Below are 144,179 nucleotides of genomic sequence, written 5' to 3'. Positions count from 1 at the left end.
CATTGGTCGACACTTCCCCATAATAAATTGCGAGAAGTGAAAGCTCTTCCCTGTGCTTGGACCTCTTCCTCCCGAACGCGTCGTCGGGAGGAGGTAATTTTAACTAGACTCCGGATAGGGCACTGTCTTTTTAGCCATCGACATCTTTTAAGTGGTGATCCTCCCCCACTCTGTCCCCACTGCTCTCAGCTGTTGACGGTAAGACACCTTTTACTTGAGTGCCCCTATTTTACTCCGTTACGCGTCCGTCTACAGCTGTTGCCTGATATATCTTCCATTTTAGCAAATGACAAGCGCTCGGCCGATCGCGTTCTCGAGTTCATTAGTGCCAGTGAGATGACGTCAGTCATTTGAAGCTCTTTTCGGGGACAACCAACCCCCTTCCATAGTAGATTTTTAAGCCTTCCTTCTATTTTTTAGTTTCTCCAATTTTTTGAGTTTCGTTCCCATTTCTGCCTTTTCCTATGTCACAGACTGGGCGCTAATTACCGTAGCAGTTTTGCGCCCTAAAACCAAAACAAAAAGAAAAAAACAACAACCATAAGCTTGCTATTACGGCCACGATTAAATCTACTCGGATAACAGGCGTTTCCTTCATGTGGTTGGTCCATCAAGGTGGCTGCTAATTTCATAATTTCATGGACGCTCCGTGAAGCACTTGATTTGGTGTAGCAGGGAAAAGAAAAATTTTCCATGTCAGGACACGAAGCAGTCGTTGAGCCGATGGTTAGCAGCAAACCGCCGGCTTCTTGCACTCTACATGATGAGATGACTCGCAATATTCAGCTGTGCCCAATAAAGAGTCAAACCAACAACTGATTTAGGACATGAATAGCAGACGGTAAACAGGGTAAAATGTTACATAGTTTCGGATATACGTATTGAAGAAACTTGAATGGCGGATATACGTATTGAAGAAACTCGAATGGGATGAAATACATTACAGTGATTCTATTCGTGTATTTGTTGGTCTTCGAAAGAAAGAAATGGAGTGATTTTCTGGATTAACTCAACACTTGGAAAGAAAGTACCAGTTGCGCAAAGGCGAACAGTAAGAATGATAAACGGTGTTACCCTGCAGCCGTCATGTAGATATCTCCCAAGTAGTTAAACGTTTCAGCTGCACCATCACAATACATATTTTTGCTATATACTTTACTCACATGATATATTAAGACCTATAAATGAAAGGCAGCAGGAAAGTGTAGAAATTGAGTGATTGCAGGGGCAAACGACTTAAACAAAATTTACAGTTGGGTTTATGAATGGCAGATAGCTCTAAATATCAAATAATATAAGTTAATATTTGGGTACAGCATTAGTAGTGTTCTGCGTGACACCAGTCATGGCTTTAAAATATCTGGACCTAGCGTTGTAAAATGATATGAAATGGACTGTGGTAGGGAAGACAAACGGTCGTCTTCGCTTTATTGGGAGAACTCTGGGAAAGGGTGATTCATTTGGAATGGATGCTTGTGCGACCTATTGTTGAGTACTGCTCGAGTGTTTGGAATCCGCACCAGGTCGGATTAAAGGAAGATAATGATGAAAGTCAGGGTTGGGATGCTAGATTTGCCACTGGTAGTTTCGAACAACAGAAAGAACGGCAGAGATGCTACAGGAACACATAGCGACGACCTCCTTTTCGTGGAATATAACTAATAAAATTTAGAGACCCGCTATTTGAAGCCGATTGCAAAACGATTCTACTGCTACCAATACATATTTCCGGTAAGGACCGCGAAGATAAGAAAAAATACGGCTCATATGGGGGCGTCTAGACAGTAATTTTTCCCTCACTCAATTTCCGAGTGAAGCAGAAAAGGCAATGACAAATACTGGTACCGGCTATCCTCCGCTATGCACCATACTGTCGCTTGCAGACTACGTGTGTACATGTAGGTGTACGTGTAATGTAATTCATCACAAACAATCCAGCACAATGTGAGAAGTGTAGTGATAACCATAACTACAACACTAGAGGAAAGAATTATCTTTATTATCCATGATAAAGGCTAACCGTGGCTCACAAAGGTGTTTCGTATCCAAGAACAAAAAATTTTGGTACCTGCCCAGTAACATAAGATGCCTGACAAGTAGTGAAGCAAACTTTAAATCTACACTAAAATCACTTTTCCTTGACAACTCCTCCTACCCCATCAACGAATTTTTAATTAAAAACTTGTAGCCTATGAGAGAAACTTATTATCACTCTGTATGTTGCCTGTTGTAATTGTCAACTTCCAGTTGATAACGTTTTATGCATCCTTTATCTCGCTAGAAGTCTTCGTTAAAGATTTTTCCCTACGAAATGAAATCTCTTTAGTCACTCCTGCCTACGCAGCGGTGGTTTGTCGTAACTATTGCGTTCGGAAGAGTGGTGGCTAACCCGGCCAGAATTCGAGAATTATAACCTCTGAGGGAATTAGATTAGGAAATGAGACAGTTAAAGTAGTAAAGGAGTTTTGCTATTTGGGGAGCAAAATAACTGATGATGGTCGAAGTAGAGAGGATATAAAATGTAGACTGGCAATGGCAAGGAAAGCGTTTATGAAGAAGAGAAATTTGTTAACATCGAGTATAGAATTAAGTGTCAGGAAGTCATTTCTGAAAGTATTTGTATGGAGTGTAGGCATGTATGGAAGTGAAACATGGACGGTAAATAGTTTGGACAAGAAGAGAATAGAATCTTTCGAAATGTGGTGCTACAGAAGAATACTGAAGATTAGATGGGTAAATCACATAACTAATGAGGAGGTACTGAATAGGATTGGGGAGAAGAGGAGTTTGTGGCACAACTTGACCAGAAGAAGGGATCTGTTGGTAGGACATGTTCTGAGGCATCAAGGGATCACCAATTTAGTATTGGAGGGCAGCTTGGAGGGTAAAAATCGTAGGGGGAGACCAAGAGATGAATTCACTAAGCAGGTTCAGAAGGATGTAGGTTGCAGTAGGTACTGGGAGATGAAGAAGCTTGCACAGGATAGAGTAGCATGGAGAGCTGCATCAAACCAGTCTCAGGACTGAAGACCACAACAACACAACCTATGGGTACCGTGTAATCGAAAGAATCTTGGCTGCTCTGAAATAATTACATCCACAAGAACGTGCGAGTTTATAATAGCGGCTGTGAACAGAATTTCTCTGTGGACGAGTGCCAGAATAAACCGTAAGATTTGGTATAAATGCGTGCTTGGTGAACAGTATTACTGTGCGGCTGGTCCCGGCGGAGGTTCGAGTCCTCCCTTGGGCGTGTGTGTGTGTGTGTGTGTGTGTGTGTGTGTGTGTGTGTGTGTGTGTGTGTGTGTGTGTGTGTGTGTCCTTAGGATAATTTAGGTTAAGCAGTCTGTAAGTTTAGGGACTGATGACCTTTGCGGTTAGGTCCCATAAGGTTTCACACACATTTGAACATTTGATTTTTTGAACAGTATTGAAACACTGTACAACTGTCTGTACTGAGCTATTGTGATTAGCAAGGTGGGACTTACAGTTCATATTAGTGTGGGCTACCTCTGGTTGTGTGTCAACGGTATGCACTGAGGTGAAAAATGTCGCGGGATACCTCCTAACATCGTGTCTGACTCCTTTTTCCCTGCTTAGTGCACCAATTCGACGTGGCATGAACTCAACATTTCGGCGAAAGTACCCCTGAAAAAAATATGGTGCCCTGCTTCGACAGCCGTCCACTATTGCGTTGCCCGTGCAGGGTTTTGTTCACTAACAGAGCTCTCGATTATGTTCCATAAATGTTCGATGGGACTCATTTCCGGCGATCTGGTTGGCTAAATCAGTACGTCGAATGTTCTTCAAACATACTGTAGGCAGTTGTGTCACGGTGACGTGCATCAGTGAATAGCTGCATATGGCTTCCAAGTAGCTGAACATAACCACTTCCAGTCACTGGTCGGTTCAGTTGCCTCAGAGGTCACAGTCCTTTCCATATAAGCACGTATGTCCTTTGGTAATGCATGCATGTCCGAAGGAACATCGCAACGTAACTGAGAATGACACAGGCACTGTAATGTGTTCATTCGCAGACACTAGGTGAGCGACTGTCAAGTAAAATGTCCCGCCTGTACGGTAATATGTGTTAAGGACGTACGAGTACAAGCTGTAGACTTGTAGACTCATGGTTGACGACATATGGAAGTTTGGGACTAGGCGTGAATCGTGCTCGGGTAACCAAATGGTAAGGCGAAATCCGTGTTCGAGTAACAGTCCGGCACAAATTTTCAATGTCGTCATTCCATTACGCAGCTGATGGTTGTCATTAGTAGCAACTGCGAATAAGTTTCATGTGTTCCATAAAAAGCGGTAAGAATTACTCCACAGCTACAGCTTTTTATAAGAACAGACGTTCGGAAAGGATTCGTTAGATGCTATTGATCATTAAGTGTTCATTGCTGTCAGAACTAGTTCGCCTTGCAGTGAAGTTGAAGTGGATTGTTCCTGTGAGTACTGGTAGAATGGTAATAAATTAATAAGAATTTGAATAAATTAATAAGTGGTTCCTTCTACTGACCCCTGACTCAGTTGATACAGTTGCGCGGGCCGCGGTGGTCTCGCGGTTCTAGGCGCGCAGTCAGGAACCGTGCGACTGCTACGGTCGCAGGTTCGAATCCTGCCTCGGGCATGGATGTGTGTGATGTCCTTAGGTTAGTTAGGTTTAAGTAGTTCCAAGTCTAGGGGACTGATAAGCTCAGATGTTAAGTCCCATAGTGCTCAGAGCCATTTGATTTGATACAGTTGCTGAACTGTTCGCAGCCTCAGTTCAAACGGGTACCCTACTGTGCCGGCTACTGTGGAGTCCGCACCGGCACAAACAAGGAAGGAGAGAAGTTGCGATGGCTGGTGGCAGGAATCCATAATCATCTGTAGGAAATATTTTCAAAGTATTGTAATAGTTTATTTCTAACATGAAAGAAACAGAGCTTGCTTCCTGAGCCTCCTGTGCCCCGTACTTGCAAATACTTTTATCCACTACTGTTACTCGCAGAAGGCAGGCTAAATATCGTCTTTCTTTTACTCAGTATTGATCTCGAAGTCTGCGACCGAACTGGGCCTTATCGGAGATGGGTGGCGGGTTGAGTCAGCGTTGACAGGGGCGCTGAACTGTGTTTTCCTGCAGATGTGGTGCTGCCCACTCTTTCCATTAGCGCAGTGGTCAGCGTCTTATTGGTGCTGTTGCGCTGCGCTGGTTGGTGCATTCACATACCCCACTCAACAATTGTAGATGGTGGTGAGTTCAATCAACCCTCTATATGTTTGTGAACATGTTAAAATCGATAGCAGGCATAAAACGCTGCATGAAATCGTACAGAATACTTTCTCAGAAAATTATTTTGGACAGTTATTTCAGGTGCCCACTCGAAGTGTAAATGGCTGCAAAATCATACTTCACCTTTCAGCTGAAAATGGTCCAGAGAAGATAGAGGACAAGAGATTAGTGACCACAAGGTCATTGTAGCAATATTCACAACCGTATTACTCACACAATACCAAAAATAAAGGCAAAACATATCTCTTAAACACATAAAATGCCCTTGACGCATTCCTAAGAGACAATCGCGGTCCTTCGCAAAGTCCCCGAGATTGGCGAAGGAAGAACTTTCGGGAGAACCTTACCAGCCGCACATACCACAGTCAAAGAAGGTGAAAGTACTGTTTGTGGACGAGCTTGAATTCTTCAGACACAAGTATTTAGAAGTAGCAAATCAAATCCTTCGATCACTTTACAATAAGGGATCTAAAAATCTAATTTCGGGAATTTTATGAATTCAGAATTTTATCTGCTTTTGGGTCAATTAATAGCTTCAGAACCAAATTTTCTGCTGGAAGTTCTGCTGCTCGTTATCTATGTAAATGATTTAGGGAACAATCTCATCATCCTTCGAACATTTTCTGCAATTGATGCTGTCATTTGCCATCTTGTAACGTAGTCAGAGGATCAAAACTAATTGTAAAATAACTTCCACAAGATGTCAAAGTGACATAAGGGCAACTCTACGGCTCCGAGTGCAGCTTGGCTCGTAAAATCTAGGGACGAACGATATACCGTCAGCTAAACTCCATGTCACTGTATTAGCAAAATAATTTGCTAAAAGATGATCCTGCGATCGAATAGTTGAGGACTGACAAGTTATGCGAATTATACTGCCATATGTCTTCGTTACGTACCATTCCAAAATCTGTCTTAGCCTAGCCCACATAGCCTCCCTATTGACGATTGCAATCGGATACGGTTTTACTTCAATTGGTTTGTGCATTCGCACCTTACTTTCGTACTCAAATCCACCAAGCTACCACCCTTGTCTAGGAAAACCTCTTTACATCCATTTGATAAATTACATAATTCTTCCTTTTCTGTAACTGAAATATTTTCAATCTGGTCAATAACATGCCTAATCTACTCGTTCAAAAATTCCGAATAACCCCAAATGTTAACATTTTCGGTGTGTGCGACACAACGTTCCCCTGTTAGAATATCTTTGAATTTCAACTTGTGTTTCTTATACTACAACTCAAATTCAAAATACTTTTCTTCACATTTAAGAGATGAGTTGTATTTACACAAAATATCAGTAAGCAGTAAAACATTTTAACTGACCCATTCACTATGAGAAATCTCATACTAGAATTGTGTTCTCCATATTTTTAATCTAACGTTTAATTTTTGTCGGCGTGCTTAACCTGTCAGTGGCAGTTTTGATCTTGGCACCAGTTACTGGAAAGATTACTAGATTCTTATGTCTATGACTACTTACAAACTCTTCTGAAACGACAGACATCTTTTCATCAGATATCTCGATCTCTGTGGCTGGTTGTACAATTTCAACTTCTTCCTTCTTCAAATTTCTCATAAAACATCTTTTAACATTCATAAAACATCTTTTACTCTTTCTTCTACTTCGAACGCATACATCTCCCCTATTGAAAAACTTTCCACCTCTTCGTCTTCTTCAGGTATTTCATCAACCAATTCATTCATTCGCTTCATTTCCCACCTATATAGATATCTTCATGTCCTCATGAAACCATAAGCGATGTTTTTACAGAATTTATGGAACTGGGAAACGTATTCGACAATGCAAAATGGTATAAGGCGTTCGAAACTCTCTGAAAAATATACGTAAGCTGTGAGGAAAGACGGATAGTATAGAATTTGTATATGAATCAAGTAGCAAAAATAAGAATTAAAAGTGGAATAAGAAATGATTTAGCTTTTCGCCTTTGCTGATTGACGTATACACCGTCCAAGCTACGACGGATAGAAAGGGGGACTAAAATTCAAGGTAGAAAGTTATCAGCGGTATGATTCGCTTAGGTCATTGCTACCCTCATTGAAAGTGAAGATAAATAATAGGATCCGTTGAAAAGAAAGAACAGTATTATGAGCACAGAATAAGGTGTGAGTGTAAACCAAAGACAAACGAAAGTAGTGAGTGGTGGCAGTAGTGAGATTAGCGATAAACAAGAGGAAATTGCGGACCACGATGTAGACGAAGTTGAGGATTTCTGCTACCATGGAAGCAAAATAATACATAATGGACGAAGCAAAGAGGACATAAAAAGCAGATTCTCCCAGGTAGAGAAGGCATTCCTGGCTAAGGCATTTCTGCTAACATGAAACATCGGGCTGATAGGGAAAGATATTTCTGAGGGTGCACATTTGACGCACAGCAGTAAATGGTAGTGAATCATGGACTGAGATAAACTGAAAGTAAGAAATTCGATGCATTTGATGCTCAGAAGAAAGCAGAAAATTATATGGATTGCTAAGGTATGGAATGAGGACGTTCTCCTCAGAAGAAAGAAACTTAATAAAACGCTGACAACAAGAGGGTGTATGGTAAGATACACGTTACAACATCACAGAATAACTCCGATGGTACTAGATGAAACTGTAGAGTTAAATGCTGTGGGGAAAGACGTAGACTGGAATACATTCAACAAATAACTGAAGACGTATGGTGCAAGTGCTACTCTGACGTAATGGGTTGGCAAAAGAATGGAATTCGTCACGAGCCGCATCGAACCAGTGAGAAGACTGTTGGCTCATTCCCCACCCCCACCCCAAAAAAAGAAACTTTCTTGTGGAGAAACATAATTCTCTTCGGTTTCACTTGTGGGGTCAATAACAATTAAACACAAACAGAAATGTAACGTAGATTCTTAACCGCTACCGTTTATATAATTTGAAACTCGGAATTTGTGACATTCTTTAGAAGGTATGAATGCTATTTATCCAATACTTCCATTCAATTTTTTTCAGAATGTTACAGAGTATTGACTGGAGAGCGTACGGAGAATCCAGAGGGGACTGGAGGGATAAAAATGTGGAATGGAATACGCCCCCGTTTAGGCTGCACGGCGCCTGTTTTACGATATCGACAGGAGGGTTAAGCCGCGCATCTGGCGGCACACGCCACGTACCGCTTGTCGCAGTGTGCGATCCACGCTGACATCGGCTTCGCGACGTTCCATTTATCAGCAGCGTAGCGCAGCGGCCATCGGTGTACCCCTGCCAAAGCTGCCACCCACCACACATCCAGGACTGCAGTTTGCATGTTGCAGGCGCCGAGCTTTGTTTGTCCACTGCTGGGTAACTGAATCCAGTTCGCAGAGAGTGCCTTTAAATAATCGTCTCAGCAGTAGATTTTGATTTAACTGTCTCCGGATAGTCAACCTTTTTCTTCCATATCTCCTTAAGTCATTATGCGAGCCACGAGATAGTGAATACCTCTTCAATTTTCTTCTACTTCACTCGGTTCTGTGCCATTATTAACAAGCTTGTTAAGCAAAACTCTTCAAACGGTTGTTATGTTTTTCTCGCCAGAACTTTACTTGCACCTGGTACTTATTGGGATAGAATACCAGTGCTTTTGGAATCCAAATGAAAGACACAAAAAAGTATTACAGTTGGGAATACTAGGGATAGTGTGCTTTGACCCTATGCGAGACTCCTTATTGTATTATGTATCACCTAACAACAATTACGACGAGCTCCGCTCTATTCTGTGCCAACTGCTTTGATGTGCTGTCAATTAACGATTAACTTGATAATCAGTCGCCATGAGGTGCTTAACAAGATTTCTGCTGTTTGTCAACTGGCGTACAGGTACACCATTAACTATACTCTGTTTCCATATGGCTATAATGAAGTACTCTGACTCTGACAGAGGTGCTGCAAAAAAATGGTTCAAATGGCTCTGAGCACTATGGGACTCAACTGCTGTGGTTATCAGTCCCCTAGAACTTAGAACTACTTTAACCTAACTAACCTAAGGACATCACACACATCCATGCCCGAGGCAGGATTCGAACCTGCGACCGTAGCAGAGAGGTGCTGCATAAAACTGTAAATTGAAGGGAGGGGGGCATTGTTCTTCTCAACACCATCAGTAGCACAGTCCGCCCGTCGTGATTTGGCACTCTGTCATACACATATCGCCGAAAGTAATATTAACTTATCCCGTTAAGCTATTTTCTATGGAATATGCTACGTCATCGTAAATTTATACACAGAAATCGTGGGATTCATAGTCTACTCTGCCTCAGGGAAATACACTACACTACATTAACGGAACCAACCTGCTTCGGCAGGTCGATCAGCTTTTTCCTAGAAGGTGCGTAATGTTCACTTAAAGGTGACATCTCACATATACAACGACAACTAGCGTTATACTATACAATAAGAACGTTAGGCTTACTGTTCAACGTGGGCAGCCTCCAACTGTAAAGCGTATATAACGTAATCTATATGCCAAATCATAAGGAGGAGAGGGTTCAAATGGCTCTGAGCACTATGGGACTTAACTGCAATGGTCATCAGTCCCCTAGAACTACTTAAACCTAACTAATCTAGGACATCACACACATCCATGCCCGAGGCAGGATTCGAACGTGCGACCGTAGCGGTCACGCGGTTCCAGACTGTAGCGCCTAGAACCGCTCGGCCACTCCTGCCGGCTGGAGGAGAGGGCAACGTTATTCGTAACAATCTTGTAGAAACTATAAAGTCACCAGACACGTGGTTACGGGAAGCTTTTCACGTCTTACTTAGCTAAACAGCATGATACTACCAGCCTGCAGACCATAGCAGAGCGGTGAAAAACTGTTTCAGTGTGTACAGTCGTGGACAAAACGAACGAGACCCCTCGCCTTTTCGTTATGCTGTTCCGCACAGCTTTAAAGTACGCTACACAGCATAACAAGCAAGGAGATGAAGTGCTACCAAGATTTTATGCACAGGCGTGAAATTGACAAACTATCCGAACTTTGTCAGGCTGTTTTCAATCATGTGTTAGGCTATATTAATGTGATTAGTGTGTTAAACACAACATGTAAGTATAAGATATAATTGAAAGAAGAAAAGCTAATTAGTATGAACTGTACTAACAATAATGAATTTCAGCTTACCGAGATAACATAAATGATTTAGTAAGACAAAGTACCCCAGATAGTTACGAATTAGCAAAATATTATGCGCATTCGGCTGCGAAACGGTTTGTCAACCAGTCATAGTGGGTTACCGTTGCTGACCTACCGTGAGAGTGCAAATTTAGCAATGCGTGAAGATTCATAACGAAATTCAGTCAAAAATCATTCAGTGTCACACGTAAGTCACTTCAATTACTCGCAGAAGTGGAAAAAGGAAGGCAGTAACAAGTATGAAATTCTATAAGAGTTTCATATTGAGATCCACAGGGCACCAGTACAGAATAAATGTAGCAATAAAATGTATTGGGGGCGCGAGAATTTCTTAAAATTGCTTTACTGATAGTCTATCTGCCACCATCAAGATTAGAACCGAAATCAAACCTGACCTCCCCTGCACTAACAAACACCTTTCACTACGCTAGCAGACAACCCAGGCAAACAGCCCTCTATTATTACCCCAGACATGAAGAAGCCGGCAATTTTGCAATGAAAATGGCAAAATGATCTGCAGTTTGTGTTGCATAGAGCTTTCTGGACTCTAAAACATGAATTTTCTACCTTTGTCACCGCCTATGTGAGACTCATTCTGGATGTTTATCGAAATAACAAAATACTGTTATTAGCGAGTAAAGTTAGTAGGATAATTCTGCACCACTCCAGGAAATAAACAGCTACATAGCTGCCAAACGTATTCTGCAATGTTTAGAATACTCTATTAGACTCGCCACAGCCAGAAGACGTTAATTAGCCGAAGTGTTTCTTAAGATAGTTTGCAATGGGAATGCTCGCACTTCTAAAACGCGGTGGCATTAATACTATGATCTGAATTACCACGTGTTTAAGAAGATGGATTTTATTTGCATTCTTGTAAACGTGATTTAGATCGAAAGTGTAGCTACGAGTAGTATGCTGTTGCATCGACTGCAACTAGAAAATTCCGAATAAAGAGTAGGGAGAATTATTTATGCGGCCCTCATCTTCAGTAACTTCGTAGCTATTTTCGTTGTTAGGATTTCGTCACCTAAGTCTGTAAAAATTGAACCCTACTAGTCTCACTTTCTTCAACGTCTATCTGTCTACCCAACCCTTAAAACCCTCGAGTACGGGTAGACGTAATAAGCGGAAACGTATTGTACTTCCTGCAGTATATGGTCCCTTGGTGGTTTAAAAAAGTGAGATTCTACGTCAACGCAATCTAAAGATATGGCCGTTTATGTAAAGAAAATTTACGCGAAAGGTCAAAAAATGGCTCTAAGAACTATGCAACCAAACTGCTTAGGTCATTAGTCCCCTAGAACTAGAACTACTTAAACCTACCTAACCTAAGGACATCACACACATCCATGCCCGGGGAAGGATTCGAACTGACGGCGCAAGCAGCCGCACGGTCCGCGATATGACGTCGTTGAACGCACGGTTGACCTGCGCCGGCAAGCTGTCAATATCATCTGATGTTGCTAAAGAGTTATTCACTTCTGGTGAATGATTTTCTGCGTAGTTCATTTAAGATAGAATAACTAAAATATATTTGATGTTACGGAAGAGCAAGGACGCGTAATTCATATCCCTTTGTCTTTATTTATCATCTCAGATTCGCAATCTGAGCATACTTACTGTCCATAGCCACATTTTATCGCCAAGTCACAGATATGCGATTACAACAAATTGGCTTTTACTTGAGGCATTTAGTTTCCCACGAAGTGGTGGCAGACGATGCTGTAGCGTCTTCGAATCGCGAACTTCGCCAGTGCTAGCTATTCAGCACATCAGCTGAGCGAACGGTTTCCTCCTGCTACTAGTCTAAAGGGCAATAGCAATACCGCCGAATACGTTTAACAACTATGTGACCATCGATTTATGTTCTTGAGAGGTTCATAATTATGTTAGTAAATCCACTAGATATTTTTTATGTCCTTCAAATTACATTTGCTACATGATTCACACTGAAGACGTAGGTAATGTATGTTATTTGGTCCAGGAAGCACGTTCCGACAGAAATTGCTGCTTACATTGACATTTATGTTGCGAATTAGTTGTCTTATCAATCACATGGACAACGAGGATGCTCTGTTTTGCTACAGTTGTTTCATAGCATAGTGGTATAGTGTTGGCAACGTTGTCAGTTTACATACTGCGCATGTAACACACAATAAAAGCGTTGGATGCCTACAGTGATCAGTCTACTTGAAAAACTTTTGTTCTCATTGTAATTTATGTAACTTGCTCTTCGACTTACAATTTGACAATTTGTGCATAAATGTTTTCCCATGTTTTACCATGCTTGTCCTAGTTTCAAACATGGTCTGACAGAAAATGTAGGCATGAAAGAGTCAGTGAAAGCAATTATTCACTATTATAGCAAACTTTTGAATCCACTGGACACTTGAATTCTTTATATTGATACCGAGAGTTTTGTAATTCCTCTTGTTATTTACTGTCTCAGTGTCATCCGTGAAAATAAAATTAGAGGCAGTGGATATAGGTTCTTGATCTATATACTGTGTATTAATATTCTGCGCTGATACGTAAATCTTTAAGGTTATAGTCTTTACGTAAAACAGAGTATCGGTTTCAGTCCTAGGTTCAACGATAAACTTCAGAAGTACAATTACAGAATAGTAGCATATCGATTGTGGCTCCTCACCATCAACAGTAGTTGTTACCCTTACTTTCGTATTTGCTATTTGACCGTCGTCACTATTTAGAGACCAACCTGATCTTTCCACAATGCCATTTTTATTTGCTTCTTAATATGTCCTATAACTACAGATTTGTTGAAAACATTAATTGTTAAATACGCTGTTCCACAAATTAAAAACTCCCAGTTATTTTTTATATCCTGAAACTTATTATCGTTCACTTTCACTGAAGAGAAGATGCATAATAATAAAATGAAATCATGGATTAGAATGTCAAACCATACTGTGAATGGTTAAAATGAAATGAACTAAAAATCATCTTCTTGACTGAAACACGTTGTTGTTCCAGAGAATTTCGGCACCTCTCAAAATTGTTTACACCTCTGATGTTTATCCACATGTGGACATGTCACATGAAGTAGCACTGTTTAGCTATCACAAAATAAAGCCTAAAAAAAAAGTCGTTTATTTTCTGGGGTGGTTCAGAATTATCCTACTAACTTTACTCGCTAATAACAGGATTTTGTTATTTCGATAAACAACCCAAATGATTGTCACATAAGCGGTGACATAAAGGTGGAAAATTCATGTTTGAGTCCAGAAAGCTCTATGCAACTCAAACTGCAGATCATTTTGCAATTTTCATTGCGAAATTGCCGGCTTCTTCATGTCTGGGTTAATAACAGAGGGCTGTTTGCCTGGGTTGTCTGCCAGCGTAGTGAAAGATGTTTGCTACTGCAAGGGAGGTCTGGTTATTTTTCGGTTTTAATCCTGATGGTGGCAGATAGACTATCAATAAAGCAATTTTAAGAAATTCTCGCGCCCCCAATACATTTTATTGCTACCTTTATTCTGTACTGGCGCCCTGTGGATGTTAATATGAAACTCTTGTACAATTTCGTAATTGTTACCGCCTTCCTTTTTTCGCTTCTGTCAATAATTGTGGCACTGAATAATTTTTGACTGAATTTAGTTATGAATCTTCACGCATTGCTAAATTTGCACTCTCTCACGGTAGGTCAGCAACGGTAACCCACTATGACTGGTCTGTACGTTGACACAAACCGTTTCGCAGCCGAATGCGCATAATATTTTGCTAATTCGTACTTTGTCTTACTAGAACAGTTGTGTTATCTCGATAAGCTGAATTTAATTTTTATTAGTACAGTTCATACTAATTTGCGTTTCTTCTTTCATTTATGTCTTACATTTACGTGTTGTGTTTAACACACCAATCAGCATTAATATGAAGATTGGAACTTAAATAGTGCCAACTATTTATTCACAACCGATACAAAAGAGTTACACGTTTTCATCTGTTACTGTCTTTCAAAGTAGCCACCAACGTTGTGTAGAACCCGTTGCCATCGATGTGGAAGGCGTAGTATACCGTTAATAGAGCCTGTTCTGTTGAAGGTGCGAATGGGGCGGTCTAAAGTTATGGTGACTCTCGTGTACGACTGTGATGGTGTTATCCTAACGCATTACGTTCTTCCACACCAGATCGTCAATGCACAGTATTACTGTTTGTTTTTGCAGGATCACCTGTTACCGGCTTTGTGAAAGAAACGGCGCCACTTTCTGCACAACCCACCCATCATTTTTCACGACAATGCGCGGGGGCGTACAGCACAAGCTGTGGCTGCTCTGTTCGGTCGATAGGTCTGGGAAATACTGTACCATCCAAAGTCCTAGTGACTTTGATTTGATTCCGAAGACGAAGGAACCACTTCGTGGCTTTCGCTTCAGAACTGCTCCAGATATTCGACAGACAGTAGACCGCTCCATTCGCACCACCAACAGACCAGACGCTGCTAACGGTATACTACGCCTTCCACATCGATGGCAACGGGTTTCTACACAACGCTAGTGACTACTTTGAAGGACAGAACACGTGATTGAAAACAGTCTTACAAAGTTCGGATAGTTTGTCAATTTCACGCCTGTGCATAGTATGTTGGTACAACTTCGTCGCCTAGCCTGTTATACTGCGTAGCAGCTGTACGGATCAGCGTAACGAAAAGGCGAGGGATCTCGCTCGTTTTGTCCACGACTGTACATGATGGCTTGTATCATTCAACTACTCATTTTGGGATGTAATTACATCATTTCGGCAAATTAGTGGAAATTCCTCGCCACTATTGTTGCTGTAATCACATTATTTCTTCTGTCTTCCATGTTTTACGACATCGATATCTTCGTGTCTGCAAACTGACATTGTCATGACGTAACACTACAATGATTATGTAACATATATCGTTTTGTGTAAGCATTGCTTGTTGGAAGTCTTAACATGAAGGATATACTTGTGGCCTTGATATTAAGCGTTTATTTCAGCTGTGGCAGCATCATGTGTTGGCAGAATTTCTAACGCCATTCCAGGCCGTGACCCACAAAATCTTAATACTTGACAACTTACACATCTACAGATCTGTCTGTTGTAGGGAATAGCATCATTCAATGTATGTTGTGGCATTTGTTTAGCATTTATAGTAATAGAGTTTAGTCATACAACGTCGATTTTGAGCAGCGATTTTGTGTATTAACGGTAAACATGAATTTTAACGAGTTATACAGAAAAATTTAGATGAAGCAATATTTAATTTCTGCTTGCAAAGTCTGAGACGTTTCACAATATATGGCATACAGTTTTCTTTATTTTTCGAGATATCGACTCTCACATTGTGTTTAGAAATGTCTATCGCTATTACCGTGTTTGGTTGCGCTTTTACAAGCAGTCTAAGTCCTTCTGCACTGTAAGTGCTATTTTGTAATAAAGGAACCTTATTTCCTCGTTCCCTAATAAGACAATTGCGTTGTGCACGTGGTTGTTGTGATATACTTCGCTACAGTTTTCTACTACTGGCCATTAAAATTCCTACACCACGAAGATGACGTGCTACAGACGAGAAATTTAACCGACAGGTAGAAGATGCTGTGTTACGCAAATGATTAGCTTTTCAGAGCATTCACACAAGGTTGGCGCCGGTGGCGACACACACAGCGTGCTGACATGAGGAAAGTTTTCAACCGATTTCTCATACACAAACAGCAGTTGACCGGCGTTGCCTGGTGAAACGTCGTTGTGATGCCTCGTGTAAGGAGGAGAAATGCGTACCATTACGTTCGTGACTTTGATAAAGGTCGTATTGTAGCCTATCGCGATTGCAGTTTATCGTATCGCCACACTGCTGCTCGCGTTGGTCGAGATCCAATGACTGTTGGCAGAATATGGAATCGGTGGGTTGAGGAGAGAAATGAGGAGGGTAATACGGAACGCCGTGCTGGATCCCAACGGCCTCGTATCACTAGCAGTTGAGATGACAGGCATTTTATCCGCATGGCTGTAACGGATCGTGCAGCCACATCTAGATCCCTGAGTCAACAGATGGGGACGTTTGCAAGACAACAACCATCTGCACAAACAGTTCGACGACGTTTGCAGCAGCATGGACTATCCGCTCGGAGACCGTGGCCGCGGTTACCCTTGACGCTGCATCACAGACAGGAGCGCCTGCGATGGTGTACTCAACGACGAACCTGGGTGCACGAATGGCAAAACGTCATTTTTCCGATGAATCCAGGTTCTGTTTACAGCATCATGATGGTCGCATTCGTGTTTGGCGACATCACGGTGAACGCACATTGGAAGCGTGTGTTCGTCATCGCCACACTAGGCGTATCACGCAGCGTGATGGTATGGGGTGCCAATGATTACACGTCTCGGTCACCTCTTGTTCGCATTGACGGCACTTTGAACAGTGGACGTTACATTTCAAATGTGTTACGACCCGTGGCTCTACCCTTCATTCGATCCCTGCGAAACCCTACATTTCACCAAGATAATGCACGACCACATGTTGAAGGACATGTACGGACATTTCTGGATACAGAGAATGTTCTACTGCTGCCGTGGCAAGCACATTCTCCAGATCTCTCACCAATGGAAAACGTCTGGTGAATGGTGGCCGAGCAACTGGCTCGTCACAATACGCCAGTCACTACCCTCGATGAACTGTGGTATCGTGTTGAAGCTGCATGGGCAGCTGTACATGTACACGCCATCCAAGCTCTGTTTGTCTCAATGCCTAGACGTATCAAGGCCGTTATTACGGCCAGAGTTGGTTGTTCTGGGTAATGATTTCTCAGGACCTATGCACCCAAATTGCGTGAAAATGTAATCATATGTCAGTTCTAGTATAATATATTTGTCCAATGAATACCTTGGTGTAGCAATTTTAATGGCCAGTAGTGTGAATATATTCGTCTTTTTATAAGCGTCTGAGAATTACTTCTGCGGTCAGCCAGAAGGCGGTGCAGAACACACAGACCATAATTTCCAGTCTTTAAATCCACATCCATTTGGACCCACGGAAAGTAAACGTTCCTAGTAGCTATTTCACAATCTGTATCAGGAACTATAACTATAAACAAATGTTTTGAGTTATAACTTATTAGCATATTCAGTAAAAGTTCACTTGCACGAACATAGATATGTTCATGATAATAATAATAATAATAATAATAATAATAATAGTAATAATAAACCCCGTGGAGGCCCGGGAAAAGAATAGGCCTCCGGTATGTTCTGCCAGTCGTAAAAGGCGACGAAAAGAACAAACCACTAATAGGGCTAACCCCCCTTTTAGTGTGATTACTTGGTTCAGGACAGAACTAAAGAAGCCTCGGACAAGCGCCGTCATGGTCGGGGACGGCGCTTGAACCCTATGCCCGCCCACAATGGTAATGACACTGCTAGCCAACTGGAAAATGATTTAAATCCAAATAGAGGTGTTTTGCAGGATATGCTTCCTGCAACCACCCTAGAAGGAAAACAAAGACAGAGGATGAGATGGTCAGATGAAGTTAATCGACACCTCATGTTCTGTTATTACCAAGCAACAAACCTAGGAACCAACACAACTGGATACAGATCACAAGTATACACAACATTTATTACCAGATACCCAGAATTAAAATTTTTAACAGAACAACGTCTAGCTGATCAGATTCGTGTAATAATAAAAAATAACAGGATACCCCAGTCAGAATTAGAAAACATCAAACAACAAGTACAACAAATACTGGAACAAAATAATGTGCAATTAGAAGAAGAAGAAAATACAGTAATGGACTCAAACATCCCAGAGCAAACAAACAAAGAACAACACGCATCAATTAAACAATCAGAGGAAAATGAAATTTTAAGACAGCCACCAGCACAAGCACAAATAGAACACGAAGTGACACACATGTTAGATATAGAAGAAAAATTTCAGTTGACATATATAGAATACAAAGACACAAATACAGACATTAGACCATTCTTGCATAGACCACCAAATAGCCCACAAGTCGAAACAACAATAAAAACTATCAACACAATCATACACAACAAAATAAATGAATACACAACTATGGAAGAGTTACAACTACTGGTTTATGTAGGAGCACTCACTACACTAAATATACACACTAGGCAGATATCAGAACCAACCAACACACAGAAGAAACCCACAAAACCAGCATGGCAACACAGGCTACAGATCAGAATAGAAAAACTGAGAAAAGACATCGGACAGTTAACACAATTTATAAGAAATGAAATATCAGACAAAAAACGAAAAAGGTTAGGTAAAATCTCACAACAAGAAGCAATAGAGCAATTAGATGAAAAGAAGCAAAAATTACAAGCTTTGGCGAAACGACTTAGAAGATACAAAAAAAGTGAAAATAGAAGGAAACAAAACCAAACATTCAACACAAACCAAAAGAAATTTTACCAAACAATAGATAACACACACATAAAAATAGACAATCCACCAAACATAAGAGACATGGAACACTTCTGGAGCAGCATATGGTCAAACCCGGTACAACATAACAGGCATGCACGGTGGATACAAGCAGAAACAGATACATACAAGATGATACCACAAATGCCTGAAGTGATAATTTTGCAACATGAAGTCACCCGAGCAATTAATTCTACGCACAATTGGAAAGCCCCTGGAAATGATAAAATAGCAAATTTCTGGCTAAAGAAGTTCACCTCAACACATTCACATCTAACTAAATTATTTAACAGTTACATTGCAGACCCATACATATTCCCTGATACACTTACACATGGAATAACTTATCTGAAACCTAAAGATCAAGCAGACACAGCAAACCCAGCTAAATATCGCCCCATAACATGCCTACCAACAATCTACAAAATATTAACTTCAGTCATTACACAGAAATTAATGACACATACAACACAGAACAAAATTATAAATGAAGAACAAAAAGGCTGTTGCAAAGGAGCACGAGGATGTAAAGAGCAACTGATAATAGATGCAGAGGTGACATATCAAGCTAAAACTAAACAAAGGTCGCTACACTACGCATACATTGATTACCAAAAAGCTATTGACAGTGTACCCCACTCATGGTTACTACAAATATTGGAAATATACAAAGTAGATCCTAAATTGATACAGTTCCTAAACATAGTAATGAAAAACTGGAAAACCACACTTAATATCCAAACAAATTCAGATAATATCACATCACAGCCAATACAGATTAAGCGTGGAATATACCAAGGAGACTCATTAAGTCCTTTCTGGTTCTGCCTTGCTCTGAACCCACTATCCAACATGCTAAATAATACAAATTATGGATACAATATTACTGGAACATACCCACACAAAATTACACATTTGCTATACATGGATGATCTAAAACTACTGGCAGCAACAAATCAACAACTCAACCAATTACTAAAGATAACAGAAGTATTCAGCAATGATATAAGTATGGCGTTTGGAACAGACAAATGTAAGAAAAATAGCATAGTCAAGGGAAAACACACTAAACAAGAAGATTACATATTGGATAACCACAGCGACTGCATAGAAGCGATGGAAAAAACGGATGCCTATAAGTATCTAGGATACAGACAAAAAATAGGAATAGATAATACAAATATTAAAGAAGAACTAAAAGAAAAATATAGACAAAGACTAACAAAAATACTGAAAACAGAATTGACAGCAAGAAACAAGACCAAAGTTATAAATACTTATGCCATACCAATATTGACCTACTCATTTGGAGTAGTGAAATGGAGTAACACAGACCTAGAAGCACTCAATACACTTACACGATCACAATGCCATAAATATAGAATACATCACATACATTCAGCAACAGAAAGATTCACATTAAGCAGAAAGGAAGGAGGAAGGGGATTTATCGATATAAAAAACCTACATTATGGACAGGTAGACAATTTAAGAAAATTCTTTATAGAACGAGCAGAAACTAGCAAAATACACAAAGCAATCACTCATATAAATACATCGGCTACACCACTACAATTTCATAACCACCTCTACAACCCGTTAGACCACATAACATCAACAGATACGAAGAAAGTAAATTGGAAAAAGAAAACACTTCATGGTAAGCACCCGTATCATCTAACACAGCCACACATCGATCAAGACGCATCCAACACATGGCTAAGAAAAGGCAATATATACAGTGAGACAGAAGGATTCATGATTGCAATACAGGATCAAACAATAAACACCAGGTATTACAGCAAGCATATTATTAAAGATCCCAATACCACAACAGATAAATGCAGACTTTGTAAACAACAAATAGAAACAGTAGACCACATCACAAGCGGATGTACAATACTAGCAAATACAGAATACCCCAGAAGACATGACAATGTCGCAAAAATAATACATCAACAGCTTGCCTTACAACATAAACTTTTAAAACAACAAGTTCCTACATACAAGTATGCACCACAAAATGTACTGGAGAATGATGAATACAAATTATACTGGAACAGAACCATTATAACAGATAAAACAACGCCACATAACAAACCTGACATCATACTCACCAATAAAAAGAAGAAATTAACACAACTAATCGAAATATCCATACCCAATACAACAAATATACAAAAGAAAACAGGAGAAAAAATTGAAAAATACATCCAACTGGCTGAGGAAGTCAAAGACATGTGGCATCAGGATAAAGTTGACATCATACCAATTATACTATCAACTACAGGAGTCATACCACACAATATCCACCAGTACATCAATGCAATAGAGCTACATCCAAACGTATATATACAACTACAGAAATCAGTAATTATTGATACATGTTCAATTACCCGAAAGTTCCTAAATCCAATATAACACATACCATACAGTTAAAAGGAAGTGACGCCTGATCAAGGTCCGCGTCACTTTTCATTTTGAACCAGACTTAACGTCTGAGAAAGTAAAGAGTAATAATAATAATGTCCATATCATGAACTGCAGTATGAGCAGTTCAGAAGCGACCTCTACAGTAAGTTCCGATTAAAAATAGTCTTCCGCTCTAACTTCTAATCATTAAAGTTAATTGCTTGCCACAAAAGTGGAAAATAATCTCACCTAACGGTTTTGTCAACATTACGGGCGTCGCACAAACAATTGCATCCGTGAAATCCAAGCGATCCAGAACGGTGTACATCCCTCGTTAATTAACTTCTTACTTTTACTGAGAACATGCGTTTAGTAGTAGCCTGACTGTGACGTCATGCGAGACACAGTGTATACCGGCGTTTGACTGACGCGGGCAGGTGTCTCTCCTACCTATTAGGCCGTATTTACACATGGACGGCTTAACGGAACATTTGCTGTCAACCGCCCTCTGAGCAGGTAGTAGCATCTAAATGGCTGCTTTCTCAGCCACGTATTATTTAATAACTCTCCCTTGAATCAGTTTACAATATTGGTAAATTTATATGAGTGGAGTTAAGTTGGCTCTCATTACAGGACACGTTGCAGCTCGACTGCATTTCAACTGTGCTAGCTAGAATGTTTAGAATGAAACAGGCAGCAGGACCTGACCTCTAAACTATTTCTATACCAGTCCTTGTATTGATTCTTATTTACATTAAAGTCTTGGAACTTGGTACAGTTTTATTTTATAATGCATGAAATCTTGTGCTGCAATTAGAATTTCCTGTCATTAATACAAAAGATACATAATCTATTACGAATAAGGACGTTTTTGTTCTAAATTTAGTTTTTAGTAAATTACCTGAAAACTATTAGAGGTAGCTTGATGGAGTCACAGTGTTGATGTTTTTATGTGATACTGTGAAAAATGTTTAGCTTGCTAGCTGCATTATTTAGTGCTACTAGTTTTTTGTTAAATAATACATTTAGTGGAACATTTTCATTTGATTTTTGTGAGATTTAGCAGTTTTAACATTAATATACCGAATCATGTATTGACAAAGTTTGGAAAAGCTACATTAATCTCTAACATTTTTCGATTATGGCGCAATACCTTGTATGCTAAACACAGGCGCATTATGATGACGTGGCGTAATTGTCTGATTCACGAACTATGGCGGTTCGTCCATGTCGTGGCACCGACGGGGAACACGTTACTGACGATTCCAAGCGTCCGCAGCTCGTGGTCGTGCGGTAGCATTCTCGCTTCCCACGCCCGGGTTCCCGGGTTCGATTCCCGGCGGGGTCAGGGATTTTCTCTGGCTCGTGATGACTGGTTGTGTTGTGTGATGCCCTTAGGTTAGTTAGGTTTAAGTAGTTCTAAGTTCTAGGGGACTGATGACCATAGATGTTAAGTCCCATAGTGCTCAGAGCCATTTGAACCATTTGAACGATTCCAAAGAAAAACAAGAAAGGGGATAAAGAGATACCATCAAACTAAAGACCGATTTCACTTTTGCCAGCATTCTCAGAAATTTTAGAAAAAGTAATGTACAGGCAGCTGCTCAACCATCTGACCACAAATAACATATTATCAAGAACACGGTTTGGATTTCTGAAGGGTTCTGATATCAAGAAGGCTATTTACACCTACAGTGAAAATGTACTTAATTCATTAAATAACAAATTACAAGCAGCAGGTATTTTCTGTGATTTGTCAAAGGCATTTGATTGTGTGAACTACAACTTCCTTTCAAGTAAATTAAAATTCTATTGTGTCATGGGCAGTGCTGCAAAATGGTTCAAGTCATACCTCACTAACAGGAAACAAATGGTGTCAGTGCAAGGGACTAGTGAATTAAGTCATTAGTCATCATCAGAATGGGAAGAAATTACATGTGGTGTCCCACAAGGATCCATCTTAGGGCCATTGCTTTTTCTTGTGTACATTAATGATCTCTCATCAGTTATACTGCCAGAAGCAGAGTTCGTTTTTGTTTGCAGATGACACAAGTATTGCAATAAATAGTATGTCAAGTGTAGTTCTAGAAAGATCTGCTAATGATATTTTCATGGATATTAATAAATGGTTTAAAGCCAACTCACTGACATTGAACTTCGAAAAGACTCACTATATGCAATTCAGAACCTGTAAGAGGTTTCCACCCAGCATATGCATAAAATACGAAGAAGAGCAGATAGAAGAGATTGACAGTCTTAAATTCCTGGGATTACAACTTGATAATAAATTCAGTTGAGAAGAGCACACCACAGAACTGCAGAAATGCCTTAACAAATCTGTATTTGCAATTCGAGTGTTAGCAGACATAGGTGACATCAAAATGAAAAAGCTTGCATACTTTGCCTACTTTCATTCCATAATGTCATATGGTATAATACTTTGGGGTAACTCTTCAAGTCAAACAAAAGTTTTCAGAGTCCAAAAGCGTGTAATACGAATTATTTGTGGAGTAAATTCACGGACGTCCTGTAGAAACCTCTTCAAAGAACTGGGTATACTAACTGCTGCCTCTCAGTATATTTACTCATCAATGAAATTTGTCGTAAATAATATATCTCTTTTTCCAACAAACAGCTCAGTTCATACATACAATACCAGGAACAAAAATGATCTGCACAAGGACTTAAAAGCACTTACTTTAGTTCAAAAAGGGGTCCACTACTCAGGAACACTCATCTTCAATAATTTGCCAGTAAACATAAAAAATTTAGTTACAAATAAAGATCAGTTTAAAAGGAGCCTGAAAGACTTACTAGTGGCCAACTCCTTCTACTCCATTGACGAATTTTTTAATAGAAACAAATGATGTATTGTATATATTCATACTATTAGTATTGTTATTTCAGCTTAAAAAAAAGAAACAAAAAAAATTGACATGTTCACATCCACGAGGATCTCCTCAGCACGGATCTATGGAACGAAAACTAATCTAATCTAATCTAAAACGACAGTTAGGGAACGCACACGCGCATGGTTTCCGCTCGAAGAAAGCGTGTTTCCTGCAAATTATTTTTCACCCTTGATTCTGTAGAATTTATCACTTACCTCCACTGTCAGTGTTGACGACTAGCTGCAAATGGAATAGAAATTCACTATACAACTCACTAAGATCTCATATAATTCTCGCAATAGTCACGGTATAAACAGCTGAGTGCCCGCTGTGCTACTGAATGCTCATTGGTTTTCGGAGAATGCGTGACTTAGGTGTTCAGAACAAACCTAAACTCGACCACAATTGTTTCTGACTCCAAATGTAATACCAGTGAACTTGGGTAAGTCCCGGCACACTAGCTTGCCTCTGCATCCCTTAAATGATACAGCACTTACTGTTCCACATCGCCCCATATTTATTTTTGTGAAAAATTTATTTTTGAATAAAATTGAATATTAGAAACAAGTGAAAGATATTTTAACAAAATTTTCCTTAATACTATCCCGAATATATATATATATATATATATATATATATATATATATATATATATATATATATATATATATATATAAAGAGAGGGGGGGAGGGTGGGGGGACATGATGTAATGGATTTTTACAAAACATGTACATAAATTGCATAGAAACGTGAAATAAAATTTTCTTTTGTTACATAATTGCTTTTGTGACTTAGATTTTTCAGTCTTTACCTGAATGAGAAATACACAAAACATTTTGTTTTACAGTACTCACTCATTTAATCACAATCGTAGGCATCACTGTGAACATCCATACGAACCACTTCAGTAAAACATTTAAGGTAGAGGAAGGGAAGTCACTTTATGACGTTCTCCTTTATATCGTATTACAAAAGGGAAAGGGGAAGATTCGCTGCAGATTGAGTCCTTCTCGCTTTCTTCTCCAATACAGTTCGTAGACTGCCTTTCATGAAGCGTCTAATCCCTGAGACACAGTTATCATAGCCTAACTTCTGTTCTGAACTTACATCTAAGGGAGGACAAACCACATTCTTTATTCTACTTTCCTTCTATAATTAAAATAAACAATTGAGAAGTTACCAGAAGTTTTTTAGTATTTGGATAATTATTATTAACTTTTTCAAAATGATTATTGCCAATATTTTCTTCATGAAATCGTGACATTATACTCATTATTAAGCCTGAAAAAATCTTTGTAATTTTTAATATAAGCCATAGCTACTGGGTTCCGAAAGTAGATACATGTTGTTAGATAAACACATTTTGGGGTAAGAAACTTCCTGGCAGATTAAACTGTGTGCCCGACCGAGACTCGAACTCGGGACCTTTGCCTCGCAAAGGTCCCGAGTTCGAGTCTCGGTCGGGTACACAGTTTTAATCTGCCAGGAAGTTTCATATCAGCGCACACTCCGCTGCAGAGTGAAAATCTCATTCTGGACACGTCCCCCAGGCTGTGGCTAAGCCATGTCTCCGCAGTATCCTTTCTTTCAGGAGTGCTAGTTCTGCAAGGTTCGCAGGAGAGCTTCTGTAAAGTTTGGAAGATAGGAGACGAGATACTGGCAGAAGTAAAGCTGCGAGTGCCGGGCGTGAGTCGTGCTTCGGTAGCTGAGATGGTAGAGCACTTGCCCGTGAGAGGCAAAGGTCCCGAGTTCGAGTCTCGGTTGGGCACGCAGTTTTAATCTGCCAGGAAGTTTCATATCAGCGCACACTCCGCTGCAGAGTGAAAATCTCATTCTCGACATTTTGGGGTAGTTTGCATTTTACTTTGTTATTTTAGACATTGCCGCACTTAGAAAATCAAGTGACCTCTGTAATTTCTATCTCCATATTGCTCAGTCATCATACGGATTAGTATGCTAAAGAAGTCATTTGTACGACTGCAATTGCTTTCCTTTGTTACACACATAATTAGAAATTTTTATTATAACATACCAATACTCTGCAATCTCCATTTCTTAAAACATTCATTTATCTTTATTGTTGCCTATAAATGCTTATATTTGTCTGTTAAATGTTCATCTGCCTTCAGCAAGTTAACGCGTTTCTCATCCCTTTTTACGAGGTGTGAGGGAATTACGCATCAGTTTTCCACCATTTTAGCGTATATCAGCCTACTGACTTCATTACACCTATTTCTCCCTATTTTAATCTAGTTACATATTTCGCCGCTTCTTTCTCCTTTTGATCTTCGTCAACCTACTGACCTCATTATTTTTATTTGCCTTTGGCGTGATCCCCAGATCAGTTCCACACATCTCCTTTAATTAATATCAACACGCTTTGCGGGCTGGATTAGCCGAGCGATCTAGGGCGCTGCAGTCATGAACTGTGCGGCTGGTCCCGGCGGAGGTTCGAATCCTCCCTCGGGCATGGGTGTGTGTGTTTGTCCTCAGCATAATTTAGGTTGAGTAGTATGTAAGCTTAGGGACTGATGACCTTAACAGTTAAGTCCCATAAGATTTCACACACATTTGAACATTTTTTTAACAACACGCTTTGGCTTGCCTTTAGTGGTACTTATCTTCGGACAGCGTTACTCCCAACTGAACTGAAAATTTTTAATCTGTGCAGAGCTTAGTGTTTCAGATTTTAGAAGTTTTCAACTTCACTTACTTCTCTTACCCCAAAGTGTGTTCATTTTGCTGTTAAAAATCATTTGTATGACTCTTATTTATTATTTATCTAGTTGAGGCATTACTTTTCTACCATTGGTGCTCAAAAGGTACCCACTGTTATCGTAATATTTAGAATTTGCTGTTGCAAACTACCTCTTATTAGTCTTATAAGCTACCATTCAGGTATAATAATTTTCGGGAATCATTCTTTCTCACTAGGAAGATATTACAAACTAATAACATTTGTGCAATATGAAGACATACATTTATTACTTTGTATGAGAGTAGAGTAGAAGAGAACCAAACTTGAAATGGAAATAAAGTTTCATCCAGCTAGGACAGCATAGTACGCCAAACTGTGTATGTGTCAAAGAGTGGGTGGCAGACTTTTTACAGAATCGCTGTTACTGTCGCTTCTGAGGCGCTTCGGACCTACATTCTTCTGCAGACCTAGTTCTTTTTACTTTTCGGTTATTCCTAATTATTATTCTGAACAGTTCTTGACAGACATGCATAAACGTCTTTGTTTCCGCTGAAATTTTGTTAGATTTCTCTTTACCTTTGACTAAAACTATCTCACCAACGCTAAAATAGTGTGTGAAGATATTGTGTCATGCATTATTTTTCTGCCCAGGGCTGTTTTACGTATGTTTCCCCTAGCCTGGCCCTTCTTCTCATCTATAGAGCTCTGAGATAGGACTGGAAAATCAACCATATTTGAAAGTATGTTGTGTTATTCCTGAATAAACGTTAGTTCAGATGGAGAAAGACCTGTGGCATCGTGTTTAAGACTGTTGACGATTTCTTCAAAGTTTTTGGCATTATCGGACCAAGTCGAACGCTTCCTGTCACAGTAAGTCCTACACAATCTGTTTAGCTCACGCATAACTCTCTCGCTCATATTTTCCTGTGGAAAATACCCCAAGATCTTTTAGTAGCGAATTCCTGCATAGCGAATTCCTCCGTTTTCTAGACACGCTTGAAATTTTTCAGATACAAACTGCAGACCATTATCCGATAAGAGACTCTTAGGCTTGTCAATCTTCACAAAACAGTCCTTTTCAGGCCTGTCTACCAGCGCTCTTTCATTAGCTCTCTTTAGTGGATGTAGTTTGATATACTTGCTAAAACCGTCAATCACCGTAAAAAGGGTGGTTACGTCCTCATTTACATCTCGGGAGGGGGCAAAAAAGATCGGTTGCACAATACTCCAGGGCTTCACTTGCCCCATATGTTTCGCCACAGGTGCTTATATATCGACGTCGGCATCGCGCTACGTTGTATATCCGCTGCAGCAACGTCCTCTAATCAAAACTTTCTGATTTCCCTTAATATCACTGTGTGTGTGTGTGTGTGTGTGTGTGTGTGTGTGTGTGTGGGCGCGCGCTGCAAAAATTAAAAAAAACCTCATATGTAAGGTCTTACTATTCATGTTAGAGACCTAGGTGATGCATCATGAGTAAAGATAAATAAACAGAAAAAAATGTTCGGGTTGCAAATATCAAGTAGGCGCAGTGGCTGGCATACTGAACCCACATAATGAAGGAGGGAAGTTCGATTAACAGCTTGGTGAGAGTGATTTACATTTTCCTTCAAATCCCTCTAGTGGGGAAATAGTGCTCAACAAAGTTTTATATCTATGGCTTTCCACTGGCTCTGTCTGATGACTGAACAAGAATGTTTAAATTTAAATTTTTTTATAGAATTTATACGTTGCGCTGATCATGTTTGTCATCTGAAATACTGAAGGCAGCTATTCTTTTTGATTGTAATTCGCATTCTCCGTTGTTTTTTAATCTTTCTGATTATTTCGCCAGCCGGTGCAGCAATTTGGAAAATGGGTTTAATTATAAAGTCGCGTAATAATTCTCGCCGTGAAGCAGCGTTGCGACAGTAGCAATATACACAAGTGGAAACCATGCCACAGAATGTTAATAAAATATACGTAATATTTAACACCAAGCTGGCTCCAACATTCACTAGCGAGTGGGCTTTCTAATAACTACTGCATTTGGGGATGATGGTAAGAAAATGCAATTATTGTAAAAGTCGCTCATATATGACGAATATACGGGTGAGGTAGACGCACGTATTTTCTTAGTTTTACCTTTCCTTATGACCTGGTTGTAAAGAATATCGGTTGTGGCGGAAATAAGAATCAGATAAAAATTATAACAGAAGGAATTGGACTTCGTTAGGAAAAGAGAAATGATGAAGATTGCAGGTAATAGTGTCGCGGCAAATGACAAAATTAAAAAAAAATTTAAAATAGCAGCGACAAAGGAAGAAAAGAACATGTTGACATACCTTCATTTTTGTTTTGCGCCGTCGCGAAGATCGCCGCTGCTATCTTCATCCATCTCGTATAAATCATAACAATATTGGTTCGGGGGAATGTATTATTAGGCTTCCATAAATAACGATAAACGCGTAAATTTCGTTTTGACTTAAACTGGTGATTATTCAAATAAACTTTCATAAATATAGTACCAGGTTTCACACATACGTCTACACTTCAGTGCGAACAAGAACAGAACAGGGGACAACTACTAAAGCTAATAATTGAAGAGCGTAATTGTGTCATTCTCTTTCAGTCTATCAGTGTTCTTACATATCTTCGATTGGCCGACTGATAGTTTTATATTATTTTTACGTTACGATGAGCATGAGCATGTTTCAGTTTTCTGCAACATTAAAGGTATTGATACAGCATATATATATATATATATATATATATATATATATATATATATATATATATATATATATATGTGTGTGTGTGTCATTGCAGGACTTAAGATCATTGCTATGAACCGTCTGAAAGATGATAAACAATAATTCATGCGTCTGTCATACTATCCGCACAACACGCTCTGCTGACGAATTTGTTTGTAGCGGTGCAAGTAGTACAGACCTAGGCGCAAGTACGCTAGTTACACGTCCGCTCGGAGAAAAGACATAGAAAGAAGTCAGTTTCCCCCTGCAAGTTTGCCGCAGCAGGACTGCACAAAAAAATTAATTAAAATCTTCGGCGTGGCGTCACCGGCTCGCTCTGGTTGACGGATCGGACACTTTGACAGACGAATCGCTACAGTGGCCGCTGTCTGTTGCTGCTTCCTGCACCCCACGTAGTCGTCTCTCTGCACCCGACCGCAGACTGACTGCATCTGGACAGGGAGGACCTGTCTCTTCTCTCTCTGGAACCGCTTGTGTGACGAAACATTAACAATAATATTTACTTAAACATTTCAGAAGCCACTGTACAACGTATGGTGAAAGATACTTCCTACTGTTATTTATCCTTACTTTTTCCTGCCCACTGCTGAATGGTGCAGGTGAAATACAAAGCTCTGGGCGCTCTAAGGAGGTATGTATTATCACGTATCACTGCTAGAGTAAATTAGCAGGCCTAAACACTCCTCTATGTACAGTTATCCGAAGAATAATAGTCGTAATTTATGGTTATGACAGGTAGGACCAATGGAAGCAGAAATGTCTAGCAAACTTCTGCTGTAAAATGCATACGGTATCTTAAAAGCTATGGGAACTTCTTTATGTGAGATATTGTAAAAACCAACCTCTCCTACTGCAGGGTCCTTGCTTTCCATATTTTGGGAGGACGTAGTATGGAAAAAAAGAAGAAAAAATGTTTCGTAACCATGGGCTCCAAACTGCATTTAATGTGTACTTTAATATAACAATTGCAATCCTAAAGAAAGCAGGTGTTAACAGATGTGAAAATTACCGAACTGTCAGTTTAATAAGCCACGGCTACAAAATACTAACACGAATTCTTTACAGACGAATGGAAAAACTGGTAGAAGCAGACCTCGTGGAAAATCAGTTTGGATTCCGTAGAAATGTTGGAACACGTGAGGCAATACTCACCCTACGACTTATCTTAGGAAATAGATTAAGGAAAGGCCAACCTACATTTCTAGCATTTGTAGACTTAGAGAAAGCTGTTGACAATGTTGACTGGAATACTCTCTCTCAAATTCTGAAGGTGGCAGGGGTAAAATACAGGGAGCGAAAGGCTATTTACAATTTGTACAGAAACCAGATGGCAGTTATAAGAGTCGAGGGGCATGAAAGGGAAGCAGTGGTTGGGACGGGAGTGAGACAGGGTTGTAGCCTAACCCCGATGTATTCAATCTGTACATTGAGCAAGCAGTAAAGGAAACAAAAGAAAAATTCGGAATAGGAATTAAAATCCACGGAGAAGAAATAAAAACTTTGAGGTTCGCCGATGACATTGTAATTCTGTGAGACAGCAAAAGGAACTGGAAGAGCAGCTGAACGGAATGGACAGTGTCTTGAAAGGAGGCATTAAGATGAACATCAACAAAAGCAAAACGAGGATAATGGAAAGTAGTCGAATTAAATCGGATGATGCTGAGGGAAATATATTAGGTAATGGGACGCTTAAATTAGTAAATGATTATTGCTATTTGGGGAGCAAAATAACTGATGATAGCCTAAGTAGAGAGGATATAAAATGTAGACTGGCAATCACAAGGAATGCGTTTCTGAAGAAGAGAAATTTGTTAACTTCGAGTATAGATTTGTGTCAGGAAGTCGTTTCTGAAAGTATTTGTATGGAGTGTAGCCATCTATGGACGTGAAACGAGGACGATAAGTAGTTTAGACAAGAAAAGAATAGAAGCTTTCGAAATGTGGTGCTACAGAAGAATGCTGACGATTAGATGGGTAGATCACATAACTAATGAGGAGGTATTGAATAGAACTGGATAGAAGAGAAATTTGTGGCAAAACTTGACTAGAAGAAGGGATCGGTTGGTAGGGCATATTCTGAGGCATCGAGGTATCACCAATTTAGTATTGGAGGACAGCGTGGAGGGTAAAAATCGTAGAGGGAGACCAAGAGATGAATACACTAAGCAGATTCAGAAGGATATAGGTTGCAGTAGGTAGTGGGAGATGAAGGAGGTTGCACAGGATAGAGTAGCATGGAGAGCTGCATCAAACCAGTCTCAGGACTGAAGAGCACAACAAAAAACAAGAGCAACGAGCAATTATTCAGTAGAACAGATAGACGTATTTCATAGTATCTAAGATGAGCAAGTGCTCACAGCTCCTGAAACTACCCACTTAAAGCCTGTGTTTACTACTGGAATATTGTTTTATAGTTCTCATCTACACTAACACCTTTCAAAATAGTGTAGGCAAAAAGATTGCAATAGAAGGAGATTGTTTCGTATTATCGAAGACGAATAACTGCTCGTAGCTAATAAGAGATAGTATGCATTTTATAGCCCATGTTTACTTGACTTTTTTGCTTCGAAGGATCTTTCTGATCTTTCTTGTCACATCCCAGAACACTGACCATTCCTCCTGGGCCAATCAGTATTGTGAGTTACGAGATGCGCCCGCCAAATTAGAGATCCTGGCGTTATTGCCACCCAGTTTTAACACTCATGCCCTTAAGTAGTTTGGCTTGCTTAGAACCACCATCATCACAGAATACTGCATGTCAATGACAACTTAGAACAATAATGTCAGTTATTGTGCGGTAACATGTGATCTGCGTCGATAAATCGATAGTGAAGGGTAGCTCATAGAACGAGTTACATCCGTCGTTGTTGTAGTGGGTTTGGTTGAAGACAGCAGCAATTGTGATTTCATATGAGTTGAACAGTAGTTCTTTATGCGAATGACTGCAGCATCAGTTGCAGGTACAGAAACACTTTTTTGGTGGTTTATTGCTGATGAATAGCAAAATAATTGCGCACTTTATAACTAAACCTGGATGGATGAATACAATGATGAATGGATTTGTTTAAGTATATTGAACAGTAACCAGAATAAATATTTCGACTCTTTGAACACATTTAAAGAAAATAAATACACGGGAAGGTTTTAATATGTTACAGTCGATAGAAACTATTGCAGTGTTGCTTGTATTCGGTGGTTTTTCTTTAATTCTTGTCGGAGGTTAGTTTGAACTGGAATATGGAAAAGTACTTACCGTATTCAGACGCTTGCAATTATGACTGAAGTATCTGGTTCTATTACATCCCTGAAGTTAAACGTTGCTGAAGACAAGAGGACTTCAGTTTAATGGTGGCAGTCCACATCAATTCTGTAGTGGTCTTAACATTGGTGTAAGTATAAAACTGTAATTATTTACATTCTCGATAGGACTAATCAACATGAAGTAAAGAAACACTATTTCAAGGGTGCCTGCTGATCGTAATTTTATTCAAAGCTAATAATTACACTGAAGTCACCTGAACATTACAGAAAAGTGGGACAGGGTTCTTAATAAGGTGTCAGATCACGACTGATGGCTATGCATGATCTGCAACGTGCTCCCATGCTGGCCATTTTGTCGGTAAGGAGTTATTGAGGAAGGGTGTTCTGTTCCACCGTCAGAATGGTTGAGAGCTGCTAGATGGTAGTTGGTGGATGTGGACGTGCTGCAGACGTCTCTCCAACACGTCCCACTCATGCTCGATAGGACTTACGTGAGAGGAACGGGAGGGCCAGTACATTTGCTGCATATCGTCTCATTCCATTGCTGTAGTGTCTCTGTTAACTACTTAAATACCAATAAATTCGCAGTTTTATTATACAGGGTGATTCAAAAAGAATACCACAACTTTAGGAATTTAAAACTCTGCAACGACAAAAGGCAGAGCTAAGCACTATCTGTCGGCGAATTAAGGGAGCTATAAAGTTTCATTTAGTTGTACATTTGTTCGCTTGAGGCGCTGTTGACTAGGCGTCAGCGTCAGTTGATGGTAATATGGCGACCGCTCAACAGAAAGCTTTTTGTGTTGTTGAGTACGGCAGAAGTGAATCGACGACAGTTGTTCAGCTTGCATTTCGAACGAAGTATGGTGTTAAACCTCCTGATAGGTGGTGTATTAAACGTTGGTATAAACAGTTTACAGAGAATGGGTGTTTGTGCAGAGGGAAAAGTTCTGGAAGGCCGAGAACGAGTGATGAAAATATAGCACGCATCCAGCAAGCATTTGTTCGCAGCCCAGGAAAATCGACTCGCAGAGCTAGCAGAGAGCTGCAAATACCACAATCAACTCTATGGAGAGCCCTACGAAAAAGGTTAGTTATGAAACCTTATCGTCTGAAATTGGTTCAAGCACTGTCTGCAGATGATAAGATGGATCGGCCGCCAGGCAGCCCGTGACAGAGCACTTCATCACTGGCCTCCAAGAAGCCCTGATCTTACCCCCTGCGATTTTTTCTTATGGGGGTATGTTAAGGATATGGTGTTTCGGCCACCTCTCCCAGCCACCATTGATGATTTGAAACGAGAAATAACAGCAGCTATCCAAACTGTTACGCCTGATATGCTACAGAGAGTGTGGAACGAGTTGGAGTATCGGGTTGATATTGCTCGTGTGTCTGGAGGGGGCCATATTGAACATCTCTGAACTTGTTTTTGAGTGAAAAAAGACCTTTTTAAATACTCTTTGTAATGATGTATAACAGAAGGTTATATTATGTTTCTTTCATTAAATACACATTTTTAAAGTTGTGGTATTCTTTTTGAATCACCCTGTATTACACTTTCTGTTCCTTATCTATGCTAATAAGTCACTCCACACTCCACACTCTGATTTGCAGATAACGCGAAGGTTTAACTTTAAAAGCAGAAGTATAGCACACAAACGTTCTTCACAACCATTTCAACACTTGTATTTGTGACGCTTATAGTCGTTGAGGTATTGAATAGGATTGGGGAGAAGAGAAGTTTGTGGCACAACTTGACTAGAAGAAGGGATCGGTTGGTAGGACATGTTTTGAGGCATCAAGGGATCACAAATTTAGCATTGGAGGGCAGCGTGGAGGGTAAAAATCGTAGAGGGAGACCAAGAGATCAATACACTAAGCAGATTCAGAAGGATGTAGGTTGCAGTAGGTACTGGGAGATGAAGAAGCTTGCACAGGATAGAGTAGCATGGAGAGCTGCATCAAACCAGTCTCAGGACTGAAGACCACAACAACAACATAGTCGTTGTGTTATAATGTTGTTTGTCTCGGTCTTGCCGAATATGCTGTAACTAGTTCTGTGGTAATTCCTCCTCTTCAAGAAGCTGTACTTTCACTCAGTGGGTGTAATAGGTAGGAATTAAATGCTTTGCTTAGTAAAGTTATGTTTTGTGCTGATAACACACATAAGTTTCTTTGGACTATTACAGTGCAGAGCCTGATAACGTGATTGGAACCATACCAGATGATAGTAGTTGGAAGGCGAAACCGCGCTCCTGCTATATCATAGGTTCATCTACAGCTACATCTACCAACATAGTCAGTAAGCCACTGCACTTACATCTCCACGATCAGACTCTGAATAGAAGTGATCCTACACCCTCAGACCACTTCAGTACACTTGTACGGAGCTTATACAATTGTATAGAGCATAGCTAGAGATGTAAAAATTACTCAATGAGTTTTTGATTGACAGAATGTGTTACGTTACACTGGATGGTGATTGTTCAGCAGAAAGGAATTTGTCGTCAAATGTTCCTCGAGACAGCGCAATTTCCTGAATATACGGAAATGATTTATCAGATTGGGTCTGCAGCTGTGTTGGTGATGTCATCTACGGGGAAAATATATTCTGTAAAACTAATAGTAGGGGCAGCAAACACAATACCTAGATTTGTCGTAAGAGTTCCAGGATAGTGCAGTGCATCGGTAAACGAAATAGTATACAACAAGTTAATGCGATTAATTTATGAGTACTGCGCTAGCGTTTCTGGTCGTCAGGTAGACAAGAACGCAGTCATAGAGAGAATTCAGAGATGTACTGCTAGGATTGTATTAGTAAATGCGATACGAATGTATGGCAGACACATTCAGAGAGCTGAACTTGGAATATATGGGAGAAAGGCGACGTTGTTCTCAAGAAACAGCTGCATAAATTTAGATGAACGGTACTGCAGGAAGGTTTTGGGACATTTTGCTGCCACCATCATGTATTTCGCCTGTAGAAAAAATGAGAATAAGATAAGACAGATAAGGGCGCGGACAGACGCAAACAGGCAGTGATTTTTCCCTCGCTCATTTCCTTTCCTGTTTCACAAGCAGATAGAACGAGCGGAAAACGACTATCTATACGCCTCCGTATGAGCGCTAATTTCTCGTGCCTTACCATTAATCAGTATACCACTGTTTCGTAACTCTATTTTTATCATGACTTTTCCGCTAGATCATATTAGATTAGATTCAGGTTTTGTTCCATAGACCCAAACTTGGGATGATTCTGTAGGTGTGGAACAAGTCAAAGTTGTTGTTGTTGTGGTCTTCAGTCCTGAGACTGGTTTGCTGCAGCTCTCCATGCTACTCTATCCTGTGCAAGCCTCTTCATCTCCCAGTACCTACTGCAACCTACATCCTTCTGAATCTGCTTAGTGTATTCATCTCTTGGTCTCCCCCTACAATTTTTACCCTCCACGATGCCCTCCAATACTAAATTGGTGATCCCTTGATGCCTCAGAACATGTCCTACCAACCGATCCCTTCTTCTGGTCAAGTTGTGCCACAAACTCCTCTTCTCCCCAATCCTATTCAGTACCTCCTCATTAGTTATGTGATCTACCCATCTAATCTTCAGCATTTTTCTGTAGCACCACTTTTCGAAAGCTTCTATTGTCTTCTTGTCCAAACTATTTACCGTCCATGTTTCACTTCCATACATGGCTACACTCCATACAAATACTTTCAGAAACGATTTCCTGACATTTAAATCTATACTCGATGTTAACAAATTTCTCTTCTTCTGAAACGCTTTCCTTGCCATTGCCAGTCTACATTTTATATCCTCTCTACTTCGACCATCATCAGTTATTTTGCTCCCCAAATAGTAAAACTCCTTTACTACTTTAAGTGTCTCATTTCGTAATCTAATACCCTCAACATCACCCGACTTAATTCGACTACATTCCATTATCCTCGTTTTGCTTTTGTTGATGTTCATCTTATATCCTCCCTTCAAGACACCATCCATTCCGTTCAACTACTCTTCCAAGTCCTTTGCTGTCTCTGACAGAATTACAATGTCATCGGCGAACCTCAAAGTTTTTATTTCTTCTCCATGGATTTTAATACCTACTCCGAATTTTTCTTTTGTTTCCTTTACTGCTTGCTCAATATACAGATTGAATAACATCGGGTAGAGGCTACAACCCTGTCTTACTCCCTTCCCAACCGCTGCTTCCCTTTCATGTCCCTCGACTCTTATAACTGCCATCTGGTTTCTGTACAAATTGTAAATAGCCTTTCGCTCCCTGTATTTTACCCCTGCCACCTTCAGAATTTGAAAGAGAGTATTCCAGTCAACATTGTGAAAAGCTTTCTCTAAGTCTACAAATGCTAGAAACGTGGGTTTACCTTTCCTTAATCTTTCTTCTAAGATAAGTCGTAAGGTCAGTATTGCCTCACGTGTTAAACATTTCTACGGAATCCAAACTGATCCTCCCCGAGGTCGGCTTCTATCAGTTTTTCCATTCGCCTCTAAATAATTCGTGTTAGTATTTTGCAGCTGTGACTTATTAAACTGATAGTTCGGTAATTTTCCCATCTGTCAACACCTGCTTTCTTTGGGATTGGAATTATTATATTTCTCTTGAAGTCTGAGGGTATTTCGCCTGTCTCGTACATCTTGCTCACCAGATGGTAGAGTTTTGTCAAGACTGGCTCTCCCAAGGCCGTCAGTAGTTTTAATGGAATGTTGTCTACTCCCGGGGCCTTGTTTCGACTCAGGTCTTTCAGTGGTCTGTCAAACTCTTCACGCAGTATCGTATCTCCCGTTTCATCTTCATCTACATCCTGTTCCATTTCCATAATATTGTCCTCAATTACATCGCCCTTGTATATACCCTCTATATACTCCTTCCACCTTTCTGCTTTTCCCTCTTTGCTTAGAACCGGATTTCCATCGGAGCTCTTGATATTCATACAAGTGGTTCTCTTATCTCCAAAGGTCTCCTTAATTTTCCTGTAGGCAGTATCTATCTTACCCCTAGTGAGATAAGCCTCCACATCCTTACATTTGTCCTCTAGCTATCCCTGCTTAACCATTTTGCACTTCCTGTCGATCTCATTTTTGAGACGTTTGTATTCCTTTTTGCCTCCTTCATTTACTGCATTTTTATAATTACTCCTTTCATCAATTAAATTCAATATTTCTTCTGTTACCCAAGGGTTTCTACTAACCCTAGTTTTTTTACCTATTTGATCCTCTGCTGCCTTCACAGTTTCATCCCTCAAAGCTACCCATTCCTCTTCTACTGTATTTCTTTCCCCCATTCCTGTCAATTGTTCCCTTATGCTCTCCCTGAAATTCTGTACATTCTCTGGTTCTTTCAGTTTATCCAGGTCCCATCTCCTTAAATTCCCACCTTTTTGTAGTTTCTTCAGTTTTAATCTACAGGTCATAACCAATAGATTGTGGTCACAGTCCACATCTGCCCCTGGAAATGTCTTACAATTTAAAACCTGGTTCCTAAATCTCTGTCTTACCATTATATAATCTATCTGATACCTTTTAGTATCTCCAGGGTTCTTCAAAGTATAACACAAAAAACATAAACATAAAAAATTTCCATGTAATACTCATTACCATGATAATTTCTCAGGAGATTGTTAAACTATGTCACTACATTACAATAAGCTCGAGCTGCTAACATTTACAGAATTAGTACACTGTCAGAATTAAACGTGGTTATGCACTTTTAATACATTTATCATACACAAAATACCTAATACTGACTGTTCTGACCAAGTGATGTCAATAATGAAACCTAACAGACATTTTTATTTAAGCTGTTCAAACAGTCCCTGTTAAGATATTCATCTATAGAGTAAAAGGAGTTGTCTATCAAAAAATCTTTCAGATTGTGTTTGAACTGGGCTTTATCTGTATCAAATTTCTAACGGTTGCTGGTAATTTAGTGAAAATGTGTGTTCCTGAATAGTAGACTTTTTTTGGACCAAGATAAGTGGTTTTAGGTCTTTATGTAGATTGTTCTTATTCCTAATACTGTTACGATGTATTGAGCTATTGCTTGTATGTAGAAATACATTACTTTTAACAAACTTCGTTAAGGAATAAATATACTGAGAAGCCGTGGTTAGAATACCATGTTCCTTGAAGAGGTTTCTATCTGCTGCTGCTGCTGCTACTGCTGCTGCTGCTGCTGTTGTTGTTGTTGTTGTCTTAAGTCCAGAGACTGTTCTGATGAATTCCTCCATGCTACTCTATTCTGCACAAGCTTCTTCATCTCCAGGTAACTATCGCAACCTACATCTTTCTGAATCTGACTATTGTATTCGTCTCTTGGTCTCCCCATACGAATTTAGACATGATACTGGCCTCCAATACTAAATTGGTGATCCCTTGATGCCTCAGAACATGTCCTACCAACCGATCCCTTCTTCTGGTCAAGTTGTGCCACAAACTTCTCTTCTCCCCAATTCTGTTTAGTACCTCCTCATTAGTTACGTGATCTACCCACCTGAACTTCAGCATTCTTCTGTAGCACCACATCTCGAAAGCTTCTATTCTCTTCTTGTCTAAACTAGTTATCGTCCATGTTTCCTTCCACACATGGCTACACTCCATACAAATACTGCCAGAAAAGACTTTCTGACGAAGCAAGCTGGGGTCTTTTTACTTCCCCTCTTGTTTTGCCATCTGCCTCCTTAAACTAAGTTTTTTTTTATTTTGGACTAATTACCAATAACATTCGTGAGTATAATGTGCATTTTCATAAAAGAGAAAGGTTGGCCCTCACTTTTAATGAATATAACACCAGATCTAATTTTGTGCTTAGTTTGATGTATGTAATTGATTTTTTAATTAATTTTGACTCTTCCTAGTTAATATCTTTTGCTGTAGAATGAAATCAGTAACTGTTTCGAAACTTAAATTCTATTGTTGACTTAGAAACAAATATAAATTCTGTACTAATTATGAACATATGGAGGATCAACTATTATCATTCTTTAAGTATTTATTTGTCTCTATTCGAAAACATGTAGGAAAGTCAGCTCTTAATTAATTCCAAAGTAATTACCAGTTTCGTCAAAAGTATTGTTTGTGTAACTATATCTGTTAATTCCATTATTTAAACAAGTAATTCGCCCTAAATCTTCTAGTAGAAGAAACTGTTAAAAAGACGGAATTTTTCGATGTATTCAATTAATTCAATGAGTTACGTTTTAATTGTAATTTCTGTAAATAGAACATCAAACACTGTGCCTATTATTGTGATGATATATAAAGGCCCGATTTTTGGTCCAGAGACAGTCAGTACACGGCCGAGTTTCAGACAAGGAACCCATATTGGTTAGATCAACAACAATGCATCCAATTAACTGTGAAATAAGTGTAATAGACCGTGAAATAAAACTATGAAAGTGTCTGTTCAGTTCGTAACATATTATGCGGCAAGAACTATGTGGTTAGGTTTTTACTGCTGGTAGATATTCAACAGTAAACTACTGTAGCAGTATGTTGATGTTTGCCTGCAAACAATTAATGAGGGTTGTCGGAAGTTAAACAATAGTGCACTGGCCATATAACTGTGTAATATTGGGGTATTGTAAGCAGTGAAAGTAAAGAACTGTGAAATGCAAATGTGCACCTGTCAGCTACATCATTTAACGTAGTCAGTGTTGTACTTCCACACCCCATTTTTCAGCCAGTGTAGCAACGCAGGACGTCGACACCGAGGCCAATCAATGAGGAAAGGAAGCAGGCGAACGTCACAGCTTTCTGACACTTAAATCTATACTCGATGTTAACAAATTTCTTCTTTAGAAACGCTTTCCTTGCCATTGCCAGTAAACGTTTTATATCCTCTCTACTTCGACCATCATCGGTTATTTAGCTCTCCAAATAGCAAAAAACATTTACAGATTTAAGTGTCTCATTTTTAATCTGATTCCCTCAGCATTGCCTGATTCAATTCGACTAAATTCCATTATCCTCGTGTTGTTTTTGTTGATGTTCATCTTATATCCTCCTTTCAAGACACTGTCCATTCCATTCAATTGCTCTTCCAGGTCCTTTGCTGTCTCTGACAGAATTGCAATGTCATCGGCGAACCTCAAATTTTTCATTCCTTCTCCAATGATTTTAATTCCTACTCTAAATTTTTCTTCTCCTTCCTCTACTTCTTGCACAATATACAGATTGAATAACATCGGGGAGAGGCTACAAGCCTGTCTTACTCCATTCCCAACCACTGCTTCCCATTCATGCCCCTCGATTCTTATTACTGCCATCTGGTTTCTGTACAAATTGTAAATAGGCTTTCACTCCCTGTATTTTACCCCTGCCACCTTCAGAATTTGAAAGAGAGTATTCCAGTCAACAATGTCAAAAGCTTTATGTATCTTTACAAATGCAAGAAATGTAGGATTGCCTTTCGTTAATCTATCTCGTAAGATAAGTCATAGGGTCATTATTGCCTCCGTGTTCCAACATTTCTGCGGAATCCAAACTTATCTTCCCTGTTGTAACAGGATCCACAGTTTGTCTGTTGTGCTCATGCTAGATAACGATTAATACTCTACTGGCCATTAAAATTGATACACCACGAAGATGGCGTGCTACAGACACGAAATTTAACCAACAGGCAGAAATGCAAATGATTAACTTTTCAGAGCATTCACACAAGGGTGGCGCCGGGGGCGACACCTACAACGTGCTGACATCAGGAAAGTTTCTAACAGGTTTCTCATACACAAACAGCATTTGGCCGGCGTTGCCTAGTGAAACATTGTTGTGATGCCTCGTGTAAGGAGGAGAAATGCGTAGCATCACGTTTCCGACTTCAATAATGGTCGGATTGCAGCCTATCGCGATTGCGGTTTATCGTAACACGACATTGCTGCTCGAGTTGGTCGAGATCCAATGACTGTTAGCAGAATATGGAATCAGTGGGTTCAGGAGGGTAATACGGAACGCCGTGCTGGATCCCAACGGCCTCGTATCACTAGCAGTTGAGATTACAGGCATTTTATCCGCATGACTGTAACGGATCGTGCAGCCACGTCTAGATCCCTGAGTCCACAGATGGGGACGTTTGCAAGACAACAACCGTCTGCACAAACAGTTCGACGACGTTTGCAGCACCATGGACTATCATCTCGGAGACCGTGGCCGCGGTTACCCTTGACGCTGCTTCACAGACAGGAGCGCCTGCGATGGTGTACTCAACGACGAACCTGGGTGCACGAATGGCAAAACGTCATTTTTCCGATGAATCCAGGTTCTGTTTACAGCATCATGATGGTCGCATTCGTGTTTGGCGACATCACGGTGAACGCACATTGGAAGCGTGTGTTCGTCATCGCCACACTAGGCGTATCACGCAGCGTGATGGTATGGGGTGCCAATGATTACACGTCTCGGTCACCTCTTGTTCGCAATGCGGCACTTTGAACAGTGGACGTTACATTTCAGATGTGTTACGACCCGTGGCTCTACACTTCATTCGATCCCTGCGAAGCCCTACATTTCAGCACGATAATACACGACCGCATGTTGCAGGTCCTGTGAAGGCCTTTCTGGATACAGAAAATGTTAGACTGCTGCTCTGGCCAGCATATTCTCCAGATCTGTCAGCAACTGAAAACGTCTGGTCAATAGTGGCCGAGCAACTGGCTCGTCACAATACGCCAGTCACTACTGTTGATGAACTGTGGTATCGTGTTGAAGCTGCATGGGCAGCTGTACCCGTACACGCCATCCAAGCAATGTTTGACTCAATGCCCTGGCGTATCAAGACCGTTATTACGGTCAGAGGTATTTGTACTGGATACTGATTTCTCAGGATCTATGCACCCAAATTGCGTGAAAATGTAATCACATGTCAGTTCTAGTATAATATATTTGTCCAATGAATACCCCTTTATCATCTGCATTTCTTCTTGGTGTAGCAATTTTAATGGCCAGTAGTGTAGAATGACAACTATCTATGGAAACGATAACTTCTTTACTCAAAAGACAGTGAGAAGTAATTTGTTAGTGAATTCATTTAATTTTCATTCTAAGTAGAATGTTGTTTAGTAGTGAGAGACTTAATCTATACACAATAACTAATTTTGCTGTGAACCATATCCATATTTCCTGTCAGATAGGAATATGTTTGAAAAGTAATATTGAACCTATGTCCAAGTTATGATTCTACAGTGAATATTAATAGTAACGTTATTGAGACCATTCACTTTGACTAAGTCCTCAACGTAATAGTGTCTTTCGTCATCTGTTATATTTATGCAAAGAGTTTGTTCTGCTGTGTCAGCTCCAACCTTAACGTGAACAAATGCAGGAGCCAGAGTTCATTGCAATCTCGTGTGACAAAGTATAGACTGTGTTTGCCCATTGAAATTACTTATTTTCAGTTTCTTGAACAAGAACGTTACTCATTCTTATGCCTAATTAGGCTAGCGACCGTTGTTATTATCATTTGGACACTGTGGATACGTAAATTATTGTTTGTTACTGTTTAAATATTTACTTAATTTTAACTTTCACTTCCGATAAACCACCTCCGTTAGGTATATCACTGTCAACACAACTAAATTCCTTTCAGAGGGTAACACTACTCTGCTTTTTTATACTGCAATTGCTTTAATAAAAATATTTTTCAGTATACGACCTGCCTCCAGCTTTGAGGTTATACCATAACAGCAGCTTTATATGCTCACTTCTGGTGTTGGAGGAAACGTCTTTCGCTAGGCACAGTAACTCGGTCTGCCGCAGACCCTACTGTAGTTCCTACGGCGAAGGAGGTTCGTATGCAACGGGTGTTGGCATGTGCCTAACTTGTTAAAGAACTTGATTTTTATTAAGCTATTAATTTTGATGCAAAAAAATTTCACGTTACATTTACCGCGCCAAATTTGGATAAAATTCCAACCTTTCGATGATATGCACCATTATTTTCGTCAGGGACTAAAAATATTGAGCTGGAAAGGTTCCCTCTTTTATACCCCGAGAGAGGCATTCGATTGGCTGCATTACGTGTGTCTATTGAAATTGTTTTCACGAAGTCTGATTTCAATAGCTTCTATTCTCAGAGTCCCAGTAGTTCGAAGAGTGAGCCTGTATTCTCGTGAGTTCAAAGAAGATCTTCGGCTTATTTAAAAGACTGTGCCCTGCCACCGCTGAACAATTTCAACAGAAACATCGGCTATGCATTTAGGGTACATGGAAGCGTGCACTTGAAAAGGAAGAGACAGAGGAATACTTCCAGCTGCTCACCACTCGTTGCGATGAATGGCGCTCCAGGTAACGCTAGATAGAGATCGCGCCACCTCTGTACCCACCATCTTGAGGTTACCCAGCGAATTGAATGCCGTTCTCGGGGTGTAAAAGAGGAACCCTACCAGCTCCCGGTAGTCAGTTTTAGTCCCTCACGAAGATAATGGTGGGTATCATCCAAATCTTGGAATTTTATATGAATTTGTCGCGGCGAATGAACAGAGAAATTCTTATGCAAGAACTCCGCCGCGGAAAACTTCGTAGCCTTATTAACTCCGAAGTTGCTTGAACGTCTGTTCCGTCAGTATTTAATTGCTGACTTCAGAGTGTTACACTAATGTAGCCTGTCTTTTTAGTTTAAGTGCGAGTGCAAGTGCAACCTAGTTCAAGTACATTTTTAGATTTGTAAGTACCTTTTTAAATCCTTGTCAAGTGTTAAACTTTCAGTTCTTGTTTAAGCGAATGAACGTTCTTTAAATTTTGGACACCTCTCTATCAAATTTTTGTGCTTGTCCATTTGTAGCATCTGATTTTGTTTGTAATTACCTTGAGGTGCTCGATTTTCTTGCCCTTTCGAATACACGAGCGCCATTAGAAATTGCTGGGAGTTGATTGCATTCAGTTTGAATTTAACTGTTATTACAGAAAACAGATTCTGGCGGTGTAAAGCTGATCAGTTATCACCCTCGCTTTAATGGTATTTCACGTCTGAGTTTTAGAATGAAATGGCGTCTTACTTCCTTGATCAGTTTAGAATGTGGAGGGTCCCGATTAACCAGTAAGCGTCCTATTCTGTTTGATTTCAGATAACATATTTCATTGTTTTGTTGAATTCTCATATTTGTAAAGACACTTTGTCATTGTACTGAAGCGTATTTAAAATTTATTCGTATCAAGAATGATCTTCAAACTCTGTTTGCCCAGTCCTTCCATCCCCAAGGAAAGGAAGCGGCAGCCCGCATGACAGTTACCAAAGTTTCCAATCAAGCATTGTTCCACCACTAAGTCGTGTATCAGCACAATTGGTTACGTTGTCAGCTGTGCGAAATGATGGTTTGATGCACCATGTTAGCTTGCACGTTGTGTAACTGTTTAAAACTGTCGTTGACAAAGACTATTTACTAGACCTTCGATGTTTCATTCAATCGGTAGTTCCCAGAAGAAAGGCAATAGTTTGGGGGTGGGAGGGGGGACCTTTCTACTATTATTATTAATTTTGTCTTACCAAAACAGCTATATCATGATCTTTACGTTAACGTCCTATGTCAATACCTTGAAACGGTGGAGTGTCCTGAAGTACTCTTTACAATATTTAAAAATGAGGGATTTGTTCCCTCTTTAAAACTCATTATGAATTAGGCATTAAAACTTCTTTTTACATCAGAAATATTATATTTTCACAAAGAACTCTCAAAAAAGCCTATAGAGGAAATGTCTACATTACTGGTAGGTTTTGAAAGCTTTATCTATGAAATTTACCCCGAAAATCATTACTTTCCTTCACTTTTGCAGTAACTGTTGTTACCAAAACCTCCTCATAAAATGGATTGTACTCATTTCGAATGTGTGTATCTATCTTGCGTACATCCTTGTCTTGTATTGGAATTTTTCCATGATACGCCATTTCCGCTGGATTGTGGAGCACTCCTGCAAGAAAGTGTATTTCGTATCACCAATGAACCCAGATGCGACTAAATAACATGTAGGTAAGAAGTATTGTAATTGCCTGTATTTGGACATCGGATGTGAGGGATTCCCACGGACTCCCTTTTCTTTGGTAGAACTTAGACCTCCAGTTCTTGACGTCCAGGATACTACCAGCAAAGATCTTAGAGACAATGAATCCTATCTTCCTTGTGAACTGAATCAAATCAACGTATTGTTGTGGTGTGTAAATTCCGTCAAGTCGTCTTCCTTTTCGCATTCCCAGCATTGCAATCACATTGGAGAAAGGAGAACTCTGGCAACGAGACGTACTGATAAATCTTTGGGAATATCACAGTAGCAAGCACTGTAAGGAAAAAGAGGGGTAAATAGTGTTATCGCCGTTTGACATCCGCAGGCGTCACTGGAAAAGTGACGTTCTTTCATCTTAGGACCCATGTTTATTTAACACCACAGCATGCTGCGTGCTTCGTCAGTTCCATGTGTAGCTGCTCCTTTCGGTTAAACGTAAAAATCGGCAAAATCTGTTTTCATAGCTTGTATGCAGAATACATTAGCCAGCGTTTTCACAGACAGAACATTTCCTTAACAGACATTTATAGTAAAGGGAAGTTTCACATATAGTAAAATGCAAGTGCTCTGACCATCGATTCATTAGAAGAAAGGGTTCTAATTTATTTGTATTGTGATTAATCTTCCAAGCTGGACGATCATGATTTATCTTTCGGATGACATCAGATCGCTATGGATTGTCGTTCAGATGCGATCTTTTTATTTTTGCAGTTAGTTCTTCACAACTACTACAGACATCCATTTGAGGACGTCAACATCTGTAACCATAACATTCGTGGAAGTATTGTCTATATAAGTCGTGTTGTCACACACGTTCCTTGAAGTTATCTTCAGCACACAACTATGTTAAACTTTCATTGCTGTAGTTTGTTTCTTCAGTGCTGTAGTGTGTGCATTCAACAGGAAATTCGCTTATGTATTCATCGATAAAAACATGGTGTTCGGTATTGCATTAACCCGATGTCCATACTAGCCTCAAACGAACTACGAAAGCCTAGATTGCAGTTATCAGTTACATTAATAGAGACTGCTTCATTATGTGTGCAATACAGAACACTAAATGCATTTTACACTGTAATGTGTTCATTCGCTTTCGTAATACAATAAACAAAAATGCTGTCTCGTTTGAGTGATACTTCTCTTTGATACCGCCAACATAATGGTAAATTCCACTCAATCAGCCACATTAAGAACGTAACGTGCTCATTTGTGGAACGTTCATCAAGCAAAGTTTTCAAGTGAAGTTAGTTTTCATCTGTACTTTTCGGTACACTTACGTTTACAAGAGCAAACAGTACTATTATTCGTCTTAGACGGTGCTGTTATACCCGTCCTAACACACGTTTACATGTCACCACGAAGTCGTTTGTTTTACTGCGCTTCGTACGGTTTATGGACGACGAATAGCTTTCTTCATTTTTACCGTAGCAGAGTGACCATCACATTCAAATGTGGATGAAGACATTATAGCAAGTACCACAACGTCAAATAACTGAAATGTTGGTCTACAAAAATGAACAAGACACCACTTAAGAAACACCAAACTAACACGCTTTTGAAACACCTACAGTAGTTGCTTTGTCGATACCTATAGACTAAAGAATGTTATCAAGTCCGATTAACGTGGCATCGTTTTCGTTTCATTTTTATAACTGACAATATGCATCTACAATGCGCAATACAAATAAAGGTTCACTTTCTCGAAATCGCGTAATTGTTTCCAATCAACGCATAAGTTTGAAATTTGTCTCGAAGGTGCTTACAACCTACTCTGCAATTCTGTAAAAGTGTGATGCTCTGTGACATTTCCCTCTGGCTCGAAGACGCCTCAAACGACAAGGTGTCGACACACGCGAAAGAAAGGGCTATATGTCAAAAGTTTATGAGAGGCGTAAAGTGGATTAACGATGTCACTTCGGCACTGCTTTTCACCATTATTACGCCCAACGCCACTATGGACGTGTCCCGTGATGGGAAGGTCGTCATGCCTCCGATTACACACAGATCACACCTAGCTTTCAAGACTCTGCGACGAAGGTCAAAACCGTGAAACCTAGCATTCAGATTACGCGGTGTTCGTGTAGTTGGGCGAGGAAAATATTTCAGACGCTACATCGCTCAGAATCGACATGAAATGGCCTCGAAAGGTGGCATAAGTGGCGTCGGTGATATCACCCATTCTCTAGAACCATTGATTCCCACACATTTCGTGGTCGCAACGACAGCTGGCAGTGTGATGAGCAAGGGGACGACGTTCCTGACAACCTGTGACACTGACACCCCTGGAGGAGTCAGCCATTAGCTGACGGCATGCTGTTACTGTGAACAGTTCAGTGAAACGGTTGTATTAATCAGAATCGAGAGTAAACGAACACCGACAACGATGGTTCGGAATAACAAGCAGGCTTCGCGACCTAAAGATGAAGAGATAGAGGAAAAATGAGGATACTGAACGGGTATTTCAGACGGAAACCTAATAGTCATGAGGGACTGGAATGGAGCTGTAGGGAAAGGAGTAGAAGCAATGGTTACAAGAGAATATGGACTTGGTAGTAGCAAAGACAGAGGAGAAAGACTATTTGGCCCCTGCAATAAATTTCAGCTATAGTTGAATTCTTTTATCTTGGCGGCTCGCGCATGCCCGCCCAGGCGCGGGAGATTGCTGCGTTGCCAGTTGCACACGACGCACGCGTCAAGAGAAGCAGCGCCATAGTATAGTATAGTTCGCAAGCTTACGTTTAGGGGGGAGCGCGCAGTTTATGGAGTAAAGCCACCACGGCCGCATTAGCCCTTTCGCTGCTACAGAGACGTGCTCCCCGCATTCCGCGCTGTGCGCGATTTTGCCACTCCGCTGCGTGCCTGTGCTGACACATGGTGTTTCCGACTGCTTTGACACACTTATCATTCGATTCCACAAAAACTATTTGGCCCAAAAATTAGATTTTTACACATCTTCTTGACTGATACCTTCCCCCCACTTCCATTGACTGATTGAAGTGCTTTAAAATAAAGCCAAACGCGCCCGGTGTAAATAAAACTTTTATTACAGTCGCAAAAGACGGAATATTTCTCAATATTACATACGACACCTATGTGGTACTTAAATTAAATGAGATATTGTTATACAGTAAATTTTATATGAAATTTAGGTACCTTGTCCACATTTCATTCTTAACATTGTGGCATCTAAAATCGACCATATGGAAAGTATACGCTATGGACTTTTTACCTATGCAAACTCTTCAAAATTTCGTGCAATGGTTTACTACATTTAATGCTGCACAATAACTGGGTTGAACATCGAAACAAAATTAAGTCATTTATGGGGTGAAGGTATCAGTCAAGAAGATGTGTAAAAATCAAATTTTTGGGCCAAATATTTTTTTGTGAAATCGAATGATAAGTGTGTCAAAGCAGTGGGAACACCATGTGTCTGCACAGGCGAGCAGTGCAGTGATGACAAAATCGCGCACAGCGCGGAATGCGGGGAGCACGTGACTGCAGCAGCGAAAGGGTTAATGAAGAGACAAAGCACTAGAAATTTCAAAAAATTGCATTCAAACGAATAATATTCGTGAAGCAAGACACTTCGATATTGTTTTTAAATAAAGAAAATATTTAGCATCGCACAAGGGTTGAACTCTCGACCTTTCGCTCACTAAACCAACGCCTTACCCATTACACTAGCGCAGCTCATCCTGTAATGTCTCTCCATAAGGACTATAACAGCTCACGCAAAATTCTGACAAACACTGCTGGTATACCTATGAATTACTTGCACTTCGTCTAAGTACAATAGGAAATAAACAATTACCGCTGTTCTTTATTGCGAAAAAGCGGTTCGTGAAATTGATACAAACACCTTTCCTTGCTATCGCCTGAATTAAGAGTCTTATTGCTTGTTTGGTTTAATTAATTAATAGAAAATGAAGCAATTGGTATAACGAATGGTTGTTCCGAACTTTCAAAAAACAAAGTCTGCTACCAAGACATTGCTTTTATTCTATTACCTTATTTATGACTGAACGTTTCTAAAACTGAAAACACTCGTCCGTGCTCTGCTCTGCAGTCGAGATCTGGCAACGTCGTTCTCTGTTCATTGGCTGACTGTATTTTTTGACGTCAGATGCGCAGAACGAACCTAAACTCGGCCGCCAACATAAATGACGCGCAATTTAGTAATAGCGAATACTATGTTCGAGAATCACAAGACGAGGAGGTATACTTGGAAAATGCCGGGAGATATGGGAAGATTTCAATTAAATTACATCATGGTCAGGCAGAGATTCTGAAATCGTATACTAGACTCTAAGGCATACCGAGGAGCAAATACAGACTCATATCACAACTGAGTAATGACGTAGAGTAAGTTGAAGTTTGAGACAAGTCAGGAAGAAAAAACGTGCAAAGAAGTGGGAGATAAAAAGTGCTAGGAATAAAGAGATACGGCTGAAATTCTGTTAGGCTACATATTCACTGCGAAAAGGAACTGCTCAGTCGACAGTTCAGTTGAAGAGAAACGGTCAATCACAGAATTTGGAAAGAAAAACATAGGTACAAAAGGAAGGCAACTGCGAAGAAACCATGGGTAACAGAAGAAACACTCCAGTTCCTCGATGAAAGAAGAAAGTACAAAAACGTTCAGGAAAATACAGGACTAAAGAAATACTCGTCACATAGGAACGCAATAAATAGGAAGTGCAGGGAAGCTAAGACGAAATGGCTGCAAGGAAAATGTGATGAAATCGAAAAAGAAATGATTGCCGGAAGGACTAATTTATCATACAGAAAGGCCATAATAACCTTCACTGAAATTAAAAGAAACGGTGGTAGCGTGAAGAACAAAGTGGGAATTCCAGTGTTAAATGCAGAGCAGCGAGCAGATAGGTGGAAAGAGTACACTGATGGCCACTATCATGGTGTGACAGAGGAACAAACAGGAGTCAGTATAGAAGAGATAGGGGATCCAATATTAGAAACAGAATTGAAAAGAACTTTGGAAGACTCAAGAGCAAATAACGCAGGAGGGATAGATAACATTCTATCAGAATTTCTGAAATCACTTTCTGTTCACATTGGTGAGTAGAATGTATGAGTCTGGCTGTGTACCATTGGAGTTTCGGAAGAACATCAATCAAACAATTGCCAAGATTCAAAGAGCTGCCAAGTCCGAGAATTATCACACAATTAGCATACATGCTCATCTATCCAAGTTGTTGCCAAAAATAAAATACAGAAGATTCGAAAAGAAAATTGATCTTGTGTTAGATGACAATCAGTTTGGCTTTAGGAAAGGTAAAGGCACCAGAAGGGCGGGTCAGACGTTGCGCGTTGCGGTTCAATATGGAAGAAACACCAAAGAATATCAAGACACGTTCATAGGATTTGTCGACCTGCAAAAAGCGATCGACAGTGTCAAATTGTGGAAGATATTCGGGATTCTAAATAAAAAAAAAGTATGAGCTATAGGGAAAGTTAGGTAATGTACAATGTATCCAAAACTCTAGAGATAACAATAAGAGTGGAGGGCCAAGAACGAAGTTCTCGGATAAAATGTATGTAAGACAGGGATGTAGCCTTTTGCCCCTACTGTTTAATCTATACATCGAAGGAGCAATGACGGCAATGAAAGAAAATATTGAAGAGTAGAGTTAACATTCACAGTGAAAGGATATCAATGGTAAGGTGCGTTGATGATGTTGCTATCCTCAGTGAACCGTCCGTTGCGGCCGAGCGGTTCTAGGCGCTACAGTGTGGAACCACGGGACCGCTAAGGTCACAGGTTCGGGCATCGATGTGTGTGATGTCCATAGGTTAGTTAGGTTTAAGTAGTTCAAAGTTCTAGGGGACTGATGGTTCAAATGGCTCTGAGCACTATGGGACTTAACTTCTGAGGTCATCAGTCCCCTAGAACTTAGAACTACTTAAACCTAACTAACCTAAGGACATCACACACATCCATGCCTGAGGCAGGATTCGAACCTGCGACCGTAGCGGTCGCGCGGTTCCAGACTGTAGCGCCTAGGGGACTGATGACCTCAGATGTCAAGTCCCATAGTACTCAGAGGCATTTGAATTTTATCGTCAGTGAATGTGTACAAGAATCACAGGATGTTCTGACTGGAGTGAACAGTCTAATTAGTACAGAATATGGAATGAATAAAATCAAAGAAAGGCGAAAGTCATGAGAAGTAGCGTAAAAGAGAAAAGCGAGAAAATTAACATCAGAATTGGTGATGACGAAATAGATAAGTTAGGAAAATCCGGTAACCTGGGCAGCCAAAGAACCCATGACGGACGGAACAAGGAGAACTAGCGCTTGCAAAAAGAGATTTCCTGGCCAAAGAAGTCTACTAGTGTCACATATAGGCGTTAATTAGGAAGAAATTTCTGGGAATGTACGTTTGGGGCACATAAATCTATGGCAGTGGAACATGGACTGTGGAAATGCCGGAACACAAGAGACTCTAAGCATCTGAGATGCGGTACTGCATAAGGATGTTGAAAATTGGGTGCGCTGATGACGTATGCAATGATGAGGTTCTCTGGTGAATGACGAGTACAGGGCAAGAAGAAGGGACAGAATGGTAGGACATCTGTTAAGACAGAAGGGAATGTTTTACATGGTAGTAGAGGGAACCTTAGAGGATAAAAACTGTGGAGGAAGACAGAGATTAATGCATCCTGCAAGTAAGTGAGGACGTAGGTTGAAAGTGTGAATCCGAGATGAAAAATTTGGTACCGGAGATGAATTCGTAGCGGAACTCATCAAACCAGTCAGAAGACTAATGATTTAAAAAGAAAGACACATGGTGAGTCAGCAGCTAGGTAGTAAGTGATCGCACTCCTTTGCAGCTCAGTGCGACAGAAGTTTCAGCTCTGGTGTACAAGGTGGAACCAATAGGGGCCGTTCAAAACCATTCGACGAAATCTGAATGCGGTCTGAAGAAACAAAGGGTGCCTTCCTGTTTCGCTCCCTCCTGTAACGTGATCACAGAGGGTTGCGACATTGACACTCATGTGAAGAAAGTGGAAAAGCTTCGTTCTAAAATCTTCCAGTTCGATAGCACCCCCAGTGCGACGGACCCCGCCTTTGTTGAGCTCTTTGAGAATGTACCTGAACGGGGAAAGTTTGTGATGAAATCATAGACGACTGCAGACAGGCAACCACTTCGATACTGCGGTATTGAGAATGGCCTAGTAGTATTTGCAAGAATGGTAGCGTAGCCCATCTGCAATCGGCTAGGACCCTAGTCAAGGCACCGAGTGCGTTCCCGAACTTGAGAGTTTGGGGGTCTCAGCGTCGCACCCGTCTGTGATCACCCCACATGAGACTGCAAAATAGGTGGGCAGAAAAGGCATGAGTCTCTTCACTGCTTCGTTCAAATTTTGATCGATTGGTTTCGTACAGTCCCTATTGGTTCCACCCTGTACACCAGAGTAAATATTGCGGTCACACTGCACTCCAAAGGGGAGTGATCACGTATATTCGGTTTGCTGTCCCACCATGTCCTTAGGGAATGGTTTAATCGAGGGGGTGGGGGCTGTTAGCAGTGTGAAAGATTGTCAATAATGTTGACATGTTGTTAATCACATTGCAAAACATCGTTTTCAGCTGTCAAATGAGGCGGAATCAACGCCTCATGGGAATGATTTTGTTCATGGGCTCCATTTATGCCATCTCCTAAGGCCATTTCGTGTCGGTTCTGGGATACAGTGTATCTGAAATGTTTTCTTCGGCCACATATAAGGCAACCGCGTGGTTTGAATGCTGGGCGTCGCGGCTCTGACCTCCATGTGTGATGCGTCAAAAGAAGGGGTAAAATGTGGGTAACAGGGGGTGTGACGACCTTTGCATCGCTTAACACGTCCATTATAGGGGTGGGAATAAATGTGAAGTTTGGTGCCAATGTGACCTCATTAACCCATCTTACACTCGAGTGAATTTCTGAGCTGTGGCCTCTCTATTGCATGGTTTGATACCTAGCCGTTTGAAACGCCGTGGAGCCCGAGAGTGACGTCACAGCGGGCCACGCTTTTGCAGTATCACAGAAGGAGGTTGTAGCTACTTTAGAGACCAATTTCAAACTTAGGCGTCGCGTTGAGAGACCATTGCGGGGTTCTAAAAAATGATCTTTTAATTTTGTTGCGCAGTGTACATGCTAACACAAGTTTGGTAAAAAAGGAACAAAAATATCGATTTTTGCCACTTTTTCCCTACTTAGACTACATGTTCAATGTAATTTCAACTCCTCACAACAGGTCAGCCATGAGCAGGCAGTTTCGTTTTGTTGCCAGAACCTACTGGCGTTAACATTCCATACAAAGCGAAGTAAAAGCAGCTGAAACTTGGTCCTGTCTTACATCGGTATGCAGCCATTGGGATGTGATACGCTTGAAGATGCTCTGCGGTGTCTCCACCACATATCGCAAGAAGGCACAATCTAACCTCGTCAATTTATTTAAATTAGTTCGATAATTATCGTAGTATCACAACCGCCCACGGATCCATGTAACAAGTGACCTACAGTGTTAACCGACTAGGAGCAGTATCAGGGATAATATCAAGTAGCTACTGTACTTATTTGGCTCACGAAGACGTGGTTTCAGAACGTTTGCGTGCGCCGCCAATAATTATCTGATGACGCGAAGTTTACTGCAACAAGGATACACTGACATTTAATCACGCAGCCTTTGTACTAAACAATAATTACCACCGAGGTCCTCTCCATTTACGTCAGAAAACTTCGGTGTAACATAAAATTTCCAGTCTGATTTAGTGCGTGACTTTCAGTACAGATTTTCTACGATAATCAAAATGGTTCAAATGGCTCTGAGCACTATGGGACTCAACTGCTGAGGTCATTAGTCCCCTAGAACTTAGAACTAGTTAAACCTAACTAACCTAAGGACATCACAAACATCCACGCCCGAGGCAGGATTCGAACCTGCGACCGTAGCGGTCTCGCGGTTCCAGACTGCAGCGCCTTTAACCGCACGGCCACTTCGGCCGGCTACGATAATCACCACTCCTCACTTCCGTAATTACTTCGCTGAACTTCTCAGCAAATATTCTTCTTCAATGGCACCAGCAATATTCTTCCTTTGCACATTGTTCCAACTTCTTCAGCACGTAAAGTCTCTACTTCACAACATGGATGACAGACCTCATTTACCTAAAGCTGCAGAGGTACACTTTGACCTTCGCTGATCATAAATACAATCAATCCGGAATTTATGGTCAGATTCTCAATGCCCATTTTTTAAAGAAAAATAAAATTTTGAGGAAATGTGGAACAATAAAATCGTGAGACCTAACTCATTACCTATTATTTTAAGTACTTCCTTGTTTTGCTTCACCATTAGCTTTGTACTGTAGGAATCTCAACATTTAACTGTTTAAATGATGTTGCTTTCGTCATTTAACAGCAGTAGTGTATCCGGGAGAAAATAAAGTAAGACACATTTTCAAAGCATTATAATTTAGACAATCCTACGTGACTGTGACTCCTACCAATGATATTATCGACTTACGCACTTGCTCTTCCGTGCTATAATTGCATTATGACATAAATTAAACGAGACTGTTCCCATTACTAAGCAGCTGTTGGCACTTTAGTGCGCATCTGTTTTTCGACTTCAAACCGTGTGCTTAGAGGGTGACTAGTTTCTATACGTTTTGCTTTTGTTCTTCATTGGCATTCCCGCTACTGTGATATTCCTCTCGTACGCCAACCTCTCCGTTTAAGAGTAGTCGTTATAAACATTCAGAAATCTCTTCCGAAGCTCCAACATACTGATGGAGGATAGGACCGACAACTTGGGTTACAAAAATCTTTATTTTCGTTCAGTGTCCGTCACTATAATAATCATTTCTTTGTGGCGATTAGTTTCGGACAACCAAGTCCATTTTCAAATAACCACTGTACATGTGGGTAACCAAATACAAATTATGCCTCACCATTAACCATTACATAGACACAAAATGATAAACTTGATATGAGCATACATTGTCAATTCTTTCCAGTCAGACGCAGCAAACTCAGTTATTGCAAGTATGACACTACTTAAATACAGTCCGCCACCTGAGTGTGGGTTTCCCGGGAAGACGTAAATCCAATTAAATGCATGCAGGGGTTTGCTTCTTGAATTATTGACGGCTCTACCTCTCATGTTACTATCATCGCTTTCTACCTGTACATCTGTGATCGCTATCTTCCCGCACGCTGCCATCATCATCATCATCATTATCACACATCATCATCGTCATCAGCCATCTTACATCCGTACAGCCGCTGCCGGATAATGATCGCCGGCCGCGGTGGTCTCGCGGTTCTAGGCGCGCATTCCGGAACCGTGCGACTGCTACGGTCGCAGGTTCGAATCCTGCCTCGGGCATGGATGTGTGTGATGTCCTTAGGTTAGTTAGGTTTAAGTAGTTCTAAGTTCTAGGGGACTGATGACCACAGCAGTTGAGTCCCATAGTGCTCAGAGCCATTTGAACCGGATAATGATCTCCTCTAGACTATTGGACACACTACGATTATGACAAATAAGCTATGCGAGTCCATGTTATTCCATTTTCTCCTAACATTCACCCATATTTCGCTCGGTCATCATCTCAGTCTTTTTCATTATTCCCGTCATCCAGCAAAGAAATTTGTCGGTCCGTCTACCGTCTAATCACCTGGAAAAGTGTCCCACGCAGCTATATTTCAGTTTCATTACTGTTTCTACTATATTTCGTACTCCAATCCGTCTCGCTGTCTCTCCAAGTAATTCATTTCGGACTTCTCTCGATTTCTTTCCATAAAATAGTTTTAAATGTTTTTCACATTAAAAGTCCTTGTCTAACCGTCGTAAGTCAGAGCTGGTAGGACACATTAATTGTAAACATTCCTTTTCAGTATCTCTCACGGTGGTCGCTTTTCACGTAATTAAAAGCACAATGTTACATAAGCCTAGGAACAGCTCGAACACCGCTAAAGCTAATTTCTGTACACTATTTCGTATTGGCGATCACCGCCTTTACCGTAGATATCAATAGATTAATGAGGACAACCTGTCCTTTAACGAACATCAGAAAATATTACTATCACGTGCAGCGGTCACAATGCGACTACTGTTATTGTAGTCACTATTACCGATGCTTGTCACATGTAGCTTACATGGCTAATCGTCTCATCTACTACAGACGTAGTACATTATGTTGTGTTGATATGGGAAAAACTGATTTCCTCTGCTCCCCACCCTCCTTCACTTCTCCCCACGTAGACAGCAAAAGCCTATGGAACAATCCTTGAAGACTCATCGGTACCGACCGGCCGCCGTGTCACCCTCAGCTCTTATGCGTTACAGGATGCGGATAAGGAAGGGCATGTGGTCAGCACACTGCTCTCCCGGTCATTGTCAGTTTTCATGACCGGTGCCGCTACTTCTGTCAAACAACTCCTCAATTGCCCTCGAAAGGGCTGTGTGCATCCCCCTTTCCAACAGCACTCGGCGGTCCCGGATTGTGACCCATCCAAGAGCCAGCCAAGTGCGGCAGCGCTTAACTTCGGTGATCTGACGGGATCCTTGTCTCCACTGCAGCAAGGCTATTGGTAGCCTGACGCAGAGTACTTCGTGCACGTTCATACCAACGACGGATATGTAAATGAATAGATTTGAAATTCTCTGTGACAGATACAACAGGCTGCCAGACTGAATTAATGATGATCGGCTTTACTGCTCTTACCAGATCTGGTAGGTCATACGAGAGCCTTGAACAGCTTCAGGTGTTGAATGATCGTTGTGACGGACGCAGATATGTCGCATACTCAAATGAGACAGCGTTGTCACCACCGGACACAGTTTGAAAGGGCCTCATGGAAAAACTGGTAGAAGCCGACCTCGGGGAAGATCAATTTGGATTCCGTAGAAATATCGGAACACGTGAGGCAATACTGACTCTACATCTTAGAAGAAAGATTAAGGAAAGGCAAACCTACATTTCTAGCATTTGCAGACTTAAAGAAAGCTTTTGACAATGTTGACTGGAATACTCTCTTTCAATTCTAAAGGTGGCTGGGGTAAAATACAGGTAGCGAAAGGCTATTTACAATTTGTACAGAAACCAGATGGCAGTTATAATAGTCGAGAGGCATGAAAGGGAAGCAGTGGTTGGGAAGGGAGTGAGGCAGGGTTGTAGCCTCTCCCCGATGTTATTCAATCTGTATATTGAGCAAGCAGTAAAGCAAACAAAAGAAAAATGTAGTATAGATTTAAGTGTAGTGTAGTATAGATTTAAGTGTCAGGAAGTCGTTACTGAAAGTATTTGTATGGAGTGTAGCCATGTATGGAAGTGAAACATGGACGATAAATAGTTTGGACAAAAAGAGAATAGAAGCTTTCGAGATGTGGTGCTACAGAAGAATGCTGAAGATTAGATGGGTAGATCATATAACTAATGATGAAGTATTGAATAGAATTGGGGAGGGGAGGAGTTTGTGGCACAACTTGACAAAAAGAAGGGACCGGTTGGTAGGACATGTTCTGAGGTATCAAGGGATCACCAATTTAGTATTGTAGGGCATCGTGGAGGGTAAAAATCGTAGAGGGAGACAAAGAGATGAATACACTAAGCAGATTCAGAAGGATGTAGGTTGCAATAAGTACTGGGAGATGAAGAAGCTTGCACAGGATAGGGTAGCATGGAAAGCTGCAGCAAACCAGTTTCAGGACTGAAGACCACAACAACAACAACAACAACAACAACAACAACAACAACATTGCGGGTCTTCACCTGGCAAACTGGCCGAATCGTGCAGTATCCACATCTTTTTGATCATTCGAATGTGACGGTAGGCCGATGTTGGTCTGCATGGGACCGTGAGAGCAGGCACAATCATCGGCAGGGTACATGTTGCACACGTCTGACAATCACAAGGAGGGATGTAATAAAATGGAACACCTACAGCCGTCCTTACAATGTTATTTATTATATGGCTACCAGTTTCGGTGCTTCAGTACACCATCTTCAGGCCTTAACTAACACTGCTGGGATTAACTCCAATCGTATACATGATTCGTCAGTGGCCAAAATGTATGAACTGGCTTTCGCAGACGTCCTGTAACAACGATGTTGTGTCCCCAGCCATCAACTACAAACTGATGAAGAAACATTCAATATATTATCTTATTAGTATAACCTTAAACATATTCTGTAGTATGCATTAAAACGAAAATTAGTGAACCTCAGCAGCTGAATAATTATTGGAACGAACTGAATTACTTTTGATTTACAATTTAATATTTCCAATCACGTTGAAGAATGGCGCAACTTTTGAAACTGCACTTTACTTCGCCAGTATCAACTTCTCAGTCTGAGGAAAACGTACAAGAGTGATGTTAATAATTAAATTGTGCTGGAAAGAAGTGGGAGTGGTAGTGTTGGGCCAAGAGGTATGCAAAACTCGTATGTGTCATCTTTATTACAATAGAAGAACGTCTGAGAGTCCTGTTGGTGAGCGATAGTGCTGGGTTGAGATACAAATAGACATAAAAATTCCAAGAGGGTACGAATCCGAATCCAATTATACACACAACGGTTCCACAATATAAACAACCTCTTCATCTAAAATTTTGTAGCAACACTATTCATAAAAAAAAAACTTCGAAACTCAACGGTCACTTACAACCTTACACAAGTCACATTTTAGACATTTACAATACCCATAGATCAATACAAGATTTAGCAAACTGTGCTAAATGATAGTCAAGCCCCAGCTTCATTTATCATTTGCAGTGCACGTAAAATAGAAACTACAACTCTCAAATAGAAATTCAGTTAACCATAATAAGTACAAGATTTAATTCATAATCACAAACGCTGATCAAAATAAAGCCTGTGCTATAACTGAATCCTATTGGAAAAGCATACCAAAACCCTCACATAAAACCTAAGTTGACTAGAACTCAGTAAGAGATTTAACCCAATAGCACCAATGCTGCTCGTACAATAGCTTCCGTTACTGCACTCTGCAACACAATTAAAGGATCATTTTCTCGAAATGTGGCACAAAGGTGCCTACAGCTTTCCTCTGTAATGGTGCAAAGCAGGGTGTCCTGCAATGTCACCCTAAGGCTCGGCGACTCTAGACAAGCGAAAAAAAGGTCACAGTTCGGAAGATCATGTGAGCTGTAATGCTGGTTAATGATGTCGCATTGGCACCAAATTTCGCCACAATTCTGCCCAACTTCACCATGAACGTGTTGTGGGGCGGCGGTTAGGAAAATATGTTCCTGTCATATAAATATTTGTAGAATGTAGAAACACTTCCCGGCCGATGCACCATATGTGGGGCGACGGTAGAAAATTATGTTCTTAAAAAATGTTCCTATTATTTAGAATGTTATTTATGCTGTCTTTCGGCGTTCTCAACACTGGCTCTCTAACTACAATATTGGCTACCAGAAAGTGATTAGCAAAACGTGAAGCCTGTAATTAGAATTCCTAGTGCCCACTTCATCTGAGAATACACTTATAGTTACAGCTTATAGCTCTGAGGAATTAGGAGACTGTCTGGGATTTATAATCAAAAACGATTTTCTAAAATAGTTGAGTATATTCTGAAAGTAACAGATGAAAAACAAAAGAATCCACACAACCTAACTAACAGAGCAGTTCAGAGTCTAATGCGCTGATGCAACTATAATTGTCCAAATTGAATATTTAAATGAATGCTCGCCATAATTTGATGATTAGGTTCATCAAACGCCACGCTAAATAATGGTAGAATGTCTGTCCCGCGACGGCAAGTGAAAATACGACATAAGCAAACTGAAGCTAGATAATTAAAATCATCCCAGAATTAACACTTCACTCGAAAATGATTTCATGGTTACGCGTATCCCGAGTAACGTAATACAGCATCCGAGGCTGTTTGTAGCAATGATACCGACGCGACGCGACTCCCGACACATATGGCGTGCTATTCAGCGTCTGGAGAGAACTGGGGCCTTCCTTCCTCGCGCAGCGTTCTTATATGTATATAAAGCCGCGGTGCGGACGGCTAAGAGAACGCCTGATCAAATCGACTCTCTCGACTAGCCGCTGGGCTAGTAATGCACCACATTAAGTTACCGAATAAATCATAGCTTCTCTTGCTGATGGCCGATGAAGCTCTTAATTTAAATGTGCATTTAGCACGCAGGTAAGTATTGATAATAAAATTTTGACGTGGCTAAGTTAAATATTTTGGGCGAGAGAATTAATTTAATTACACTGCAGTAGACGAGCTCTGAACTGGCTCTTTGGAGATACGCTATCGCTATAGTTTTATAGGTATTCAAATGAAACTTCTCGCATCCTTGTGGTGATAGTGGATCTCCATTCTACTTAAATATAAACATCCTAGCCTTATTTATTAGCCTACCTAATCTATCTTGCTTCCTTAAGTTTTAAGACGAAAACCAGAAAATCATGAATTTCCACAAAAATTTTAATTTGTGAAATCCAAAGTACTCTTTTACTAAATTATTATGAAAGATGAAACTAATTATCAATTATTAAGTCTCTAGCTCTTTTCTGTTGCGCCAAAGATTTTTACAGAAAAACGTCCAAATTTCGAAAATGGCTAAAGTTATCGAACTGATATTCAACACACATTAATTTAGTATTACTCCTGACATGCTAGAAATGTTTTAGGTTATTTGCTTGATTTTTAAAGTATTGCGCAACATTTATGACGTCAGAGCTAGTTACAGCAGACTGGGTGGCACACAATGGAAAGACTAATGAGAATTTACTACAGCGTGAGTAGGCTGCTTCCCTACAGTGTCACACGACGAAAAGATCGTCACAGCCTCTCCAACTCACATTTAACCCCCCTCTTTTGACGGAAGACAGAACAGTGGCATCCAACACACTTAGCGCTGAAATCACGTGGTCTTTTATGAGTAGCCGAGGAAAATATTTTAGACATCCCGCCGCTCATAATCGGCACGAAAAGGCTTGATGGGGTGGTATAAAAGGCGTCGATGAAACCACTCCTTTTCCTGGGGCAATGGTTCCCTGACACATAGCGATTGAAATCGACAGTTCGCAGTGTGATGAGCAACAGAGAGATTTTTTTAACAACCTTTTACGTTGCTGACACCCCGGAGCGTTTCAACCCTTCTTTATGGCCACTGTGTGGTTACATCTCAAGTGAACGTCATGGCACCCCTTTCTACTGCAGCGCAACCGTAATTTTTGCTCATGCTTACAGAGACGTTTCAAAATCATTCGGTAAAATTTGAACGCGATCCCATGATTATCCTGTTCTTCTCCCTCCTGTGTTATGTTCACGCTGAAGTGCAGCATTAACACGTATGCGAATAAAAAGGCAAAGGATTCCTCTCAGGATCCCCAGTTCGGCAACACTCTGTGCCCTCCATTCACCTTTGTTCCGAACGTTAGAAAAGCACCTTCAGAAATTACGACACCAAATCAGCCTAGCGGATGCTATAGCGCCTGACGGAAATGCTATCCCTCTGATACCATTTAGGTAGGGTTGACCGGGGGTGATGTCACAGGACGCAACACTTTTGTTCCGTTACAAAGGAAGGTTGTAGTCACCTTTTAGCCAAATTCCCATCTTACGCGTTTCAGTTGGAGGCAGTTACGGTGTTTAGGAAAAGAGATCTTTAATTATGTTATGCAGTGTATTTAAGAGCCACTTTAGGTATGTACCAAAATTCTCAGGTAAAGCCCAGTTAACTAGAACTAGTCAGTGATTTAATTCAAAAGCAGAAACACTGCTCAAGCTCCAGCTTCTACAACCTGCAGTCTCATACCACTACCAGTCGGCACTTCACACGTTGTTGTTGTTGTTGTTGTTGTTGTTGTTGTTGTTGTTGTCTTCAGTCCTGAGACTGGTTTGATGCAGCTCTCCATGCTACACTATCCTGTGCAAGATTCTTCATCTCCCAGTACGTACTGCAGCCTACATCCCTCTGAATCTGCTTAGTGCATTCATCTCTAGGTCTCCCTCTATGATTTTTACCCTACACGCTGCCCTCCAATACTAAATTGGTGATCCGTTGGGCCCAGAACATGACCTACCAACCGATCCCTTCTTCTAGTCAAGTTGTGCCACAAACTCCTCTTCTCCCCAATTCTATTCAATACCTCCTCATTAGTTATGTGATCTACCCATCTAATCTTCAGTAATCTTCTGTAACATTCGAAAGCTTCGATTCTCTTCTTGTCCAAACTATTTATCGTCCATGTTTCACTTCCATACATGGCTACACTCCACACAAATACGTTCAGAAACGACATCCTGACACACAAATCTATTCTCAATGTTAACAAATTTCTCTTCTTCAGAAACGATTTCCTTGCCATTGCCAGTCTACGTTTTATATCCTCTCAACTTCGACCACCATCAGTTATTTTGCTGCACTTTACACAGCTGAGGGTTATTCCCGCTTTTCTAGAATAACTGGCACATGGTTAAGCACGCCTGGAGGTATTCGCTAACTAGGTACAGAATACAAATACAACAGCTCCAAAACAAATAACAGAATAACAAAATTGGTCAATTAATATCAAGGCGCCTGGAAGGAGGCGGGGAGAGGGGGGGGGGGGACAAGGCCTGCCATACGTAACAACATGTGCTCAGATTTCAAATACACACCAGCAACTATTCAGTTCTCACTGTCCCTCAAGTTCTAAACAACACCAACCCCGAAGATAATTTGAACCTGTCAGTGTGTGCTGGGTTGCACACAAATAGCAAGTTACGTGCCTACACAGCCACGGTCGCAACGCATTCTCCCCAACAGACATTAGTTGCAAAAGTATCTTCCTCAGACACAGCCCACAGGCTAGCAGTAAATCAAAACCACACAACCGGTGCAGAGTTCAATGATTACACACCGGACGACTGAACAGGAGATGTAGGTAGCCACACTAGCGAATTAACTCTCAAAATTCTCTAGAGCTACAAGGCTCAGATATTCACTTGTCTAAAATGCCTCCTCACTGAAATCTGTAAAGACCACCAAGAGAATAATTCTCGGCTGTTGTCGGTACAGCCGACGACATAAACACCTCACACTCCGGCGATCTGCCTCTCGCCACCTCCGTCTTCTACGGCAACGTTAACTCTTTCCCTGTTGCACACCAAGAGGCTCAAGGTGTTGCTTCGAGGCCGCTCTTCAGGCACCGCAGCGTCCTCAGCTGTTTGGGCGGACCAGGCATTGTTAGCTCCAGCTGTACGCTCTTCCGACACAGCCGGTGCTCGCGAGATTTTCAAATCGTTGTGAGAGTGGAGACGAGTAGTACAGTCACAAATCCGAAATGAGGTAATATACCACCAGATCCCATTCACAATTATCGTTCACAACAGATCCAAGGCACAGACTTAAAATAATCTGTAACAGACCTTAAATCAAGTCCTAAAAGATTGCTGTAAACAATAATTGCTTGCATTACATGTTTTTGCAAGTAATGTAATGCCCACAGAACTAAATTAATGACTGAAGGAAAGAATCGTACAGAATAACAAACGTAGTTAAGTGGACCCTTATTTAATCTCATAGTGCCTACCAGAGGTGTTAATACAGATTTATAGAATCAAAGGAAAACACACACAGCAGTATGAAACTTGATGCAAGAAACAGTCATGCACAGTAATAATTTCGATTTTGGAGAAAGCCTGTTTAATCCATCTAAAACACGTATGGAGAAACTTAGAGAAAGATACCACTGGATTTCATGTGGTAACACTAATCTCGTGGAGTCTTCCAAAAGACCTCTCTCTTCTATTGGTTCTCCCTTCACACTGAGACATCAGTGGTACTGCAGTCCACTGTACTCCACACCAGTGATCAGTTAAATTAAAATAATTAAATAAAGAACTGAGCAAGTAACTGCATGGAGAATATTATTAGTATAGTCGTGGCCGAAATCACAATGCACAACGAGATCACGAGATAATCAGGTTTCAATTCAGCTGATCGAACTTAATTCACGAGTAACGGAAGTGAGTGGACTCCGCCATAGTTGAAGAGTAGGACGGTGTTGGGCGAAAAACGCATATCATCAGTGCCTAGTTGTAGCCAAAGCTTCTGGAAAGTGCAAAGGCTGGTGGATGGACGCAAACTGTCTCCTAGGTAAAACTACTGCGTAGTTAGCAGCAGCAGCAGAAACCTCTTATTTCCGAACCGAGGAACGGATCTAGGGTGAAGGTAAGAGTCATTGCCATAGTGGGGTTGGATAATTTTACTTATTGTAATAGTTGGGAGTGAGCTAAAATTCTTGCACGTATTATCTCACTTGGAGCTATCGATGGAAGATATTATCCTTTCAAAAACAAAAACAATTCTGAAAGGTGATGGCGTTATATCATTGTCGCCGTGATGGAGCAGCAGCGAGAAGGACGCGCCATTGTTCGTGGAGAACGCCACTGGAGTCTACAGCGGAAGATATCGAAAGCAGACTCCGCAGTTATGCCAAAATACTCTTTGTCTCTGCACATATTAAATAAATAATGTATCTGTAATTCCGATGTGTACCACCTCACTGTGAATGTCATCGCTGCTGACCATTTGGCTGCGACAGGGAGAAACTTCCATAATTTTGTGTTTGCTGCGAAACTGCCGACGTTTCCTAAACTATCCTGGCGATGTGGTGGCATGACCCGCGTGGCAAGTACAGTTTAAAACAGAGCATAATGGTGGGAAATTATTATTGTGCGTGTTTGGCCCAAGTAACTTCATCTTGCGTACTGATAGTGTCTGGCCTGGGGCAAAAGTTACGCACTGCAGCTTTTGATCCAAGCAGCTGGAATTATGTGCCATAACTGTGCAACCGCGAAACTGGAAGAAGCTGGCCCTCGACAGTATATAAAGATCTTAACAGATTTGTCTGTGGTTTATTTACGAGTGTATCAACTTCACCAGCGTAAACAGTGAGGTGACAAAACTAATGGAATACCACCTAATACACCTCCTTTTGGCCGGTGAAGTGCCGCAACTCGTCGTGACACGGACACAAGAAGTTGTTGGAAGCCCCCCCCCCCCCCACCCCCACAGCAGGAATTTCAGCCGTGATGCCTCTATTGCCATCCATAATCGCGAAATTGTTGCAGGTGCAGGATTTTGAGCACCAACTGTGAGCCGTGCGTGGCTCACGATTGTGACCTGCCCTTCCTGCAATTCTGAAACGGCGAGAATATATTTTTTTTTAATTTTCTGTTAATGTCTTATGGCGCCACTATCCTTGCTCACCCTCGCTGTCTGTAAGTGGCAGCACTAGCGTTATCGATAGTAGGTTTGTGTGAGCGACTGTGAGTTTCTTCGGGTTCGCTGACAGATGTGACCGAGCGGTTCTAGGCACTTCACTCTGGAACCGCGCGACCGCTACGGTCGCAGGTTCGAATCCTGCCTCGGGCATGGATGTGTGTGATGTCTTTAGGTTAGGTAGGTTTAAGTAGTTGTATGTTCTAGGGGACTGATGACCTCCGATGTTTTTTTTTTTTTTTCTCCTCTGACAGGAAAGATTGGTTCAAATGGCTCTGAGCACTATGGGACTTAACATCTGTAGTCATCAGTCCTCTAGAACTTAGAACTACTTAAACCTAACGAACCTAAGGACATCACACACATCCATGCCCGAGGCAGGAGTCGAACCTGCGACCGTAGCAGTCTCGCGGTTCCGGACTGAACGCCTAGAACCGCTAGACCACCGCGGCCGGTATGACAGGAAAGATTGAGTCGGCGGACGGGTCGGTGCAGTGAGTCGTCAGAGTCAGTCGGAAGGCAGACAGTCGCACGTTAGTCAGTCGGTTCTGAATCTCAGTCACGTTTGGGTTGTGGACTGAGTCCAGTTCGTCGTTACTCGGCGGTTGAACGAGTTGGTAGTCAGTAGCAGGCCGCACGGTGCAAGTACACACCGCTACCGTCATCGACGCAGACGGAAGGCTGTTGGTCGGTCGGTCGGTTGGCTGGTCGTCGGATGGCGACATGTGGTCTGCTGAGCACTGAAACCAGTATCAGTCGGGCAAGAGTTGGCAGCCGGCAACAGTCGGGTCCGTATGGTGTCAGTATTTGCCGGGACCGCTGTCGGCGAAGGTGGGCTGCCGTTGGTCGTTTGCTCGGCCAGTCGTCTCAGTCGACGACGTCTTGGATCCTCAGCACGAACACCATTTTCCGAGTCGGGATGTGGTTGGGCCTTGTTGGTTCATTGGAAATGAGCAGCGACGCATTCTCCACAGCTCGAAGCCAGGCCGGGGCTTTTGGCGGCGGGCACGCACTGTTGCATTTGGAGGCGCTAGTTGTGTGAGCGACTTTCCGCTTTCTTCCGAAGCGGGATCCCCAAGTTGAGTAATTAGTTACCTGTTCTTAAAACTTGACTGTTACGATTGGATAGTTATTTATGGATTGTTGTTTCCTCAGCCGTTGACGCGTGTGATAACAATTCGTGTGGTTTGTTGCCTAAAATCTGTAGCCTGCCGTAGTGACTTGACAGTTGTCACTTGTGTTTTCGGTATTCTTCTAAACTTGTCTTGAGTGGCGTTTGATGCCTTGATCTTGGTGAGGCAGAGTTTGAAGTTATTGGTATATTGGTTTACTCTTCATCGGCCGATATTTTCCATTACCTGTGGAGTTGGATCTGACCGTTGGAAATCGTTCAGATTGTCTGTCGGTCGTGGACCGTTCCTAGGTTTTGTTGCCTTCCGATTAAGATGTTGTCGGTCTGGCTGCCTGTCTCACATAAACGTGCGTTAGTTTTACCTTCCCAGGCAGACCCTTGGAACCTTCTGAGCGCCGCTCCTTGTGTTTTACGTAGTGATTTCCTTTTAGTGTTAAGTACTCTGTGTGGCCTCCAGCCGAGGTTTAGCTGATTAAAATTGCAAGGCTTTTCTTCTTAGGCCCTAAGCCATAAAAAAAATTGTTTTTTGTTTGGTATGTGGCCTTCAGCAGAGTTTCAGACTTTCAAAATTAAAATTGAAAATTCCTTGCGTCTTGGCCTTAAGCCGTAAATTCATTTCAAGTTGGTTTGTGGCCTTCAGCCGAGTTTTCAGCCATTTGAAATCAAAAGTTGAAAAATTTTGTCTAGGCCTTACGCCGTAAGAAATATTTTCTAGTTTGTATGTGGCCTTCAGCCGAGTTTTCCAACTTAAATTAAAAATTGGTCATTTCTTTGTCTGGGCTGTAAGAATTTTTTGGTTTTGTATGTGGTCTTCAGCCGAGTTTTATGTGAAGCATTTTAGGATAAAGCCTTTAGCATATTTTAGTTGAAATTTAGCTTTTCCCTTTAGGCCTTAAGCCGTAAACTGGTGTGTGGCCTTCAGCCGAGTTTTAATGTCTCTTAAATTAAAAATTCAAAATCCTTATCTTGCCCTTGAATCATAGGACTGTTATTCTTTAGTATGAGGCCTTCAGCCGAGTTTTAAACGAAATATTTTAAGGTAAGACCCTCAGCCTATTTATATTGAAGATAATTTTTTTTCTAAAAAAGTGAGACCTCCATAAGAACTCCTTTACCTCAATTCCTTGCTTATGCCTTGTGTCTTGGATTTTAGATGTCGCCATCAGCCGATCTAAATTAAATAAAAGGAGGTTTTTCGTTAAAATCTTGAGAGTTTTGGTTTTTGCTTGTGTGATTGTGTGTTTTAATAAATAAAGTTTATATGGTGAGTGCAACTGACAGTAACATATTTTGGCCCCTTTCCACAAAAATCTCATCCGCTCTGTCCTGCTAGCCCTGGGATTTCAAACTGTTCAGTCTTTTACGTCCCACATTCGTGTCGGGCGATCTGGGTGGCCAAATCATTTTCTCGAATTGTCCCGAACAACTGTGATCCGGTGACATGCTGCACTGTCCTCCCTAAGAATTCCATCGTTGTTTGGGAACATAAAGTCCATGACTAGCTGCAGATGGTCTCCAAGTAGCCGAACATAATCATTTCCATTCAATGATCGGTTCAGTGGCACCAGAGGACCCAGTGCAATCCACGTAACAACAGCTTACACTATTATGGAGTCACCGCCACCTTGCACATTTCATTGTTCACAATCTGGGTGCCTGGTTCGTGGGGTCTGTGGCATGCTCGAACCCTTACATCAGGTCTTAACAACTGAAATCTGGACTCATCTCCACGTTTTTCCAGTTGCCTTCGATCCAGCCGATATGGTCACGTGCCCAAGAGAGGCTCTGCATGCGATGTCGTGCTCTTAGCAACGGCACTCGCGTCGATCTTCTGATGCCATAGCCCACTGTCGCCAAATTTCGCCGCACTGTCCTAACGGGTACGTTCGTCGTACGTCCCACATTGGTTTCTCCTAGGTCACGCAGTGTTGATTGTCTGTTAGCACTGGCAACCGTACTGAAACACCGCTGCTCTCAAATGTTCAGTGAAGCCCGTCGGCCACTGCGTTGTACGTAGTGAGAGGTCATGCCTGATATGTGGTAATCTCTGCACACCCTTGACACTGTGGACCTCAGAATATTGAATTCGCTAATAGTTTCCGAAATGGGACGTCCCATGCGTCTGGCTGCAACTACTATTCCGCGTTCAGAGTCTATGAATTGCCGTCGTGCTGCCATAATCACGTCGTGAACTTTTCCAAACGAATCACCTGACTACAAAACATAGCTCCGTCAATGCGCTGCCCTTTTATATCTTTTGAACGCAATAGCACCGCCATCTGTAGATGTGCGTATCTCTGTCCTATGACTTTTGTCACCTCAGTTGGTAGATGCTACTCCAGGCGGGTGTAAAATGAATGTGCGCAACGGAAAATATTAAACGATAAAATGATGATTTGGCACTGTCTTACTACCCCCTGAAGCATATCTTAGTATCTCTTAATTATTTTTAAGATATCAATTAAAATCTAAACATAAATGAATGAGGAATGCAACCAATACTACTAAATGATAAAAGATGTTGCTCAATATATTTAATATACGTAGATTAAAATCAACCCTTTAAGTACAATTCTCTATATTTCCTAACTAAAATTGCAGATCAATTGCCCACTCTTTCCCTTTTTGAGGCTACGCGATCTAACATAAATAACGCGAAATAATTGACATCATCTATGTACGAGGTGCATTCAAGTTCTAAGGCCTCCGATTTTTTTTCTAATTAATTACTCACCCGAAATCGATGAAACTGGCGTTATTTCTCGACGTAATCGCCCTGCAGACGTACACATTTTTTACAACGCTGACGCCATGATTCCATGGCCATGCCGAAGGCTTCTTTAGGAGTCTGTTTCGACCACTGGAAAATCGCTGAGGCAATAGCAGCACGGCTGGTGAATGTGCGGCCATGGAGAGTGTCTTTCATTGTTGGAAAAAGCCAAAAGTCACTAGGAGGCAGGTCAGGTGAGTAGGGAGCATGAGGAATCACTTCAAAGTTGTTATCACGAAGAAACTGTTGCGTAACGTTAACTCGATATGCGCGTGCGTTGTCTTGCTGAAACAGCATACGCGCAGCCCTCCCCGGACGTTTTTGTTGCAGTGCAGGAAGGAATTTTTTCTTCAAAACATTTTCATAGGATGCACCTGTTACCGTAGTGCCCTTTGGAACGCAATGGGTAAGGATTACGCCCTCGCTGTCCCAGAACAAGGACACCATCATTTTTTCAGCACTGGCGGTTACCCGAAATATTTTTGGTGGAGGTGAATCTGTGTGCTTCCATTGAGCTGATGGGCGCTTTGTTTCTGGATTGAAAAATGGCATCCACGTCTCATCCATTGTCACAACCGACGAAAAGAAACTCCCATTCATGCTGTCGTTGCGCGTCAACATTGCTTGGCAACATGCCACACGGGCAGCCATGTGGTCGTCCGTCAGCATTCGTGGCACCCACCTGGACGACACTTTTCACATTTTCAGGTCGTCATGCAGGATTGTGTGCACAGAACCCACAGAAATGCCAACTCTGGAGGCGATCTGTTCAACAGTCATTCTGCGATCCCCCAAAACAATTCTCTCCACTTTCTCGACCATGTCGTCAGACCAGCTTGTGCGAGCCCGAGGTTGTTTCGGTTTTGTTGTCACACTATGTTCTGCCTTCATTAAACTGTCGCACCCACGAACGCACTTTCGACACATCCATAACTCCATCACCACAAGTCTCCTTCAACTGTCGATGAATTTCAATTGGTTTCACACCACGCAAATTCAGAAAACGAATGATTGCACACTGTTCAAGTAAGGAAAACGTCGCCATTTTAAGTAATTAAAACAGTTCTCATTCTCGCCGCTGGCGGTAAAATTCCATCTGCCGTACGGTGCTGCCATCTCTGGGACGTATTGACAATGAACGCGGCCTCATTTTAAAACAATGCGCATGTTTCTATCTCTTTCCAGTCCGGAGGAAAAAAAATTGGAGGCCTTAGAACTTGAATGCACCTCGTACTAAACAATAGAAGACACTACTCCCAAAATGATCTACAGTGGTGTGGAACCTCAGTGGAAATAAACTAACGTGATCACTGCTGTTTAGCTTTATAGCCTTAATAAGCTGAAGCAATATGCGACATCACCATATGTACTGTGTCCGGTGCGTCGGAGTAACGGTTCTCGTACTCGTCTGCGACGGTGGATGAACTCCAGCGACAAATAAACTCTTTCAAACACTAGGACGGCAGAAGGCGGTCCTCTGACTAATATACTCTAATACTGTCTTCCTCTCTCTGTGTTCTACAGACGAGAAACGCGAACTTCCAACCACAAGGACGGAGTTCAGATAACGTCTCAACTTAAGTATAGGCAGAAGAAGTGCCCTCAATTACTGGACGTTGCATACTCAATGACGACTTCCAAACCAGAGGTAACGTCCAGAATCGTATAGGTTCACAACAGTACAGTGCCTAACTGTTCTAACTATAAACTAGTGGTGGGCAGGATATCGCGTATCTGTTAGAAATCACAGTGATTGAGAAGTCACAGATATCACAATAACTACTTTACAAAATCTAACTGCGATTTCAGTCACAGTTAACAGTCGCAAGTAGCATTTCACATTCAACGCCGTGAGCCATCTGTTGGTTGAATTCCGTACTGCTTTCTGCGATTTCAGTGACAAGTCGCGGCTAGAATTCGCAAGTAGACACTAAAAAGCGCAGTTAACAGTGCCATCTGTTGGCCAAAGTTCGTACTACGCTCATCTCTGCGACACGCTATCGAGTCCAAATGCGATTTCTGTGACAAGTCGCAACTAAGAGTCGCAAGTAGCAACCAAAAAGCGCAGTTTACATTTTTTTTCCTAGTGCCATCTGTTGACCGACTTACGTACTTCGTTATGAGAGCCTTGTGCCTCACGAAATCGACGTGCTGTGTGTGCATATGAAGGGCTTATTTCAATAGTGGTACAAGTCCATTTTTGTTCATTTTGAGATACAGAGTCGTAAAGTTAAATGAGCGCTGAAAAATCTGCAGTTGAGATACCAGAAATATTCAAGCATATGACTTCTTGCTAGAGATGATCCTTTATTTATGTTTGTTTGGATCATTAATTTCAGAAGCATTATAGACATAAAAGTGGAGGTAATGGACTTGTACCACTATTTAAATAAGCCCTTCGTATTATATGACGACTTGCACATTCAGCATAAGTTATGGTTGGTCAAACACAGCTGTGACCCTGAATGTATTGTATTAATAACAAGCAACATCGCCTTTTTCTCTTGAAAATGTCAAATAACGTAACAAATGTTTGATTCTGCTTCCAATATGATAGTATTGGCAGAAGTAAAGCTGTGAGTACCGGGCGTGAGTCGTGTTTCGGTAGCTCAGTTGGTAGAGCACTTGCCCGCGAAAGGCAAAGGTCCCGAGTTCGAGTCTCGGTCGGGCGCACAGTTTTAATCTGCCAGGAAGTTTCATGACAGCTTTGGTTAATACTCCACATGCCTACAGGACTTTGCAATGTTAACATAGCAGAACTCAGACATCTGTATAAGTGTCATATGAATGCCTCACTTTTTTTTCCGACACAGTTCAAGACTCGGGAGAAAAGTTTTACACCTGGTGTTCTACATGGCAACATCACACACAAGAACTTTTTGCCGACACTACTACGACCTACATAAGTAAGCTTCTCCTGTGTTACTTTCAAGTAATGCACTTAAGCTATTCCTAATTTAACAGGAAGACCTGTACTTCCCACTTTCATATCAACAGCCTCAAAATGCATATTGTAGACTTCGGGATATGTTACAGGTCAGTGTCAGACCAAGATTGTGGAGAAAAGGAGGGGGGGGGGGGGGGAGAACGGCATGTCACTCTGCAACAAGTGTTTACCAATGAATAAGTGGAGGAAAATTTACGGGTATAGGACGGCTTAACATGTGGAAAATGAGATTTTTCATTATTCACTCACTCACAACTTCAATAAAACACAGTTTAATCACTCATCTGCACACTTATTTCACAATTATGGCACTTTTAAACTGCAAATTCTCTAGGAGCTGTCCTGAATCTTCACGAGTCTCTCTGAACAGTCTTGATGTGGATAGATACGTACAACAACCAGTAATCAGAGTCAGAACTGTCTCTGCAAAATTACAAGGATTATTAAACAATTTTTGCTGTTACTAATTACAAGCAATATAATTGGCAGAGTAGATTGTTAATATTTGCTGCAATGTAGGCTACTCAATGAGGTATATTTCACATTTGCAAGAACGATCTCACTTAAGTAATTAAGTCCATCGAAACACTTAGAAACTAACCTCTCGTCTGACGAAAACTGTCTAAAGACGCAGTGGCAATTTCTCCATATCTGTTGACAGTGATATTTTGAGTTATCACTTTACTGAGTGACTGAAATGCAATTCGGGTACCTGTGAACATAAAAATATGTTAGAATTCATTTTCTAAACACGAACTATTACGGTACTGTATGGTTACTTACATATTAATTACACTATTAATATTTTCACAGTTGCTTCTTTAATACAAAATTAAAGCCAACGGAAGAACAAACGTAAAACATACTTACTAATGACAGGTTTGTTGAGATGCAATTTTCTGTGTGGACAGATGTAACTTTTTCATACGGTGGTAAGTCGCATCAATCCCAGGAGTCACAGAAATCGCAGAAGTAGCACAAATCGCAGTAACAGCAGTGGTGGAGTGCGGAGTGATACATGACCTAGGTTCCTTAACTGCGACTCTTAACTGCGACAAATCACGGTTAAGAATAACAGATACTGAAAAGTAGCATTCATAGAAATCACTGATATCGGAAAATCGCAGTTTAGCCCATCACTACTATAAACTCTTCTGAGAGCAAAAACAGCAAGTCCGTCTGTACCAACAAAGATGATACCGAGCGAACGTCACACACGGGCGCTCACCATGGAAGACCACGTCTCTCCACTGCTGGCCTCCCAGCAAGGCTCGGGTCTTCACCCTCGTAATTCCGAAAACGAATCATATTCCAGAAACCACGGAATATTCTCCCTCTACAAATTCTTCCAAACGCCGACCAACCATATTTAGTCTTTTGCCGTCCAGCGCAGAAAGTTTCCGAGGAAAAACCTATACTCGTACAGTGGTAGGTTTCTGAGTAAAAATCCTTGGAAATAACACATCCTACGTGGTTTCCGAGGCGACGCTTCCTCGTTCCTTTCAGTTGCGTCCAAGATTTTCGTAGTTTCCCCAAGTATTATCCTTCCCATCCGGCTACAACACCGGCCGGTCGAGACCCTACAGTGCCCCAGTGCTCAGCTGTCCCAACGTCCGTCTTGCTACTTCCTTTGTTTAAGCGGGACCAACACACCTGTGTGGGCCTTCCACACAGGGCCTGAGTTCCACCTGCTGATTCATTTTCACTGTCGCTCCAACCCCTACTATAGTTCAATTCTTTTATCTTGGCGGCTCGCGCATGCCCGCCTAGACGCGGGATATTGCTGCGTTGCCAGTTGCACACGACGCACGCGCCAAGAGAAGCAGCGCCATAGTATAGCATAGTTCGCAAGCTTACGTTTAGCGGGGAGCGCGCAGTTCATGAAGTAAAGCCACCACGGCCGCATTAACCCTTTCGCTGCTACAAAGACGTGCTCCCTGCATTCCGCGCTGTGGGCGATTTTGTCACTGCACTGCTCGCCTGTGCAGACACATTGTGTTCCGACTGCTTTGACACTCTTTATCCTTTTCACCTTTCACTTTAAAATAAAGCCAAACGCGCCCTGTGTAAATAAAACTTTTATTACAGTCGCGAAAGACGGAATATTTCTCAATATTACATACGACACCTATGTGGTACTTAAATTAAATGAGATATTGTTATACAGTAAATATTATATGAAATTTAGGTATCTTGTCCACATTTCATTCTCAACATTGTGGCAACTAAAATCGACCATACGGAAAGTATACGCTATGGACTTTTACCTCTGCAAACTCTTCAAAATTTCGTGCAATGGTTTACTACATTTAATGCTACACATCAAAACAAAATTAAGTCATTTATGGGGGGAAGGTATCAGTCAAGAAGACGTGTAAAAATCAAATTTTTTGGCCAAATAGTTTTTGTGAAATCGAATAGTAAGTGTGTCAAAGCAGTGGGAACACCATGTGTCTGCACAGGCGAGAAGTGCAGTGATGACAAAATCGCGCACAGCGCGGAATGCGGGGAGCACGTGTCTGCAGCAGCGAAAAAGTTAATGAAGAGGCAAAGCACTAGAAATTTCATTCAAACGAATAAATATCGTGAAGTAAGGCACTCCAATATTGTTTTTAAATGAAGAAAATCTTAAGCACCGCACAAGGTTTGAACTCGTAACCTTTCATTTGGCAGCCAAACACCTTAACCGTTCCGCTACATCGGCTCATCGAACAGAGCATCTCTATAAGGACTCCATAACACCTCACGCAACTACTTATAAACACTGTTGGTATGACTATGAATTACTCACGCTTCGTCGAAGTACAATAGGAAATAAACAATTACCGCTGTTCTTTATTGTGAAAAAGCAGTTCGTGAGATTCAAACAAACACCTTTCCTTGCTATCACCTGAATTAGGAGTCTTATTGCTTGTTTGGTTTAATTAATTATTAGAATATGAAGCAATTGGTATAAAGAATGCTTTTTCCAAACTTTCTATAAAAGAAAGTCTGCTATCAAGACATTGCTTTTGTTCTATTACTGTATTTATGACTGAACGTTTCTAAAACTGAAGAGACTCGTCCGTGCTCTGCACTGCAGTCGAGATCTGGCAACGTCGTTCTCTGTTCATTGTCTGACTGTGTTTTCTGACGTCAGATGCGCAGAACGAACCTAAACTCGGCCGCCAAGGTATATGACGCGCACTTTAGTATGATAAGAAAGACACCGTCACCTTTCATGCAATAAGCGTTAACAATTATTTACAAGGCGTAGTGACAATGTCAGTCTCCTTTATATATTCATATATACGTTGTACAATCTATCACATGGTATCTAATTGTGTTTGTAGGTCACGGCAAAGTATGTGGATGGGTGCCAGAAAGGTGCGAAATTGTAGGAACCTTACACAGTGTAATTTTAGTGGTACTTTCGTTCTCGGAATAAATATGCTGGTGTGCAACGTACTGTTAGTTGCTTTGTAAGTAAGTCAGTCAACTTTGACAGGTGTGGCAGGTACCGTTGGGCCTCAGAAATACAGAACCACAGCGGCGTGTTTGCTAAGCACTGGACGAACATACCCCTGTTACGAGTCCAGCGTCCTGGTACAGGCAATTTACATAAAGTACGTTGTTGTTTAGAATTTGGACCGTCGTTATGATCTCTGGTAGCAAACTGTTGTGTTTTATTTCGTTTGACACGAAAAATGTGACAAGTCAGATTCAAGTAAAAGCGAGGGTAAAGACCGAATAGGTTACAACACAAAGGAAGCAAGACCGATACGGACGCAAAGCAGCGAGTCAGTAGCCTGTCCAACTCGTGGGCCCAATTCGGCGACCGGCTGAGGCACGTAACAGCAACCTCGCTTACCACCGGGATGACGCAGCCATTGTTTACCCCTTGTTTGCTCCACGGCCAATGAAATCTCCGCCAGCAGAATTTAGCGAGCTGTATCGCCCCCAGTTGGGAAGCACATGCGCTTCACTTGGCTCACGCGCAATCCGACTGCATGGCCTGACAGAACTGAACCCCCACATAAACAGCACTCCGCTGCTTCTTTAACGACACGCAAGGTCCGGATGGAATCCCAGTTCGGTTTTAACGGCAACTCTGTGGCGTTGGCCCATTAATTAGTTTGCATTTATCACGATTCTGTCACCAAGAGCAAGTCGCAAACGACCGGAAGAAAGCGCAGGTGGCTCCCGTATGTAAAACGAGTAAAAGGAGGACCCACAAAATTACAAACCAATATCCTTAACATCAGTTTGCTGTACAATTCTTGAACGTATTTTCAGTTCCAATATAATCAAATCCGTTGAGATGGAAAGGCTCCTGTATAGAAATCAGAACGGTTACAAAAAGCTTTACTCATATGGAATCTAGCTTGCCCTTTTTTCGCATGATATCCTGTGAAGGGCAACAAGCAGGTTCTTTATTCCTAGGTTCCCGAAAAGCATTTGACAAGGTACCCCACTGCAGACACAAGTGTCTTGAAGGCTTCTTGATAGGACGCAGTACGATTTCCGTGACCTCGAGTGTTCATCAGAGACAAATGTATCGTCAAGAGTGCCTCGGGAAGTGAAACTGGACCACTATTATTCTCTGTATACATAAATGATTTGACGGACAGGGTCAGCAGCAACCTGTGACTTTTTCCTGATGATGCTGTGATGTACTGGAAGATATCGTCGTTGAGTCACCGTAGGAGGATACGTGATGAATTAAACAGAATTTCTAGTTGGTTTGATTAATGACAGCTAACTTTAAACGTAGAAAAATGTAAGTTAATGCAGAGTAGTTGGACTGTTTCTCCTGGGTGGACTTGACTTGGGTTTAAAACAAGTGTAAACTAAATGTTACGATAAATTTTATAAATAATCGACAAGTATGCCAAACAAGAGGAGATAGAACTACAATGGACATGTTATTCCATGGACTCTTGCGCTTATATGCATGAAATATCTTTCCTTTGTCTTTCACTTATGTTATCTGCTTGGATTCGGACCTAAGTGGACGTTCTTGTGTAAAGCTCATCTTGCTGTACCAGCTGATAATGTAAGTTGTACTTAAAACCCGAAAAATATAATGGTTATTTTGTCAAAAGAACTTGTGTACGTGGTCATTCAATTGGTGGTCTGATACCTGGATTGTGGTAAGTAGATATGGGCCTTCTTAGAGAAATCTTTAACATTTTTCTTTGAGCTCATCTACGAAGCGTGCCGACGGTTAGGACAATTAACCTTATTTTAGATCCCACGAGAACAGAGGCAGCTACTAATAATTTAACAATTTTATTTACAGATTTTCTTTGTATAACGAAATTACATCCCAGGCAGTAAAGGTCTGGTCACAGGATTCCAGATCCATTATAGGATTTCATTTGTAGATGCTACTCTTGTTATCTAATATTGGGGAATCGAGACGAAACCACGATGTTAAATTACGTATTACAGTAGTGTACATCGAACAACTTGGCAAATATTCTCTGGTTCAATGAGCACACGACTTCTCACGAGCCTGGAATAACATCTGTAGTGTTGGATAAATAAGAAAAGGACAATTCATTATCGACGATTACGTAACTACCATGAGAACTGAGCAAGTTTACTGGGTGCTTATACACGTCGGGCTAAATTAAACAACATATTATACTGTTAATAATATTCCTACAGTATTTATTTCTCTTTTATACTGACCCATTGCATTAATGTGTGTTTCTCTTTTTATATAAGTCACGGCTCATATTCATTCTATTACATTACTCTGATAGCAAAGAAAAAGAGTCACAAATAATTTTTATTTTATTACATTACGTAGTCTGCTTATTGACAGTCAGATAGACGCAATATCTAGACGTAGCGCTGCAAAGCGTTATGAATTGGGACGAGCATGAACGGATTGTAGTGGGGAAGACGAATGGTCGCCTTGGCTTTATTGGGAAGAGTTTCAGCAAAGTATGGTGGTTCATCTGTAAAAGAGCCCGCTTACAGAACACCAGTGCTACCCATTCTTTAGTACTGCCCGAGTATCTGTGATCCGCACTAGGTCTGATTAAAGGAAGACATCGGAGAAGTTCCAAATCGGTCTGCTGTATTTGTACCCTGTAAGTTCGGAAATGTTTCAGGAACTCAAAGGGGAATCCGTGGAGACAAGGCGACGTTCTTTTAGAGGATAACTGCTGAGAAAATGTAGAGAACCGGCGTTTGAAGCAGGATACAGTACCATCCTACTGCCGCCAAAGAAAATACCGCGTATGGGCGTCGAACGTGAGATAAGGGAAATCAGAACTCTTACGGAGGCAAATAGGCAGTCGCTTTTCCCTCGCCCTATTTGCGACCAGAACAGGAAGGGAAATTATTAGCGGTAGTACAACGTACCCTCCGCCACGCACCGTACTGTGGCTTGCGGAGTGAGTATGTATATGTAGATTCATTTAGTTAGTTTACACTGCATTTGTGAATCGCAATACGAAATTTTTCAGAGCAAAGAGATAGCTGATACCAGCTTTGCTGTAGAAACCGCGTACTTTGACACAATGAACGAAGCACTACCGCTTGTTCGTTCCCCGCCGCGCCGCTGCGCAATATTTCGGCAGCAGTGGAGCATTGCGAGTGACGAGCAACCGTTCCCCGCGAACGTTTAAATGCAGTACGTGCAGAAGGTGATAACTGGGTAATATCAGAATTATGGCCCAAATTTACGCGCAGTGTCTGTTTCTGGAGCCGATATCTTGCAAATGAGATTTTTTATGTTTAAGATATAACGTAAGTTGGTAATGTTCTCTTGTTAGCAGCACACCTTTCCGTTCTCTCCGAAAGCTACCCTCACAGCGCATAACACAGCCCATGTACCGACACGTTGCCGACGAAGCACGTGATGGCGGTGGACAAATGTTCACGCAGTCTCCCATACCGCTCAATGGCAGCGGGGTTGCTGGTGTCCATACTGACACGAATATGTCCACACAACTTTGTGAAATTTATTTGCTGTTGAGTTAATTTCCACTTAATAAATTAATCCATGATTTTTTTTTCCAAAACAGTTTCATTGCACACTACTATTACTTCGTTGAACAACTCCATAACGCTGAAATCACAGACATTTATATAAGTTACTTCCCTTTGCATCATGAGGGACAAGTTAATTTCGTGTTTCTTGACTTCCGGATGCTATTCCAGACAGTATCATACTGGTACCTAGTGAAAAAACTGAGGCCTATGTAATATCGGCGCGTCTTTCTGGCTAGACGCAGAACTTCATAGCGTATAGAATTCAGCGGGTTGTTCTTATCAGACTGAAATTGTTAGTTCTAAATGTGGTCTCAGAGAGATGTAAACGAGTTTAATATGGCTACTATCCACATCTGTGTAAAGTGTCAGTTGGATAACCTCCGAAGAAACCTCAGGCTGTTGAGGATTAACGCTGTTTTACTTCGATACGAAAGACACATTGCCAGAAAGCCGTAGTGATATTCAGGAAGACATGCGGAGAGTGGGCACTTGGTACAACTGGCTCTCCAAGTTAGTTAATATAGCGTATTAAGCATAAGCTCTCTTGTTTGTTTACAATTCTCAAGAAAAGCAAACTGCGCGATACCAATGGACATACTGTCGAAGACAGCGCTGCCAAAGCAGAGTTACTAAACACAGCCTTCCGAAAAACCTTCACAAAAGAAGACGAAGAAAATATTCCAGATTTAGAATACGGAACAGCTGCCAGCATGAGTAACGCAGCAGTAAATATCCTAGGAGTAGTGAAGGAACTTGAACCACTTAATAAAAACAAGTCTTCTGGTCCAGACTGTATACGAATTAGGTTCCTTTCGGAGTATGCTGATGCATTAGCTCCATACTTAACAATCATATAAAACCGTTCGCTCGACGTAACATCCTTACCGAAAGACTGGAAAGCTGAACAGATCACACCAATATTCAAGAAAGGTAGTAGGAATAATCCACAAAATTACAGGCCCATATCGTTAACGTCGATATGCAGCAGGATTTTGGAACGTATATTGTTTTCGAACATTATGAATTACCTCGAAGAAAACGGGCTATTGACACACAGTCAACATGGGTTTAGAAAACATCGTTCCTTTGAAACACGGCTAGCTCTTTATTCACATGAAGTGCTGAGTGCTATTGACAAGGGATTTCAGATCGATTCCGTATTTCTGGATTTCCGGAAGGCTTTTGACACTATACCACACAAGCTGCTCGTAGTGAAATCGTGTGCTTATGGAATATCGTCTCAGTTATGTAAATGGATTTGTGATTTCCTGTCAGAGGGGCCACAGTTCGTTGTAACTGACAGAAACTCATCGAGTAAAACAGAAGTAATTTCTGGCGTTCCCCAAGGTTGTGCTACAGACCCTTTGCTGTTCCTTATCTATATATACGATTTGAGAGACAATCTGAGCAGCCGTCTTTGGTTGTTTTCAGTTGAGGCTGTCGTTTATTGACTAATAGTCATCAGAAGATCAAAACAAACTGCAAAACGATTTAGAAAAGATATCTGAATGGTGCGAGAATTGGCAGTTGACCCTAACTAACGAAATGTGTGAAGTCATCCACAGGAGTGCTGAAAGGAATTCGTTAAACTTCAGTTACACGATAAATCAGTATAATCTAAAAGCCGTAAATTCAATTAAATAGCTAGGTATTATAATTACGAACAACTTAAATTGGAAGTAACACACAGAAAAAGTTGTGAGGAGGACTAACCAAAGACTGCGTTTTATGGCAGGACAATTAGAAAATGTAACAGACCTACTAAGGAGACTGCCTACACTTCAGTTGTCCGTCCTCTTTTAGAATACTGCTGCGCGGTGTGGGACCCTTACCAGATAAGACTGACGGAGTACATCGAAAAAGTTCAAAGAGGGGCAGCACGTTTTGTATTATCACGAAATATGGGAGACAGTGTCACACGAATGATACAGGATTCGGGCTGGACGTCATTAAAGGAAAGGCGTTTTTTCGTTGCGACGGAATCTCCTCACGAAATTCCAATCACCAAATTTCTCCTCCGAATGCGAAAAAATTTTGATGACACCGACGTACATAGGGAGGAACGATCACCACGTTAAAATAAGGGTATCAGAGCTCGTACGGAAAGATATAGGTGTTCATTCTTTCCGTGCGCTATACCAGATTGGAATAATAGAGAATCGTGAAGGTGGTTCAATGAACGCTCTGCCAAGCACTTAAATGTGATTTGCAGAGTATCCATGTAGATGTAGATGCAGAAGTAGAACGACCATATGAGCCATTTATGTAATGCAGATGCTAGACCTTGGGTCGTCAAACTGTGACACGCGCGCCGCATATAGCCTCGAATCAAGAATTCGCGCCGCCCGCGGTTCTCAGCCGCATTTCATAACAATATGCGTCTACCAAGTAACGAACGAATCCAAAAACGTCAACTAACGTAGAGATTTTGTCAAGTCTGCAGTTCTAAAGCATCGACTGCACACAGACCACCGCAGTACCGCGAAACGACATTAAGAAGACGCTGACCCGAACTAATGGAAAGAGCGGACAGCACCACACCTCCAAGAAGACGGAGTTCAGGGCTCCCTGTCAACGCTGAGAAGGGGAGCCCACGGCGTTGGGATCACAGATTTACTTCAAGCATCTTTACATCTCTAGGAGGCCACTAAAACAACATAATGTGTAACAAGTAAAGTGCACTACTCTGGCAATTCCGAGAAAATTGCAAAATAAGTTTTAAGCATCTACTATGTGACTAATGTATCTGTGCGAAGGTGTTGGACATTAGAGTTCATGGTGGTCAAGTGAGGCCAGCACGGTAGCTCAGCCTGTTCGGTCAGAGGGTTAGTTGCCCTGTGTAATAAACAAACAGTGGGTGACTGGATCAACGATGAACTTGACCGGGTGTCATGGCGAGTCCGCCGTAACAAATGCAACGCATAAAATGACATAAAGAATGTACATAGCGTTAGAGTTTCGTAAGACTAGCGTGCGTGAGGCGACGATTCGACTCTCGCTCAAAATCTATTTTTTTCATTACTGGTCACATATTTAATTTTCAAAATGTAATCGAGGTTTCCCTTAGAAACTCTGAACATTCCCTGTAAATGCGCGAAAACTGCATTCATTCGGTGTAGTAGATGCATATTCCGTTCATATTTTCCACGTCTGTATGACAAATATCGTTCTGCAGCGTGTGACTTCGAGAGAACATCCGATGAGTAAATGTACATACTGTCATGATTTGGCACATTGTGACTTGCTGTATTACTGATTATGAATAACGTCATTAATATAATTATTTATTGAGGTTTGACTTGGGATTTCGAAACCTGTCCCTCGTCCTTGAAAATTTAATTAAAAATAGAAAATAGTCAAAGAACATATGAAAAACACTATGACTTGTTGACACCAGTGCCTACCAATTTAAATTGTATATTACAGGTATGTTCCTACCAACTGTTATGTTCATATGCAGATGTAGTTGTGATTTCCTGTTTTATACTCTGATCGTTATGTAAAAAATTTTAACTTCTAGCACTGAGGATGGTCAGTAAGTGACCGAAAATCGATTTTGCGGTTAATAAAACAAAAAAAATACGACCAATGCTGTCTCTCCTTCCAAGTATATCTAATCATTTACATACCAGCCGAAAGTGTGCACACGTACGAAGCTACACTCACATCTGTAAATGTCTTCTAGATGCTTCACTTTTCTTGTCAGGCAGGCTAGTTCGTATAGCCTCCTGTTAAAGGCGTTAGGGCCGCAATTCACCGATCCCCTATCAGTGATAGTGACAACGCGAACGTAAGGGCATAGACTTACAAATCGAAGCAGTAAGCTGACATTTTCATAAAGTGGAGTCTATAGCTCCATCGTCCTATAGGACGCGGGTACAGCGACCGACCGTAGCCTTATTCTCTACACAAGCAGTCTGGATACGAATACCGCAGGACGCCACGTAGCTCAGCAGCTGTCTTCTAACCTGCTTCCAACCAGTTTTCCTGTAACTAGGATCGAACCTGAATCCCCCTTTTAGCAGTCTCGTATGTTACATACGAAGTAAATGATATCAACTACCCTATTTATGGAGGTCGTCAGTTTTATGACTGACGGCCGGTGTGACCGAGCGGTTCTTGGCGCTTCAGTCTGGAACCGCGCGATCGCAGGTTCGAATCCTGCCTCGGGCATGGATGCGTGTGATGTCCTTAGGTTAGTTAGGTTTAATTAGTTCTAAGTTCTAGGGGACTGATGACCTCAGATGTTTAGTCCCATAATGCTCAGAGCCATTTGAACCATTTGATTTAATTTTATGACTGGTTTTGTTGTTACCCGCCACTTGTAATAAGGCACCTTTCTTGTACATATACGTTATGCGTCCTTAATGTCATTGTTTACACTACCTTCTGCATTGTCATATCGTTGGTTATTACTAATTATTCTTCCTTTTAGAGATAGTTTCCCACCCGAAGGGCAAGAGATTTCCTTGAAACTCTTTCATCTCCTCAGCCCTCATTGACAAAGCTGTTGGCCGAACGATGATGACTTCTTGTACCGGAAGTCTAGCTTCGTAATGATCGTCAAAATAGAGTGAGGAAGCTTAGAATTTAATGTATCTTTGCCAACAAAGTCACAAGAGGAGAATGCTAAGCCAGAGAAGGGTTCAGGGGTATTCGTTTGAACTGTGAAAATAAATCATGAAATTACAATATACAGACGGCTATACGGAAGTTGAACTTAGTATTATGTGAATACTACTCCGGTGCATTATGAATGTTCCACTTCTCTCATTAATATTAAAAGTACAAAATATTGGGTATGGCGCTTGCCCTTGTTAAAAGCGAGGAACACATTGGTACGATTCTAGATATGTGACCAAAAGTATCCGGACATCCCCAAAAACATACGTTTTTCATATTATATGCATTTTGCTGCTACCCACTGCCAGGTACTCCGTATCAGCGACCTCAGTAGTCATTAGACATCGTGAGAGAGCAGAATGGGGCGGTCCGCGGAACTCACGGACTTCGAACCTGGTCAGGTGATTGGGTGTCACTTGTGTCATACGTCTGTACGCGAGATTTCCACACTCCTAAACATCCCTAGGTCCACGGTTTCCGTTGTAACAGTGAAGTGGAAACGTGAATGGACACGTACAGCACAAAAGCGTACCGGCTGATGTTGTCTGTTGACTGACAGAGACCGTAGACAGCTGAAGAGCGCCGGCCGCTGTGGCCGAGCGGCTCTAGGCGCTTCAGTCCGGAACCGCGGGACTGCTACGGTCGCAGGTTCGAATCCTGCCTCGGCATGGATGTGTGTGATGTCCTTAGGTTAGTTAGGTTTAAGTAGTTCTAAGTTCTAGGGGACTGACGACCTCAGATATTAAGTCCCATAGTGCTCAGAGCCATTTGAACCATTTGAAGTGGAAGAGCGTCGTGAAGTGTAATAGGCAGACATCTCTCCACATCATCACACAGGAATTAAAAACTCCAATTGCAAGTTCTAAGACAGTTAGGCAGGAGGTGAGAAAACTTGGATTTCGTGGTCGAGCGGCTGCTCATAAGCCACACATCACGCCGGTTAATGCCAAACGACGCCTCGCTTGGTGTAAGGAGCGTAAACATTGAACGATTCAACAGTGGAAAAACGTTGTGTAGAGTGACAATCACGGTACAAGACGTGGCGATCCGATGGCGGGGTATGGGTATGGCGAATGCCTGGCGAACGTCATCTGCTAACGTGTATAGTGCCATTAGTAAAATTCGGAGGTGGTAGCGTTATGGTGTGGTCGTGTTTTTCATGGAGGGAGCTTGCACGCCTTGATGGTTTGCGTGATACTATCACAGCACAGGCCTACACTGATGTTTAAAGCACCTTGTTGCTTCCCACTGCTGGAGAGCAATTCGGGGATGGCGATTACATCTTTCAACGCGGTCTAGTACCTGTTCATAACGAACGGCCTGTGGTGGAGTGGTTACACGACAATAACATCCCTGTAATGGACTGGTCTGCACAGAGTCCTGACCTGAATCCAATAGAACACCTTTGGGATGTTTTGGAACGCCGACTTAGTGCGAGGCCTCACCGTCCGACTTCGATAGCTCTCCTCAGTGCAGCACTCCTTGAAGAATGGGCTGCCATTCCCCAAGAAACCTTCCAGCACCTGATTGAACGTACGCCTGCGAGTACGGAAGCTGCCATCGAGGCTATGGGTGGGCCAACAACATATTGAATTCCAGCATTAACGATGGAGGGTGCCACCATCTTGTAAGTCATTTTCAGCCAGGTGACCAGATACTTTTGATCACAAAGTGTAGCGTAAGTAGACTAAAAACGCAGTTTATAGGAAAGTGTATGCAAGTTTACGTAAGAACTATCTGCGATTAAAATCGGTCTATATATATATATTCAACATAGAATCAGCGGATGAGCCAGTGTATTTTTCCTCGCGTCGTCTTTTACGAATGAGTGAGTAGTGTCAATACATGTACGTGGAATTGTGAAGGACAATGGGGGAAGAAATGACGTCAGCGCGCATTTCCAGGAAACCAAGCTTGATATTGTCGTACTTATATACACTCCTGGAAATTGAAATAAGAACACCGTGAATTCATTGTCCCAGGAAGGGGAAACTTTATTGACACATTCCTGGGGTCAGATACATCACATGATCACACTGACAGAACCACAGGCACATAGACACAGGCAACAGAGCATGCACAATGTCGGCACTAGTACAGTGTATATCCACCTTTCGCAGCAATGCAGGCTGCTATTCTCCCATGGAGACGATCGTAGAGATGCTGGATGTAGTCCTGTGGAACGGCTTGCCATGCCATTTCCACCTGGCGCCTCAGTTGGACCAGCGTTCGTGCTGGACGTGCAGACCGCGTGAGACGACGCTTCATCCAGTCCCAAACATGCTCAATGGGGGACAGATCCGGAGATCTTGCTGGCCAGGGTAGTTGACTTACACCTTCTAGAGCACGTTGGGTGGCACGGGATACATGCGGACGTGCATTGTCCTGTTGGAACAGCAAGTTCCCTTGCCGGTCTAGGAATGGTAGAACGATGGGTTCGATGACGGTTTGGATGTACCGTGCACTATTCAGTGTCCCCTCGACGATCACCAGTGGTGTACGGCCAGTGTAGGAGATCGCTCAACACACCATGATGCCGGGTGTTGGCCCTGTGTGCCTCGGTCGTATGAAGTCCTGATTGTGGCGCTCACCTGCACGGCGCCAAACACGCATACGACCATCATTGGCACCAAGGCAGAAGCGACTCTCATCGCTGAAGACGACACGTCACCATTCGTCCCTCCATTCACGCCTGTCGCGACACCACTGGAGGCGGGCTGCACGATGTTGGGGCGTGAGCGGAAGACGGCCTAACGGTGTGCGGGACCGTAGCCCAGCTTCATGGAGACGGTTGTGAATGGTCCTCGCCGATACCCCAGGAGCAACAGTGTCCCTAATTTGCTGGGAAGTGGCGGTGCGGTCCTCTACGGCACTGCGTAGGATCCTACGGTCTTGGCGTGCATCCGTGCGTCGCTGCGGTCCGGTCCCAGGTCGACGGGCACGTGCACCTTCCGCCGACCACTGGCGACAACATCGATGTACTGTGGAGACCTCACGCCCCACGTGTTGAGCAATTCGGCGGTACGTCCACCCGGCCTCCCGCATGCCCACTATACGCCCTCGCTCAAAGTCCGTCAACTGCACATACGGTTCACGTTCACGCTGTCGCGGCATGCTACCAGTGTTAAAGACTGCGATGGAGCTCCGTATGCCACGGCAAACTGGCTGACACTGACGGCGGCGGTGCACAAATGCTGCGCAGCTAGCGCCATTCGACGGCCAACACCGCGGTTCCTGGTGTGTCCGCTGTGCCGTGCGTGTGATCATTGCTTGTACAGCCCTCTCGCAGTGTCCGGAGCAAGTATGGTGGGTCTGACACACCGGTGTCAATGTGTTCTTTTTTCCATTTCCAGGAGTGTATAAAGGAAGACGCTGGTAAATTTAGTCAAGATTTCTGATACAGTCGACAGCGAATAGACATCATGCCGTAGAAGTGAACGTATTTAGAAGACGACACCGTCTTGTACAAGTCGCCGGAAACGCTGAAGTAGAGGGGTCGGCGTCGATGCTGTCTGCGAATTATACGAAGGTATACCGCGGTGTCTGAGCGCGTACGAACGTCTGTGTCACTAAGATCCTGCCCAGAAAGTTACCCTTTGCCTATAAACAACCACCTATGATTCTTGCTTATATCTGTCTAACGTCTAGAGCCCTTGCTTTCTCTTGCAACTCCCGTACCCGCTGGCGTCACGTTAACATATTGTCCAACGTGACACTGAGGTAATGCAAAGTTCTACTTCATCGTTGGTACACTATAGTTGGAACTTAATACTGAAGTTGAACGCATGAACCTTTTATGTGGATGGGAACAGGCGTGCCGTCTTTGGATTTATGGGCCAGATAACTGAGATTGCGTTGACACCGCTTACGACAACAGAAAGACACACCACGGTGGGAAATTACAGCTTTCTCAGGGAGTGTGATTTTGTGTGTAGCTTGCTGTTTCACTAGCGGCCAACGTTGCTGCTCGCACAGAATCGTGCAGTTAGCAAAACCATCTAGTAGAATTGTTTGCAGAATTACACCGCCACCGCAAGAGAGTTATCGTTCTATGGGTGATGGGGCGCTATGGTATCTCAGAAAATGTTGTCCATAACAGGACTATTCGACATGGGATAACAACGTATGACCCTGTTCCAGAAACAGCCTTCTTAAAGACGTGTGACGGTAAATCACTCTCATGGAATAACAAGTGATAGTTACTGTACCAACGTCGGAGAAGAGGTAACGCATGTATGTGGGTCCATTGATAGTGACCAGGCCAGATATCTCACGAAATAAACGTCAAACGAAAAAACTACAAAGAACGAAACTCGTCTAGCTTGAAGGGGGAAACCAGATGGCGCTATTCTTGGCCCGCTAGATGGCGCTGCCATAGGTCAAACGGATATCAACTGCGTTTTTTTAAATAGGAACCCCAACTTTTATTACATATTCGTGTATTACATAAAGAAATATGAATGTTTTAGTTGGACCACTTTTATCGCTTTGTGATAGATGGCGCTGTAATAGTCACAAACGTATAAGTACGTCGTATCACGTAACATTACGCCAGTGCGGACGGTATATGCTTCGTGATACATTAAACGTGTTAAAACGGACCGTTTACCAATTGCGGAAAAGATCGATATCGTGTTGATGTATGGCTATTGTGATCAAGATGCCCAACGGCCGTATGCTATGTATGCTGCTCCGTATCCTGGACGACATCATCCAAGTGTCCGGACCGTTCGCCGTATAGTTACGTTATTTAAGGAAACAGGAAGTGTTCAGCCACGTGAAACGTCAACCACGACCGGCAACAAATGATGATGCCCAAATAGGTGTTTTAGCTGCTGTCGTGGCTAATCCGCACATCAGTAGCTGACAAACTGCACGAGAATCGGGAATCTCAAAAACGTCGGTGTTGAGAAAGCTACATCAACATTGATTGCACCCGTACCATATTTCTATGCGCCAGGAATTGCATGGCGACGCCTTTGAACGTCGTGTACATTTCTGCCACTTGGCCCAAGAGAAATTACGGGACGATGACAGATATTTTGCACGTGTCCTATTTAGCGACGAAGCGTCATTCACCAACAGCGGTAACGTAAACCGGCATAATATGCACTATTGGGCAACAGAAAATCCACTATGGTTGCGACATGAGGAACATCAGCGACCTTGGCGGGTTAATGTATGGTGCGGCATTGTGAGAGGAAGGATAATGGGCCCCATGTTATCGATGACAATCTAAATGGTGCAATGTATGCTCATTTCCTACGTAATGTTCTACCGATGTTACTACAAAATGTTTCACTGCATGACAGATTAGCGATGTACTTCCAACATGATGGATGTCCGGCACATAGCTCGCGTGCGGTTGAAGCGGTATTGAATAGCATATTTTAAGACAGGTCGTGGTCGTCGAAGCACCTTACCTAGGCCCGCACGTTCACCGGATCTGACGTCCCCGGATTTCTTTCTGTGGGGAAAGTTGAAGGATATTTGCTATCGTGATCCACCGACAATGCCTGACAACATGCGTCAGCGCATTGTCAATGCATTGAGGTTGACGGACATCATTTTGAGCAATTCTTGAATTAATGTGTTATTTACAGGTAATCACGCTGTAACAGCATGCGTTCTCAGAAATGATAAGTTCACTAAGGTACATGTATCACATTGGAACAACCGAAATAAAATGTTCAAACGTACCTACGTTCAGTATTTTAATTTAAAAAACCTACCTGTTTCCAACTGTTCGTCGGAAATTGTGAGCCATATGTTTGTGACCATTGCAGCGCCATCTATCAAAAAGCGAAAAAAGTGGTCCAACTACAACATTTGTATTTCTTTACGTACTACACCAGGGCTTAACAACTGGCCGGTTTTGAGCGCAGGTGCACGGTCGCGGAGTTGGGAGGGAGGGGAGGGAGGGGAAATGCGCGCGCACGTTTGAATAGGGCCGCAGCGTGCCTATTGAATTCGTACCGACTATGTAACGTTTAAAGTACTACGATCAGCTCTAACAGTCACTTCGCTGGTTAAGAATCATGTCAAGTCGCCGTTGTGTAACCCCAACCATGCTTTCGCAGTTCAACCCCCATTGGGAGGAATTGTATCTGTTTACAGAAAAAGGTGTTGCAAAATGTTTAGTATGTCACAAAACGCTGAACTCTTTTAGGGAATTTAATTTGCAGCGACATTATATGTCGTACCACGCGAAAGACTACGAAAGTGGAAAATGTGATGGACCAGATCGTGCACAGGAAGTTATTAAACTTAAAAGGAAGCTATCCGAAGAAGATCGGATGACGAAGAAAAATCATCTGAGGCAGCTCTCAGAGTGAGTTACAAAATTGCTTTGCTTTTAACAAAATCCCTGCGCCCTTTCACTGATGGCGATTTAATAAAAGAATGTTTGGTAGTTGCAGCGGAACGTTTGTGTCCATCTCAAGTTGAACAGTTTCGGATTGTGCCATTATCCAACATGACCATTATGAGTCGCATACAGGACATGGCACACGACTTCCGGAGCCAGCTTACAAATATCTGTAAAGATTTTATGGCGTATTCTCTAGCTCTGGACGAAAGTGTTGATATCACTGGAACAGCGCAGCTTGCCACATTTATTAGAGGTGTTAACAGAGATCTTCAGGTGAGGGAGGAGCTCCTCGATGTAGTAGCCATGAAGAACACTACAACTGGAGGTGATATTTTAAGTAGTGCTGAAGAAAGTGTTGAAAATATAGGATTGTCGTGGAATTCTTTAGTTTCAGTGTCTACAGACGGTGCACCAGCGATGACAGGGAAAAAATCAGGTTTCGTTGCGCTGTTGTAGGAGAAAATGCAAGAACTGACCGTGCCGAATGAAATAAGGGGCGTTGACTGTGTGATCCATCAGGAAAACTTATGTGCAAAGAGTATCAATCTAAAAAATGTGATGAGTGTTGTTCGTACAACCAATTATATACGAAAGCATGGGCTACAACACAGGCAATTTAAAAGCTATGCCTTATTACAGCGAGGTCCGCTGGCTTAGTCCTGGCGAATTATTAAATCGATTGTCTTGCCTATTAGATGAGATAAATATGTTCATGGAAATAAATAACATGAGTGTTCCTGAATTGAAAGAGCCTTCATGGAAATGTGATCTCGCGTTCTTAGCAGATTTAACTAGCCATCTGAATGCTTTGAACATTTCGCTACAAGGTAAATATCTGCTAATTACTCATTTCATAGATCGAATATGAGCTTTTAAAATGACACTTTGGGTGAGTCAGCTGGAAACAGGAAATCTAGCTCATTTTCCTAAATTATCATCCATCCAAGATGTTCGCAAAGACTGTGAACGTTATTCAGATAGTTTAGTTGCCCTTAAGGAAGAATTTGATCAACGCTTTCAAGATCTGACAGCACTAGACAGTGATTTTGATCTGTTCTCCACTCCATATTCGGCGAATATTGAAGAGATTCGTCCTGAGCTGCAACTAGAAATTATTGACCTGCAGTGTGACAGAGAATATAGAGACAAATTTCAGAACAAGAAAAACATTTTGGAATTCTACAGACACTTCCCTCAGGATAGATTTCCTCATTTGCACAAACTGGCGGCTACAATAATATCAATGTTCGGTTCCACGTATGTTTCTGAACAACTGTTCTCTGCAATGAAATGTAACAAGACGCGCCTGAGAAAAGCATTGTCTGATCGAAATTTAAACTGCACGCTGCGCCTACAATGCACAAGAACAATTACTCCGAACATAGACGCAATTGCAAAGGGCAAAAAGTACAAGATAACCAAGAATCCCACACTTCAGTGACACCTTTTATTGTGTAACAGTTCACAAATTAATATGAATGTAGAGGCATACAGTAAGCTAATAAAATTATGTCGCACGTGTACATTCTCCTTTATTTGTTTCATTTGTCGCAGTAATAATTCGTGAGTGATATCCCTGCAGGTGGCCGCGGATTTACATTGACTGGCGGCAGCTGTTGTGAGCCCCACGTGACTCTCCCCACTCTCCGCTCTGGTCCTGTAGTGGGGGTAGCGTGCTCGCGCTGCTCCGTGCTCGCACCTTGCTGCTCACAGCTTGCTCCGCGAGCACGTATGTTGTGAAGCCCTGTACTACACGAATATGTAATAAACAAAAGGGTGGTTCCTATTTAAAAAAAAAAATTGATATCCGTTTGACCTATGGCAGCGCATCTAGCGGGCCAACCATAGCGCCATCTGGTTTCCCCCTTCACGATAGACAAGTTCCGTTCTTTGTAGTTTTTTCGTTTGACGCTTATTTCGTGAGATATTTGGCCCGGTCACGATCAATGGACAACCTGTATATTGCAGAACGTCCTGCACAGTAATGTCACAATTCTCAGATGCATGACAGGAAATTCCTTGTCAAGTGTTTTTTTTTTTTCCTTCAGCTAGGCGGAAAGGGGTTTGTTTTCCGATGATGCTGACGGTAAGGATCGAACCTGAGAGACTGTAGGAGGATACAAAGTGACGTAGAAAAAGCTTCCAGTTGGTATGATCAATGGCAGCTATTTCTAATCGTAGAAAAACGTTAATTCGGATGACTGGGAAAAACAAACCCATGTAGCTCGGGTACTGCATTGGTAGCGTCCTGCTTGACACAGTCATGGCGTTCAGATATCTGGGTGTATCGTTTGCAAAACGATATCAAATGGAACGTTCTCATGGACTGTGCGGCTGGTCCCGGCGGAGGTTCGCCCGCATCTCGTGGTCGTGCGGTAGCGTTCTCGCTTCCCACGCCCGGGTTCCCGGGCTCGATTCCCGGCGGGGTCAGGGATTTTCTCTGCCTCGTGATGGCTGGGTGTTGTGTGATGTCCTTACGTTAGTCAGGTTTAAGCAGTTCTAAGTTCTAGGGGACTGATGACCATAGCTGTTAAGTCCCATAGTGCTCAGAGCCATTTGAACCGGCGGAGGTTCGAGTCCTCCCTCGGGCATGGGTGTGTGTGTTTGTCCTTAGGATAATTTAGGTTACGTAGTGTGTAAGCTTACGGACTGATGGCCTTAGCAGTCCCATAAGATTTAAAAAAAATGGAACGTTCATATGAGGGCTGTGGTATGGAAGGGGAATGGTCGGTTTCGGTTAACTGGGAGAATTTGTGGAAGTGTGGTTCATCTGTGAAGGAGACCACGCATAGCATGCTAGTGCGACCTATTCTTGAGAACTGCTCGTGTGTTCTGCTTCCATACTAGATTAGATTAATAGAAGATATCGAAGCAGTTCAGAGACAGGGTGCTCGAAATGTTACTGGTAGGTCCGAACAACATGCTGGTGTTAAGGGTATGCTTCGTCAACTCGAGTAGGAATCCCAGGAGTCAATGGGAAGTTCTTTTCGAGGATCACTATTGCGAAAATTTAGAGAAGCGTAATTTGAAGCTCAATAATATTGAGATCTGGTGATTGCGGTGCCTAGGGAACACACGAAAATTCATCCTCGTGTTCACAAAACCAATGATGGAAGATGTGTGACATCTGAACAGGAGACTTATCGTCATGGAACAAAGCATCACCATTGGGAACAAACACTGCATCACGGCATAGACATAATCAGCCAAAGCCGTCACACAATCTTAGGCAGTAATGGGACCCTCCACAGTAACCATGGGGTCCTTGGAGTACCACGACGTGCCTACCTAAACCAGCACCAAATACCCTGCCATGTTTCACTCTCGTGACAAATTGTCTGCCAGAAATTGAGAACACTGAGAAACAAGATTCATCTGACCAAATCTCTTTCCTTCATTGCTCCATAATCCACATGTTACTGCTTCTGCACCACGTTTTCCAGTTGTAGGTATTTGCATCACTGATGATGTGTGGGTTTGGAATTCTAGCCCGCCCTGCACTTTCCTGCTACTGAAGCTACCTTCGCGCTTGTTGGCATTGATATGGTTCTCTAGGGTGACCTGAAGTTTTGCAGTGGCTTTCGGAGCTGTCGTACCGTTATTTCTCTACACAAGCGCCGCGTGGGATTAGCCGAGCGGTTTAAGGCGCTCCAGTCATGGACTGTGCGGCCGATCCCGGCGGAGGTTCGAGTCCTCCCTCGGGCATGGGTGTGTGTGTTTGTACTTAGGATAATTTAGGTTAAGTAGTGTGTAAGCTTAGGGACTGATGACCTTAGCAGTTAAGTCCCATAAGATTTAACACACATTTAAACATTTTTTTTCTACACAATCCTCTTCCATGAATGACCATCATTACCATTCAACACACTTTCGCCAACGTGGAGACTTAGCAGATGATGATTTTCCGTTTTCCACTCATGTGGTGTAAATCTTGGACTGGTGTCTCTTGAAACACCAAGTACGTCCGCTATTTTGGCTACAGAAGTACCCGCCATTGGAGCACAAACAATTTTCCGACGTTATAGTTCACTAACTTCGATCTAATGCACATACAACTACACCGAACATTGTTCTGGCCGCAAGTGACATGTGTCGAGGACACTGCACAGGTGCCGTTAGTGTTCAAATACAACAGTGCCATCTATTGCTTTTCTCCACGGACATTTTATCTCGTTGAACGGCGTCTTCAGCATTATTGTCTTAAGTCGTGGAGCATCGACAATGGCTTTCGCTTTTCCACTGACGAAACCGTCTGTATGAATTTCCTACAGCGCAATGGATTTAGCTGGTCGTTGTGGCCGAGCGGTTTTAGGCGCTTCAGTCCGTAACCGCGCTTCTACTACGGTCGCAGGTTCGAATCCTGCCTCGGGCATGGATGTGTGTGATGTTCTTAGGTTAGTCAGTTTTAAGTAGTTCTATGTCTAGGGGACTGATGACCTCAGATTTTAAGTCCCTTAGTGCTTAGAGCCATTTTACGTATTGGGCCAGTCGTTCTTCCGCTCGTTGAAACCGCGAAATTCCTGGGGCTCATTCTCGATACGAAATTTTCTTGGTCTCGCGTGTCTTACCTGGCTGCCCGCTGTACCACGTCCTACATGTCCTCAGCAGTACCTCCCGGGTAGCGTATCGGACCACCCTCCTCCGTCTGTACCGATCTCTTGTCAGTTCGAAACTCGACCATGGATGTTTTCAAATGGCTCTGAGCAGTATGGGACTTAACTTTTGAGGTCATCAGTCCCCTAGAACTTAGAACTGCTTAAACCTAACTAACCTAAGGACATCTCACACGTCCATGCCCGAGGCAGGATTCGAACCTACGACCGTAACCGTCGCGCTGTTCCGGACTGTAGCGCCCAGGACCGCTCGGCCACTCCAGCCGGCATGGATGTTATGTTCATGCATCTGTACGTCCGTCCATCTTACGCCACCTCAATGGAATCCACTTTCATGGCATCCGTTTGGCCACAGTCACCTTTTACACTATGCCAGTTGAGAGTCTGTATGCAGAAGCTGCCGAACTACCGCTGTCATAGCGACGTGATGTTCTCCTCAGCGAATACGCATGCCGTTTGTCTGCCGTGCCCGGCCACCCGTCCCTATGCCTCCTTCTTCGACGACTCCAATGACCGCCAGTACGGCGCGTGTCTCTCTTCTCTGTTAGCTACTGGAATTCACTTTCGCCTACTGCTACGGCAGCTTCACTTCCCAATACTTGCACCTTTCCGGATGGGTGTGAACTCTTCACAACCTTGGCATCGTGGGTTGGTCCGTGTTTTATCTTGGACTTCATTCGCTTCCTAAGGACACTACTCCAGACTTCCTCCATCAGTGTAAATCTCTCGACCTTCGCAGGGAATTTCGCGATAGTATCTTTTTGTACACTGAAGTCTCTCGGACTGACCGTGGTGTTGGCTGTGCCTTCGTCATTGGCACAGACGTTGCGTTTTTCGGTCTCGGCATAGGGAACACTGCTCAGTATTTTACAGCGGAGCTCTTCACCCTGTATCAGGCCACGCAGTACATCCAACGACACAGATTCTTCAATTGTGTCATTTGCACCGACTCTCTGTGACCTTCGTAGCCTTTGTGCTGTACACTTTCAAACCCTTAGTGCACCGGGTCCAGGAAAGCTGTCACTTACTCTCTGTTGATGCAGCCACTGTTATGTTTATGTGGGTACCTGGTCACGTCTTTCTGACGGTAAATGAGGCTGTTGACGCTGCAGTCCTAGTACGTCAGCCCGCTAGTCCTTCCATTCCCTTCTATAATCTCTGTGTTTGTCTGTCAGCAGGGGGTGTCACATTGGCGTCACCACTGGTCTTCCCTTCACGGGAAAAAGTGAGTGGAATTTGTTTTGGTTGGCAGGAGAGCCAACACCATGTTACTAGAGGAGGCCGAAAGGCACGCGTTTTAGCTCACGCAGGCTGGCGTGAGGTCTGGAACAGGACAAGGAAATTAGAATTTCGAAAAACGGACGTAGCTGGTGGAATACTTACCTTTAATCCGTTAATGGTGAACGTCGGTCTGGACGGTACATGATTCACAATATCAAGTAACTGAATATGGCGCCTTGCTAGGTCGTAGCAAATGACGTAGCTGAAGACTATGCTAAACTATCGTCTCGGCAAATGAGAGCGTATTTTGTCAGTGAACCATCGCTAGCAAAGTCGGTTGTACAACTGGAGCGAGTGCTAGGAACTCTCTCTAGACCTGCCGCGTGGCGGCGCTCGGTCTGCAATCACTGATAGTGGCGACACGCGGGTCCGACGTATACTAACGGACCGCGGCCGATTTAAAGGCTACCACCTAGCAAGTGTGGTGTCTGGCGGTGACACCACAGAATGAAACCTCTTCCAGCGGCTTGGCCGGCATCCTCTCGGCCCTCTCGTGAAGAGGAAATCATTTTAGCCAGGTTGCGTATTGGGCACTGTCGTTTTAGCCATCGCCATTTGTTAAGTGGTGATCCCCCACCATTTTGTGCTCATTGTCATCAACCTTTGACGGTTCGCCATTTCCTGATGGAAAGCGCTTTTTTTAACCATTTAGAATCTAATTTATGTTTGCCGTCTGAATTGTCGGCCGTTTTAGGGAACGACGCGATGGCTGTCGACCGCGTTTTACTTTTTATCCATCGTAGCAATAAAGCGAATGACATTTAATCTTTATTTCAGGACCTCCGTTGTCTCTATGACGTATTTTATGGCTCTTTCTCCGAGAGAAAATGACTGTTCGTAGATGTCTTTCCTTCTGTGGACTGGGCTTAACCATTAGTCGCGTTTAACTCCTTTCTCGTGTTACGTCCCCCTCCCCTTCTATAGACAATGTTAGAAATATATGACCGTGTAAGCATGTGCCTAAACAATTTGTATAAAATTTCTAAAAGGCTATCGTTCCGAAGATTCATATAAAGTCCATAAATGAGGGGGAGGTTAACAACAAGATGCCTTCTAGAACAACTTATTCCGTCTACTTAATTACTGTAAAATTTAGTGTGGTTGTTCGAAAGGTTTGTGCTATTATTCACGTACTGTGCCAACGAGAAGGGGCAGCACGTGGATCGGAACAGAATAATAAGAGTTACTGAAATAATTATAGCTAAAAGAAACACGGTCGCCAGCCCAATTGGGCAAAATTTATGTTCGGTACGTGAATTAATGAGCCGAACAGTCAATGTCAAGAATTACTCGAACACGCGCGCCAACAGAGGGCTGCTTGCACGTTAGCAAAAACAATTGAAACATTTACGTAATAAAGCGAGAAAGAAAATAGTCTGCACTCGAAATATCATTAACTAATAGATCTGAAATTTTGAAAACACTTAGATTAATGGTTACTTACTGTTGTGACAATGGCGCTACCTCACAATAACGTCTACTATTTTCATATGAATTTAGGAAAGAGGCAAAAAATAATTAAAAGAAACTCTATTGTCTTTTGAACAGGGATGTAGATGATGATAATTACTGCATCATTTGGTAATTATTATAATGTAGCACGACCGCAAGTCAAAATGTAAACCAGAACTTTACTAACAACAAATTACAATAATCTCTGATATTTGCACTCACTCAATAATTCTAGTTAGTGCTTTTGTTCATTGTACCAGGAATCATTTTAATTTGATTAGTTGATTTACTATTGGCAAGAATTAGATCGCCTCAGACTAAAGTTCAAATTTAAAGTTACTGAGACTGAAATTACTGAATGCTTTACGTAAAAATCTTTAATCTAACTGAATCATTTAGTTCATAAGCAAAATTAACTGACACTGCAATTTTCATTTTTCATGAACGGTACTCGGATTATTGTAACAATAGGACAGGAAAGGAACCTACTTGGTGAATAATTTTAAGAGAATCACGGATGAACAATTTTTGATTAAACTATGCTAATTATTCACTCGCAAAACACCACAAAGTTGAGTAACGCCGTTACAAAGCTAGCTGACAATAAGCTGTGCTGCAGCAATCTTACTTCAGTCCATTCTCGCCGTGACGAAGTTGCTGACGACGATACTGCTGCTGGCTCCTTTCCATGATAGTTAGCGAGCACGGGAGTTACTGGCAATGATATTGGCGTGGTGGGTTCTTGATGTTGCTGCAGCCAATATTTCCACCGCCCACGCTCATCACTTGCCACGTGCCGCTAAACAGTCACTCCTCCAGTACAGTGCACGCCATCCAGGCGTCCGCACTTCACCAAGTCTCACACCAGAGTTCTCCCTCTGTGCAGCGCGCGCTCTGACGTAACATCCTCCCGCGGCCAGAGACGCCGCTACTCCTACGATATTCGTTGACAAAACCCTAACGTTTCCCTAACATTCCCTCAGCGATTACTTAGCAACATTTACATAACATACATAATTGATTATACATCGCCGGCCGCGGTGGTCTCGCGGTTCTAGGCGCTCTGTCCGGAACCGCGCGACTGCTACGGTCTGAGGTTCGAATGCTGCCTCGGGCATGGATGTGTGTGATGTCCGTAGGTTAGTTAGGTTTAAGTAGTTCTAAGTTCTAGGGGACGGATGACCCCAGATGTTAAAGTCCCATAGTGCTCAGAGCCATTTTTTTTGGTTATACATCAAAATAAACAAATTAATTCACACTTCGTGTACATATAAATTAACATAAAGATAAAAGAAAGCATATATACAATAATAAATGGTCAAAGAGCACATCGGCATGAAAGTGCTACACTCGTCTTCGTGTTCTACGTTTCTAACCTGTGAGCGTATGACCTTAGTTGTTTTTCCGCCCTAATACAAAAAGAAACCTTTCTTGTTTGTGGTGATGTACCGCACACCACGGTAGCCGTCCGCTGTTTGCAGCTAGCCTGCTCCACACTTGTTTTCCCGGGAAGAGGTGGAAAGACAGCATTGCGCAGCGCCCAACACGTGTCCCGCGAGACTGGCGCGGCGTTTGCGGCTGCGTCTGCGTTTGCGTCGCCAGCTAGTGGGCCGGGAGGGCAGTCTGCACAATACCTCCGCAGCATTCACCGCATCGCAGAGACACTCAAAAGCCACCTCCGCGAGATAAAGATCTGACACCACGAATGGCGCCTTCGATTTCACCGTCGCAGCTAAACGTCAGCACAAGCCAACAAGTATAAATTTTATTTATTTACTTTCTAATTTCCTTTAGTCTGCTATTTAGATACAAGAACAGGCAAGTGTTTAATATAAATTGTGGTATAACTGATAGTATCTCAACACTATTTCACATGTGTAGTACACTACTCGCCATTAAAATTGCTACACCAAGAAGAAATGTATGTGATAAACAGGTATTCATTAGACAAATATACCAGACCTGACATGTGATTACATTTTCACGCAATTTCGGTGCATAGATCCTGAGAAATCAGTACACAGAACAACCACCTCTGGCCGTAATAACGCCCTTAATACGCTTGGGCATTGAGTCAAACCAGGGCTTGGATGGCGTGTACAGGTACAGCTGCCCATGCAGATTCAACACGATACCACAGCTCATCAAGAGTAGTGACTGGCGTATTGTGACGAGCCAGTTGCTCGACCACCATTGACCCGACATTTTCAGTTGGTGAGAGATGTCGAGAATGTGCTGGCCAGGGCAGCAGTCGAATATTTTCTGTATCCAGAAAGGCCCGTACAGGACCTCCCACATGTGGTACTGCATTAACCTGCTGAAATGTAGGGTTTCGTATGGATCGAATGAAGGGTAGAGCCACGGGTCGTATCACATCTGAAATGTAACGTCCACTGTTCAAATTGTCGTCAATGCGAACAGGAGGTGACCGAGACGTGTAACCAATGGCAGCCCCATACCGTCACGCCGGGTGATACACCAGTATGGCGATAACGAATACACGCTTCCAATGTGCGTTCACCGTGATGTCGCCAAACACGGATGGGACCATCATGCTGTAAACAGAAGCGGGATTCATCCGAATAAATTACGTTTTTCCATTCGTGCACCCAGGTTCGTCGTTGAGTACACTATCGCAGGCGCTCCTCTCTGTGATGCAGCGTCGAGGGGAACCGCAGCCATTGTCTCAGAGCTGATAGTCCATGCTGCTGCAAACGTCGTCGAACTGTTCGTGCAGATGGTTGTCGTCTTGCAAACGTCCCCATCTGCTGACTCAGGGATCGAGACGTGCCTGCACGATCCGTTACAGCCATGCAGATAAGATGCCTGTCATCTCGACTGCTAGTAATACCAGGCCGTTGGGATCCAGCACGGCGTTCCGTATTACCCTCCTGAACCCACCGATTCGATATTCTGCTGACAGTTATTGGATCTCGACCAACGCGAGCAGCAATGTGGTGATACGATAAACCGCAATCGCGATAGGCTACAATCCGACCTTTATCACAGTCGGAAACGTGATGGTACGCATTTCTCCTCTTTACACGAGGCATCGCAACAACGCTTCACCAGGCAACGCCGGTCAACCGCTGTTTGTGTATGAGAAATCGGTTGGAAACGTTCCTCATGTCAGCACGTTGTAGGTATCCCCACCGGCGTCAACCTTGTGTGAATGCTCTGAAAAGCCAACAGTTTGCATATCACAGCATCTTCCTCCTGTCGGTTAAATTTCGCGTCTGTAGCACGTCTTCTTCGTGGTGTAGCAATTTTAATGGCCAGTAGTGTACATTAAGCATTATGATGTTTAAGGAGAAAGGTCTCCTCAAAATATGTACTTAAAAAAAAACACATCAAAAAAGTTTTGCATCACCTCGGTTCCGAGGGTTCCAGAACCTGTATAGAAAACTGGAATAGAGGTCAACATAAACATCATTTTCGCCCTTTTTATTGCTCATGAAAACCACACATTTCATGTTGTACCACTATACAGCGAGATCAAAGATGGTGGTCCAGTTTGCTGTACATACCGGTACCTTCTAATGCACAGTATCACGTCCTCTTTCACCGATGCGTGCCTGTATTCGTTGTGGCATGCTATCCAAAAGTTCATCAACGCACTGTTGGTACAATTGTTCCACTCCTAAACGGCAATTCGACAGAGTGGTTGGTGGGTCACGTCGTCCATAAACAGCCCTTCTTAATCTATCCCAGGCATTTTCGATAGGTTTCATTTCTGGAGAACAAGCTGCCTACTCTAGTCGAGCGATGTCGTTATCCTGAAGGAAGTCATTCACGATATGTGCATGATGGGGGCGCGAATTGTCGTCCATGAAGACGAATGCCTCGCAAGTACCCTGCCGATATGGTTACACTATCGGTCGGAGGATGGCAGCACCTTGCTACTCTCACTGAACAGTGTGTCTAAGGCGTTCAGCCTGGCTGTGTTGCCTCCAAAGACTTCTACGACAATGGTCTGGTTGAAGGCATATGCGATACTCATCGGTGAAGAGAACGTGATGTCAATCCTCAGCCGTCGAGTCGCATGAAGTTGGGCCTATCTGTACCGCGCTGCATCGTGTCGTCCTTGCAAACATGGACCGCGCTATGGACGTCGGGAGTGAAGTTGCGCATCATGCAACCTGCTGCACACAGTTTGAGTTATAACACGTCGTCCTGTGGCTGCACGAAAAGTATTATTCAAGATAGTGGCGTTGCTGTCAGTGTTCCTCCGAAACATAATCCGTAGGTAGCGGTCATCCACTGCAGTAGTAGTCCTTGGGCGGCCTGAGCGAGGCATGTCATCGACAGGTCTTGTCTCTGTGTATCTCCTCCATGCCCGAACGACATCGCTTTGGTTCACTCAGAGACGCCTGGACACTTCCTCTGTTGAGAGCCCTTCCTGTCACAAAGTAACAATGCGGACGCGATCGAACCGCCGTATTGACCTCTAGGCATTGTTGAACCACAGACAACACGGGCCGTGCACCTCCTCCCTGGTGGAATGACTGGAACTAATCGGCTGTCGGACCGCCTCCGTCTATTAGGTGCTGCTCATGCATTGTTGGTTACATCTTTGGGCGGATTTAGTGACATCTCTGAACAGTCAAAGGGACTCTCTGTGATCCAATATACACAGTCAACGTCTATCTTCAGGAGCTTTGGGAACCGGGCCGAAGCAAAATTTTTTTTGATGTGCGTAATATAAACAATTTTGAAACTCTAGATGCTGCTGATCTGTTGCGCTATGCTACATTGACACATCACAAATTTCAAATTTGAATTTGTACGTTGTACTATGCTATACAACACTTCACTCACTACTCTACACAGCACTATGTTACTGTTATGTCGGTCTGCCAGGAAACGAAGCTGCTGACGCTGCTGTTGAAGCTGCAGTCCTCGTACCTCAGCCCGCGAATTCATATATCCCTTCCGATGATCTCTTTCTTGCCGTCTGTCAGGTGGTGGTGTCAATTTGGCATGGCCAATGGCCCTCCCTTCACGGGAAAAGCTCCGGCTTGTTACGCCTCTTCCAGTGGCTTGGACGATCTCCTCTCAGCCATCCTGCCATGGAAAAGTAATTATAACTAGGCTGCACATTGGGCACTGCCTTTTTAGCCATCGTCATTTTATAAGTGGCGCTACCCCACCAATTTGTACACATTGCGCCCAAGTTTTAACTGTCCGCCATTTCCTGGCGCACTACCCATTATTTAACCATTTACGTTCCTGCTTGGGTTTGCCGTCTGAGTTATCGACCGATTTAGCAAACGATGCGCAGGCTGTCGACAACCTTTTACTTTTTATCCGCCAAAGCAATTTAATTTTTAGTTTTGAACCATTTCTGTATGGTGTCACTTTTTTGCCACTTTTCCACATGCCTGTTTTTAGCTGTTTTCTATTATGTTATTTGGGACTGACGTATAGTCGTTTCCTAGCTCCTCTCTGTCTTCGTGTTCTATAGTTCTGACTTGGGCGCGTATGACTCCAGTTGGTTTTTGCTCCCTAAAGCGAAACAAAACCAAAACCAAACCAACTATGTTACTGTACTTGGTATCAGAATGAAACTAGTGCCCCCACTTGTCTGGATAGATATTTCCTGCTCCTCTGAGCCCAAACTCACGATTCACAAGGGCTGTGTTACCCTGCCACCCAAAGTGTGGAGATTGGGAAATGGCTGTTAGGTCTCAGATAACCCTTCCTGGTTCTCCTTGCCGCTCATCTTGTGGCTGCTTTCGGAATGTTGTTGTAAGTGGATGTTCTATCGTGGTGCATCTCGTTGTCATGTTGTATGGTCTCAGCTTGGTTGTTCTCGGTCTTGTAGGCTTGCAGTTCTTAAGCAGAGCACTTACCCGCGAAAGGCAAAGGTCCCGAGTTCGAGTCTCGGTCCGGCACACAGTTTTAATCTGCCAGGAAGTTTCAGATATTTTGCTGTCAGCAAGTTAAGCTTGTACTAGAGCTCGTAATTTTCACTGTGTTTTAGACTAGTGTCTGGTCTGAAACATCGTGTCTAATGTCAGTCCCCCAGGCGATGGGATCCAGGCTGGCGATTGGTCCACGTCCACGAGTGTCTGTGGGTCGATAGTGTATTTTCAGTAAGTATCGGCGATATGGGCCAAGTGCCGATAGGTAGTATGCAGGGTGTTACAAAATGGTACGGCCAAACTTTCAGGAAACATTCCTCACACACAAATAAAGAAAAGATGTTATGTGGACATATGTCCGGAAACACTTAATTTCCATGTTAGAGCTCATTTTAGTTTGTTCTTCCACCTACGCTCAATGGAGCACGTTATCATGATTTCATACGGGATACTCTACCTGTGCAGCTAGAACATGTGCCTTTACAAGTACGACGCAACATGTGGTTCATGCACGATGGAGCTCCTGCACATTTCAGTCGAATTGTTCGTGCGCTTCTCAACAACAGATTAGGTGACCGATGGATTGGTAGAGGCGGACCAATTCCATGGCCTCCACGATCTCCTGACCTCAACCCTCTTGACTTTAATTCATGGGGGTTGAAATGGCTGACTGAAGCGCCTAGAACCGCACGGCCACACCGGCTGGCAAGTCATGGGGGCATTTGAAAGCTCTTGTCTACGCAACCCCAGTACCAGATGTAGAGACTCCTCGTGCTCGTATTATGGACGGCTGTGATATAATACTCCATTCTCCAGGGCTGCATCAAAGCATCAGGGATTCCATGCGACGGAGGGTGTATGGAGCACATTTTGAACATTTCCTGTAACAAAGTGTTTGAAGTCTCGCTGGTACGTTCTGTTGCTGTGCGTTTCCATTCCATGATTAATGTGATTTGAAGAGAAGTAATAAAATGAGCTCTAACATCGAAAGTAAGCGTTTCCGGACACATGTCCACATAACATATTTTCTCTCTTTGTGTGTGAGGAATGTTTCCTGAAAGTCTGGCCGTACCTTTTTGTAACACCCTGTATAGCTCGAAACTTCCTAGCTGATTAAAACTATGTGTCTGACCGGGAATCGAACCTGGGACGTATGCCTTTTGCAGGCGACTGCTCTACCGACTGAATCATCCAACCACGGCACACTACCTGCCTTCACAGCCTTATCTCCGATAGTACCTCATCCCCTACCTGGTAAACTTCACAGAAGTTGTCCTACAAATGGGACTAGCACTCCATGAAGGAAGGATATTACTGAGACGAGACTAAGCAACTGTCTGAAGGGGGGGGGGGGTTGTTTACATTGCACATAATCTGCTATTAACTTTCAAAACAACACACACTCCGCTGCAGAATGAAAATCCATTCTGGAAACAATCCCCCGAGCAGTGGCTAAGCCATGTCCGCGCAATATGCTTTCACCCAGGAGGGCTAGCTCAGCAAAGCATGCAGGAGGACTTCTGTCAAGCTTGGAAGGTTTGTGATGGCGCGCTGGTGGAAGTGTAATAACGAGGACGATTCACGAGCTGCACTTCTGTCACTCAATGGGTAAAAAGCACTTACCCAAGAAAGGCAAAGATCCCAGGCTCGAATCGCAAGTTCGTAATCGGCGCTCACTTAGCTACTGACTGAAAATTTATTGTGGAGCCGGCCGGTGTGGCCGTGCGGTTCTAGGCGCTTCAGTCTGGAACCGCGTGACCGCTACGGTCGCAGGTTCGAATCCTGCCTCGGGCATGGCTGTCGTCATGTCCTTAAGTTAGTTAGGTTTAATTTGTTCTAAGTTCTAGTCGACTGATGACCTCAGATGTTAAGTCCCATAGTGCTTAGAGCCATTTGAACCATTTTGAAGGGTAGGTTCTCTTCACCGTTTCTTCCTGGTATCAGATTTCTTGCCATCTGGTCACGTACTTGGTCATTTGTCGCGAATCTCTCGCCCATCGTGAAGTAGCAAGCGAAAGAAAAAGAAAGGCGGCTTGTATATACAAGAAGAGTAAAAGAGAGCCGTAAAATTACAGACGAATATCTTCAAAATATGTATGCGGCAGATTTCTTTAAACATACTGTAACGTGTATCCACAGGACATGTGGCCTGTATGTGAAGAAGTGTCATGATGATCTCTCCATTGGCAAAAGATTCCGGAATAGTCCCCCATTCGGATCTCAGGGAGGGGACTGCCGAGGGGGAGGTTACCATGAGAAAAAGGTTGAATAATCAACGAAAGGATAACGTTCTACGAGTCGGGGCGTGGAATGTCAGAAGCTTGAACGTGGTAGGGAAACTAGAAAATCTGAAAAGGGAAATGCAAAGGCTCAATCTAGATATAGTAGGGGTCAGTGAAGTGAGGTGGAAGGAAGACAAGGTTTTCTGGTCAGATGAATATCGGGTAATATCAACAGCATCAGAAAATAGTATAACAGGTGTAGGATTCGTTATGAATAGGAAGGTAGGGCAGAGGGTGTGTTACTGTGAACAGTTCAGTGACCGGGTTGTTCTAATCAGAATCGACAGCAGACCAACACCGACAACGATAGTTCAGGTATACATGCCGACGTCGCAAGCTGAACAGAAAGAGAAAGTATATGAGGATATTGAAAGGGTAATGCAGTATGTAAAGGGGGACGAAAATCTAATAGTCATGGGCGACTGGAATGCAGTTGTAGGGCAAGGAGTAGAAGAAAAGGTTACAGGAGAATATGGGCTTGGGACAAGGAATGAAAGAGGAGAAAGACTTATTGAGTTATGTAACAAGTTTCAGCTAGTAATAGCGAATACCCTGTTCAAGAATCACAAGAGGAGGAGGTATACTTGGAAAAGGCCGGGAGATACGGGAAGATTTCAATTCGATTACATCATGGTCAGACAGAGATTCCGAAATCAGATACTTCATTGTAAGGCGTACCCAGGAGCAGATATAGACTCAGATCTCAATATAGTAGTGATGAAGAGTAGGCTGAAGTTCAAGACATTAGTCAGGAAGAATCAATACGCAAAGAAGTGGGATACGGAAGTACTAAGGAATGACGAGATACGTTTGAAGTTCTCTAACGCTGTAGATACAGCAATAAGGAATAGCGCAGTAGGCAGTACAGTTGAAGAGGAATGGACATCTCTAAAAAGGGCCATCACAGAAGTTGGGAAGGAAGACATAGGTACAAACAAGGTAGCTGCGAAGAAACCATGGGTAACAGAAGAAATACTTCAGTTGATTGATGAAAGGAGGAAGTACAAACATGTTCCGGGAAAATCAGGAATACAGAAATACAAGTCGCTGAGGAATGAAATAAATAGGAAGTGCAGGGAAGCTAAGACGAAATGGCTGCAGGAAAAATGTGAAGACATCGAAAAAGATATGATTTGTCGGAAGGACATACAGGAAGGACATACAGGAAAGTCAAAACAACCTTTGGTGACATTAAAAGCAACGGTGGTAACATTAAGAGTGCAACGGGAATTCCACTGTTAAATGCAGAGGAGAGAGCAGATAGGTGGAAAGAATACATTGAAAGCCTCTATGAGGGTGAAGATTTGTCTGATGTGATAGAAGAAGAAACAGGAGTCGATTTAGTAGAGCTAGGGGATCCAGTATTAGAATCGGAATTTTAAAGAGCTTTGGAGGACTTACGGTCAAATAAGGCAGAAGGGATAGATAACATTCCATCAGAATTTCTAAAATCAATGGGGGAAGTGGCAACAAAACGACTATTCACGTTGGTGTGTAGAGTATATGAGTCGGGCGACATACCATCTGACTTTCGGAAAAGCATCATCCACACAATTCCGAAGACGGCAAGAGCTGACAAGTGCGAGAATTATCGCACAATCAGCTTAACAGCTCATGCATCGAAGCTGCTTACAAGAATAATATACAGAAGAATGGAAAAGAAAATTGAGAATGCGCTAGGTGACGATCAGTTTGGCTTTCGGAAAAGTAAAGGGACGAGAAAGGTAATTCTGACGTTACGGCTAATAATGGAAGAAAGGCTAAAGAAAAATCAAGACACTTTCATAGGATTTGTCGATCTGGAAAAAGCGCTCGACAATATAAAATGGTGCAAGCTGTTCGAGGTTCTGAAAAAAGTAGGGGTAAGCTACAGGGAGAGACGGGTCATATACAATATGTTTAACAACCAAGAGGGAATAATAAGAGTGGACGATCATGAACGAAGTGCTCGTATTAAGAAGGGTGTAAGACAAGGCTGTAGCCTTTCGCCCCTACTCTTCAATCTGTACATGGAGGAAGCAACGATGGAAATAAAAGAAAGGTTCAGGAGTGGAATTAAAATACAAGGTGAAAGGATATCAATGATACGATTCGCTGATGACATTGCTATCCTGAGTGAAAGTGAAGAAGAATTAAATGATCTGCTGAACGGAATGAACAGTCTAATGAGTACACAGTATGCTTTGAGAGTAAATCGGAGAAAGACGAAGGTAATGAGAAGTAGTAGAAATGAGAACAGCGAGAAACTTAACATCAGGATTGATGGTCACGAAGTCAATGAAGTTAAGGAATTCTGCTACCTAGGCAGTAAAATAACCAATGACGGACGGAGCAAGGAGGACATCAAAAGCAGACTCGCTATGGCAAAAAAAAGGCATTTCTGGCCAAGAGAAGTCTACTAATATCAAATACCGGCGTTAATTTGAGGAAGAAATTTCTGAGGATGTACGTCTGGAGTACAGCATTGTATGGTAGTGAAACATGGACTGTGGGAAAACGGGAATAGAAGAGAGTCGGAGCAATTGAGATGTGTTGCTATAGACGAATGTTGAAAGTTAGGTGGACTGATAAGGTAAGGAATGAGGATGTTGTACGCAGAATCGGAGAGGAAAGGAATATGTGGAAAACACTGATAAGGAGAAGGGACAGGATGATAGGGCATTGCTAAGATATGAGGGAATGACTTCCATGGTACTAGAGGGAGCTGTAGAGGGCAAAAACTGTAGAGGAAGACAGAGATTGGAATACGTCAAGCAATTAATTGAGGACAGCACAGGAAAAGAATTCGTGGCGGGCCGCATCAAACCAGTCAGTAGACTGATGACAAAAAAAAGGAAAAAAAAGAAAGAAAAAGAAAAAGAAAATTGTAAGTTCGAGTACAACAAATTGCCTTGAGACAGAGAAACTTCGCTACACAAATAAGTGCGGGTTAAGAAAGCATAGTTCGAGCGAAACTCAGGTTTCCCTTTTCTCACACAATATCTTCTGAACCATTGATAAAGGGCAACTAGGGGATTCAATATTTCTAGATTTCCGTAAAGCGTCTCACACACTTCCCCACTGCAGGCTTAAGGAAAGTCCTATTAAATGGAAGAGTTTCCCAGATTTGTGAGTGGGTCGATCCATTACGTTGCTGTGGACGGCGAGAGTTTATCAGAGACAGTGGTATCGTCAGGAGTACCCTAGGGAGGTGTCATAAGACTGAGGAGTGGGTGAGCAGCAATCTGGGGCTATTTGTTGATGAGGCTGTGCTGTGCGGGAAGGTCTCGTGGTTGTGTAACTACAGGAGGACATTGTTGTGGTTGTTGTTGTTGTTGTTGTTGTTGTTGTTGTTGTGGTCTTCAGTCCTGAGACTGGTTTGATACAGCTCTCCATGCTACTCTATCCTGTGTAAGCTTCTTCATCTCCCAGTACCTACTGCAGCCTATATCCTTCTGAATCTGCTTAGTGTATTCATCTCTTGGTCTCCCTCTACGATTTTTACCGTCCACGCTGCCCTCCAGTACTAAATTGGTGATCCCTTGATGCTTCAGAACATGTCCTACCAACCGATCCCTTCTTATGTTCAAGTTGTGCCACAAACTCCTCTTCTCCCCAGTTCTATTCAGTACCTCCTTATAAGTTATGTGATCTACCAATCTAATCTTCAGCATTCTTCTGTAGCACCACATTTCGAAAGCTTCTATTCTCTTCTTGTCGAAACTATTTATCGTCCATGTTTCACTTCCATACATGGCTACACTGCATACAAATACTTCCAGAAACGACTTCCTGACATTTAAATCTATACTCGATGTTAACAAATTTCTCTTCTTCAGAAATGCTTTCCTTGCCATTGCCCGTCTGCATTTTATATCCTCTCTACTTCGACCATCATCAGGTATTTTGCTCCCCAAATAGCAAAAATCCTTTACTACTATAAGTGTCTCATTTCCCAATCTAATTCCCTCAGAATCACCCGGCTTAATTCGACTGCATTCCATTATCCTTGTTTTGCTTTTGTTGATGTTCATCTTATACCCTCCTTTCAAGACACTGTCCATTCCGTTCAACTGCTCCTCAAGTCTTTTGCTGTCTCTGGCAGAATTACAATGTCATCGGCGAACCTCAATGTATTTATTTCTTCTCCATGGATTTTAATACCTACTCCGAATTTTTCTTTTGTTTCCTTCACTGCTTGCTCAATATACAGATTGAATAACATTGGGGAGAGGCTACAACCCTGTCTCACTCCCTTCCCAACCACTGCTTCCCTTTCATGCCCCTCGACTCTTATAACTGCCACCTGGTTTCTGTACAAATTGTAAATAGCCTTTCGCTCCCTGTATTTTACCCCCACCACCTTTAGAATTTGAAAGAGAGTATTCCAGTCAACATTGTCAAAAGCTTTCTTTAAGTCTACAAGTGCCAGAAACGTAGGTTTGCCTGTCCTTAATCTAGCTTCTAAGATAAGTCGTAGGGTCAGTATTGCCTCACGTGTTCCAATATTTCTACGGAATCCAAACTGATCTTCCCCGAGGTCGGCTTCTACCAGTTTTTCCATTCGTCTGTACAGAACACTAATGAGACCTATTCTTCAGTACTGTTCGAGGGTCTGGGATCCGCACTAGGTCGGATTAAAGGAAGCCATCGAAGAAATTAAAAAAGCGTTGTCCTAGAATTGTTATTGATAGGTTCCACCAACATCCTAGTATTACGGCGATGGTTAGTGAACTCCAGCCGGAATTCCTTGAGGAAAGACAACGTTCTTTTCGCGAAACACTATTGAGAAAATTTAGAGGACCAGCATTTGCGGCTGACGGCAGAATGATTATGCTGTCGCCAACAGTAATTGCGCGTAAGGTCCGCAAAGACAAGACTGAATAAGGTTGGTACGGAGGCATGTACATTCTTTCGCTCACTCCATTTGCCAACAGGGGAACCTCCACATCGCACCCCTCTCAGATTTAGTTATAAGTTGGCACAGTGGATAGGCCTTGAAAAACTGAACACAGATCAATCGAGAAAACAGGAAGAAGTTGTGTGGAACTATGAAAAAAATCAGTAAAATATACAAACTGAATAGTTCATGCGAAGATAGGCAACATCAAGGACACTGGCAGTCTAGGAGCGCGGTGGTCCCGTGGTTAGCTAGAGCAGCTACGGAACGAGAGGTCCTGGGTTCAAGTATTCCCTCGAGTGAAAAGTTTAATTTTTTATTTTCAGTTTATGTGACAATCTCTTATGTTTTCATCACATTTTTGGGAGTGATTATCACATCCACAAGAAAACCTAAATCCGGAAAGGTAGAAGAATCTTTTTACCCATTCGCCAAGTGTACAAGTTAGGTGGGTCGACAACATATTCCTGTCATGTGACGCACATGCCGTCACCAGTGTCGTATAGAATATATCAGACGTGTTTTCCCGTGGAGGAATCGGTTGACCTATGACCTTGCGATCAAATGTTTTCGGTTCCCATTGGAGAGGCACGTCCTTTCGTCTGCTAATCGCACAGTTTTGCGGTGCGGTCGCAAAACACAGACACTAAACTTATTTTAGTGAACAGGGACGTCAATGAACGAACGGGCAGATCATAACCTGCGAAAATAAAGAAAGTAAGATTTTCAGTAGAGCGAAGACTTGAACCAAGGACCTCTCGTTCTGTAGCCACTGACGCTAACCACGGGACCACGGCGCTCCTTGGCTCAGATTCTCCTTGATGTTACATATCTTGCGCATGGACTACTCAGTTTGTATATTTTACTAATTTTTTTCACGGTTCCACACAACTTCTTCCTGTTTTCTCGATTGATCTGTGTTCAGTTTTTCAAGGCCTATCCACTGTGCCAACTTATAACTAAATCTGAGGGGGGTGCGATGGAGAGGTTCCCTTGTAAGTGGAACAGGAAAGGGAATGACCAGTAGTGGCACAGTGTACCCTCCGCCACGCACTGTAAGGTGGCTTTGCGACCATATATGTAGATACAGACAGATTAGCGACAGTTGTTCTTCCCGTGCACGATTCACGGATGGAAACGCGGGTAAAGCGTATTGGAGCCAGAAATAGCAACCACCAGACACGCAAATGTGACATTACGACTGCCGCTGTACACGTGCAAATGGTTTTAGGAAATTCCCGTAACAAACTTCAAGGACTTGTGGTGGGGAGTGAGTACATAATATTTCGAACTGGTACCCATGTCCGGAAACGTAACGTTTGAAAACATGTTGTTAACGCGATCATCTTTAGAAGTAACTGATTAGCCATGACCCGGTATACCACTTGTTTTACAATTCCACTCATCAATAGCAAAGAGATTGCTCCTGTATTCGTGGTCTGGTTCTCTTCAGTTTGATACAGTACGGTCTCTTGCATTTCGTATGTGCGGCGTCTGCTTGGAGGACTACAGTCAGTCCTACTGACGGTGAACCTGCTGGTCACGTCGGTCTGCCAGGAAACGCTGCTGCCAAGGCTGCGGGCCTCGTACCTCAGCCCACTAGTTCCTGTATTTCCTCCCCCTCCAATGACCTCTGTGTTGCCGTCCGTCAGGAGGTGGTGTCACTTTGGCATCGCCATTCGCCCTCCCTTCATGGGAATAAGCTCCGGATTATTAAGCCTCTCCCAGCGGCTTGGACGACCTCCTATCTACCCTTCCGCCGGAAGGTCATTTTAACGTATTGGGCCCTGCCTGTTTAGGCAACGTCGTTTGTTAAGTAGAGTTCCCCCATCACTTTGTACACATTGCTAAAATGGTTCAAATGGCTCTCAGCACTATGGGTCTTAACATCTGAGGTCATCAGTCCTCTAGAACCACTTAAACCTAACTAACCTAAGGACATCACACACATCCATGCCCGATGCAGGATTCGAACCTGTGACCGTACCAGTCGCGCGGTTCCCGACTGAAGCGTCTAGACCGTGCGGTTCTAGGCGCTGCAGTCCGGAACCGCGGGGCTGCTACGGTCGCAGGTTCGAATCCTGCCTCGGGCATGGATGTGTGTGATGTCCTTAGGTTAGTTAGGTTTAACTAGTTCTAAGTTCTAGGGGACTGATGACCTAAGATGTTAAGTCCCATAGTGCTCAGAGCCATTTGAACCATTTTTTTGAAGCGCCTAGAACCGCTCGGTCACAGAGGTCGGCTTGTACACATTGCCCCCAAGTTTTAACTGTCCCCCACTTCCTAACGGATTGCCCATCTTTTAACCGTTTACATTCCTGCTTGGGTTTTCCGTCTGAGTTATCGACCGTTCTAGCAAATGCCGCGCGGGCAGTCGACAGCGTTTTGCTTTTTATCCGTCGTAGCAATATGGCGAAGGCCATTTAATTTTTAGTTGTCTACTTCTGTTTCTGTATAGTATCTTTTGACCCCTTTCTTCACGTCCCTGTTTTAAGCTGTCTTTTCTTACTCCAATTGGGATTAACGTATAGTCGTTTCTTAATTCCTCTCTGTCTTTGTGTTCTATAGTTTTGAGTTGGGAGAGTATTACCCCAGTTGTTTTTGCTCCCTAAAACAAAACAAACAATAAACAAACAATAGCCCGCCTAGAAGCCGTAGCTTAACTGTGCAAAAAGGGCATGCTATGAAGTAGAATGTTGTGGGAAATGGTCTTGATAAAAGCGACGAGCAGCTCTTCCATTACCGTGAGCTTCGCCATTCAGAAGGACCATGCCGGTGTATTTTAAAAACGTGTTCCCAACCATGTTGCTCTAACCCTCACAGACATGTGAACGAGGCACAAACCAAGTCAGAGAGGTAGGATAGGCGTCAAATGACATCAGCCGATTCGACCTAAACACCCCCACCCACGACCACCTTATTGCATAGCTACGAAGGAAACATATTTCCAAACGGCTTTAGGACTGAACGGTACGTTTTCGGGCATGGGTTCCTATCCAAAATATAATGTGAGCCGTGGTAAAAACTGCTGTTTTGAAGAGCGCGCCGCAGCGCGTAGTGTGAAGCAGTCGCCCTCCGTTTCTGGCGGTGGTGCCGCTGTGGCATCGCAGCTTTGGTGCCTCCCTCTGGTGGGAAAGGGGAAAGGTTGCCTGTTCACGTGCATTTAACGGGCGCTATGAGCTCGCCAGTCGGTCAGTCTCTCGTCCCCAGCTTGCTAATCTGTCTCTCGTCCGCATTTGTTAGGCAGTTAGTGTCTGTCTGTCGTTCGGAGTGCTAGTATGTCTGTCGTTCGGATCAACCTTTAAAACCGGCAAAATGAGAGTCTTTCCACTCCGCCAGTAAGAGAACTCAGCGAGTGGTCGCCCAGTCGGGGCTTAGTTCCTGCATCTGAGTGTGCGTGTTAGGCCACCAGTCTGCTCGAGTTTGCTCAGGCAATGGTCATTGGCGGTTGGATCGATCGGTTGGTCGGTAGCGCACTGAGACACAAGATGACTTGTCCGTCTTGAGCGTCGGCGCATGTGAGGTTGTCACGTGAGTCCAGTGGGCCGCGGCGTATAGCGAGGGGTAGTGACTTCGAGGTCGACACGAGAGCAACAGGAGTCAACCCACGACATCAGTCTGGCCGGAGCAAGCTGCGACGCCGTGAGACGGGAGATCGGCGCGCCTTCCTGCGTCCGCTGAAGCGGCTGGCAGCGGACGGCTCGGGAGAGCGGTTTGGGGGTGCTGCGCCAGGTCTTCTCGAGAAATCGCATTTTATTAGAAGTTAAGTGATTGGTGATATGTTGTTTGATTTACTCTTGTTAAATTCTACTTGTTTTCTAGGTGATGTCACCAGCCGTTTTGCTTTGAGGTCGTCCCACCATTCATCTCCATTTGCCCACCCGCGGGAAGGTGGCTGTTTATAAATTGGGTGGTCCGTGTTTCCCTTGTGGAGTAGGGGCGGGTTAGAGAAACCTGCGGTTCGGGTTGTTCGGTAAACTCCATATCAATCTACCGTACGTTAGTAGCTGCCTCTGTAATGTTTGTCGGATTTGGTGTGTTAACGAATTTATTGCTTGGCCTAGTACCTCAAATATGTTTTGATATTTGGAAACATTGATGTTATTGCCTATGATCTTGAGAGGCGGTATCTGTGTAATGTAGAGCATCTTAACTATTGATGGGCCAACCTTGTAGAATTTTATATAAGATTGCATTTCATGGGCTTTTATTTAAATGATCATTTTAGCATATAAAGTTGCCACCCTTTCACCGTAAGACTTTTCTTAGAAGTTAAAATCAAGTTGCACCTTCGGTGGCAAGGTTAATATTTTGTTAGTGTTTTGTAGCATTTCCATCCCTCCTACAGGGGCTGCATAGTTTGTGCGCTTGTGTAAATTGTTAAAACTCTTAGTTTCAAGTTATCTGGTGTGTTGCAGATTTGCACCTGAGCAGTCTTTCAGAGGCTGTTGTGAGCGGTCGTAACTACGGCCGTGTCAAAAGGAAGTGGCAAGGTTCTCTGCCCAAAAGCTCATACAGTCAAAACTGGTTTCTTTCTGCCTCTGAATAAATTGTAACTTTGATATTTAGAGGGTGCTTTCTGATTATAATTTTAAATCTTTTTCTTTTAAAATATGCTTTTAGGCACTATTAAAGTGAATAAAATTCCATTTGTTAAAAGGAATTTGGTTATGATTTCATCAGTTACTCCATGGCAACTACTTCCATGGTTACATAGTGTGATTAAATGTGCTAATGTTCTTGAAGAATCGCTAGTAAATAGAATAAATTCTTAAGAATATTCTTTGAAAATAAATCACGGTTCATAATGAATTCATTACCCTCTACAGGCCCTACATGTTTGTCACGGGAGCTTCCGAACACCCTGTACAACAGTAGATTAATTTCTGATAACAGAAGTTTACTGTAATGGAAAGTTAGAGTATGGTTAATTGATTTGGAGGAGGGTACCGAACAGGGAAGTCATACATCCGATCGGATTAGGGAAGGATCGGGAAGGAAACCGGCCGTGTCCTTTCACAGGAACTATCCCGGGATTTGCCTGAAGCGTTTTATGGAAACCACGCAAAACCTAAATCAGGATGGCCGGGCTCGAGTTCGAATCGTCGTCCTCCCGAATGCGAGCCCAGTGTGCTAACCACTGCGCCACCTCGCTCGGTCATTAGGGTTCCCATTTAAGTTCGACGACCTATAGAGTGGATTGATGCTTGGACCATCCAGTTTTAAGAATTAACATGTAGGAGACGGATATGGTACTGATCCAACGTTACGGAACAGAAGTATCTAACAAAATTCGTGTTTACGAGCGTGTGGTCGCCTTCGGACTGGAAGAGAAACTCTTAGTGAAGTACTTGAATAATGAAATCAAAACCAGCGACTGTATTTGAATCCACGTCGGTTATTCTTTGTAACACATGCTACGAGTTTCGACACCAAATAGTGTCATCTTCAGGCCCCAAACATAACCTGCCACTCACAACCGTTTTCATGTGCGATGAAAAGAATCGTATATAGCGGGCCCAAAATTAACTAAATTCCGTACGTTTCGTGGCAATAACAAACCCCAGAATGTACAGAATTCAGCTAATTTTGGCCCTCTACATACGATTCTGTTCATTGGATACGAAAACGGTTGTGAATGACAGGTTAGGCTTGGGGCCTGAAGATAACACCTTTAGGTGTCGAAACTGGTAATATGTGCTAAAAAGAATAAGCGACGTGGCTTCAGATACAGCCTCTTGATTTTGTTATCGTATCCAATACGTCGTGTACTGCTGCAGTCCCACTTTCCTCGATGGATTAACAGAGACTCTTAACGAAGTATCGTTTTCCAGTTGGCGTCAACGAGCATGAGGTTAAAAATCATACAGTAACTTTTTGGAGAGTAGCAAACATCCTTGATATGGTATGGAAAAATGTGTTTCGTCTATCCTCCCTGAAAATATTCCAGCAGTTGTTTCAGCGACGTGCCAGAAAGCCGAATTTTGCCTTTCGCGTCTAAGTGGTGACTGACGCGGGAATAATAACGGGCAGTGGATCAGTTGAAAGCGTGACAACCTTTTCCCATCTGGCCGGCGCGGCAGCGCGGTGGGCCCCGTACTACACCGCGCGGAGGGGTGGTCGCTGCTGCGCATGCGCCGTCACAGCAGCGCGGGGTGTGGGGTGAGGAGCGAGAGGCGAGGGCGCCGGTGTGCGTAGCGTCGGCGGGCGTCGGCCGGACTCAGTGCCGAGCGCGGCGTGCCGTGACGTGGTGGTCCTCGCTCCAGACAGCAGCCTCCAGACGCCTCCAGACTCGCGCCGCTCCAGCTGTCACGTGGCCGCTGACTGCCCGCACATGGCTCCAGCGCTGACGCTACTCGCCGCCGCCGCAGCCGTCGCTGCACTGACAGGTACTGTCACCAAGCCAGACTACATTTTGCAAACAATTCTCTCGTTCCTTCTATCAGCGCTTCTGTGGGCTTCGTTCAAAACGTCATCAATAGTGATTGACCAATGGACCATTCTGGTTTTCTGACAGAGAGTAGCCACTCAGAGTACATATTTTTAGTGGACCTAATGATAATCTGCGTGGCAGAAACACTTGACACATTAAAAAATTTTACGAAAGCAGCAGTTTGCCCTTGTGGTCGTGCAGTCTTATAATTTTTCGTATTCATATGTGTATATTTGTAGTCCATCTGTTTTGCCGCTGGTACAGAAAGTCAGGATGTAGAGAACTGTCCGCGACCATTCTTTAGCACACTCCTCACTGTTCATCATTTACGAGTGGGACGCTTAGGAATAAGCGGAATCAAACACTTGTTCACTTTTGGGGAGAACAACATACAGCTTTCAGAGACGGTGATTCACTTATTGCAAAGTATGGTCTATTATTGTTTTATTTGATAGAATCACTTTTCTAATGATACAATCATAACCGGCTTCGGCCTGCGTTGACCATCTGCAGATGCTACGGGTAGCATTTGGTGAACAAGTGTTCATGCATTGTCAACTAATTTGCTAACTTCCTTATATCCTAGTGTCTCCGTATGTTTGGTACTTCACGATTTCTCCTTGGAACTTTTGTTCGCTGTAATGGTGACATCACGACTTTGGTGCTTTATTCGTATTTGTGATACGTCATGCATATCAAAACTATGCTGAATACAGCTCAAAAATAACTTCCTACATCTTTCACAACCATCAAATTCATCTCACTGCAATTTTCTGGTGCTAAGTATGTCATAAAATTCGTGTGCAGCACTCAGCTACCACAATTGAGTGAGCACTTTATCATGGTACCAGCCTGTACAAAAGACTGCGACCCAATATCTGAAGCTTTCCATTAAAGAATGTCTTGGTCATGATGGGAGAAAGTTACTTTTGAGCCATAGTCAATACAGTTGCCATCTAAAATGCGTGTTATTAAAAAAATTATACTTTCTGCTAGCAGATAAATGAAACCACCCACCGAAACATTATTTAAAAGCGAAGAAATCATAGGGCCGTCCACACATGATAGGCAAAACCCATTTCTAAACAACTATGTGCACGAGGAGTAGGGAATTATCTGTTAAATTGGAACACCAATGGCAATTTTTTCGCAAAGTGAAACGACAGTCGGACAAGTAAAAATTAGGAACAAAAATGAGGTACAAAGGTTCTTGTTACGAGAAACAACCGTGGAATATTTTCGCTCAAAATAAGACATAATTTTTTATTTTCCTCTACAAGCCACTTACACATGAGCTGCAGGATAATCCTACGTCTCGTGAAGTGATCTTCACTGTGACTGTATAAAAATATTCGGAACGTTTAAAGTCATGGAGAGCGACTGCACACGAGGCAAATACTTTGAAAACGGATTGCCACTGTGAGCTTTCTCATAACCCTTGGTGTTGCTGTAAATGATCCATGAATTCTAACCACAAAAATCTTGATTTAAGCCTCTAAAAGTGCCTGTATCCCACACTTAGGATAATAACTTCCACAACAGATACACATTAGTAACATTTTGTGTCAGCTTTATTTCATAACAACTAGATTTACCTTGAAATCGAGAGATAGTTTAGTATTCCGTTATATCCAAGCGTACCATCCACTTACTCTTTACACATTCGTTTTGACAGGGTAAGATAAAGAAATTTTTCTTCTCTCCGCATTTATTTAGTTGCAGTTACGTTTCAGATGAAAGTAATTACCCAAGTGAAAACAAAAGAACAAATATATCGTAAAAAGCTCGATATCTATCTCACTTTCTTACAGAAACTCTATCGTTTGTCTTCAGAGGCACGTATCCAGGGCGGTAACAGGATAATTGGCTGTTGCTACTTGTTGCTCGAAGACCCCTCCGAAGTTTGAGACGTGCTAGGATTATTGGCAGATTAACTTGCTGAATAAGAGATGAATTTCTATTCGAAGATAGGCCCCTTCTTCTCCTCAAGTCGACAAGTGTTGTACGGTGTCTCACCATGAAGACCACTGCTGTGAATGTACAGGTCCGATAAACAGAACTATCAGTCTGCGTATGGGCAAAATAAGGGAATCAGAAGTTACAAGACCAGATTACAGCTGAAACTGCAGACCACGGGTGCGTTTTTTGCCCTTGGAGTTTCTGTGCAAGTAATCTGCAGGTTGGCAACTTAAAGACCATCCATAAAAGGTCGTTCTGTATGGTCTCCATCACAGGGAATTATCTACCTCAGTACCATGATCAGTTTTGTAAGTATAAAACGTCAATTTTCTACATAGTAAGGATCTAGTGAGCAGCTGGCCGTTGTAAGAGAGAACTACAGTGGCTAATCAGTTTAGCCGCTCCTTCATCATCTACACTAAACAATCAATGATGGACGCTGATAATGCAATATGTTTCATACTGGCCATCCAGTCTACAGTTCTTTGAAATAAGGTAAACTAGGTAATATTGAAAGATGCTGCTTGTTAACAGGCAATCTGGGGCGGTATCCTTTTTTCCTTTAATATTTCCCTGCCACTTTCACATTGTTCATCCCGTCATGGTACTCTACAATTCTTTTGCTTGAGTCTGTTTAAATGTTGTTTAGCTTGCAAACTTAACTCCATACCTTCTTACTCATTACTGGCTCTGCAAAATAGCATAAACAATTTTTGACTAGCCAGGTGAAGGTGTATGCGTTGTTTCCTCAGTGAAATTAATATGGGTAAAATGTTTTGTATGTGCAGTCCAATTTTTGTGTAATTTTTTTTATGTTATGTTCTCTGGGATCTTATACACACTATTGGCCATTAAAATTGCTACACCAAGAAGAAATGCAGATGATAAACTGGTATTCGTTGGGCATATATATTATACTAGAACTGACATGTGATTACATTTTCACGCAATTTGGGTGCATAGATCCTGAGAAATCAGTACCCAGATCAAACACCTCTGGCCGTAATAACGGCCTTGATACGCCTGGGCATTGAGTCAAACAGAGCTTGGATGGCGTGTACAGGTAAAGCTACCCATGCAGCTTCAACACGATACCACAGTTTATCAAGAGTAGTGACTGGCGTATTGTGACGAGCCAGTTGGTCGGAGACCATTGAAAGGACCTTTCCAAATGGTGAGAGATCTGGAGAATGTGCTGGCCAGGACAGCAGTCGAACATTTTCTGTATCCAGAAAGGCCTGTACAGGACCTGCAACATGCGGTCGTGCATTATCCTGCTGAAATGTAGGGCTTCGCAGGGATCGAATGAAGCGTAGAGCCACGGGTCGTGACACAACTAAAATGTAACGTCCACTGTACAAATTGCCGTCAATGCGAACAAGAGGTGACCGAGACGTGTAACCAATGGCACCCCATACCATCACGCCGGGTGATACGCCAGTATGTCGATGACGAATACACGCTCCCAATGTGCGTTCACCGCGATGACGCCAAACACGGATGCGACCTTCATGATTCTGTAAACAGAACCTGGATTCATCCGAAAAAATGACGTTTTGCCATTCGTGCACCCAGGTTCGTCGTTGAGTACACCATCGCAGGCGCTCCTGTCCGTGATGCAGCGTCAAGGTTACCCGTAGCCATGGTCTCCGAGCTGATAGTCCATACTGCTGCAAACGTCGCCGAACTATTAATGCAGATTGTTGTTGTCTTGCAAACGTCCCCATCTATTGACTCAGGGATCGAGAGACGTGGCTGCAGAATCCGTTTCAGCCATGCGGACAAGATGCCTGTCATCTCCACAGCTGGTGATATGAGGCCGTTGGGACCCAGCACGGCGTTCCGTATTACCCTCCTGAAGCCAGCTATTCCACATTCCGCTAACAGTCATTGGATATCGACCAACGCGAGCAGCAATGTTGCGATACAATAAACCGCAGTCGCGATAGGTTACAATCCGACCTTTATCAAAGTCGGAAACGTGATGGTTGGCATTTCTCCTCCTTACACGAGGCATCACAACTACGTTTCACCAGGCAACGCCGGTCAACTGCTGTTTGTGTATGAGAAATCGGTTGGAAACTTTCCTCGTGTCAGCACGTTGTAGGTGTCGCCACCAGCGCAAGCCTTGTGTGAATGCTCTGAAAAGCTAATCATTTGCATATCACAGCATCTCCTTCCTGTCGGTTAAATTTCGCGTCTGTAGCACGTCATCTTCGTGGTGTAGCAATTTTAATGGCCAGTGGTGTATTACCAGGTGAGGTGACTAAGTAAAGAAAACTAAATTTTTTTAGGGTTCCATGCTGCAATCCGTATAAACGGAGCCCTTACTCGATCCCTTTGTTGTCCGTATATGTGTCTGAGAACATGTCTGTCTCTGCGACTGTTACGAACCCTTCTTCTCAGGAACGGCTAGACGTATCAGGTTGGAATCTGAGACGTATTGAGATCTATGGTCCCTGACGACGTAACACAGTCTTCTGCCTCAAGGCAATCGAAGGATACGGCCATTTATCTCGCATATTTTGACAGTCGCAAAGCAGCTCATTAAAGGATTTTGGTACTTTCCGTTGACCTAGAATCTTCTAATTTGACAGAAAGCAAGGTTACACATCACAAGTAGAGTAAAAAATTTCGTAAATTGTTACTCTGTTTTTATACTACGCGAAGCAAATATTTTATGTCAATTGTTATCCGATTGTTTGTCCTTCCAACTGTTAAAAACCATTTTTCCCAGGAACGGGTAGGCGTATCAATTTTAAATTTGCCACATATTCAAGCCAATAGTCCATTTTCGTTGTAAAACATGTAAACTTGTAAGTCAGTGCAATCAAAAGACACGGCCATTTATGTAACATATTTTGATGTTCGGAAAATTACTTTTCAAATAGAAGTTTTTAATAGGGCCAGCCGCAGCCGTTGAAATTCATAATGAATTGAAGTAAAATGTATCGCAAGACAGTTTTAATTGGTGATTTCTTAGTCAGAATTGGTTTCGCTGCATTAAAACAGCATCAGGTGAACTAAAAGGGAAGAAAACGATCCATATAACATATATCATGGATACTGTACGATTCTTTCAAATTTTTTAAAAGAATTGTACTAAAAGATTTTTATTGTTTTTATAGATTCCATGGAAAGTTTTTAAACTGGCAGAAAAAGTCAAAATTAAATCGTACTTATAACAGTGTCACCTTAGCGCACCAAATCACTACCAACGTTCGAGGTCAAAAATGAAATTTCTGAAGAGAGTAGTTGCCAAAATAAAGAAAAAAATGGTATGGGGGCGAATAGTGCGTTGGCGTACTAAGAGGAAAAAAAACTCTTGAGTAAGTACAAAGAGGGTAAACGAAAGTCATAAGTAAGCAAAAGTCAAAATTGCATACAATGAGCTAACCCTCACTGCCCCCCCCCCCCCCCCCCACACACACACACACGCACCATTACGAGTATATGTCAATGTAGTGTTATAGGCTATTTGCTGTCCCTTACCTATATAAACGATTTGGGAGACAATCTGAGCAGCCGTCTTATGTTGTTTGCAGATGACGCTGTTGTTTATCGACTAATAAAGTCATCAGAAGATCAAAACAAATTGCAAAATGATTTAGAAAAGATATCTGAATGAATGGTGCGAAAATTAGCAGTTGACCTTAAATAACGAAAAGTGTGAGGCATCCACATGAGTGCTAAAAGGAATTCGTTAAACTTCGCTTACACGATAAATCAGTTACTTTAAAAGCCGTAAATTCAACTAAATACCTAGGTATTACAATGACGAACAACTTAAATTGGAAGGAACTCATAGAAAATGTTGTAGGGAAGGCTAACCAAACACTGCGTTTTATTGACAGGACACTTGTAAAATGTAACAGATCTAGTAAGGGGACTGCCTACACTACACTTGTCAGTCCTCTTTTAGAGTACTGCTACGCGATGTGGGATCCTCACCAGAGAAGACTGACGGAGTACACCGAAAAAGCTCAAAGAAGGGCAGGACGTTTTATATTATCGCGAAATATGGGAGAAAGTGTCACAGAAATGATACAGGGTTTGGGCTGGACATCTTTACAAGAAAGGCGTTTTTCGTTGCGACGGAATATTCTCACGAAATTCCAATCACCAAATTTCTCCTTCGAGTGCGAAAATATTTTGTTCACACCGACCTACATAGCGAGAAACGATTGCCACGGTAAAATAAGTGAAATCAGAGCTCGTACCGAAAGATGCAGGTGTTCGTTCTGTCGGCGCGCTATACGAGGTTGGAATAATAGAGAATTATGAAGGTGTTTCGATGAACCCTCTGCCAGGCACTTAAATGTGATTTTCAGAGTATCCATGTAAAGACCAGAAGGCAGAATGAGCAACAAGCTGATAAGCAACATACTGACGTAGTTGTTGACACGCTAAAAGTTCTTTGTCAGGCTGAATATATCTAGTGAAAGGACACCTAATCATCACAGAAACTTAGGATAATTAGATGGCAAAGGACTAAGATAACATAACACGAGAATCTATCCATACCACTTAGCAAAGGGCTAAGACAACTTGAAGTAACATAAAACTAGAATTTATGCATACGCTGCGGTGGTTGCAGGGATACAGCACAGAAAGCGGTCAGGTATGCGATAATGCAGAAAGATGACGTACTATGGGAGGCACTGGTGAGCGACGGTAAGACGGCGACATAAAGTAAACGCGCCAGAAATTTCGAATCGGGAAGGTTGCGGAGCCTCACAGTAAAAAATAATATATCGAAATAAATAACAATAAAAAAGTTAGCGCCAATAATTGTTCATTCAAGGAAATGTAGACACGGTGATGAAAAAGTAATACACGTAAAAATAAGAATCACAAAATAGACGAAATTAAAACCCCCTTTTTAGACATATGAACAGCTCATTCAAAGAAAGATAACGATGGAAAAAAGTAACACACGTGCAAAAAAGTAAAATCACAAAGTAAATGCAATTAAAGTCCACTTTTAGACAATAAAAAAGCAACGGCGCCTTAGTTCCATCTGCTTAGTGAGAGACTGCAGTGGGGCGGTATTCTTACAGCGCATGATTTCCATCTCCTCAAGCATGTTAATAATTCTTTATTGTAGTGCAACATAGATAAATTGGAGTGTAGGTTATCAACTGTGTGTCCCGTTTCAGGAAGGTGTGCACTTAAGGCAGAACGAGAATTGGCCAAATTAAGATACTCGCGGAAACGCACACTGAAATATCTGCCAGTCGGGCCAATACACATTGGGTTCTTTCCGTTGACCTAGAATCATGAAATATGGCCAGAAGCAAGGTTTCGTAGTACAGGTAAACCTAAAACCCGAAAATTATTAATTTGTTGTTATATCCTACGGTCTGTCTGTCCGTCTTTTAAGATCCCTTTTTCTAGGGAACGGGTTAAATTTGTCACGTACTAAGGTCTATGGTCCCTTGGCGTTGTAAAATAAGCTTACACGTCAATTTGGTCAAAATATACGCTCATTTACGTCACGTATTTTGATATCTTGCCAGTATCGAAGTCGATACCAGGGAAAAATCTTCAAATTTCTCGATTCCCGAGTTGGATAAAATGTTTACAAATACAATAAAGTTTGTAAGGAACCCTCTGTGGGCTAGTCTTGCTCGCATTTGCATTTATCCGGATTAATTTTTAGTTACTGAAAGGAATCACCAAATGATTGATGACGATGTATACAGACTTTTTAACTGCTTCTTTTTAGATTATTACTTATGGCTCCTAAGTAACCTGACTGCAGTCCAATTTATAGCTACGCACTTATCAAAGACGCATTGGCGCACCTCCCTGAATCTGCCTTTGGTTATCTAAACCGAAGAAATGTCCACGCCCCTCATTCCCTAAGCTGCTTTAAGTACTCCTCACCTGCTTGAGATGCGAAAGAGACTGTGCTGTAACCTTCCGAGGATACATCAAATCATTCCTTTCACGTATTTCTACTCTGTCATTACTTTAGTGCTAGTTTAATTATAGTCTGACGTTCCGATATTTAATTGCGCAACTTTCTCAGCAGTGTAAGGTGGTATATGCATTACTCTAGTTGTACCAAAATAACGAATAAAAATTAATGTGTAAGTCTACCTTTCGATCTGAGTACGTAATAAACGCATAATGTATCTGATATACCTGTTTTAAACAACAACCTAATATACAGATTTTTCTGCGGTGACGGTAAACTAATTTAAAAAATAACAATAAGCGTGTAATGTTGCATATAAATTGACAAAAAATCCCCACCAGCACTTTCAGTTCGAATAGTATTTGTCAATGTAAATTTAGCGTAACCTAAACATGCAATCGTCACATGAACGTGCTGAAATAATTTCATTCCAGTGTCTTCAGTTTAATAATTTATGATCAAAAGTGGTTCAAATAGCTCTGAGCACTATGGGACTTAGCATCTGAGGTCATCAGTCCCCTAGAACTTAGAACTACTTAAACCTAACCAACCTAGGACATCACTCACATCCATGCCCGAGGAAGGATTCGAACCTGCAACCGTAGCAGTCGCGCGGCTACAGACTGAAGTGCCTAGAACCGCTCCGCCACACCGGCCGGCAATTTACGATCAGTTAATTGTAAGTCTGCTTCAGAAAAGCACTCTTCTGTGAGGTTTACGACAAGAGCTGTAGCCACTGATGTCAGACGGCGAACTTCTATCAAGTGAATTCACCCAGTGCATTGAGGTGGTACAATTCCATTACATCGGAGTTCATCCATCCATGATGGTAACAAAAGTTATGTTTTGACAAGTTCGCTCTACCAGGCACACGATGGCAACTAGTTCAGTGCTGCACTTAATATATCAGGCTCGTCAAAACAGCGCTCTGCATAAAATTTTCGATTTTAGTTGGCAATTTTAAATGTTGTTGCTTTAAATTATAATTGTCTTGGTCTAATGTAGATCAAGCGAGCTTGAAACTGATGGTACAACAATAAGCTTGACGTCACCGAGTGATTTCATAACATCCATTGTGGACCTTCAATATTTCTTCAACAGCTCTCTTAAATAAGGACTAGAGGAGTTGCTTGTTCTTAATCACAAATGCTGAAACATTATTCATGCGCGAAGATTTCTAGAACACCAAGTTTTCGATGTTATGAGATATGTAATTTATTAATGCAAGCAGGAACACAGAAAAAAAATCAGAAACCTCTGGATATCCATGTAGTGTTAGTCAGTACTGAGTTCTTTTCGCAATACCTTCCAAATTATGTTAGTAACTCAGGTAAATCACGCGGCTTTGGTATGATGTATGTCTATTAGGTCAGCTGCCTCGATGTAGGTATTCTATCTCGCGGGGGTCTTGATAGTTTCGACTCTAAAATCCGACGGCCTCAATGCTTTTATTCTCATTTTCTGTTTCAAACTTCCAGTCTGAGGCACCAGATATGTAAACCTCAATATTTCCAGCCTCAATGTCGCACTGATATCGTCGGTTTTCTCATCTGATGCTCTAGTTCATGGATTCACAGCTACGTGTTATACAGGGTGAGTCACCTAACATTACCGCTGGATATATTTCGTGAACCACATCAAATACTGACGAATCGATTCCACAGACCGAACGTGAGGAGAGGGGCTAGTGTAATTGGTTAATACAAACCATAAAAAAATGCACGGAAGTATTTTTTAACACAAACCTACGTTTTTTAGACGGAACCCCGTTAGTTTTGTTAGCACATCTGAACATATAAACAAATACGTAATCAGTGCCGTTTGTTGCATTGTAAAATGTTAATTACATCCGGAGATATTGTAACCTAAAGTTGACGCTTGAGTATCATTCCTCCGCTGTTCGATCGTGTGTATCGGAGAGCACCGAATTACGTAGGGATCCAAAGGGAACGGTGATGGACCTTAGGTACAGAAGGGACTGGAACAGCACATTACGTCCACATGCTATCACCTTTTTATTGGTCTTTTTCACTGACGCACATGTACATTACCATGAGGGGTGAGGTACACGTTCGATGGGCGTTTCATAGGACGTGGAGGACGCATAAATTGGCCAGCCCTTTCTCCTGATCTTACACCTCTGGATTTCTTTCTGTGGGGTACGTTAAAAGAGTATGTGTACCGTAATGTGCCTACAACCCCAGAGGATATGAAACAACGTATTGTGGCAGACTGCGGCGACATTACACCAGATGTACTGCGGCGTGTACGACATTCATTACGCCAGAGATTGCAATTGTGTGCAGCAAATGATGGCCACCACATTGAACATCTATTGGCCTGACATGTCGGGACACATTCTATTCCACTCCGTATTTGAAAACGGAAACCACGTGTGTACGTGTACCTCACCCCTAATGGTAATATACATGTGCGTCAGTGAAAAAGACCAATAAAATGGTGTTAGCATGTGGACGTAATGTGCTGTTCCAGTCTTTTCCGTACCTAAGGTCCATCACCGTTCCCTTTGGATCCCTACGTAATTCGGTGCTCGCCGATACACACGATCGAACAGCGGAGGAGTGGTACTCAAGCGTCAACTTTAGGTTACAATATCTCCGGATGTAATCAACATTTTACAATGCAACAAACGGCACTGATTACGTATTTGTTTATGTGTTCAGATGTGCTAACAAAACTAACGGGGTTCCATTTAAAAAACGTAGGTTTGTGTTAAAAAAATACTTCCGTGCCTTTTTTTATGGTTTGTATTAACCAATTACACTAGCCCCTCTCCTCACGTTCGGTCTGTGGAATCGATTCGTCAGTATTAGATGTGGTTTACGAAATATATCCAGCGGTAACGTTAGGTGACTCACCCTGTATATCTCATTCCACTGCACAGCAGCCTTTCCATTAGACATCTAACTCCGTAATATGTAGAGCGATCGTACACGGGACAGGGAAGTCGGACGGTGTGGGACGTATTCTAGAGCTGTGAATGACCGTCGTTAAACTGATACAACGACCAGCTTAGGTGTGGAAGCTACCCTGTTACCCACCACGATACTGTATCTCTGCTTGGAGCGCACTCTTACGCTCCAAGAAATCGGAAGATTAGGTTGTAAAGTCCAGTCAGTGACGATGTCGTTACACATAGAGCACAAGTAGAGATTTGTGAAGCATAGAGGATTTCATTATCTTCTGCAAATGACTTCGTTCAGAATTCGCTTAAGAAATTCAAGAAAACCATACATAAGCTATCGTAATGGCCAGACGGGCGTTTGAGCCGACGTTCACCAGAAAGCGAGACCCTTGCTTTAACCACTTGTTCACCACGCTCTGTGTTACCGTAGGGAAACGTGCTATACTGAGTTAAGCGATTCTCTAGCAGATCGCTTATACGACATCGTGCAGTCTCATTGTTGTGTACGGCACACAGGCAAGAAGAAAATTGTATGACGTGTTTTATTTTATTGTATTTTGAGTCATCAGTCTTGTGACTGGTTTGATGCGGTCCGCCATAAATTCCTCTCCTGTGCCAACCTCGTCGTCCTCAGTTACTTTCTAGGTGTATTGCAATCTCTGTTTTCCTCTACAGTTTTCATCTTTTACAGCTTTCTCCAGTACATTGTAAGTTATTCCCTGATTTCTTAACTGATGTCCTACCACCCTGTCCTTTCTTCTAGTTAGTGTTCCATACATTCTTTTCCTTTTCGATTCTCCAGAGGACCTCCTTATTCTCTACCTTATCGGTCCATCTAATTTTCAACATTCTTGTGAAACAGCACATCTCTCATCCTTAGCCTCTCTTATTTTTTAGTTTCCCCCCAGCCCATCTTTCACTACCATACAACGCTGTGCTCCAAACGTAGCATACATTCTCAGTAATTTACTCCCGAAATTAAGGCCTATGTTTCATACTAGTAGACTTCCCTTAGGGTCAGAAGTGCCCTTTTTGCCAGTGCTAGTGTCCTTTTGTCTTCCGGTTTTCCCACAGTCCATGTTTCACTACCGGAACAGAAGAGAATCGAAGCATTTGAGATGTGGTGCTATAGACGAATGTTGAAAATTAGGTGGACTGATAAGGTAAGGAATGAGGAGGTTCTACGCAAAATCGGAGAGGAAAGGAGTATGTGGAAAACACTGATAACGAGAAGGGACAGGATGATAGGACATCTGCTAAGACATGAGGGAATGACTTCCATGGTACTAGATGGAGCTGTAGAGGGCAAAAACTGTAGAGGAAGACAGAGATTGGAATACGTCAAGCAAATAATTGAGGACGTAAGTTGCAAGTGCTACTCTGAGATGAAAAGGTTAGCACAGGAAAGAAATTCGTGGGGGGCCGCATCAAACCAGTCAGTAGACTGATGACAAAAAAAAAGCGTCCTTTTGAGGTCCTCCTTGTTCCGCCTTTTATGGGATATTTTGCTGCGTAGATATCAGAATTCCTTTACATCGTGACCATTACTCCTGATAAGATTCTCTCTATTCTCATTTCTGATACTTTTCACCACTGTTGTCTTTGTTATATTTACTCTTAATCCCTATTTTTCACTCATTATAGTGTTCATCCCATGCAGGAGATCATGTAATTCTTCTCTTCTACTGAGGATAGCAATATCATTTCACCTTGAATTTTAGTTCTACCCTTGAATCTTACTTCCACTTCCGTAATTGCTTCTTTGATGTTTAGACTGAACAGTAGGCGCGTAAGACTACATCCCTGTCTGATTCCCTTTTTAATCTGAGCATTTTGTTCTTCGTCCCTACTCTTATTATTCCTTCTTGGTTCTTGTACATATTGTATATTACCCGCTTTGCCTATAGCTTACCCTCGTCTTTCAGAGAATTTCGAATATCTTGCGCCACTTTACATTATCGAACGCCTTTTCCAGGTCGACAGATACTACGAACGTATCTAGATTTTTCTTTAGTGTTGCTTTCTTTATCAACCGTAACATCATAATTGCTTCTCTGGAGCATTTACCTTTTCTAAAGCCAAACTGATCGTCATCTAACATGTCCTCAGTTTTATTTTTCGACGTTATGTGGGCCGGCCGCTGTGGCCGAGATGTTCGAAGCTCTTCAGTCTGGAACCGTGCGACCGCTACGGTCGCAGGTTCGAATCCTGCCCCGGTCACGGATGTGTCTGCTGTCCTTAGGTTAGTTAGGTTTAAGTAATTCTAAGTTCTGGGGGACTGATGACCTCAGATGTTAAGTCCAATAGTCCTCAGAGCCATTGTTCTGTATATTATTCTGGTCAGCCACTTGTGGGATAATTATCGCTCTGGTCGGCTCATGCAGTCTTCGGAATTATGTGGATGATGGTTTTCCGAAAATCAGACGGTATATCGCCAGACTCATACATTCTACACACCTGCGTGAATAGTCACATTGTTGCCACTTCACCCAATGATTTTAGGAATTCTGATGGAATGTTATCTATCCCTGCTGCCTTATTCAAGCTTAATTCTTCCAAAGATCTTTTAAATTTTGATTCTAACACTAGTTCCCCTATCTCTTCTATATCGACTCCTGTTTCTACTCATATCACGTCATCAAGTCCTTTCCCTCTTAGCGGCCTTTAGTATACTCCTTCTACTTATCTGCTTCCTCTTCCGCATTTAAAAGAGGAATTCTCATTGCACTCTTGATGTTACCTCTCTTGCTTTTAATTTCATTGAATTTGTTTTGACTTTTTCATATGTCGAGTTACTCCTTCCGACAATCATTGCATTTTCAATGTATTCATATTTTTCCTGCATCCATTTCGCCTTAGCTCCGCTGCTTTTCCTATTTATTGCATTCCTATGTTACTTATATTTCTGTATTCCTGAATTTCGCTGAACATTTGTGTTCTTCCATCTTTCATCGATCAACTGAAGTATTTCGTGTGTTGCCCATGGTATCTTAGCAGCTACCTCCTTTGTACCTATGGTTTTTCCTCTACATCTGTCATAGTCCTTCTTAGACACGTCTATTCCACATGAACTCCACTGCCTACTGAGCTATTCCTTACCGCAATATCTATAGGCTCAGAGAACTTCAAGCGAATCTCCTAATTCATTAGTACTTACGTATCCTACTTCTTTCAGCATTCATTTTTCCTAACTAATCTCTTTGAGTTTAGCCTTACCTTCATCACTGTGATCTGATCCTGTATCTGCTCCTGAGTAGATATTAAGGTTCTACATAATTTCCGACTCTCTGCTTAACCGTGATATAATGAAACTGAAATCTTTCTGTATCTCCCTGCCTTTTCCGAGGATACGTCCTTCTGTTGTGATTCATGAATAGGGTATTTGCTATTATTTACTGAAATTTATTGGAGAACTCTCTCGTCTTTCATTCCTAGTACCAAGCCAATATTCACCCGTGTCGATTTCTTCTGCCCATTCTTCAACAACCGCATGTCACATACGGGCTAAAAAAAATGGGGCGATAACTCGAAGATAGAAATAATGATTCTCTTCTGCACTGAGCCATCGGTCGTTGTTCCCAGGTTCATCTCTGAGTGTTGTAAAAACATTTTTTAAATATTTAAATATTGATTACGATACTCTCAATTGCAGATAGTCACGCTTGATAATTATTTTAAATCGATTATAGTTATCATCAACAGACCTGATTAATCACGGCATGTGAAGCTTCAAAATTCTTTAAAAATAGTAGATAAAGATCTAAAATAAAGGCAGCAACACAATAGTACGCTTGTGAGACCGCTCGTGACTTTCAATCGCACTAGCACTTGAACTACACCCACAGTAAGCTACAAACATTTACGTGTTCATCTTTGGCAAAATTTATGAATCAAGATTTATTAAACAGTAATTGCAAAGTTTGTTTTCGTTCTTCGTTTCTAATTGTCTACAATGTGTATCGAAGTATCTGACCAGTATTTAGTATCTGGATACCCCAATCAAAAATAAATAAATAGAATGCTTAGGATGCAATATGTCACAAGGGCAACAACGTAAGTTTCACTGTAAATTAGATAACTTTAATGCAACAAATGGCACCATCGGACTAACTTTTCCGGGAATACTGCTAAAAAGCTACAGACCATTGTCAACCCTGGTTTCGAAGTATGGAAGGAACACTTTGCAGACAACGAGCAAGAACACACCATATTTGAAGTTCTTTGTTATTATTATTATTATTATTATTATTATTATTATTATTATTATTAATAGCAAATTCTCCCAACAAAAGTAATACGTTAAGGAAATAACTCAATTAAGTTTTCTTTATTTCCGTCTTGTTGTTCCGTTTAACTTCTATTCTTTTATTTAGTCTTATTTACGTTCATCCGGCCACATCTGTTTCTGTTCCGGTTGCTCTGATGTAGCTTCCCATTTGTGTTCCTTGTGTCTGCAGGTTTCTCAGGTATCTCCTTCTAAAACGTCGGTTGGTCTTATATTTTCGTTTTTTATGTCTTTTCGAATTTAGTTAAGCCAGGGCGTTCAGTTCTTAAGTGTCCTTTATGTTAATCGCTTTTCTGCTAGTCTGTTTAGACGCCGAAGAATTTGTTTCGCCTTTTGTAATGTCTGTTTCATTGTCTGAAAACGTCTGTGCTGTTTTGATTGCTTGTAGGCTGTAGCCGTCTCGGGTATGTCTTGCTTCGAAAATTTTCCTACTGATCCCCCTCTTTTCTTTCTTCATCTCTTCAATTGCATGTTTTTTTTTTCCTTTTTAGTGCCAGTGTTTCGGTCCAGCAGAGGACTATTGGTTTCGTTATTGTATTGTAGTGCCGAATTCTTGTATGTCTTGAAACAGATTTTTTGTTGTAGAGGTTTCGGGCTGAAGCTAATGCTTTTTTGACATTCAGGAGGCGATTATACTATTTTTTTTTGTAAGACTGGTCTGTTGGATGAATTATTATTGCTATTACTATTATTATTATTATTGTTGTTATTATTATTATCACTCTTATTACTACTACTGCTACTATTATTATTATTTTACTGTTATTGTTATTATTATTATTATTTTAATTATTACTATTATCAGTTTTTGTTCCGTGGCAGAAACAAGCTATCCCGATATGAACATGTTTTTCCTTCACGGCTACATCCATCTCTGTCATTTAATCATCTATCTTCTTTAAAATCAAGAACTTAAAAGTTCTAAATCCCATAAGAGACTTAGTTAACGTTATTAAGGTAACCAATTACTTAGTATCCATAACGATATACTGTATTCAATGTGTGTAACCGAAAATTTTTCATTATTAAACACTATACGGAGCATAAACATAATGAAGTTACACACTTACTTAGTATCCCAAGAAACTGCACTTTATTCAATAAGGTAACAACTGAAATCTATTACGTGACATGAAGAGCATGGCCAAATATGTTCTTTATGGATATTATCGATTTGTGCAAAGCACATGGCGCACAGTTACCTAGTAAAATATTCCTGTATATGTTCAATAGATAAGTTGCTGTAACTTAATTTTTTTAAACCGTTCGTCCAATAAATTTGGAGTATGATTTTATTGCTAACTTATAAGCCACATCAGTGCAGTAATGACGGTGGCAGCTCGAACCAACAACTGCAAACGACAGGTGTGCATTCGACCAATCAGCTGTGAGGAGGCAATGTTAGGTAGTGGACGTGCGACCGTAGTGTGTCAGTCATGTTGTCACATATCGTAGTGGAGGAAATTCTCTAAATTAAGTGCTCAAGATATGTTCCAGAATGTTTTGAAGACAAAGAAGATGTGCGCAAAGTTTGTTCTGCACACCTTGACTTCCTAACAAAAACAACGAGGCGTTCACACCTGCAACGAACTGATTGAAAAGCAAAACGCCGACAATTCGTTTCAGGAAACTTCGTCACAGAGGACGAGATCTGGCGTTATCAAATGAAATCACAAAACGAGCAAGTGCAGAAATTCACACGAACGGTCAATGCTTTGAAAACACAACACAGAGTCAGGCCAATGCGAGTTGTGACTTAACAACATTCCAAGGAGGGCTTTTCTGACACTTTCATATGGTTATGTGAACTTCTGTGCGTCGTATGCAAGAGGGGAGACCGTGTAGATCAGATGACACATTAAAGTCATTATCTTAAATATTATGTAGTTTTCATTACACCAGTGTCTAACTTTATGGACACATTTCCTAAGGCTAAAAAGAAGTTGTTGGACACAGGTAATGTGTGATAAGTTCTTGGAAGAACTGGTTTTGTAGAGGATGAAAAAATGGGCCCAACAAAGTTTAAAGTTGATGTCTAACATGGAACCCTTGTTGCGAGGACGGAGTGTTTGCAAGCCCAGTCGATAAGGACGGTTTGCAGACGGACCAGTTATTTCCTCTCTATTAAGCAGCAACTTAGTTGTCCTTACAATGATGACCTGGATCTCCTCAGTCAACAGTCGTTTGAGGTATACAATTTATACAGAGATCTACATTTTTTAAAATTAGATTGGAACCCTTATGATCCAGTTGCGCGCAGCAGTCGTTGAATGTAGACAATGGATAAAAGAACAGAAGATCTAGATTGCAGCAATAACATGATCATCTTCAGTACATAGTCATCTTCAGTACATGTAACTATAGACGACATCAGTCCAAAGACTCAGCTAGTAAACAGCATTGGTTGATATAGAGCATACAGGAGTCTAACATAAAACATGATGGATTTCGCGATCGATCGCTGTTCATATCTCCGTTGTCTCTCTATATGCATACTTCGTAAATACCTTACGGTGTTTAAGATTGTATTGCTCTCTGGTGTCACTTCCTCTCTTTTCTGCTCTACTCGCAAATGATACACGTGGAGAATGATTGTGGGTAAGGTTTTGTATAAACGGGAATTCTTCGAATGTTGACGTCTCCTTTCTTGCGACATTTGTGGGGGCAAGTAATTTATGTCTGTTCGTGGAATGTACACTCTTAAGAGTTTTGACGGTGAGCCTCTGCGTGTTGGAAAACTTCCGGCGTGCCACCAGAGTTTTATGGGAATTCTCGCGGTACGAATCCGTGACGAGACACGTAAATCTTTTTCTCAGTCTTTTGTGTCTATTTTATTACTGAGTTACGTCATTACAAAAATGTGGAGACAAGAGATATGACTCTATTTTTCCTGAAAGATTATTTATATGCGTAGATTTTCATGGAAGACCAGTTTCCTGCGCCTAGACCGATACATTTAGATCAACATGAGACAATTAAGTCCTTGTTCCGTTTAGGAATACCCAGTGTATTTTACTAACCCCGTCTGCCAATTGTCGTAGGCTCGAGATCAGTACTCAAATATCGGCCTAACGAAGTATTTGTAAGTTACGCAGTCTGTTGATGAATTCCAGTCCCACATAATTTTTCCAGTGAATGTGGAAAGGAAAAAGGAAAGTCTAGTATAACCACCCGTCGACGAGGAGGTCGTTAGAGACGGAGCACAACCTCAAATGGACAAGGAAGATGACTCTTATCTCGTCAGTCGAACAACTGCCGAGACTGGAATAATAAAAAACAGGAATATTAAGCCGGCGTTTTTAAAACATCTAGTGTTGTACGTAGCCTCAAACTCTCTCCCCTTCTCTCCACCGTACCACTTGAGTGCAACGCTCAGAATGTTCATACAACCACGTGGAACTTTCAGAAACATCCTTCTTTGGGATGTTGTTCAACTCTCGCGTCACATTGGCTTCAATGTCAGTTATGTCCACGAAACGTGGACACCTCATGTGCATTTCTCCACTTTGCCGTTTTGTGGTAGTTTCGTATTGATAACACCAAGCGTCATCTGTATTGATTTTTCCAGAAAAGAACTGTCCGCATTACGCATCTCTAACAACTTCTGATAGGAGTACACGCGTCGCATGTGTTCGGGAGTCAGAATTAGCGGGAAATAATTTACACACACTTTTCTTCTTCAAAATGAGATTTTTTTCCATTGTGATTTGAGACAACAGAGTTGGAGCACTGTGTTCGCATATTTACTGCTTAACACTGCCTGCTCGCAACTGACTTTTCGAATGCACATCTGTTGTTTACAGTTGTTAGTTTAATCTACCACCGTAATCATAGCGCTGAGGTCGCATATACACCAGGAATAAAATCAGTCTCGAAAGTTTATTGACGGGTGGTTAAGCAATATGTAGCAATTTGTGTCAATGTGGCGAAGGCCATTTCATTTTTAGTTCAGCACCTCCGTTTCTCTATGGCGTATTTTACACACCTTTCTCCACGTTCCTGTTTTTAACTGTCCTCTCTTCCGTCGCTCGGGCTTAACATGTAGTCGTTCTTAACTCTCTTTGTTGAAATGGCTCTGAGCACTATGGGATCCAACTTCTGTGGTCATCAGTCCCCTAGAACTTAGAACTACTTAAACCTAACTAACCTAAGGACATCACACAAATCCATGCCCGAGGCAGGATTCGAACCTGCGACCGTAGCAACTCTCTTTGTCTTCTACAGTTTTTCACATGGTCTCGCATGATTCTATCTGTTTTTGCGCCTTAAAACACAACGAAACAAAAAAAAAAAAAAAAAACATACGTAAAAAGCGGCTTACGAATTTTGAAGTCAGACAATGTATTGTGGAATCGGTAACTATTATAAACATCAACTGTAGATTTTCATATAGTCACAGGGGCTAAAGACACTGTAGTTGTCATCTTTAATAAAAGGAATAAAAATATGGCCTGCCGGTGTGGCCGAGGTGTTCTAGGCGCTTCAGTCTGGAACCGCGAGACCACTACGGTCGCAGGTTCGAATCCTGCCTCCGGCATGGATGTGTGTGATGTCCTTAGGCTAGCTAGTTTTAAGTAGTTCTAAGTGTAGGGGACTGACGACCTTAGATGTTAAGTCCCATAGTGCTGAGAGCCATTTGAACGATTTTAAATAAAAATATGAGCCTGCATGGTTCGTGTCATCCTTCGTTTGTCTGACATACCATAGACCCATATAAGCTCTCAGTTTTCTTTCTTTATATTTATGTTGGCTGCTCCTGTGTTTTCATCACAAGTAACCACTTGACAGCTGGAATAGTGGGTATTGTATTAAACAGTTTTATACACATATGTTGTGATCCTGTATTAAGGAAACAAAAATACATGTCAATCTTAATTGGCAGAGAGGGACTGAAACGCTCACTCTTCCAACACAAGTTCTGTGTATCAATCATTTCACCACCTCACTCGGTTGCAGTCAAACATCTTTTCCCACAACGTTATTTTTAAGGTCATTCCATTTGAAGTAACTCAGGTCACACAATTGTTTATATTTTCCGGTTGTTGCTTTTTCGTTGTGACTGGTCGCCAACTTTCTGCTCGAATATTAATAGGTCTTTTTCCGTCACGGTTATAATTGGTACAAGAAGACAATCCTCCGTAAAAATCAGAGCGTAATTCTCTGTTTACATGCGTCCGCAAAAGTTAAGTTTCCGTGATAGGAGCCTGTGGTAAGAACATACGTCTGATGAAGCAGAGACTCATTACGTTTGGTACTTGGTACATGTTAAGAATAATTCAGAGCACCTTACACAAAATATTCGAAACATAACTTCTGCAGCCGGCCGGCCGTGCGATTCTAGGCGCTACAGTCTGGAGCCGAGCGACCGCTACGGTCGCAGGTTCGAATCCTGCCTCGGGCATGGGTGTGTAAGATGTCCTGAGGTTAGTTAGGTTTAATTAGTTCTAGGTTCTAGGCGACCGATGATCTCAGAAGTTGAGTCGCATAGTGCTCAGAGCCATTTAACTCCTGCAGTGAGTTCCAAAACACTTTGTCAAGACACGCGCGTTGTAACTCTCGTAGTAAGAAATTCCTCACTGACAGCCTGTCAACGATCTACAACTGTAAACAACAAATGTGCATTCGAAAAGTCAGTTGCGAGCAGGCATTGCTAAGCAGTGAATATGCGAACATAGGGCTTCATCGTATCAGGCGTACGTAAGGCAACAACGCAGCCTGTAAGAAAGAAACCAGTGAATGAAAAAGCAGTCACAACGGTTTAATGTGTCTTGTATGGCATGGCCTTTCTACTTTCAACTATATTCTTGTGTCATATTATTTAGGACCATCCGTGGACGTTCTACCATAGTTCCCACAGCTTGTATCACATTCTCTCTTGAATATCCAGCTTTGAGGCTGAGAAGCTGCATATTGGACCAGAACTTCATTTCTACCTTCACGAATCGATGTAAAAGGGTTTCACAGATAATGTGGGGTGCACATTATATTTTCCCCGGTAAAGAATGTACGAAAATAAACCTCCTGCATAAATCTCGACCTCTACAGATGAATCATTTTCCATAATGGAAGCACTGAAATTCGTAAGAATCACTGTTCCAAACAAGACCTTTTCAGACAACTGGATAAAAAAAATATTTTCGTATCATTTAAATATACAACTACTCATGCCTAAATAAATATGTACCCAACAATTCTCTTGACCTACACTCTCTATCAGACGTTCTTTGAGTTATTTTAAGATGCCTTCATTCTAAATCGTTGAATCCACTTGATCGTCATTAGCACATTTCAGTGACTTAAAATCGTTTCGTTTCTACTTAACCAGTTCACCAGTTCTTGCAATCATACAGAGATATGTTAAAAACGTAACACGTCATAGATGTCTTTCTGGTGTCAGGGATTGTATTTATGGAAAGAGAGTGCTCTTTTATCTTGTGGAAACCTTATTACTGTATGTTTCTTGCATCTTATTTCTTCATCTGTTCTGCATCCAAGACAGTAGTAAAATTTGTCAGCTCTTAAAGTACTCCTTTTCAGAGTTACTTCCATCTATCGCGCATTTCCACCTACCGTGCACATCATCACTATAGTTTTGTTTCATTTACGTGCAAGTTATACCTATCAATTAGAAAACGCGTGAGTTTCATTAGACCGCGAGCTCAGTTACTGTTCACCATCGACGAGTTCTGTTATCAGGGAACCGCTGAATTTCTCTGTAAGTCACTGCCAGACGAAAAACAATAGCGTACTCCACAGTACTGAAAATGATACAATGATTCATATATCGGCCGCGGAAATCCGTCACGAAAGCGCTTATCGCTCTCCAGTTTACAGGTAAATCACAGCATGCGGTGCACATACATCTACATCTACATCAATACTCTGCACATTACATTTAAGTGCCTGGCGGAGGGTTAATGGAACCATCTTCACAATTCTCTATTATTCCCATCACGTACATCGCGCGGAAAAAACGAACACCTATGTCTTTCCGTGCGAGCTCTGATTTCTCTCATTTTATAATGGCGATCGTTTTTCCCTATGTAGGTCAGCGTCAATAAAATATTTTGGCATTCGGAGGAGAAAATTAGTGATTGAAGTTTTGTGAGAAGATTCCTCCGCAACGAAAACCGCCCCTCGGAACTCGCCATTTACGGTAGTGGCAACTTTTTCACGAGGAAACCGTTAGAACTTACCGTCACAGATTTGTTTCATATTAACAGGGTGTGTAGCACACAATAAGGACTTAAATACATGTAAACACCAAGACGCAAATCTCAACCGTTTTCGAGAAAATAGTCTGAAAATTTTAGGCGTCCTTGTATAATTTGTGTGATAGTATACGAAGAGTCGTCAGCCGAGCGAATAAGCTCTTAGTTAGTATGCGCATAGTTCTATAGGCGCCAGGGCTTTGCATCAATCCTCGATACCGGTCTTTTTTTTTTTTTTACAGGCAGGTGAACAACGTTTTAAAAGCACTACAAGACTGCATTTGCATCTTCGAACAGAGTAGAGAGGGATTCACGAGAATATTGTGAAAACATACAGTCGATCGTACACTATTAGTTGTCTGTACCAGTATTCGGTGATATGCTTCGACGAGCGTCATGTACCGCGAAATCGTTTCGTGACCGAGAACTCTTAATGAGTGTGAATGAAGTTTATTTTTTAATACACACATCGAAAAAACCAAGTGCATGTGAAAATCTGGCGATCATTACATGTACTGTATGTCGCAATAATTCCTGTTTTCCTTCCTTCCTATGCCTGCCGGGGTGGTCGAGCGGTTCTAGACGCTACAATCTGGAACCGCGCGACCGCTACGGTCGCAGGTTCGAATCCTGCCTCGGGCATGGATGTGTGTGTTGTCCTTAGGTTAGTTAGGTTTAAGTAGTTCTAAGTTCTAGGGGACCTTAGAAGTTGAGTCCCACAATGCTCAGAGCCATTTTTGAACCTTACCTCCTGCGATCAGTATCAGCCTGATTTGTGCAGTGTTTCACGAGTTATACATTACACCTGTCACAAATGTAAACACTATAATGTGATGAAAATGACTATACTGGTTTGCTAAATTGCCTTTTGGTTTCCGTCTCGTGTTCCTCCGCCGACGTTTGTCTGGTGATTTTTCTGAGGTTTCACCAGCACCAGTGGCTGACACTGTCAACGTTTCACGTTCTATTACTGGTGGTTGACTCCAACCACCAGCAATTGAGGGTGACACTTTTACAATGCCAGCCACTGGTTGTGGCGAGACGCCAGAAAAATCATCAAACAAACATCAACTGAAGAACCCGAGATAAGAGCTACAAGACAATTTTGCAACAAGTGGCCACGAAAGCCTCAAAAATTTTGTATTCTGATTTGATCGAATATTCTGGTGTATCTTCTTTCTATTTCGTCTCCATACAAAGGAATAATAAAAGTTACAAATATAATAAGTGAATCATTAAATCTTGGTAAAGTCATAATATATAGTTGTGAGAGCTATGTGGAAATTAAAAGCAAAAGGAAGAACGAAAGTACCGACAGGAAGAATCCTTCCACCGACCTCGGGCTTATGAATCTAACAAGGGAACCTCCCCATCGCACCCCCCTCAGATTTAGTTATAAGTTGGCGCAGTGGATAGGCCTTGAAAAACTGAAAGATAAATCGAGAAAACAGGAAGAAGTTGTGTGGAACTATGAAAAAAATTATTAAAATATACAAACTGAGCAGTCCATGCCAAGATAGGTAACATCAAGGACAATGGGAGACAAGTAGCGTCGTGGTCCCGTGGTTAGCGAGAGCAGCTACGGAACGAGAGGTCCTAGGTTCAAGTCTTCCCTCGAGTGAAAAGTTTAATTTTTTACTTTCAGCTTATGTGACAAACTCTTATGTTTTCATCACTTATTTGGGAGTGATTATCACATCCACAAGAAAACCTAAATCGGGCAACGTAGAAGAATCTTTTACCCATTCGCCAAGTGTACAAGTTAGGTGGGCCGACAACATATTCCTGTCATGTGACGCACATGCCGTCACCAGTGTCGTATAGAATATATCAGACGTGTTTTCCTGTGGAGGAATCGGTTGACCTATGACCTTGCGATCAAATGTTTTCGGTTCCCATTGGAGAGGCACGTCCTTTCGTCTACTAATCGCACGGTTTTGCGGTGCGGTCGCAAAAAACAGACTCTAATTTATTACAGTGAACAGAGACGTCAATGAAAGAACAGACAGATCATAACTTTGCGAAAATAAAGTAAAATTTTCAGTCGAGGGAAGACTTGAACCAAGGACCTCTCATTCCGCAGCTACTCACGCTAACCACGGCGCACCATAGCTTACGTGATCCTTAATGTTGCATATGTTACACGTGGACTACTCAGTTTGTACATTTTATTAATTTTTTTCATAGTTTCACACAACTTCTTCCTGTTTTCTCGATTCATCTGTGTTCAGTTTTTCAAGGCCTATCCACTGTGCCAACTTATAACTAAATCTGAGGGGGGTGCGATGGGGAGGTTCCCTTGTAAGCGCTTACTCGCTCGGCTGCGGACTCTTTGATTTCTAGGCGCCATACAAAGAATACAAGCATGCCTAAAATTCTCAAACATGATTTTCTCGAAAATGATTGAAAGATGCGTCTTCCTGTTTCTATTATGTTGAAGCCCTAGTAGTCCGCTACACACCCTGTTAGATGGGGGAAGTTCGTACGGTTCTCTCGCAACCCCTTTGGCCGCAAAACTTCATGCAGTGGCACTCTGCAGCCTGTTAACGAGTGTCCAATCATACAGAACAGGTTCTCAGGAATGTGAGGATCTTTAAGACTTCTTGAGTACGTTGTTCGGAACGGCAAGTGTTCATCTAGGAACCGTCACGCGTGTCCCATGGTAGTGCGATAGACCAGCTGTTCTTCTGCATCTACATAACAGATACGAAGGACCGAGTGAGCTGCAGCCTGCGACTGTTTGCTGATAACTTTGTAGTGTACGAGAAAGGATCGCCGAAGAGTTGCAGTAGGAGGGTACAGAATGATTTAGAATTTCTGTTGGGTATAATTACTGCCAGGCTGCTCTATATTTCAAGGAAAACACTCTCGTCTTCAAGCCACAAGTGGCCCATCGGGACCATCCGACCGTCGTGTCATCCTCAGATGTGGACGCGGATAGGAGGGGCGTGTGGTCAGCACACCGCTCTCCCTGTCCTCATGATGATTTTCTTTGACCGGGGCTGCTACTATTCGGTCGAGTAGCTCCTCAGTTGGCACCATGAGGCTGAGTGCTCCCCGAAAAATGGCAATAGCGCATGGCGGCCCTGCTGGTCACCAATCCAAGTACCGGCCACGCTCGACAGCGCTTAACTTCGGTGATCTGGCGGGAACCGGTGTATCCACTGCGGCAAGGCCGTTGCCAAATTTAAAGGAAATGTACTTTAAATCAGATAAGGAGGAAAAAAATCTGTAAACGTCAGAGTACAGTACTGGTAATGTGCTGCTTCACAAAGTGGCGTCGATTAAACAACTGTGCATAATGTGGCAATTGTTGTTGTTGTTGTTGTTGTTGTTGTTGTTGTTGTGGTCTTCAGTCCTGAGCCTGGTTTGATGCAGCTCTCCATGCTACTCTATCCTGTGCAAGCTTCTTCATCTCCCAGTACCTACTGTAGCCTACATCCTTCTGATCTGCTTAGTGTATTCATCTCTTGGTCTCCCTCTTCGATTTTTACCCTCCACGCTGCCCTCCAATGGTAAATTGGTGATCCTTTGATGCCTCAGGACATGTAATACCAGCCGATCCGTTCTTCTAGTCAAGTTGTGCCACAAACTTCTCTTCTCCCCAATCCTATTCAATACCTTCTCATTAGTTACGTGATCTACCCACCTAATCTTCAACATTATTTTGTTGCACCACATTGGGAAAGCTTCTATTCTCTTCTTGTCCAAACTATTTATTGTCCATGTTTCACTTCCATACATGGCTACACTCCATACAAATACTTTCAGAAACGACTTCCTGACATTTAAATCTATACTCGACGTTAACAAATTGCTCTTCTTCTGAAACGCTTTCCTTGCCATTGCCAGTCTACATTTTATATCCTCTCTACTTCGCCCATCATCAGTTATTTTGGTCCCGAAATAGCAAAACTACTTTACAACTTTAAGTGTCTCATTTCCTAAAATAATTCCATCAGCATCACCCGACTTAATTCGACTACATTCCATTATCCTTGTTTTGCTTATGTTGATGTTCATCTTATATCCTCCTTTCAAGACAGTGTCCATTCCATTCAACTACTCTTCC

The sequence above is a fragment of the Schistocerca nitens genome, chromosome 5, assembly GCF_023898315.1.
Source record: "Schistocerca nitens isolate TAMUIC-IGC-003100 chromosome 5, iqSchNite1.1, whole genome shotgun sequence".
Taxonomy (NCBI): Eukaryota; Metazoa; Arthropoda; class Insecta; order Orthoptera; family Acrididae; genus Schistocerca; species Schistocerca nitens.
This window is presented reverse-complemented; position numbering follows the sequence as displayed.